A 123,390-nucleotide genomic window follows, 5' to 3' on the forward strand; every position below is an offset into this window, starting at 1 on the left:
TGGAGGAGGAGGAGGAGAAGGAACAGAGTTGGAGGGAGGAGAAGGAACAGAGATGGAGGTAGAGGAGGAGGAGAAGGAACAGAGATGGAGGTAGAGGAGGAGGAGGAGAAGGAACAGAGGTGGAGGTAGAGGAGGAGGAGGAGAAGGAACAGAGGTGGAGGTAGAGGAGGAGGAGGAGAAGGAACAGAGTTGGAGGTAGAGGAGGAGGAGAACGAACAGAGATGGAGGTAGAGGAGGAGGAGAAGGAACAGAGATGGAGGTAGAGGAGGAGGAGAACGAACAGAGATGGAGGTAGAGGAGGAGAAGGAACAGAGATGGAGGTGGAGGAGGAGAAGGAACAGAGGTGGAGGTAGAGGAGGAGGAGGAGAAGGAACAGAGTTGGAGGTAGAGGAGGAGGAGAACGAACAGAGATGGAGGTAGAGGAGGAGGAGAAGGAACAGAGATGGAGGTAGAGGAGGAGGAGAACGAACAGAGATGGAGGTAGAGGAGGAGAAGGAACAGAGATGGAGGTGGAGGAGGAGGACAAGACTTACAGTACATACATCTCTCCAGGGGGGCAGGCATATAGCACTCCCCCGCTACCTGATAAGTTGAAGGACATGTTAGGATACTACTCTATAATAATCCTGTCCCCTGTTGGCCAGAGGTTCTCCCTTTCTCTATTTTCACCCTCTTGTTCTCTGTCCTTCTCACCCTATCTGGCTTGTTCATTCAGTAGTAAACTCTTGTCTTGACAAATAAACCACTTTAGCTTCTCCATAAGTGTGTCTCCTCAGCTCCCATTGGAGATTTGATAGGTTTGTACTGTCTCCCCCCCATCAGTCAGTGTGTAACCAGTTGGATGTGGTGTGTGTTTCAGGTACAGGGCAGAAAGGGGGAACCACCGGCCGATGCCTGGAATCTGAGGGCCTGGATCTCCAAAACAGCCTGGGAGCAGGGGTGAGTGAGTGGGTGGGTGGGTGAGTGGGTGAGTGGGTGAGTGGGTGGGTGGTGAGTGAGGAGTGAGTGGGTGGGTGGGTGAGGTGGGTGAGTGAGTGAGTGAGTGGTGAGTGAGTGAGTGAGTGAGTGAGTGAGTGAGTGAGTGAGTGAGTGGGTGAGTGAGTGAGTGAGTGAGTGAGTGGTGAGTGGTGAGTGAGTGAGTGAGTGAGTGAGTGAGTGAGTGAGTGGGTGAGTGAGTGAGTGAGTGAGTGAGTGAGTGAGTGAGTGAGTGAGTGAGTGAGTGAGTGAGTGAGTGAGTGAGTGAGTAGATGGAAAACAGGTTTGATTATGACAGCTGTATGATCTGACTGACTGTCAATGCCTCACACTTTTTTTATATGAAGAGAGATCATGTTGCAACTTACACGTCAACTTTAATTAGCAGCACAGACACAGTTGTGGGTGTTGAGTATATGTTTGCAGAGAACAGTGACCATTTTTTCTGCCACAATGAAGAATGCAGACAACAACACCCAGGCATGTGACTCCGTCAGACACTGTCTGTCTCATGACTGTGTCTTCTCTTCACCATGTTCCGAACACATAAACTGACAGACACGCAGGCGAGCTTGCGCCAAAGTGGCTGCCACGACGCAAGGAATGTATTTTCATTCTTCATACCTCATTCATTTCTGGCTAAGTACACCCAGAGACTGAGAGGAGAGGAGATTTGTTCAGGCTCTGGTGTTTGGTATAGGCAGTAAATCCTTGGTGATAAGAACACCCTGTGAGCCAGGCCTGTCATTCTACACACTACTGGTTACCCAGGCTGTCACTCTCCAAACTCTCACATCACACTGAAGGGAAATGATTATGTTTTGATTATGTGTGGCAACCAGAACTTAGGCGTGTCTGTGCGTGCCTATCTGTCCATCTGTCTGTCGGAGATTGGAAGGGAAGAGTGACGGTAGTCTCTCTCCCATTCTATATTCCTCCTTCTCACCTCTCTTGTTTCCTCTTTCCCCCTTTCAGATTTGAGGCTTTGCATGTCAAAGCCCTTTTAACATTTGGTTAGGAGAGGCCCCCTTGTGGTCAGTGAAGTGAACTACTGTATTCGTAACCCTAATCGCTTCAGTTAATTTCAATATGACAGTTTCCTGTGAAAGCATTGCAGATTGACTGATGAGTTTATGTGCTGATAATGCTGAAAGACGTAATAGTAACAACGTAATAATTTTTCAGAACTGCTTGCCTGGGTCTAGATGCTATCTTATCACTGTTGCACGATCAGTTTGTCTGTACTCCCTGCTCTGTTTTCTAAAGACAGGATCTCTGTTGTGTAAAGTTAATTCCTATTGTATGCCGTGATTCCTGTAAGAATTGGGTTGGTGATGCGGGTTAGGCTGCATGCTCAGCCGGGAATCTGTACCAACATGAAAAAACTATACAATACTACAGTACTTATTTAGAATCCTATAGTAAACTGTAGTATACTCTAGAATACTATACTACAAATTGTAATATCCCTCGATCATGTGTAGTACTTACTATAGAATGTTAATACTACAGTATTATCTGCAAAAAAGCATTGTTGTAAATACTATAGTAATGTCCAGAAAAACACAACAGTCCGTAAAAACTCAACACGTTTAGTAGTGCTGAGCGATTAGTGCTTCTTTTAGGCTAGTTCGATTTCAGTTTGATTATTAAAATGACTTTCATAAAACATTTCAGTTGTTTTGTATCAGACCTCAGGATAAGACCCAGATGCAGACAGTTTGAAAGTAGCAAAAGTGTATTACTAGAACGGGGCAGGTAGAGGTCAGTAATTCAGAGCAGAGTCTGAAAGGTACAGAATGACAGGCAGGCTCAGGGTCAGGGCAGGTAGAGGTCAGTAATTCAGAGCAGAGTCTGAAAGGTACAGAATGACAGGCAGGCTCAGGGTCAGGGCAGGCAGAGGTCAGTAATTCAGAGCAGAGTCTGAAAGGTACAGAATAACAGGCAGGCTCAGGGTCAGGGCAGGCAGAGGTCAGTAATTCAGAGCAGAGTCTGAAAGGTACAGAATGGCAGGCGGGCTCAGGGTCAGGGCAGGCAGAGGTCAGTAATTCAGAGCAGAGTCTGAAAGGTACAGAACGGCAGGCAAAGGTCAGTAATCCAGGGCAGTGTCACAAGGTACGGAACGGCAGGCAAGGTCAGGGCAGGCAGAATGGTCAAAACCAGGAAAACTAGAAAACAGGGACTAGAGAGAAAAACAGGAGTATTGGGGAAAACGCTGTTAGGCTTGATGAGACAAGATGAACTGGCAACAGACAAACAGAAAACACAGAAATAAATGCATAGGGGATAATGGGGAAAATGGGTGACACCTCGAGGCGGGTGGAGACCAGCACAAGACAGGTGAAACAGATCAGGGTGTGACAGTTTTGTATATTACATTTATTTTATTTGATGACTTTGTTATATAATTCCAAGTCATCATCTCATCTTTGCCTACGCTGTATGACAAAATCACTATTTTGTAGTTCTTCAAAGTAAATAAGGCATACTTCTATGACTGCTGAATACCAACTATCAATCAAAGATCATGTATTTCCAGGTAGAGATACCACACAAAGCAACTGTTTTTCTGTCCCTCTCGATTGCTCTTTCTCACTTCTCTCCGTGTCTTCTCCACACAGACCGGACAAGTAAGCGGGCGCACAATGGATTATGGCCATTGTAGGTAATTACCATGGTGTCTGCGCTAAACTATTTAGAATATTGGACCGTTGGACTCTACAACTCCCTACTACATTGCACAGCCTGGGCTTGAGCTGATTTATCTCTAGAGAAACTGCGCATCGAGCCCCCCAAAAAAAACAAAAAAACAAAATGGAATTCAAATTATTGAACCGACGTTGGTCAGTTCCTTGTGGAAAAAATAACAGACATTTTGGTTAATCGCTCAGCACTAAACTATAGTAAACACTACAGTATTGAATTTGCATATACCCTGCCTATTCCCCTCCCCATACTCCAATTTGTGCCACCCATAAATTAGAAACCAACATGCCAAGTATAGACCATATTGTGTTCCTTGCAGGTTATAGAAAAGAACAGAAGCTCTGAACTCTGTTCAGACCCCAGTCCTACCTTCCTAGAGGTTATAGAAAATGTACTATTTTAGTATTTCTCTGGTAGGTTTCCTGGTAAGCCTCCACTTCTATGTCAAAGATAATAAAACAAAAATACTACAGTGATGTCTGAAATAACAATAGAGTAAACACTACAGTATACTACATTTTGCTAAAACAATACATTACTATAGTATTTAGGGGCTCCCGAGTGCCACAGCGGTCCAAGTCACTGCATCTCAGTGCTAAAGGTGTCACTACAGACACCCTGGTTTGAATCCAGGCAGTATCACAAGCGACCGTGATTGGGAGTCCCATAAGGCGGCGCACAATTGGCCCAGCGTCTTCCGGGTTTGGTTAGTGTAGGCCGTCATTATAAATAAGTTGTTAAAATAGGTTCTTAACTTTTTTTTATATGCTAGTTCTCCTTTACTACAGTATTTAAACTATAGTTCATTGTAAATACTACAGTGTACTACAGTATACTACAGTAAAGTCTGCAAAAACACTACAGTGAATACTATAGTATTTATACCATATTTTATTTATTCCATAGTATACTATAGTACGAAAAAAAGTATGGAAATGTATGAACTCAGTAATGTAAGTTGCTCTGGATAAGAGCGTCTGCTAAATGACTAAAATCTTAATGTAAAATGTAAAGTACTTGTGGCTATACAGTAACTACGATGTAGCAATGCTTAACGCTCTAGTAGTCTTGTGTTGCTTCCGAACAAAAGGCTTTAAGATTAGTTAGTCACCTTTTGTTCCTTCGTAAACTGTATTTCCTTTAGGTCTGGTTTTGTTTGTCATATATTTTGGCAACATACTGGATTTAGTATTGTGTGAAACTATGCAATTGTAAGATGTTGGAGGTCACAATTCAGACCACACATCTAGCAAATAAGAATTATTGGTTAGAACAATCTAGAAAGGTTGTATGATATAGTCTGTATGTGTCTGTTCTTGTTCTTGGCTGTCTAGTTGTCAATGTTGGAGTGGGTCCCATATGCATTGGATATCTGAGCCAGTGTCTGTGTTTCTTTGAGTCTGTATGTTTGGAGTCTGGCGTTCTAGTCAGGAAGAAGAAATAGCTTTTTTCAGGTCAAGTGGCACAATGCCTGCATCCTCTCAGGTGGAGGGTCTGACATGGCCCTCGTGCTGTCGGAAAGGGGCTACAGGTGGGGTGGATGGGGTGAGGTGATGGGGGCAGACAGACACATCCAGCCCACCAGCTTGTGCTCCAGCAGTCTGTCTTGAGTCAGTCTGCTCTGTCTGTAATGGGGCTGTAGCCAACAACAACAGCAGCAACTGGCAGCAGGGCTCCTTCCATACATCACAGGAGCGGATCTCTTTGATCTGCGATCAATTGTCCCCAGGCAGATGGAGGCCCCAGATAATGGTCTATAGTTCACATAGATATACAGTACCAGTCAAAAGTTTGGACACACCTACTCATTCCGGGGTTTTTCTTTATTTCTACCATTTACTACATGGTAGAATAATAGCAAAGACATCAACACTATGAAGTAACACATGGAATCATGTAGTAACCAAAAAAAGTGTTAAACAAATCAAAATATATTTTAGATTTGATATTCTTCAAAGTAGCCACCCTTTGCCTTGTTGACAGCTTTGCACATGTTGGCATTCTCTCAACCAGCTTCATGAGGTAGTCACCTGGAATGCATTTCCATTAACAGGTGTTCCTTGTTAAAAGTTAATTTGTGGAATTTATTTCCTTCTTAATGCGTTTCAGCCAATCAGTTGTGTTGTGACAAGGTAGGTGTGGTATACAGAAGATAGCCTTATTTGGTAAAAGACCAAGTCCATATTATGGCAAGAACATCTCAAATAAGCAAAGAGAAATGACAGTCCAACATTACTTTAAGACATGAATCTGGCTCACATGAGGACCGCCACAGGAAAGGAAGACTCAGAGATACCTCTGCTGCAGAGGATAAGTTCATTAGAGTTATCAGCCTCAGAAATTGCAGGCCAAATAAATGCTTGACAGAGTTCAAGTAACAGACACATCTCAACATCAACTGTTCAGAGGAGACTGCGTGAATCTGGCCTTCATGGTCGAATTGCTGCAAAGAAATCACTACTAAAGGACAGCAATAAGAAGAAGAGACTTGCTTGGGTGAAGAAACACAAGCAATGGACATTAGACAGGTGGAAATCTGTCCTTTGGTCTGATGAGTCCAAGTTCGAGATTTTTGGTTCCAACAGCCGTGTCTTTGTGAGACGCAGAGTAAGTGAACGGATGATCTCTGCATGTATGGTTCCCACCGTGAAGCATGGAGGAGGAGGTGTGATGGTGTGGGGGTGCTTTGCTGGTGACACTGTCAGTGATTTATTTAGAATTCAAGGCATACTTAATCAGCATGGCTACCCCAGCATTCTGCAGAAATACACCATCCCATCTGGTTTGCGCTTAGTGGGAGTGTCATTTGTTTTTCAACAGCACAATGACCCAACACACCTCCAGGGTGTTTAAGGGCTATTTTACCAAGAAGGAGAGTGATGGAGTGCTGCATCCGATGACCTGGCCTCCACAATCACCCAACCTCATCCCAATTGAGATGGTTTGCAGAACTCCTTCAAGACTGTTGGAAAAGCATTCCAGGTGAAGCTGGTTGAGAGAATGCCAAGAGTGTGTAAAGCTGTTATCAAGGCAAAGGGTGGCTACTTTGAAGAATCTAAAATTCAAAATATATTTTGATTTATTTAACACTTTTTTGGTTACGACATGATTCCACTTGTTATTTCATAGTTTTGATTTCTTCATTATTATTCTACAGTGTAGCAAGTATTAAAAATGAAGAAAAACCCTTGAATGAGTAGGTGTGTCAACTTTTGACTGGTACTGTGTTTGTGTGTGTGTGCTGTGTGTGTACAGTGTGTGTGTGTGTACAGTGTGTGTGTGTGTGTATATATGTATACAGTACACACACACACACACAGAGCGAGAGAGAAAAGGTCTATGGCAGCAAACTAAAGACACACGGAGTGTAGTGATCAGCTGCTGACACATAGTGTATGTCAAACAGTGTATCTCCTTCAAATCTCACATTCAAATGAGAAATATGTATATACATGTTCAAGAATGGAGGGAGTTTTTATTTTATTTTGACTGTTGATGTAAGCTTAGTTTTTTGCCAGACACCAGTAGGCCTGCTAGTGGTTATTGATGACTATGTTTATAATGAATGTGCTTGAATTGACAGAGGATAGCTGAGGTAACAGTTTCCATATGGTAAGGAAAGAGAAGTTTGCACACCTAGCAGCTCAAAAATGTAATTACATGTATGGGTGAAGGAATGTTGGCAAGAATTTTTTTTTTTTTGTGGTATTCAACGGTGCAGCTGTTTTATGCTAAAATGTATCTTTTGTCTGAAGTAACATGCCAATTAAGGCAGACTCAGTAATCACAAAAACAATGGAGTTTACCTTGGTCAAAAGAGTGTGTCAAAAGTTAACTTGTCAACCAGGCAACCTGCTAACCTGTAAAGCCTGTCGGATGTTTCCCAGTCAAAACTGCATATTTTGTGATGTTTTTGTTAATTTTGGTGTTCGGCAGACTGCGACCACCTCTGCAAAAAAACGTAAAAACTAAATACAGATTTATTGATTTATCTTATCTTAATTCTGACTATTTTGAAGAAGTGTTATTGGCTATGTTGTTGCTACAGTGGCTCAAGGGGGACCAACAACAGTAATAGTGCCATTTTTCAATTGAAGGTCTTTAGGGAGTATGCCTAGAGTTCTGCTAGGTGCAAACCCAACCTATGTATGCAGACATCTTAAGGATTGCGATATCGAGAGGAAGGAGAGGGGGAGGGAGACTTAGAGGGAGCCCTGTAGAGACAGAAGGGGAGGGAAGGGAAGTAGAGGGAGTGGCCTGTTGGTGGGTGTGTGTGGTATGTAGGAGTGTGTGTGGTGACTGAGGGAGTGGAGAGGTAGAGTAGAGGATGTCATGACTACTAGAGCGAGAGCAGAGCGAGAGAGAAGACAGACAGACAGACAGACAGACAGGTAGCGGAGCCAGTGAAAGAAGGTAAATGACACATTCTAGTTCTTCCACTCTCACAGACCTAGTTCTCCTCTCTGAATGCCTGTCCTTTTTTCAGACTTTGTTCCTCCTTATCAAATTCCATCTACTTCTCTTTACACAATTTGTGCCTGTTTCTTTATGTTTCTCATTGCGCTGAGTCCCGAGGAGCTGCCTCTAAGGTTTAATGTTGGGATAATTGGGCAGTCATTTAGACAGTTTCTATCAGTTGGTTTCATAAATCCATAGTTAATAGTATACAGGTGTGTATTTTTGGTACATTGTTGCAACTTTACAAAATGGTAATTTATCAGATCTGCCTCCATGGCCAGGTGTGTGTTGAATGGAGCAGGTGAGGTAGACCAGACTGGGGGCAGAGACGCTGTTTGTTTACTAATCTGATATGATAATAAACCTGTAATAAACTGAGACTAGCAGTTTATGATGACAAGCATAATGGTAAGTAAGATCTGCTGTAGTGAGAGGATGGATGATGGAGAAAGGGGAAAGAAACCGACACGCAAAGGGAGATAGATGGCAAAAATAATTGGATGGAGGAAAACGGCTTTAACTGGACTTTGAATGATGTGTGGGTAAGTGAAAAACAGGTTTCACGATCGTCGTAATGAGTAGACCAAGGCGCAGCGTGAATAGCGTTCCACATATTTTTAATAAACTGAAACGCACCAAACAATAAAGCATAAATGAAACGTGAAGCTACTGGTGTGCACTCAGGCAACTCAATGTAGACAAGATCCCACAAACACAAATGGCTACCTAAATATGATCCCCAATCAGAGACAACGATAAACAGCTGTCTCTGATTGGGAACCATATCAGGCCAACATAGACATACAAAAAACCTAGATGACCCACCCTTGTCACTTTCACTCCCCAACCAACATACAGAATAAACAGCTTACTATGGTCAGGGCGTGACAACGAGGCTTATGGGTGTGTGATGCAGAAAGGATTGCTACTTCATTCCTGCTGATGTATTTCACTTACTGGAGGTTGGCCTTGTGTGTGGTTCCTCAGGCTTTGCCATGAAGTCATGGAAAAGGACCCTGTCAGACTTCCCTCAGAGAGCCATGGAGAGGAGAGCCTGACCTCATCGCATTCTGATCTCATTTGCACAATAATGGATTCTGCTTCCTTGGAAAATGTGTCCATTCTAACCCAGGTAGCTGAAGTAATCCCTTGTTTAGTTGAGCTGCCTCTGCTCTACTCTGCTCTACTCTGGGTGGTGCAGTAATCCGTAGTAGTCTACCTCTGCTCCGTGCCTGTTTGTTCCGACTGATTGTTGTTTCTGTGGCTCTGAGTGTTCAGATGAGTCCAGATGGCCCACGCCTTGGCTGTGGTCAGGCCAAAGGACAGTTGTCATTTTTGTGCATTTACGAGCCAGAGCTTTCACAATTAAAATCCTGACCGACCCAAACACTCGTGAACCCGTATGGTGAGGCCACGAGCACTACAGGAGAGAAGCTCAGCTCCGATTCTGAGGCCTAAGAGCTGATGAGGCCAGGGTGCTGCAGTGGGACTGCTTCAGTTCCACTCTGTCAGGTCTGCACTGTCAGCCTGGGCCAGAGGCCAGTGATGACAGTGTGGGATTGGCAACAGGTCCTGGGATGGGATTATCTTGGGTGTATTCATTAGTCGCAGACCATTGCAAAATGTTTGGTCTGTTTCATGTTTTGCAACGAAGACCGTTGACCTCTTGCTAACAGAAGCAAACGGAATAAAACGGAACGAAACACGGAGGGACCTACCTGAATTTGTCCAATAGAAACGCAAAGCATTTTCCGGTTGGAGTAAACGGTTTCCGTTACAAAACGTTTTGCAACATACCAAACATTTTGCAAAGATCTGCAACTAATGAATACACCCCTGCTCTCTCTCTTTCTCTCTCAAACATCACTATCAATGCTTTCCTTCTTTCTGTCTCTGAGAAGTATGTTCCCTGTGGTATAAGGGAGCTGTGAAATGATCACTGTCTGGGTGTTTGTCTCCTGTTCGTGGCAGCTGAGGGGAGGAAAATGAAGAAGAGGGATAGATGGGGGAAGGGGGGTATTTCCAGCTGAAAAGTCATTGTTTCCCCTCAGCTTCTTTGAATGAAGAACCTTCCTCAGGGAGACAGTATTTTAAATCAACTTCTCTCATTCTTCTACATTTCTTCTCTTTGACATTTTCTATGGATTAGCTATTCAGGTTTGGGGTGCTTTTTTGTGTGTTTTTTGTTGCTATAGTCACTGTCTGGTCCTGGCTCATCAGATACAGGCTAACAAGTGATTAAGCTCTCTCCTTTTACATCTCCCTCCCTCTCTCGCTCAGGTGTGTTTGTGTGGTACCAGGCTTGTTCACTCCCTCACCTTACACTCTCTCACTTCTCTCTGATCACAGCCTGATTTGATTGACTCTACTCACAAGGCTGTGATTTTTAACCTCCTCACTTCTGACACCTTTATCAGCCCCAGGATAATGTAGATTAAGCAAATGTGCCGTGTTTGTTTAAAGATGGTGGATTTGAATCAAGTATGCTCCAGGCCTGTGTCTTGTAATTCACGTGTGTGTGTGTGTGTGTGTGTGTGTGTGTGTGTGTGTGTGTGTGTGTGTGTGTGTGTGTGTGTGTGTGTGTGTGTGTGTGTGTGTGTGTGTGTGTGTGTGTGTGTGTGTGTGTGTGTGTGTGTGTGTGTGTGTGTATATATATAGTACACACACACACACAGAGCGAGAGAGAAAAGGTCTATGGCAGCAAACTAAAGACTCACGGAGTGTAGTGATCAGCTGCTGACACATAGTGTATGTCAAACAGTGTATCTCCTTCAAATCTCACATTCAAATGAGAAATATGTATATACATGTTCAAGAATGGAGGGAGTTTTTATTTTATTTTGACTGTTGATGTAAGCTTAGTTTTTTGCCAGACACCAGTAGGCCTGCTAGTGTGTGTTTCGTTACACTGGCAATTCTGGCACTATGTTGTTTCAGGGCAGAGTATTTCTCATGATACCCGTTTATAGACCAGTGAACCAGACACAGATCTGGTTGGACTATTCTTGGATGCAATATGCCAAATACCTTGTGGTTGTAAAGAAAAACTGGGAAGTTATTTATATATTTCTAAATAAGTGTGTGTAGAAAGCCCATAAAACCACCCAATCCTTTTCCACACAGATGCACTTCAGTGGAGAGGTTTGGGGTGCACTGGAGGGAGAGTGTGGTTGTGTGTGTGTGTGTGTGTGTGTCCGTGCGTGTGTTGGCCTTGGTGTTTGTACAGCTGCTCCTCCTGTAGAGTCTCTCAAGGTCAGGCAGCAGGGGCCTACAGCAGTGGCAGCCTCTACATCGCTCCCTTTCTCTCTCCTTCTGTCTCCACCTCCCATTTCCTCTCCATATGCCGAAACGTTGTGCTCTCGATTCTACCGTCTCCCTCCTACTGTGTCTTTCCTCTCTCATGGCAGATTTTGAGTCCCTGTGTGTTTCTCATGTCTGGGCTGGCTGTGCAGTGTGTACTGCTTTGTCTGTACAGAGGACCAGATGATACTGACACGGCAGCCCAAGGTGGAGGAGTGAGGGGTCAGAGAGGGCAGGCAGATGCTAACCCAACCCAGCAGAGTTCAATCATTACCCCCAACAGAAGGCCGTGTCCATACAGCAGGCTCACTAACTCCCTTGGTGTAGAATCCAGCTTCAAAGTATTATGGGATGGTTGATTTACCTGCCTGGCTCTCAGGGTGTGTTGTGCTACGCTGTCTCTCTCCCGGGGTGAACAGGGACAGGGTAGAGGCAGCCAACAGCTGTCTTATCATCTCATCTGTAGGCAGGGCCTCATCATGGCCTCTCTCTTTTGAGGAGCGTTTGACCCTGACACACAACACTGTTCTGATTGGCCTATACAGACAGAGAACTTTGTGCACCTGATGGTTCTACATATCTTCTGATCAGACCACTGAGAGGGATGGGTTCAGCTCACTGTTGTGGCTGACTGACTGTGTTCTGTCTATGTCATACTGCCAGTGAAAAGAACTAAATGCCCTCGTCTCGACTCCGTTGTCTCTGCATTGATGCGATGATGTATTGAAAAGCACCAAGTGTCTCTGATTTACTGTTGTTTCTGCAGGACACAGAAAGGGAGAGCTTTGGTGAGCGAGAGAGAATCAAGTCACAGATCCGGGAGCTGCGCAGCCACCAGACGCAGCAGGGCAGAGAGCTACATCGGACAGGTGAGCAATGTCAAAGACCATCTGAATGAGTGGTTGACTGTTCCTTTCCTCTCAGCCTGTCCATAGGTCCACCACACAACACACACACACACACACACACACACACACACACACACACACACACACACACACACACACACACACACACACACACACACACACACACACACACACACACACACACACACACACACACACACACACACACACACACACACAAGTGCACTCAGACACATACCGTTTATATGCTTCCTGACATTTAAATCTCTGTTCTATATATGACATGCTTTTTTGATAACGTTTGGATAGGCAATTTTACTTAAACACAACATTGATTGAAATCATTTCTGGGATTTCCACACTTATGCACTTAGATGCAATTTCCTCTGGTCTGCAAGTGAAAATAGCCAGCCAATAGAGCCATACTGCTGTAGGGGAGTGGAGCTGAGGTGGTCGGTCGGTCACATTGGTTTAGCTCCTCCTTTTTATTTTGAGGTTAGAGGCACCACAGTCATGGGACTAACACTCTGGTTTTGGGTGTGTAGTCATTTCGTTAACCAATGTTAGCAAACACAGTGAATGCTTTACTGTAGGTTTGCTAGCTTCATCCATGACCTTTTGACTTGTACACCCACTCCATACACAAAGTGATCGAAATGTAAATGTAAATGTTGAAATGAGAAAGGACTTTACCTCTCCATGTTTGTACAGACTCTTATTTTTGTTAACACCAAGCCAATAAAGGGATACATGACAGTCACAGACCATTTGTACCGTAGTTGCTAGAGTGAAAGAGCAGGATATAGGAGAGAGGAATAGTTGAGTGAAGCATGCAGTAGAATAGATCATTTGTTTACGCCCATACTGATTTGAATGCCTGAATGTAAAGTGAGTATTTGTTGAACAAATATACCCGCCTCTAATACTTAAATCATTGTAGGTGTCCCAAATAGCACCCTATTCCCTATATAGTGCACTACGTTTGACCCGAGCCCTACAAGCCTATGAGAATAGGGTGCTATTTGGGACGCACAACAAGTGGTCTGGCCTGCCCTTGGACCTCAGCATCCCACTCATCAGCCAGTGCCTGGTAGTAGTAGGGTTATGAGACGGAGCAGGAATATCATCTGTTCAAGGGGGAACCCACAGCCAGTAGTGATACCTCTGCTATTTAAACCACATACCAGAACTAGAACAGAATCCTTTCTTGACATGGACCAGAAACACCCAGCTCTCCTTGCTCTGCCCTCGCCCTACAATTTGTACCGGGTTGAAGTCAGGGCCAGCAGCTGGCAGGAGCAGACCTCCACAGAGCAGAAGGATTGAGGGTAGGAGCTGTTTGAAATGGACGCCGATACACAAAGACACAGGAAGTTAGAGGCTGGGAACAAACAGGATAGGGTGGGGTGGGTTCTGCCAGTGGCAAGGGGGGTGTGATGTCCTTTTTAACAGAGAGAAGGAGAGAAGTGGCTAGAAAGAGAGAACTTAACTTTGAAGATTAGGGGGGTACAATGGCACACACATACCTCTCTCTCCTTTTTCTCTAACACACACACACACACACACACACACACACACACACACACACACACACACACACGCTTAAATATACAGCAGCATGTCTTGCACACGTATACATGCTCACAGTCCACAGTGTTGGTGACAAGGCTGTGATTTAGGAAATTACCCGTTTGAGAGACATGGCACGTTCCACTGAGCCACTCTGAGTGACAGGGAGCCAGACTCCTCAAATTTGAACTTGTCACTGAAAAGACTGCTTTTGTTGTTGTTGCTATCTAAAGAAGGGTTAGAGGAGGGGGGCTCTCTGCTTTATGCATGAGTGTGGTTATTTAAAACCATTCTCCAAGTAGGGGTTTTCCCAGAAACCCTCACAACAGGGCACAATGGACTGGACAAACATCATCCCTTTAACTTTAGTTCTCTTTTCATTGGAGTTGACTGGGGCCTTCATTAGATCACGTGGTCTATTTTATAGGGCCTCATGTGAGAAAGGCAGCCATGTTGTGATTTTCGAAGTGAATGCCTATAATAAGCACGTTTCTTATTCAGACCCCAGTCAATAACTATTTAATCAACCAATCAAGTGAACCTCATCCTGCTCCTGGCTCTGGGAGGCCTTTCGAGGGTCTTGAAAAGGCTGCGGAGGCTGTGGACGTCTTAGGCCAGAATGGGGCTTTCCCTCACTGATTTGGTTTGTAAATGACAGACCTGCACGCTTTGTGAACTCTGGATCGAACACATGGCTAAGGTATGCAGAGATGTGTTATCATACAATGATGTGTCTCTTGTAAGGACACTGTGATTTTCCACTTTGTCGGTGTCTTTTACGCAGCTTGTCTGTGGTCTCTGTACAGCCACCCAGAGTTAAAGGCACTGAGCAGTGAGCATCACAGGGTAAGAGGTAGGTTGAGAGAGCGAGAGACTGAGTGAGATACTCTGGATCTATGAGTGGGAGGATGTAGGCACTGCAGTGTTGTTTGGAGTGTGGTTTCCTGATGAGTGGAGGAGGAATGGAGGATGTTGGATAGGGACCGGGGGAGGGGAAGTACTTATCCTAGTCTCTATTTCACCCCCCCCCCACTTCCCCCTACACTTCCTACTGCTCGGTTACCACCTACTGTTGTGGCGCTTTCTTTCTCACATACGCACACGCACACGCACACGTAGACATCTGGTCCAGGAATTGAGTCAGACCTGGAGGAAATGCCTACATCCCATTATGTCTCCATGTGTCTCCTCTCGTATACCCAGTGACGCTCACATGTCTCTCCCACGCTCTTGGGGATTTGGCATATGCAGAAACCTTTCATATCCATCAGCAATCCACAAGTTCTCCAGCAACCAACCTCTCACGTGACCCCACATTCCATCTTTTTTTGTTTGGTCAGAGAAACAAAAATATGCAAGCACAGAATTGTACAGAGCAGAGTTGTATTTCCATAGTGTTCCTCTGCACTATAATCAAATCAAATTTTATTGGTCACATACATATGGTTAGCAGATGTTAATGCGACTGTAGGGAAATGCTTGTGCTTCTAGTTCCGACAGTGCAGTACAGGAGAGGGCTGAGAATGCGTCCTTGTGGGGCCCCAGTGTTGAGGATCAGCGGGGTACCTTCACCATCTGGGGGCGGCCGTCAGAAAGTCCAGGACCCAGTTGCACAGGGCAGTGTTGAGACCCAGGGTCTCGAGTTTAATGACGAGTTTGGAGGGTACTATGGTGTTGAATGCTAAGTTGTAGTCAAAGAACAGCATTCTTACATAAGTATTCCTCTTGTCCAGATGGGAAAGGGCAGTGTGATTTGCGATTGCGTTGTCTGTGGACCTATTGGGGCGGTAAGCAAATTGGAGTGAGTCTAGGATGTCAGGTAGGGTGGAGGTGATATGATCCTTGACTAGTCTCTCAAAGCACGTCATGATGACAGAAGTGAGTGCTACGGGGGGCGATAGTCATTTAGTTCAGTTACTTTAGCTTTCTTGGGAACAGGAACAATAGTAGCCATCTTGAAGCATGTGGGGACAACAGACTGGGATAGGGATCGATTGAATATGTTTAATTTGTCTTAGAGCAAGATGTCTGATTTTATTTTTGAAATCCGTGATTGACTGTAGACCCTACCCCATACATATCGTGTTTGAGACGTTGAATTGCAACTCTACTTTGTCTCTATACTGATGCTTTGCTTGTTTGATTGCCTTGCGGAGGGAAAAACTACACTGTTTGTATTCGGTCATGTTTCCATGAGCTTTGTGTGAATGCTGCCATTAATCCACGGTTTCTGGTTAGGGAAGGTTTTAATAGTCACAGTGGGTACAACATCTCTGATGCACTTGCTAATAAACTCACTCACCGAGTCAGCGTATGCGTCAATGTTATTGTCTGAGGCTACCCGGAGCATATCCCAGTCCATGTGATCAAAGCAATCTTGAAGCGTGGAATCCGATTGGTCAGACCAGCGTTGGATAGACCTGAGCACCGGCGTTTCCTGTTTTAGTTTCTGCCTATAGGATGGGAGCAACAAAATGGAGTCATGGTCAGATTTGCCGAAGGGAGGGCGGGGGAGGGCTTTATATGCATAGCATTCGATATGCTGATAGAATTTAGGAAGCCTTGTTCTCTTATTAGCTTTGTAAAATCCTCAGCTACAATAAATGCAGCCTCAAGATAGATGGTTTGCAGTTTACATGGAGTGCAGTTCTCTCAGGGCCGTCAAGGTATCTACTTGTGGGGGAGTGTATGCACGGCTGTGACTATAATCGAAGAGAATTCTCTTGGGAGATAATGTGGACGGTATTTGATTGTAAGGAATTCTAAGGTCAGGTAAACAAAAGGACTTAAGTTCCTGTATGCTGTTATGATTACACCCTGAGTCGTTAATCATAAGACCCCCGCCCTTCTTACCAGAAAGATGTTTGTTTCTGTCGGCGCGATACATGAAGACACCTGGTGGCCGTACCGACTCTGACAATATGTCCCGAGTGAGCCATGTTTCCGTGAAACAGAGAATGTTACAATCTCTGATGTCTCTCTGGAAGGCAACTCGCGCCATATTTTCACCCACCTTGTTTTCTAGAGATTGGACATTGGGGAATAATATACTCGAAAGCGGTGGATGGTGTGCTCGCCTTCTAAGTCTGACCAGTAGGTCGCTCCGTGCGCCTCTCCTGCGGCGACCGCGTTGTTTTGGGTCAGTCTCTGAGATTATATCCCATGTCCAGAGTAGAGGTCCGAACAAAGCACCCGCTTCAGGAAAGTCGTATTCCTGGTTGTAATGTTGGTAAATTGACGTCGTTTTATATCCAATAGTTCTTCCTGGCTGTATGTAATAACACTTGAGATTTTCTGGGCTAACAATGTAAGAAATAATACATTAAAAAAACTAATTACTGCATAGATTCCTAAGGACCTGAAGCAAGGTGACCATCTCTGTCGGCGCCATCTTGCTCTCCAACTAGATCATGGGTATGTTCCACTGTGTGCACTCACTGTATTGTGGTGGTTGTGTTCCGTAGGGTCCAACTCAGGCATGGTTCTAGTTCTGGACGCCCTTGTGAGGAAAGAGGTCTCCGGCCCTCTGCTGAACCACCCAAAGATCTGGGACCCTGTGACATCATCAGAGGTGGATGTGGTCCTGTCCCACCGCCAGTGCTCTGACTCGACATCCTCGGACCACACCCTGGCCTCCAGGCCACGTCTCGACTCAGGAGCCTCAGAGAAGAGCCTGGGTCTGGGCTCAGCCTTCAGAACCAGGGTGGACTCAGGAGCGTCAGAAAAGAGCCTGGGTCTGGGCTCAGCCTTCAGGACCAGGGTGGACTCAGGAGCGTCAGAAAAGAGCCTGGGTCTGGGCTCAGCCTTCAGGACCAGGGTGGACTCAGGATCGTCAGAAAAGAGCCTGGGTCTGGGCTCAGCCTTCAGGACCAGGGTGGACTCAGGATCGTCAGACAGAAGCCAGTGTTCAGTCCACAGAGGCAGACTGGACTCTGGGGCCTCCGAGTCCCGCTTCAGACCGAGACTAGACTCTGGCACGTCAGACTCCAGCACAGGACCGCCAGCCCCTCGAGGCTCTGAGACCTCTGACAGTGCAGGGCTGCTGTCACGGAAACGACTGGACTCTGGGACTTCTGACCTGAGCGTGGGTGTGTCTTCTGTTGAGCGGGGCCATGTGGAAGAGCCAGAGGTGACCATGAGTAGCTCCTCCTCCAGCACAGATTCAGAGGCTGAGAGCACCAACCACCATTCAGCCCAAACCCGCCAAGACCGCTCCACTACCAACTGTGATCAGCCTGATGGGGCCGTCCTATCCAGGAATGCCTCAGACTCCCACAGTACCCTGCTCAATGGCAGTTCCAAGGGAAAAGGAGACATCCAGGAACAGAAGGTACACTCTTGTTTAATCTTCCAGGGTAATCTTGCTGGTATGATCTGATGTGTCTCTAGGTAGAACAGGAGAATATGTAGGTATATGTACACCACTAGAGGGGGATGTTGAGCAATGATGATGAGGCAACAATGTTCGCTCACTCTCCTAGTGTCCCTCTCCTACACCTCTCTGATTCAGAGGGCTTGGGTTAAATGTAGACAACACATTTCAGTTGAATGCATTCAGTTGTGCGACTGACTAGGTATCCCGTTTCCCTTCCCTTTCCTTCCATCCCTCCCTCTATTTTGAAACACCAGTTCTCAGTACCTTCATCACGTCGGCAACTATAAACACCTCATCTTTCTCTGTATGTCTTTAATAGCTTTGTTAAGCTATGGTTAATTTGCTACACAAATAAACTCAGCACCTCAGAGCCGGGCCCAAGTCCTTTATTGTGCTCAACTGGTTCTGGTTCCCCTCAGATCTGTCTCCCTCACCTGTTGTCAGAGGGAGAGCCGCTGGGGCTGGCTAGAAACAGCCAAACACACAGGCAGGAGAATGCTGCAGCATTCTGAGTCTCTTTATTGTTTGCTCAAAGCTCTCATCAGGGACTTGGGTCACCATGACACCACTTCATCGCCCTTATCGGGAGTGTTTACCCAACATAGGCTACATACTCTTTTTATAGGGCCCTGCAATAATATGCTTGTGTTCTGTATGTTGACATTACGCTGTGGACGTTCAGGCACATCGTGGCCCCATGGCCCCTTGATCAGCCCAAAAAAGAACAGAGACACAAACTTGTATCCCTCGCTCTAAACACTGTTACATAATGCAAACACTACCCTGGTCACCTGTATGCGTGTGCATGTGGTTGCCACCATGACCAGTTTGATCCTCTATGCCCTCAGTGCCTTCTGCCATCCCATGGATCTGCACTATTGCCCTGTGATGCTTTACTGTGTTTTATTTTCACCTAAACTCTCTCGCTCTCTCTCTCATTTTCAGGTCAGAGATACTTTATTCCCTACTCTCAGCAAAGCAAGCGATGCAGGTGAGCATGTTTACAGATAAAAAAACGAATCTATGTTTGTACAGTGCCTTTAGAAAGTATTCTTACCCCTTGACTTAATTGACACTTTGTTGTTGCAACCTGAATTCAAAATGGATCAAATATATTGTTGTCACCCATTTACACACAATACCCCATCATGCCAAAGTGAAAACATGTTTTTAGAAATATTTGCTTGTTGAAAATGAAATACATATAAATTTCTCATTTAAATACTGTTCCTATTCACACGCCTTTGCTATGACAGTCCAAATTGAGCTGCATCCAATTTCCTTTGATCACCCTTGAGATGTCACTACAACTTGAGTCCACTTGTGGCCAATTCACTTGTTTGGACATGATTTAGAAAGAAACACACCTGTCTATATAACGTCCCAATGTTGACAGTGCATGTCAGAGCAGAAACTATACCATGAAGTCCAAATAACTGTCCGTAGAGCTCCAAGATGTTATTGTGATGAGGCGTATATCTGGGGAAGGGTATAAAACAATTTCTAGAGTGTTGACAGTTTCCAAGAGCACAGTGGTCTCCATCATTGGGAAATAAAAAAACAAGGAGCTACTAGTCTATGCCTAGAGCTGAGAAAAGGAGGGGAGGTGACCAAGAACCCAATGACCTCTGGTGTAGTCAGTTTCTATATTTCTTTGGTTTTGCAAATATTTGTTTATTATACAACGGGTGGGTCTAATCCTCTACGGAATGGTTTAACCTCTCTGGTACAAGTGGGACGATAGCGTCCCACCTCGACAACAGCCGGTGAAATTGCAGGGCGCCAAATTCAAAACAACAGAAATCCCAGAATTAAAATTCCTCAAACATACAAGTATTATACAGCATTATAAAGATAAACCTCTTGTAAATCCAACCACAGTGTCCGATTTCAAAAAGGCTTTACGGAGAACGCACACCATGAGATTATGTTAGGTCAGCACCTTGTCACAGGAAACGCTACAGCCATTTTCCAACCAAGGAGAGGGCTCACAAAAGTCAGAAATAGCGATTAAATTAATCACTAACCTTTGATGATCTTCATCAGATGGCACTCACAGGACTTCATGTTACACAATAAATGTGTGTTTTGTTCGATAAAGTTAATCTTTATGTCCAAAAACCTCAGTTGAAATTGGTGCATTATGTACAGTAATCATTGTCTCAAACAAACATCCGGTGAAAATGCGGAGAGCCACATCAAATTACAGAAATAGTCATCATAAACATTGATCAAAGATAGTGTTTAACATACATTTAAAGATATACTTCTCCTTAATGCAACCGCTGTATCAGATTTCAAAAAGGCTTTACGGCGAAAGCACAGTACGCGATTATGTTAGGTCAGCGCCTAGCCACAAAAACTATACAGCCATTTTCCAGCCAAGGAGAGGGCTCACAAAAGTCCAAAATAACATTCAAATGAATCACTTACCTTTGATGATCTTCATCTGGTGGCACTCCCAGGTCTCCATGTTTGACAATAAATGTTTGTTTTGTTCGATAATGTCCCTCTATAGGTCAAAAACCTAAGTTTTGTTGGTGCGTTTAGTTCAGAAATCCAAAGGCACAATGCGCGCTCTCAACATCAAGACGAAAAGTCAAAAAAGTAGAATAGAAGTTAGTAGAAACATGTCAAACGATGTTTAAAATCAATCCTCAGGTTATTTTTGTCATAAATAATCAATAATATTTAAACCGGACAAAAGCTTTGTCAATAGAAAAGGAGAAACAAGAGGGGCAGGACCGAGGGGCAGGACCGAGTTTGGGAAACCCTGCTTTACAGAACTTCACCAATCTGGGCTTTATGGGAGATTGGACAGATGGAAGCCACTCTTGAGAAAAAGGCACCAGCTTGCAAAAAGGCACGTGAAAGACTTTGAGAGAACAAGGCAAAAGATTAACCAGGTACAGCTTATCACCCGTCTAACACCATCCCTACCGTGAAGCATGGTGGTGGCAGCATCATGCTATGGGGAAGCTTTTCAGCAGTAGGGACTGGGAGACTGGTAAGAAAAGAGGGAACAATGAATTGATGAGAACCAGCTTCAGCGTGCAAACAACCATAGACTGTGGCAAAGATTTATGTTCCAACAGGACAATGACCCCAAGCATACAGCCATAGCAACGCTGGAATGGCTTCAGAACAATAATATGAAAGACCTTGAGTGGCCCAGCCGAAGCCCAGACTTGAATCCCATTGAAAATCTGTGGAGAGACTTGAAGATTGCTGTTCACTGGCGCTCCCCATCTAATTTAACAGAGCTTGAGGAAATCTGCAAGGAAGAACGGGAGAAAATCCCCAAATCCAGACATGCAAAGCTGATACAAACATACTCAAGACGACTCAAAGCTGTAATCGATGCCAAAGATTATTCTACAAAGTATTGACTCAGGGGTGTGAGTCCTTATGTAAATGAGATATTTCTGTATTTAATTTTAAATATATTTGCAACAATTTCTAAAAACATGTTTTCACTTTGTCAGGGTATTGTGTGTAGATGTGTGATTTATTTTTATTTTTATTTTATTTTGATGGATTTTTTTTTTGTCCTGTAAACTTTGTAAATTAATAGTTAGGGTGAAATGGTGGACAATGTGCACAATTATCGATATATTTTATACTAGTTATCGTCAAATAATTATTTAAAGTCCCACCCATGGCTGCACCCCTGCCCAGTCGTGTGGAATCCATAGATTAGGGCCTCATTAATTTATTTTAATTGACTGATTTCCTTATATGAACTGTAACTCTGTAAAAATCTGTTTATTTTTTGTCAGTACCTGACCAAATTCACATAGAAATGTGTGTTATATATATGTCATTCTCATCTAAGAAGCGGTAGATTTGTTTTATGTGCGCTCGTTCTATACTTACCATTATTACATTTTGTTTTTGCCTTTCAATTTTGGTTTTGGACACCAGCTTCAATCAAAATACTATATTTTTGGTTATAGAAAATATATTTCAGTGGTTTAGATGGTACAATGATTCTCTACACTGTACTTGCTTGTTTTGCCACAGAAACTGTAACTAAGTGAACTATTAGAATTTTAGCCACCGGGAAATGGCAGAGCGATTTCTGCATAGTGCGTCTTTAAAATATTTCTGAGATATGTGATTTTGTTGTTTTATTTTCTCAAGCCTAAATGTTCAACAATGTTTTTGTGTGTATCATTTATTTCGCTGAGCCTCGTTTGGCCATTGGAATGCTCAGTCTGATCATGTGGGAGTTAGGAAACCAATTTGAAGATATTTACATACTCAGCCCTGATTTTGTCATTATGGGGTATTGTTTGTAGATGGGTGAGAAACAAAATCTATTTAATCCATTTTGAATTCAGTTTGTAACAAAACAAAATATGGATTAAGTCATGGGGTATACTTTCTGAAGGCACTCTAGATGTAATAACCTGACATTTAAAGTGGGAGCCAGCCGGGATGTGTGACTCATTACTTGTGCTTTACTGTTAAACTCCACCGGCAGTGTTGATAACATCACACCAGAGGACCTGTGAGCTGGAAGCCCTTGGTGCTGCTGAGTTATAGCTGTTTCTCTAATATCAAGACGCCCTGCTCCCTAAGTCCTATCAGTTGAATGGCTTCCATTCGAAGGAGCCTTCCGGGGCCAGCATGGCCGTATAGGGCCTTTCATACAGGGGAGGATGAGGGTGCACCGATAGAGGACAGGATAGAGATAGAATATGGAAGATACGAGTGCACAGGATCGTGTGTGTGTGTGTGTGTGTGTGTGTGTGCGTGCGTGCGTGCGTGCGCGCATATGTCTTTTAACTCTCTATCCCATGTAAACACTGGTCTGTGTCCGCAAATGTTTTGCCTCCATAAGGGAGACGTTGTCTTTCGGCCCCTAGTGCTTCTTTAGAATCTCCTGTCTGTGGCCCCAGGCTCCTAAAAGCTTGTGATTCTCAAGCACACTAAATCGAGATTATTAAGCGGGAGGAAACTGCTTCCCTAAAAAAAAGAGTGTGTAGCTTGTCCGTTGATGAAAGCAGACCATAATTTTACTGTACATAAAGGAACAGGAATCCAGAAACACTCAGGCAACCTAGACATCTGTCAGCTTATGGCCAAAGCTGACGCACTGAAAAAGAGGGAGAATGAGGGAGGGCGAGTGAAGAAAAGGAGGGGGGCTGGAAAAAGGAAGAGAGAGAGAGAGAGGGAGTGTGAGAGAAGGGAAATAAAATCAAGGGATTTGTAGAGAGCTTTAGGATGAGGAGACAAAGGCAGTGAGTGTGCTGCTTTGAGTTTTGGGGATTTTAGTCATATTGCCCTGCTGAAGACTTTGAAATGTTTCCAGTCTTTGTGTGTCAGCTGTACCGGGGAGCTGGGTAATTAACTACTGAGTTTGTATTACTTAACTGTGTCTGTGGTCCTCTGTTCTTTGCTACTGTGTGTAAGTAATTTCCACTAATGTGCTGTCTGTGTTTTGCAGTGCCTGAAAAGAAGCCGGTTGTCTTGGCCCCGTTTGGCCGGGCTAACTCTGTGCGGGACCGTATGCGCAAGTTTACAGAGCCCAGCCCAAGCCCCAGTGTCCCGTTCCTGAAGAGGAGCTCTCAGTCTCTAAGGAATGGGACAGCCCCCAGTGCCCGTGTCCTAGGCAGAGCCACCGAGCTGAGTGAGGGACGAGCAGCAGGGCCAGTCAACCAAACAGCAATGACCACAGCAGTATCCATCAGATCCCTTACAGACAGGCACGGGAGACCCCATGTAGCTTCTACATCGTACTCTTCATCTTCCTCCTCCTCAGAGAACCTTGTCCAATGCCAGGGCACAATTCAGCCAGGGGGCGTGGCTACCAAAGATCTGCAAACCGCTGCTCAATCCATGAGCACTGTAGGCGGGGCGAAGCAGCCGGCTAAAAAGCTGCAGCACTCCTCGGGCATCTCAAAGGAAGACAAGACCCCAGGGAACCAGGGAGAGGCAGACCCCGACATGAAGACCTTCCTAACTATCGAGATCAAAGATGGACGCACCATCACCTCCTCCTCCTCCTGCTCCTCCTCCTCTTCCTCTAGAGGCAACCTGGCCTCCATGACCCCCATGGCCCAACGCATCACCACCAACTCCCTGGGACAGAGAGCAGGTAGGAGCACTGCCTAATGGATGCTAGATAGACTTCTGGTTCCAGATTCTTTATATGTACAGACCATAGCTTTTGATAGATTTGTGTTAAATCCAAAAACAGAAGTTGATATTTGAAATGATGTGGTACCAGGCGGACTGAGTGCCTTGAGCCTACATCAGTCATAGACTTGCCTTTAAATATTTTTCTCCCTTTTAAATCTTAGATCAGAAAACATTAACAGTGGAGCCATTTTCCATCCCTTCAGCCCAGTGTACTGCAGCAGATCATAGGCACTGTGTCTGTTTGTGGAGACAGATTGTGTAGATACTGGATGTTTCCTGTTCTGTCCCAGCTCCACCTCTGCATGTTAATATCAGCCTTGAGATCAGGGACAGGGGTCAGTCCATAGAAATGGAATGCATTTGTATGGGTAAGTCAGCAGGGCTGAACCCCAGGCTGGGGACAGACCAGGGCCAGGGTTAGGGCCAGGGAGTGTGTGTGTGTGTGGGAGCAGGGTTCTGCTGTGGACGAGCAGCATTGTCTCTATGATGGGCAGGCACGCTGTGTGGAGGTGGAGGGGGTTGGAGGGTGGTATGGGATCAAGGACACACAACAATGGGCAATTATTGAGTAAACTGTATGGTCTAACAGCACAATACACTGTTGTCTTTCTGTTGCATTCCTGCAGAGTTGGCGACATCCACAACAGACTATGGTCTGTATACCACTCTGTAAATGCCAAACAAACACTCACACTGTACTCTAGTACTTGGGCATACATTGTCAACACAAATGTTGAAAACAGGTGTTATCGCTAAACGTAACTTTATCCTACTCCTGAGGGGTATCCTAAGAAGCAGGTTTTGAGGAGTTGGCAAGGTGACGTTAGTCAACTCTCAGTTCAACTTGGGATAACCAGTCATATGAAAGTGGCTCACCTTTTAGCCAGGTGAAGTTCTATGGCAAGAAATCCTTCAGAACTAACCTGCTTCGGGGCAGGCTAACTCAAATCAAATCAAATTTAATTTGTCACATACACATGGTTAGCAGATGTTAATGCGAGTGTAGCGAAATGCTTGTGCTTCTAGTTCCGACAATGCAGTAATAACCAACAAGTAATCTAGCTAACAATTCCAAAACTACTACCTTATAGACACAAGTGTAAGGGGATAAGAATATGTATATAAAGATATATGAGTGAGTGATGGTACAGAGCAGCATAGCCAAGATACAGTAGATGGTATTGAGTGCAGTATATACATATGAGATGAGTATGTAAACAAAGTGGCATAGTTCAAGTGGCTAGTGATACATGTATTACATAAAGATGCAGTAGATGATATAGAATACAGTATATACATATACATATGAGATGAATAATGTAGGGTATGTAAACATTATATTAGGTAGCATTGTTTAAAGTGGCTTGTGATATATTTTACATAATTTCCCATTAATTCCCATTATTAAAGTGGCTGGAGTTGAGTCAGTGTGTTGGCAGCAGCCACTCAATGTTAGTGGTGGCTGTTTAACAGTCTGATGGCCTTGAGATAGAAGCTGTTTTTCAGTCTCTCGGTCCCAGCTTTGATGCACCTGTACTGACCTCGCCTTCTGGATGATAGCAGGGTGAACAGGCAGTGGCTCGGGTGGTTGTTGTCCTTGATGATCTTTATGGCCTTCCTGTGACATCGGGTGGTGTAGGTGTCCTGGAGGGCAGGTAGTTTGCCCCCGGTGATGCGTTGTGCAGACCTCACTACCCTCTGGAGAGCCTTACGGTTGTGGGCGGAGCAGTTGCCGTACCAGGCGGTGATACAGCCCGACAGGATGCTCTCGATTGTGCATCTGTAGAAGTTTGTGAGTGCTTTTGGTGACAAGCTGAATTTCTTCAGCCTCCTGAGGTTGAAGAGGCGCTGCTGCGCCTTCTTCACGATGCTGTCTGTGTGGGTGGACCAATTCAGTTAGTCTGTGATGTGTACGCCGAGGAACTGGCGTACCACTGAACAAGCCTACCACTGTTGTGTCGTCCGCAAACTTGATGATTGAGTTGGAGGCGTGCGTGGCCACGCAGTCGTGGGTGAACAGGGAGTACAGGAGAGGGCCCAGAACGCACCCTTGTGGGGCCCCAGTGTTGAGGATCAGCAGGGTGGAAATGTTGTTGCCTACCCTCACCACCTGGGGGCGGCTCGTCAGGAAGTCCAGTACCCAGTTGCACAGGGCGGGGTCGAGACCCTGGGTCTCGAGCTTGATGGCGAGCTTGGAGGGCACTATGGTGTTAAATGCCGAGCTGTAGTCGATGAACAGCATTCTCACATAGGTATTCCTCTTGTCCAGATGGGTTAGGGCAGTGTGCAGTGTGGTTGAGATTGCATCGTCTGTGGACCTATTTGGGCGGTAAGCAAATTGGAGTGGGTCTAGGGTGTCAGGTAGGGTGGAGGTGATATGGTCCTTGACTAGTCTCTAAAAGCACTTCATGATGACGGAAGTGAGTGCTACAGGGCGGTAGTCGTTTAGCTCAGTTACCTTAGCTTTCTTGGGAACAGGAACAATGGTGGCCCTCTTGAAGCATGTGGGAACAACAGACTGGGATAGGGATTGATTGAATATGTCCGTAAACACACCAGCCAGCTGGTCTGCGCATGCTCTTGAGGGCGCGGCTGGGGATGCCGTCTGGGCCTGCAGCCTTGCGAGGGTTGACACGTTTAAATGTTTTCCTCACGTCGGCTGCAGTGAAGAAGCGTCCGCATGTTTTAGTTGCGGGCCGTGTCAGTGGCACTGTATTGTCCTCAAAGCGGGTAAAACAGTTATTTAGTCTGCCTGAGAGCAAGACATCCTGGTCCGTGACTGGGCTGGTTTTCTTTTTGTAATCCGTGATTGACTGTAGACCCTGCCACATACCTCTTGTGTCTGAGCCGTTGAATTGAGATTCTACTTTGTCTCTATACTCGCGGCGAACTTCACTTACCCTGAATGAAATGACTGAGCCGAGAGTTGAGGACCAATGAAATCAGATTCTGACCATTGATTAAATATTTTATTAACAATTTTCTTTTTGTTTTTTTACATGTTAAAATATATCACTTTACACATTTAGTAAACTTCACACAATGTAACACAAAAATATATATTGATATGAGTGGGGGAAAAGGTGCTTGTGCATTGATAAGCACACCAAAGACTGTATTAATGATAATAATAAGTAATAGAATAAAGACTGTATTAATGATAATAATAAGTACAAAATAAAAAATAAAGACTGTATTAGGGATAATAATAAGTAATACAATAAAGACTGTATTAACAATAATAATAAGTAACAAATAAAAAATAAAGACTGTATTAACAATAATAATAAGTAAAAAATAAAGACTGTATTAACGATAATAATAAGTAATACAATAGAGACTGTATTAACAATAATAATAAGTAATAAAAAATAAAGACTGTATTAACAATAATAATAAGTAACACAAAATAGACTGTATTAACGATAATAGTAAGTAAAAAAATAAAGACTTAACGATATTAATAAGCAATAAAATAAAGACTGTATTAACGATAATAATAATAAGCAATAAAATAAAGACTGCACTTCTAAAAGCCTATTTCACACCATGAATTTGCAAGGTAACATTTCCATCATTTTGTTTTCAGCGCAAATTAAAATATGTTTCAGCATTATCTCAGTTAAGATTTTCAACCGTTCAACGAGCCATCTGCAACATGCACGCACAATTACAAGCCTGCTATTGTTAGCGGCAAGCAGACAAGCAATATCCACCTTCCTAATACGTACAGTATGAAGCCTGAGCTGGACACCTACTTGTCTGTGTATGTTTCTGTTCATCTTTTTGTGTATGTGTATGTTAGTGTTTTGATGTGTCTCAGAAGCGGCCTGTTCACAGCTGCTGTGGACATCTGTCCAAACAACCAGTCATGTGCTCCAGCACTTTCCAACCACTAGGACCTCCAACCCAAACAGTTTACTTAAGACCCTGCCTGGAGCCGGACTATTACAGCACCCAGTCAGACTCTGATTAGCCCCCTCGCCTCATCTCCCTCCTCCCAGACCCTCTGACAGCTCCACTGGGCTTCTTCAAGAGGCTGGCGTTAAGCCCAATTTTGCTCTAATGCCTTTGGGTTCCTTTTTTGGAAGCTCCCTGCCACTGACTGAAGACCGGTTTGGAGAATGTCTTGTGTTCACCCAGCAGCTCCTAACAACAGTCCTGAGTGTACAGTACAGAACACTGGAATGGATCAAACAGGCACTTCTGTTTTACAGATGTGGTTAAATTGACATAGCTGCTGTCTTATGTGTAAAACAGTGTAAAAATATATACAGTGCATTCAGGAAGTATTCAGACCCCTTGACTTTTCCACATTTTGTTATGTTACAGCCTTATTCTAAAATTGATTAAATTAATTGTTTTCCTCATCAATCTACAGACAAAACCCCATAATGACAAAGAGAAAAAACTAGGTTTTAGACATTTTTGCAAATGTATTCAAATGAAAAATTACGGAAATACCTTATTTACATAAGTATTCAGACCCTTTGCTAAGAGACTCAAAATTGAGCTCCATTGATCATCCTTTATGTTTCTACAACTTGATTGCAGTCTACCTGTGGTAAATTAAATTGATTGGACATGATTTGCAAAGGCACTCACCTGTCTATATAAGGTCCCAGTTGACAGTGTATGTCAGAGCAAAAATCAAGACAGAAGCCACTCCTCAGTAAAAGCAGGTAGCCTAGTGGTTAGAGCATTGGGGAGTAAACAAAAAGTTGCTGGATCGAATCCCCGAGCTGACCAGGTACAAATCTGTCGTTCTGCCCCTGAGCAAGGCAGTTAACCCACTGTTTCCTTCTCTGGTCTGATGAAACCAAGATTGAAGTCTTTGGCCTGAATCCCAAGCGTCACGTCTGGAGGAAACCTGGAACCATGCCTACGGTGAAGCATGGTGGTGGCAGCATCATGCTGTGGGGATGTCTTTCAGTGGCAGGGACTGGAAGACTAGTCAGGATTGAGAGAAAGATAAACGGAGCAAAGTACAGAGAGATCCTTGATGAAAACCTGCTCCAGAGCACTTAGGACCTCAGACTGGGACGAAGGTCCACCTTCCAACAGGATAATAACCCTAAGCACACAGGTTCACCTTCTAACATGAAAACAACCCTAAGCACACAGCCAAGACAATCCAGGAGTGGCTTCAAGACAAGTCTCTGAGTGGGCCAGCCAGGGCCCAGACTTGAACCCTATCTAACATATCTGGAGAGACCTGAAAATAGCTGTGCGTCGACGCTCCCCATCCAACCTGACAGAGCTTGAGAGGATCTGCAGAGAAGAATGGGAGAAACTCCCAAAATAGAGGTGTGCCAAGCCTGTAGCATCATTCCCAAGAAGACGCAAGGCTGTAATCGCTGCCAAAGGTGCTTTTAACAAAGTACTGAGTAAAGGGTCTGAATACCTATGTAAATGTTTTACTTCATTTGTTTTTATAACTTTGCAAAAATGTCTAAAAACCTGTTTTTTCTTTGTTGTTATGGGGAAAAAACAATTGAATCAATTATAGAATAAGGCTGTAATGTAACAAAATGTTGTTACGTTCTGAATATTTTACGAATGCACTGTAATTTAAAAAAATTCATTTTCGGAATGGAAAAACGCTTAATAAATGTATCTATATATTGTTTATATATATAAATATAATATTAGAATACTATCAATCATCTAAGTAAAAGCTAGACAGTCAGGGAAAATTTAAAATTGCCAAAACATTGAATTTAGCAGTATTGATTTGATTATGTTTGAACAAAGGAACACAGCATTAGCCATGTCAAAATGCATAGAATTGCAGGAAATTAGCTATAAAACGGCAACATTTTCTCTCTCTGCTCTATGAGAAAATGTGTAGGATTGCAGAATATGTGCTTTAAAACTGAAACTATTTATCTTCATCTTCATGGAGAAATTTTGAGAATGACAGGTAATTGGCTTAAATATTAAAGCATTTCCCTACACTGCCAAGGTGGAGGCCTCTAAGATGTTTTCTACCGGGCTGACCGTGCACATTACCACGCCCCCCTGCCACACCCAACCACCTAAGCCCCTTTTTGATCCAGAAAAAAAACGTATTATGTTGGTCCCCAGTTTACTGTGTGTTGGTGTTGGTGCACAGGTCACATGACATTGTATGTGTGCAGAGAAAGATGGAACATGGGTGTTTGTATTAGCGGTGACGGGGTCCATAGTGTGACTCACTACCATCCTTTGTGACACCATTTAAAGTTTTATTAGTCATATGCACAGGATACACATGGTATACTCCGTCCAAAGAAATGCTTACTCGCAGGTTCCTTCTCAACAATGCAACAACAATAAGAAATAATACAAGATAAGAATATTATATGAAGTAAATGGCTCAGGAGAATATTTTTTGTTGCATAAGTATAATACAGGAAGGCACCATGACGGCTTATGTAAGTGAGGGATGGTCCCCTCATGGACACTCAGAGCCATATTCACATCATCATGTACAATATACAAAAACATATGCTTTAGGGACTTGAGTCCATTTAACATGTAACTATTTATGGTTAAACACTGGTGGTGTGCTGTGACATTGTTTTATAGAGCTTTTGACACTTCAGCTCCATGTAAGTCTCTCACTGTAAGTCTCTCACTGTATGTCTCTCTCTCTCTCTCTCTCTCTCTCTCTCTCTCTCTCTCTCTCTCTCTCTCTCTCTCCCTGGCAGAGTTGACCATGGGTCTGAGAGCGACCCCCTTCAAGACCCCCTCCAGCCTCACTTCTGGATCCTCATTCAAGGTACTGTAACACTCCACTCCTCCTGTCCTGGCAGAAACGCAGGGTTAAAGACACACTACAGCAATTTTTTTGACTTATCCAATTGAAACACAGTATCCCAAGTATAAATACAGTAATGTGTACAGTACACACTGAAGGGTAAAACATATATATTTTCAGCAAAGCATTTTTTTTTTACACAACTGCAAACTTCAAGGAATAGGGCATTTAAGGAGATGGTTTGATGTGATGTCATCGGCCTCCCCACTTGCTTGACGAACAACAGAGGAGCAATAGAGAACAAAAAAGGAAAGCCCCCCCCACTTGTGCCATGACATGTCATACCTGGACCACCTATTGAGGTGTGCCTTTTGTTAAGTAAATCAGATGTTAAATGAGGTGAAAAGGAGACTGGAGTTGGACTTTAAATGACTGTAACGTGTTAAACCTGAGTTTTGCATGTGATGCCTTTAAAAGCTATCAATAAATGTAAGTTGAACAGTCATGGTTTTCCTCTTGCCTTAAAATGTCATACTTAATTATATTCTTTTTTTTTTTTTTTAAATGTATCATTGTTGTCACAAAGCACTTGCTTTGCCCCTAAAAGCAAGTGCCTCATGTGCCTAATAAGAGCGTGAGAGGGAGGGAGGGAGGGAGGGAGAGAGAGCGAGCGAGCAGGGCGGACGTGGTGTTTATCAAACAAAGAGTGTCCTTGTAGGGTATGAGAAACAGACCGAGAGGGAGGGAGATGCACTGGGCACTTCATTCTCTCTATGCCCCATCCCATCCCTCCTGAGATTTATCTCTGCACCTCCCTGCAGTCCATTCTACCTCCCTACAGTCCATCCCATCTCCCTACAGTCCATCCCATCTCCCTACAGTCCATCCCATCTCCCTACAGTCCATCCCATCTCCCTACAGTCCATCCCATCTCCCTACAGTCCATCCCATCTCCCTACAGTCCATCCCATCTCCCTACAGTCCATGCCACCTCCCTACAGTCCATGCCACCTCCCTACAGTCCATACCACCTCCCACCTCCCTACAGTCCATGCCACCTCCCTACAGTCCATGCCATCTCCCTACAGTCCATGCCACCTCCCTACAGTTCATGCCACCTCCCTACAGTCCATGCCACCTCCCTACAGTCCATGCCACCTCCCACCTCCCTACAGTCCATGCCTTCTCCCTACAGTCCATGCCACCTCCCTACAGTCCATGCCACCTCCCTACAGTCCATGCCACCTCCCACCTCCCTACAGTCCATGCCACCTCCCTACAGTCCATGCCATCTCCCTACAGTCCATGCCATCTCCCTACAGTCCATGCCACCTCCCTACAGTCCATGCCACCTCCCTACAGTCCATGCCACCTCCCACCTCCCTACAGTCCATGCCACCTCCCTACAGTCCATGCCACCTCCCTACAGTCCATCCCATCTCCCTACAGTCCATCCCATCTCCCTACAGTCCATCCCATCTCCCTACAGTCCATGCCACCTCCCTACAGTCCATACCACCTCCCACCTCCCTACAGTCCATGCCACCTCCATACAGTCCATGCCACCTCCCTACAGTCCATGCCACCTCCCTACAGTCCATGACACCTCCCTACAGTCCATGACACCTCCCCACAGTCCATGCCACCTCCCTACAGTCTATGCCACCTCCCTACAGTCTATGCCACCTCCCTACAGTCTATGCCACCTCCCTACAGTCCATGCCACCTCCCTACAGTCTATGCCACCTCTCTACAGTCACATGCTACCTCCCTACAGTCACATGCTACCTCCCTACAGTCCCAAGCCACCTCCCTACAGTCCCATGACACCTCCCTACAGTCACATGCTACCTCCCTACAGTCCCATGCCACCTCCCTACAGTCCCATGCCACCTCCCTACAGTCCCATGCCACCTCCCTACAGTCCCATGCCACCTCCCTACAGTCCCATGCTACCTCCCTACAGTCCCATGCTACCTCCCTACAGTCTCATGCCACCTCCCTACAGTCCCATGCCAACTCCCTACAGTCCCATGCCACCACCCTACAGTCTATGCCACCTCTCTACAGTCTATGCCACCTCTCTACATTCTATTCCAACTCCCTACAGTCTGTGCCACCTCCCTACAGGTCATGCCTACTCCCTGCAGTCCATGCCATCTCCCTGCAGTCTACGCTACCTCCCTACAGTCCCATGCCACCTCCCTACAGTCTATGCCATCTCCCTACAGTCTATGCCACCTCTCTACAGTCTATGCCACCTCTCTACATTCTATGCCAACTCCCTACAGTCTGTGCCACCTCCCTACAGTCCCATGCCACCTCCCTACAGTCCACGCTACCTCCCTACAGTCCATGCTACCTCCCTACAGTCCATGCTACCTCCCTACAGTCCATGCTACCTCCCTACAGTCCATGCCACCTCCCTACAGTCCCATGCCACCTCCCTACAGTCCACGCTACCTCCCTACAGTCCATGCTACCTCCCTACAGTCCATGCTACCTCCCTACAGTCCACGCTACCTCCCTACAGTCCACGCTACCTCCCTACAGTCCATGCTACCTCCCTACAGTCCACGCTACCTCCCTACAGTCCACGCTACCTCCCTACAGTCCATGCTACCTCCCTACAGTCCATGCTACCTCTCTACAGTCCACGCTACCTCCCTACAGTCTATGCTACCTCCCTACAGTCTATGCTACCTCCCTACAGTCCACGCTACCTCCCTACAGTCCACGCTACCTCCCTACAGTCCATGCTACCTCCCTACAGTCCACGCTACCTCCCTACAGTCCACGCTACCTCCCTACAGTCCACGCTCCTCCCTACAGTCCACAGTCCACAGTCCACGCTCCTCCCTACAGTCCACGCTACCTCCCTACAGTCCACGCTCCTCCCTACAGTCCACGCTACCTCCCTACAGTCCACGCTACCTCCCTACAGTCCACGCTACCTCCCTACAGTCCACGCTACCTCCCTACAGTCCATGCTACCTCCCTACAGTCCACGCTACCTCCCTACAGTCCACGCTACCTCCCTACAGTCCACGCTACCTCCCTACAGTCCACGCTACCTCCCTACAGTCCACGCTACCTCCCTACAGTCCACGCTACCTCCCTACAGTCCACGCTACCTCCCTACAGTCCATGCTACCTCCCTACAGTCCATGCTACCTCCCTACAGTCCACGCTACCTCCCTACAGTCCCATGCCACCTCTCTACAGTCCGAGCCACTCAACTAGATGATGACACAGGGGTCCTTCCACAAAATGGGTGCCTTTTGCGTACCTATGATATTTTTCAGTAGAAATTGTGCACCAATATGGCATTTTAAAAGCCTGTTCTATAAATTATGTGACCTTTTATATACCACATTCAATACATTTGCAAAATTCAGCAAATTCACAAGTCCCTCAATCAACCCTGTGTCATTTCTAGGAATATTTGAACCCACTTAATTCCAACATTTCACCATCATTGTAAAGCCCTAGATGCTCTGACAGTCATTTCTGAAGATTATTATTTGTTTTATGTGATTATTGATTGATCTACGTCTGTCCCACATTTTAAGATAATTCAGTCATGTGAACTAAACTCTTGTTTTAATGTGCTGAATCTATTCCTTACAAAATATATATTTTAAAAAGAAACTTTGAACCTAACATTGAATCCAATAGTCAAATCATATAGTAAAAGCATGTGAGCTGGTTCTACTCTTTTTGGTAATTTCCTGGTGTTTTGTGGTGGGAAACTGAGTGGGTATGATCATAACATGTCAATCATGTTACCCATACATTTTCATTTTCTCAATTGCCTCTCCCTGTTGCACACAACAATCTTCTATTGCCCCTGTCACAAGGGGATTTATGTCTGGCTTAAGAAATAACCCTGTTACTTTGCAGCACCTACTGTAATAGGCACTTACTATAGTCTTTTTAAAATGTTTTATATGAAAACGTGTTATTTGCTATACATTTGAACATGCACTGTTAATGACAGAATGTTACAATTCAGATGAAAGTTACACTTCTTAAAATGAAAAAGCTCTATCATGAGTGAATGAAGGGAAGTGAATGTAGGGTAAGGGAAAAGTGTAGTCTAGTTTCCTACCTCCTTAATGGTTTTCTATTCCACCCCCCCATGTAGAGCGGAGCAGTAATCTGGTTAGGGGATCAGGGCTGGGCTGGGAGGACGCTGCCTGGGATTGGGGCTGGGAGGGGGGGATGAAAGATGTTGCAGAGAGACTGTCTCTATCAGTTAACCCTGCAGTTACACACAGACAGACTGAGCCAGACGAAGGGGCAAGAAGACATGTATTCATTCTACTGAAGATGAGGTGTATGCTTGACCCGTGCTAGGCATAATCAGGACTAATAGGTAACTCTGGTCGAGAGGCTTGCATGTCTGTGTATGTGATGTGTTACAATTTAATTGAAAACATTTCCCATTTTCAGTGGTAAACTTTGGTGGCTCGTTGTGAAAGTCATGGATACGACCATTGGATTATTTTGATGTCCTTTTTGTAAGGACTTACACCAAGACAGTTGCGCTACATATGTGCACTTGTCCTTGTTTCCAGGTACTGAGACCATGTGTTGAGGTTTAGAATGTGTTTGTGAATAAGAGCACAAGACGTGTTCCTTTTTGTGTAGGCAAACAGGGGACACTTTTTCAGCCAAAGCAACCAGCATGGTATATCAGCCGGGCTTATTCAGGTTATTAGAGACACGTGGAAATAACTCTGCTAATGAGATTTGTGAAGGGAAGCTGGCAGATGCTATTCTCGCTCTAGGTTAGCATCAAGCAGGGCTGCTGCACTGTACCTCTGTCCTGGGTCTAGGCCCCACCACCTGTCCCACATAGTCTCTTTGGCCCATGGAAGTTCAAGGGTGTGTGACAATGATGGACGATGGATTTGTCTGGATTGGCTGTCGTGTCTTTGGCATCATTAAACTGAAGATGAATCTTTATCAGATGACTCTCTGTAATTATTATTACGCGATTAAACTGATTAATCATGTAACTGTAATTAACTAGGAAGTCGCGGCACCAAGGAAAATATTCAGATAACAAAGTTATAATTTTCCTCATATAACTTTTCAGATATTTTCATATCTGATCAATAGTCTTCTGATGAATGAATTCTTCTTTACCTCACGTTAGTCTCATTCCAAACGTCGTAAATTGTTGGTTATCTGCAACAGTATCATCTTCACTCATTCATCTTATACAACAATTAGATGTAAACCTCATATCTGAGATGATTAAATAAACAGCCTTATGGTAATGTGGCCGCACTGTCTCCCATGAGCTCCACAAAATTGCACCAAACGGACCAGTTCGTAGCTGGATTCTTCACCGATCTTTTATACCTTCTCCGGAACACACATGTTGTTCGGACCTCAAGTTCTGTGAGGTGGAAGAAATTCCTTTGTTCTCTTCTATGAAAACTCTACTCTCTCGCTATACTGTGGCCATGAGGAGATAATCTCCTCCAGGAATTTACGACCTCTCTCTGACCACAGCAGCCTGGTTGTAGGAGACAGGGAGAGGGGGATGGGGCGTGCTGTACCCAAAGAGGGAAATGTCATGACAAGGCATTGACATTGATCCTCATTCACATTCCTCTGTCCTCTATAGGATCGTAGGGTTGTATACACACTGATGGAACAGTCCTATTATGGAGGTCTTGCAATCAAAGCTGTGTGATAAGAGGGTTGTTTTGGATGAGTTAGTCTTTATTGGTGTTTGGTAAAGGAGCAGTCATGGGGTACACATACTGTTTGTGATCTGTGTGGGTGGTCCTCTGCTCCTCTCTGGTGGTATGTACTCAAACCTTATCATTGTTATCACCCCTATACACAACCAGTTACTTAATGACGGCTCAGGTTCAGATAGGCTTTTCGACTGGGATAATGCAGCTAAGTTAGCATTGAATCTTACAATGGGCAGAATAATAAAAATGCATCAACTCTGAAGAAAGCGAGCAAGAAGCGGGTTGGGGAGAGATGATAAATAATGGTAATTGGCCTTCGTTCTATCTCTGCGGCGACGACGGACAAGCAGTGGCACTCCAGTGGGCATGGCGATTACAGCAGAGCCCTGGGTCACGCTGGTAACGCTAGACAGGGGTTTATGGCCACGGTCCCACAGTGAATGATCAACTGTCAGTCCTGGCTACTCACTGTCATACAGCACACTAATCTCCCTATTGTCAGCACAGCCTGAACAAACACTGAGCACGGGTTACCCAACCAGCACACATGTTCCCTAGTATATGGCCCCTGTACAGGGCTTTTATGGAGGACAGGAGAAAGGGAGAGAGAGATGAGGTCTCTGACTATTTTGGAGATGATCCTGGTCTGTGGATTTTGTTAGTGGAGCCGTAAGTCAGATGCAGTGTGTTACTGCTTTATCCCTGGTGTTTTATGGCTATATGACTTAAAGCTGTGGCCTGAGATCATTTATCTCATTGTGCTGTTCTTCTCTGGAGGGGGGGCCAGGGTGAAGTCCCAGCTGAGGTTTATTGGTGTGTTCTGGATTAAGCTGCTGACTATTTTTAGACACTCTCTTGTAAATAACTGCAGTGGGGTCACAACTAGAGGTCGACCGAATATGATTTTTCAACACCGATACCGATTATTGGAGGACCAAAACAAGCCGATATCGATTAATCTGATTATTTTTATATATATTTTTGTAATAAATGACAATTACAACCATACTGAATGAACAGTGAAAGCTTATTTTAACTTAATATAATACATTTATAAAATCAATTTAGTCTCAAATAAATAATGAAACATGTTCAATTTGGTTTAAATAATGCAAAAACACAGTTTTGGAGAAGAAAGTAAAAGTGCAATATGTGCCATGTAAAAAAAAGCTAACGTTTAAGTTCCTTGCTCAGAACATGAGAACATATGAAAGCTGATGGTTCCTTTTAACATGAGTCTTCAATATTCCCATGTAAGATGTTTGAGTTTGTAATTATTATAGGAATTATAGGACTATTTCTCTCTGTACAATTTGTATTTCATATACCTTTGACTATTGGATGTTCTTATAGGCACTTTAGTATTGCCAGCCTAATCTCAGGAGTTGATAGGCTTTAAGTCATAAACAGAGCTGTGCATCCAATCATTGCTAAGAGCTGCTGTTTGAATGAATGCTTACGAGCCTGCTGCTGCCTACCACCGCTCAGTCAGACTGCTCTATCAAATATCAAATCATATACTTTTTTTTAAATTTTTTTATTTCACCTTTATTTAACCAGGTAGGCTAGTTGAGAACAAGTTCTCATTTGCAACTGCGACCTGGCCAAGATAAAGCTTAGCAGTGTGAACAGACAACACAGAGTTACACATGGAGTAAACAATTAACAAGTCAATAACACAGTAGAAAAAAAGGGGAGTCTATATACAATGTGTGCAAAAGGCATGAGGAGGTAGGCGAATAATTACAATATTGCAGAATAACACTGGAGTGATAAATGATCAGATGATCATGTACAGGTAGAGATATTGGTGTGCAAAAGAGCAGAAAAGTAAATAAATAAAAACTGTGGGGATGAGGTAGGTGAAAATGGGTGGGCTATTTACCAATAGATTATGTACAGCTGCAGCGATCGGTTAGCTGCTCAGATAGCTGATGTTTGAAGTTGGTGAGGGAGATAAAAGTCTCCAACTTTAGCGATTTTTGCAATTCATTCCAGTCACAGGCAGCAGAGTACTGGAATGAAAGGCGGCCGAATGAGGTGTTGGCTTTAGGGATGATCAGTGAGATACACCTGCTGGAGCGCGTGCTACGGATGGGTGTTGCCATCGTGACCAGTGAACTGAGATAAGGCGGAGCTTTACCTAGCATGGCCTTGTAGATGACCTGGAGCCAGTGGGTCTGGCGACGAATATGTAGCGAGGGCCAGCCGACTAGAGCATACAAGTCGCAGTGGTGGGTGGTATAAGGTGCTTTAGTGACAAAACGGATGGCACTGTGATAAACTGCATCCAGTTTGCTGAGTAGAGTGTTGGAAGCGATTTTGTAGATGACATCGCTAAAGTTGAGGATCGGTAGGATAGTCAGTTTTACTAGGGTAAGCTTGGCAGCGTGAGTGAAGGAGGCTTTGTTGCGGAATAGAAAGCCGACTCTTGATTTGATTTTCGATTGGAGATGTTTGATATGGGTCTGGAAGGAGAGTTTGCAGTCTAGCCAGACACCTAGGTACTTATAGGTGTCCACATATTCAAGGTCGGAACCATCCAGTGGGGTGATGCTAGTCGGGCATGCGGGTGCAGGCAGCGATCGGTTGAAAAGCATGCATTTGGTTTTACTAGCGTTTAAGAGCAGTTTGAGGACACGGAAGGAGTGTTGTATGGCATTGAAACTCGTTTGGAGGTTAGATAGCACAGTGTCCAATGACGGGCCGAAAGTATATAGAATGGTGTCGTCTGCGTAGAGGTGGATCAAGGAATCGCCCGCAGCAAGACCAACATCATTGATATATACAGAGAAAAGAGTCGGCCCGAGAATTGAACCCTGTGGCACCCCCATAGAGACTGCCAGAGGCCTGGACAGCATGCCCTCCGATTTGACACACTGAACTCTGTCTGAAAAGTAATTGGTGAACCAGTCAAGGCAGTCATCCAAAAAACCGAGGCTACTGAGTCTGCCGATAAGAATCTGGTGATTGACAGAGTCGAAAGCCTTGGCAAGGTCGATGAAGATGGCTGCACAGTACTGTCTTTTATCGATGGCGGTTATGATATCGTTTAGTACCTTGAGTGTGGCTGAGATGCACCCGTGACCGGCTCGGAAACCAGATTGCATAGCGGAGAAGGTACGGTGGGATTCGAGATGGTCAGTGACCTGTTTGTTGACTTGGCTTTCAAAGACCTTAGATAGGCAGGGCAGAATGGATATAGGTCTGTAACAGTTTGGGTCCAGGGTGTCTCCCCCTTTGAAGAGGGGGATGACTGCAGCAGCTTTCCAATCCTTGGGGATCTCAGACGATATGAAAGAGAGGTTGAACAGGCTGGTAATAGGGGTTGCGACAATGGCGGCGGATAGTTTCAGAAATAGAGGGTCCAGATTGTCAAGCCCAGCTGATTTATACGGGTCCAGGTTTTGCAGCTCTTTCAGAACATCTGTTATCTGGATTTGGGTAAAGGAGAACCTGGAGAGGCTTGGGCGAGGAGCTGCGGGGGGGCCGGAGCTGTTGGCCGAGGTAGGAGTAGCCAGGCGGAAGGCATGGCTAGCCATTGAGAAATGCTTGTTGAAATTTTCGATAATCATGGATTTGTCGGTGGTGACCGTGTTCCCTACCCTCAGTGCAGTGGGCAGCTGGGAGGAGGTGCTCTTGTTCTCCATGGACTTCACAGTGTCCCAGAACTTTTTGGAGTTGGAGCTACAGGATGCAAACTTTTGCCTGAAGAAGCTGGCCTTAGCTTTCCTGACTGACTGCGTGTATTGGTTCCTGACTTCCCTGAACAGTTGCATATCGCGGGGACTGTTCGATGCTATTGCAGTCCGCCACAGGATGTTTTTGTGCTGGTCGAGGGCAGTCAGGTCTGGAGTGAACCAAGGGCTGTATCTGTTCTTAGATCTGCATTTTTTGAACGGAGCATGCTTATCTAAAATGGTGAGGAAGTTACTCTTAAAGAATGACCAGGCATCCTCAACTGACGGGATGAGGTCAATGTCCTTCCAGGATACCCGGGCCAGGTCGATTAGAAAGGCCTGCTCACAGAAGTGTTTTAGGGAGCGTTTGACAGTGATGAGGGGTGGTCGTTTGACTGCGGCACTGTAGCGGATACAGGCAATGAGGCAGTGGTCGCTGAGATCCTGGTTGAAGACAGCGGAGGTGTATTTGGAGGGCCAGTTGGTCAGGATGACGTCTATGAGGGTGCCCTTGCTTACAGAGTTAGGGTTGTACCTGGTGGGTTCCTTGATGATTTGTGTGAGATTGAGGGCATCTAGCTTAGATTGTAGGACTGCCGGGGTGTTAAGCATATCCCAGTTTAGGTCACCTAACAGAACAAACTCTGAAGCTAGATGGGGGGGCGATCAATTCACAAATGGTGTCCAGGGCACAGCTGGGAGCTGAGGGGGGGTCGGTAGCAGGCAGCAACAGTGAGAGACTTATTTCTGGAGAGAGTAATTTTCAGAATTAGTAGTTCGAACTGTTTGGGTATGGACCTGGAAAGTATGACATTACTTTGCAGGCTATCTCTGCAGTAGACTGCAACTCCTCCCCCTTTGGCAGTTCTATCTTGACGGAAGATGTTTTAGTTGGGTATGGAAATCTCTGAATTTTGGTGGCCTTCCTGAGCCAGGATTCAGACACGGCAAGGACATCAGGGTTAGCAGAGTGTGCTAAAGCAGTGAGTAAAACAAACTTAGGGAGGAGGCTTCTGATGTTGACATGCATGAAACCAAGGCTTTTTCGATCACAGAAGTCAACAAATGAGGGTGCCTGGGGACATGCAGGGCCTGGGGACATGCAGGGCCTCCACATCACCCGCGGAACAGAGAAGGAGTAGTATGAGGGTGCGGCTAAAGGCTATCAAAACTGGTCGCCTAGAGCGTTGGGGACAGAGAATAAGAGGAGCAGGTTTCTGGGCATGGTAGAATATATTCAGGGCATAATGCGCAGACAGGGGTATGGTGGGGTGCGGGTACGGCGGAGGTAAGCCCAGGCACTGGGTGATGATGAGAGAAGTTTTATCTCTGGACATGCTGGTTGTGATGGGTGAGGTCACCGCATATGTGGGCGGTGGGACAAAGGAGGTATCAGGGGTATGAGGAGTGGGACTAGGGGCTCCATTGTGAACTAAAACAATGATAACTAACCTGAGCAACAGTATACAAGGCATATTGACATTTGAGAGAGACATACAGCGAGGCATACAGTAATCACAGGTGTTGAATTGGGAAAGCTAGCTAAAACAGTGGGTGAGACAACAGCTAATCAGCTAGCATAACAACAGCAGGTAAAATTGCATTGACTAGGCAACGGGGCCGACAGATAAAACAAACAAGCAGAATGGAGTACCGTGATTAATGGACAGTCCAGCATGCATCAGCTATGTAGCCAAGTGATCAGAGTCCAGGGGCAGCGGTGGATGGGGCAGGGGGGCTGGACTGGCGAGTGTTATCCAGATTTTTAAAAAACGAACAATGACTAAATAGCTTGTAGCTAGTTAGCTGGTTAGCTTCTGGAGGTTCTTGAGTGTGTTCTAAAAATTAAAAATAATAGCGATTCCGTATCACATTGGGTGAGGCAGGTTTCCGGAAGGTATAAACAAATTTTAAAAATCGGGAAGAGATAGAAAGTACATATGGGCCACTGCGATGCAGACGGTTAGCAGGCCTGTGCTAACAAGCTAACAGATTAGCAGGCCGGGGTAAACAAGGTAGTAGTTAGCGGACCTGGGTTAAACAAGCTAGCAGTTAGCATGCCGAATTAGCAAGCAAGGAGATAGCGAGGGCTAGAGAGTTAGCCTTTGGAGGAGCATGTGTTGTGCATGTGAATATACTTAATTATAATAAACAAACAGAAATACGAGCCTTTAATATGGTCAAATCCATAAACTCTCATTTCGAAAACAAAACATTTATTCTTTCAGTGAAATACGGAAGCATTACATATGTTTTTATATATATATTTATAGTTTTTACCCCTTTTTCTCCCCAATTTCGTGGTATCCAATTGTTTTAGTAGCTACTATCTTGTCTCATCGCTACAACTCCCGTACGGGCTCGGGAGAGACGAAGGTTGAAAGTCATGCGTCCTCCGATACACAACCCAACCAAGCCGCACTGCTTCTTAACACAGCGCGCATCCAACCCGGAAGCCAGCCGCACCAATGTGTCGGAGGAAACACCGTGCACCTGGCAACCTTGGGTAGCGCACACTGCGCCCGGCCCGCCACAGGAGTCGCTGGTGCGCGATGAGACAAGGACATCCCTATCGGCCAAGCCCTCCCTAACCCGGGCGACGCTAGGCCAATTGTGCATCGCCCCACGGACCTCCCGGTTACGACAGAGCCTGGGCGCGAACCCAGAGTCTCTGATGGCACAGCTGGCGCTGCAGTACAGCGCCCTTAACCACTGCGTCACCCGGGAGGCCCAGCGTTACATATTTTATCAAACGGGTGGCAGCCCAAAGTCTAAATATTACTGTTACATTGCACAACCTTATGTCATAATTATGTAAAATTCTGTCAAATTAATTACGGTCTTTGTTAGGAATAAATGGCCTTTCAACAGTTCACAATGAGCTAGGTAGCCCAAACTGCAAGAGAAGTGATACAATTTCCCTAGTTAATATTGCCTGCTAACATGAATTTATTTTTTTAACTACATAACAGGTTTAAAAAATATACTTGTGTACTGATTTTAAGAAAGGTATTGATGTTTATGGTTAGGTACATTATTGCAACGATTGTGCTTTTTTCGCGAATGCGCTTTTGTTAAATCATCAAGTTGAAGTAGGCTGTGATTCAATGATAAATTAACAGGCACCGCATTGATTATATGCAACGCAGGACAAGCTAGTTAACCTAGTAATATCATCAACCATGTGTAGTTAACTAGTGATTATGTGAAGATTGATTGTTTTTATAAAATAAGTTTAATGCTAGCTAGCAACTTACCTTGGCTCCTTGCAGCCACAAGGTCCTTTTGATGCTGCACTCGCGTAACAGGTGGTCAGCCTGCCACACAGTCTCCTCGTGGATTGCAATTTAGTCGGCGTCCAAAAAGGCTGATTACCGATTGTTATGAAAACTTGAAATAAGCCATTTTGATTAATAGGTCGACCTCCAGTCACAACGATCGAAGACATTGTCACTTCTCTGATTTACACAGGTGTGCCTTAGGGCATGAATACAGTCCCTTGCTTATTATACAGATACATAACATTCAGAGATATAGAGAACATTCACATGCACAACACATGCTCTCTCTGTCTCTATTTATCCCTCTGCCTCTTTCTCGCTCTCCCTCTCCAACACACATGCTCACATATGCACAAACAAAACAGACTGTGTTTTGACAGACACACACACGCACACACACACACACACACAAACACAAACCTTGTTGCGGTGTTCAGATGTGCGTGTGCGTGCGTCTGCGTGTGTGTGTGCGCCTGACTAAAGTGATGTCCTTGATAGGGTCTGACCCACTTCTCCTGGCCTGCCTGGCCACAGTCTCCCTGGCCTGCCTGGCCACAGTCTCCCTGGCCTGCCTGGCCACAGTCTCCCTGGCCTGCCTGGCCACAGTCTCCCTGGCCTGCCTGGCCACAGTCTCCCTGGCCTGCCTGGCCACAGTCTCCCTGGCCTGCTCCCCGTTCCTGGAAGCTGTTCTGCTGTCCTCTAAATCCCAGGATCAGCAGTTCAGTTACACACTCAATAACAATATTAAGGAATGCCTAGGGGTTTGATTAAATCACCAGGGTTGGGGAAGTTCCATTTAAATTACAGTCAATTCAGGAAGTACAATGATATTCCATTTCCAATTCTCATCAATGCTTTTCAATTAGGAACATTTTGAATTAGAATAAGAATTGTGTTTACTTTCTGAATTGAAACGTAACTGAACCCAACCCTGGAAACCACCATGCCAAATAACTACAAAAATGCTGGTTTTCAGTGAACACAGTTTTAGCTATATTGCTTAAGCACCATTTAGGTGTGTGTATCAGAGATTAAGAACAACATTACGTGCTAAGAGGGCTTGCTTGTGTTGCGCTAGCCTTGTTCACCTGATATCACTGTAGATCACTGTAGTTTGAGTTCAGATTATTTGATTCATGCATACCTATCGTGCTGTAATTTTCTAAAATTGGAATGGTTATAACCATTCCATACATACACACAAATGCATGCTGGAGGCACACATTCATATGTTGAACACAGACTGTTCAACACTCTCTCAAAGCATTCAACTTGACACACAAAGCACTTGAAGAATGCACACGTTACAGCAGCTGGTCAGACCACTGTGATATTATTTTCTATCAGCAAGTTCCAAAGCAAGCACACGGCCGTGAGCAGCTGGCATTTAACAAGAGCCTTCCCTACGGCCAGGGTCAACCAGAACCAGGTTCAGGTTGTCTATAGCCCACCACATTGACCACCCTCTGTCTCTCTCTCACAGCTCGGTGTGCTTCTTAGGTTCTCCTAACCCTTGGTGACCTGTCCTCTGACCTGACACATGCAGCTCAACTGACTCATAATGTCAAGCCTGAGAGGCTGCTGTCAAACACTTTGAGTAAAATTCTGTCGGCCCTCTCAGTCGGCCAGACACAGACACAGCCCCATCCAAACCCCAGTCGCCTGCCAATCGAGGTGTGAAGGACAAGGGTTCTAAATAAATGGGGAGTTGAGGGGGGTTATGAATTGTTGTCACACGTATTTCCCCTCCGGCCCCCCACCAGACACCCAGGCCCTGACTGACTCAGTGGAATAATAGATGGGGCTAGTGATAAATAAATACACATGTCTATGGCACCTGAGGGAAACAAAGGGGTGGGGGCCTCTGCTGCCATGGAAACGGGATTCTGTGAATGCTCATTGGCTGTCTGGGATTTGTAGGGGGTATAAAGAACTAGAGTTGTTTTGGAGGGTCTCTATAAACAGGCAGACAGAGAGATACTGTCCTCTTCTCCCAGGGGATACGTACTGAAAACTCAACCAACATTGCTCTTGGATTGTTTAACTCTTAGAGCTCGATTTGGTTCCTAGCGCTTAGTTGAAAGAGAGGGACTTTGCATCTCATTGTAATGAGATACGACCTTCGGTGTGACTTTTGATATTGAGAGCAGTTACCCACCATGCCTGGAGTGAACCTGGACTTCCTGTCGGCCTCAGAGGCTCCACAGCCCCTGGCGGGCAATCCAGACAGCCTGTGTGCGGAGTCTGGTTTGGAGGAGGTGATTGGTGACCTGCTAGCCCAAGATCAGGCTGAGGAGGAGGAGAGTGATGGTGGTGAGTGTGGGCTGGAGCTGACACTGCGCTGTGCCGTGGGGGAGATCCACAGTGACCTGCAGGCCTTTGGGAAGCGGGTGGATGCACGGCTCGAGGAGGCTGCAGCACGTGTGGCTCCTCTGTCTACAGCTTTGGCAGTTCTGCAGGAGGAGAACTTGAGGCTGCGTATCCAGCAGGAGAGGCTGGCCCGCCAGGTGGAGGCTCTGTGTCAGACCCTGGGCCTGCCTGAACCACCACCTTACACAGCCTTCGTCCCGGAGCCAACACCCAGGACTCCCAATGACCTCCAACTTCCATCCAGCACACCCCTCAGCCCTAAAACACCCGATGGACAAGATTGTGAACCTGATGCCACACCAGTCCCACACTGTCCCACCTTTGCCACACGTCGTTCTTCTTCCACTTCCTCACTGATAGGACTAGGAGGCATCTCTCACAGCAACAGCATGGTATGCCTCTCTCTCTCTATGCCTGTATGGATCCCCTCCTGACAAAATATTTAGAATCAGTTCCAGCCTCTTATTCTTTACTGACACTCTCTTCCCTATCCCTCTTTGATGCTTAGATTTTCCTCTAATCTTGGATGACAAGTTTTCGCATCTATAATAAGCATCTGATCAGTCTAGGTTAGTTTATGGTTTTAGTGTTCAGCTTGACAGCAGATTAGAGCACATTGTCAGTACAGATGTCTGGTTACATCTCCGGGTTAGGGGTATCATTGTGAAGAAGGGGATTTAACCGTAACCAATCATCTCGCCAGCTTTGTCTGCTTGCCTTTAGCCCCTCCTTCCTTTAGCCCCTCCTTCATGCCTGTAGCCCCTCCTTCTCTCCTGCTGTCTTTTTCCACCCTCTACTTATGAGGACAGTTCCAACATGATCTCTATCATCCCACATCATACCCTCCCATCCACATCATCCCCTCCCATCCACAAAGCATGACCTTCTCTCTCTTCTCTCACTGTTTCGTGCCAGCCCCTCTCTCATTGTCTGTGAGTGTGTGACACTTGTGAGTGTGTGACACCTGCGTTTTTAATATGCATTAATCCTATTGGGTGGATGTTGGGGTTTGTGGAGGTACCCTCACTGCCCTGAGTGTTTGTGCAGGTGTTCTTCTTTGTTTCCGTGTTCTGTCAGGGGACACACATCCTGTGGTGGGAAGAAGTATCCTGTTTGCTGTCATTTAATCTTCTGAGTAACCGCCTGGTCATGATGAAAGCCTCTGGTCTACTGCCCAAGCACTGGGCTCCTAAGATCTCTGCGGAACTCTCCTCCTAAAATAGGTCCCTAACATTGTGTTGGATTTGGTCTACCCTTCAGCCTTTTAGGAACTCCTCACCTCTCTTTGACATTACGATTTGATTTGGGATATCCTGGTCAGATACTGAACCATACCCTTCTCTGTGGCCAACTGATGGTTCACAGCCTGGGTGCTCTCTCTGATTACATCTCAGGTATGTGACACACCAATGGCACTCCATCAGACCCCCCCCTTGGACCTGATGTGCTCCTCAGCCTTCTAGAGGCAGTCAGACTGCTCTTGAACCCTGCAGCCTGCTGTAGTCCAGGTCAAGAAGGTCAGCTCTGCTCCTGTTTTGACTGGGGTAAAGGGAACCCAGCCAAGAGCTGACAATGTAGAGGCTCTCTCTCTCTGTCCTATGTTATTTACCTTCAAATTACTCTGATGGTATTAGTCTGGTATTATGTACATATTCTTATTCATTCCTTTACATTTCTGTGTATAAGTAGTTGGGAAATTGTTAGATTACTTGTTAGATATTACTGCATGGTCGGAACTAGAAGCACAAGCATTTCGCTACACTCACATTAACATCTGCTAACCATGTGTATGTGACAAATAAAATGTCATTTGATTTTGATTTGAACACCGGTACCACTAACACTGACACAGAGGCTATGAAACCTGTTGACCTCTCTGCTCTGTTGGTTGGGAAATCATACTGTATGTTGCTGTAGATTGGTGTGTGTGAAAGTTTGCCAAGTTATGGTCCTTCTGTGGCTCAGTTGGTAGAGCATGGCGCTTGTAACGCCAGGGTAGTGGGTTCGATTCCCGGGACCACCCATACGTAGAATGTATGCACACATGACTGTAAGTCGCTTTGGATAAAAGCGTCAGCTAAATGGCATATATTATATTATATTATATAAGTCTGTTATTCCTAATAATGTAATGTATTCTGAGCTGCTCTGGGTGACAGAGCATCCTGGCTCTATAGTGTATGTTTATTGTTGTATGTTGATGACATTTTGAGGGATATTGAAGGGAATTGATGTGGTATTATTCAGCTGGACAGGGTCCTTAGCCCAGTAATGCTCCCAGACCAGCTGTTCCTGTCCGTCAGGCCTCTCCCACCCAGAGGGAAGCTGTTCTCCTTTAGTTCAGTCATGTCACAGACTGACAGATGACTGGCATGCATGGAAGCTGATCTTACCCGACCCCTACGCTTCACAATGCCGTACTATATAGATCCACCTCTGCCTCAACACCTCTTACATAACGAGTCCCGTAGGTCTAGAGTGTACGGACACTCTCAATGGTGTAGTGTTAGACTCAACCGGACACCCTTAGCACAATGTCCACTCTCATGCCCATGAAAGAAGACAAAAAAGCCTGTCTCTTTCCAATCATCAATGAATTAGAGATGCGGTTCTCTTTTCCCAGCTCTTATATAACCCAGTACTAAAAGTGTACGGACACGTCACACAATGACATAGTGTTAGGCACACCAGCCACTCTTAACCTATGTCCACTCTCACAGAAGAAAATAACCCCATCTCTTGCCCTAGGGTACTATAACTGGAACCCTATTCACTAATTAATTATATAACAAGACATTTAAAGTGGATCTGTCCTCTCCCTCACCCCTCTCCCTCACTCCCTCACCCCTAACCCCACAATGTCCAAGCATCTGTTCCAGTGAGGCCCTGTTTGTTTTGGTGTTTTTATGCAGGGCTGTGTCCAATAACATTCCACTGCGGTCAAGTGGCTCTCACTCTGACCTGTCCCATGGGTCAGACCCCTGAATCTCAGTCCAGACCTCCAGAACCAGAGGCCACCCTGGATCACACAGCTCTGTCTGCACTGGGGCTGGGGGGCACCCTCTCCCTGGCTGGTCTCTCTGGGAGGAGAGGGGATGGGGGGGCTGATGGGGTCAGTGCCAGCAGTCTGGGGCTAAATCTGGACCTGGACATCTACAACAAAGGCATTAAAGTCTAGCAGACCAGCCCAGCCCAGCCTCTATAGTCTGCAAAAGGCATGTGGCACCATATGAAAATCTATTTAAGAGGTGTTATCTATAGGCTTCATGGCCTCTTAAAAGAAATGGTTACAAAGCCAGTGGTGTCTCAATGGAAGACTGTGCTGCGTTTATGTCCATGTCTCATCTCCTTTATTCGTCTATCAGCAGTGGGAGCACACAAAAAGCCTACATCTCTCCTGTCTGTAACAGCACTGACTGAGGTGCACCATCTGCTCCTGGACCATGTACTTGTGCTTTTACAGTACTGTAGTGTGTATACTACTATAGGAGTTAAGCTGGATTCAATCCTACACAGTTTACATTATTGCACCTCTACAGGCCCATAGCCAAAGTAGTGCTTTACTCCTGTCACATGACATGAGCCCTCTGTTCCTCATCATACTGCTTAGACAGACTGAGAGGGCCAATGATGAGTGAGCTAACTGTTGCTTGGCAGGGACGTCGAACCGCTGTATCTCTCTGTTTGTAAAACCTTGGGATTAATAATAATTAGGCAAAGACTCAGTTTATGCAAAAGGCTCGTACAATTTATTCACGAGAACGTTCTAAAGTCAAGAATGCAAACACAGTCTTTATAACACACACACAAACAAGTTCAAATCTTAAGCCACGCCTTGCTCAGACAGTCTGTGTTTTTCCACTACACAGATACATTGTTTGTTTAATCTGCAACATGCTTCATAATCTTCTGCAAACCTAACAGTTTCTCCCATCCACGGGTGGAGACAGAATGTCCTGTAAGGAACACAGTAGTACAACTTGTCTGTCGATAGCTCCTCTTTTGTTTCACACTTGCACCCTGCTTACATACTAAAAAGGAGCAAAAGGTCCTTGTTCTAATTCTGACGAAAACTACATACATTATCAGATTATAGTTTCTAAAGATTTCATACAATTATATGGTTTCAGGGTGGAATATTTGAATCATTACCTTTAATAAAAACAGCATGGGGATGAGGTAGGTAGATTGGGTGGGCTATTTACAGATGGACTATGTACAGCTGCAGCGATCAGTTAGCTGCTCAGATAGTTGATGTTTAAAGTTGGTGAGGGAAATAAAAGTCTCCAGCTTCAGCGATTTTTGCAATTCGTTCCAGTCACTGGCAGCAGAGAACTGGAAGGAAAGGCAGCCAAATGAGGTGTTGGCTTTGGGGATGATCAGTGAGATATACCTGCTGGAACGTGTGCTACGGGTGGGTGTTGTTATCGTGACCAGTGAACTGAGATAAGGTGGAGCTTTACCTAGCATAGACTTATAGATGAGCTGGAGCCAGTGGGTCTGGCGATGAATATGTAGCGAGGGCCAGTCGACTAAAGCATACAGGTCGCAGTGGTGGGTGGTATAAGGTGATTTGGTAACAAAACGGATGGCACTATGATAGACTGCATCCAGTTTGCTGAGTAGAGTATTGGCAGCTATTTTGTAGATGACATCGCCGAAGTCGAGGATCGGCAGGATAGTCAGTTTTACTAGGGTAAGTATGGCGGCGTGAGTGAAGGAGGCTTTGTTTTGAAATAGAAAGCCGATTAGAAAGCCGATAGACGATAGGGGACCTTCAATGCTGCGGAAATGTTTTGGTACCCTTCCGCAGATCTGTGCCTCGCCTCAATCCCGTTTCTGAGCTCTACTGACAATTCCTGTGACCTCATGGCTTGGTTTTTGCTCTGACATGCACTGTCAAATGTGGGACCTTATATAGACAGGTGTGTGCCTTACCAAATCATGTCCAATGAATTACATTTTCCACAGGTGGACTCCAATGAAGTTGTAGGAGCATCTCAAGGATGATCAATGGAAACAGGATGCATCTGAGCTCAATTTCAAGTCTCATAGCAACGGGTCTAAAAACTTATGTAAATAAGGTTTTTCTGTTTTTTTTTGGTTTTAATACATTTACAAAAAATCTAATGGCTTTGTCATTATGGGGTATTGCGTGTAGATTGCTGAGGTTTTAAAAAATATATAATAATTTTACATTAAGTCTGTAATGTAACAAAATGTAGCTAAAGTTAAGGTGTCTGAATACTTTCCAAAGGCACTAGTGTGCGTGTGTGCGTGTGCGTGTGTGTGTGTGTGTGTGTGTGTGTGTGTGTGTGTGTGTGTGTGTGTGTGTGTGTGTGTGTGTGTGTGTGTGTGTGTGTGTGTGTGTGTGTGTGTGTGTGTGTGTGTGTGTGTGTGTGTGTGTGTGTGTGTGTGTGTGTGTGTGTGTGTGTGTGTGTGTGTACGCTATCGTTCAAAAGTTTGGGGTCACTTAGAAATGTCCTTGTTTTTGAAAGAAGAGCACATTTTTTGTAAATTAAAATAACATAAAATTGATCAGAAATACAGGGTAGACATTGTTAATGTTGAAAATGACTATTGTTGCTGGAAATGGCTGGTTTTTAATGGAATATCTACATAGTCATACAGAGGTCCATTATCAGCAACCATCACTCCTGTGTTCCAATGGCATGTTGTGTTAGCTAATCCAAGTTTATCATTTTATAAGGCTAATTGATCATTAGAAAACCCCTTTGCAATTATGTTAGCACAGCTGGAAACTGTTGTTCTGATTTAAAGAGGCAATAAAACTGGCCTTTAGACTAATTGAGTATCTGGAGCATCAGCATTTGTGCGTTCGATTACAGGCTCAAAATGGCGGGAAACAAATAACTATCTTCTGAAACTCGTCCGTCTATTATTTTTCTGAGAAATGAAGGCTATTCCATGCAAGAAATTGCCAAGAAACTTAAGATCTCGTACAACGCTGTGTACCTTCACAGAACAGCACAAACTGTAACCAGAATAGAAAGAGGAGTGGGAGGCACAACTGAGCAAGAGGACAAGTACATTAGAGTGTCTAGTTTGAGAAACGGATGACTCACAAGTCCTCAAATGTCCTTCTTTTTTTTGTTGCAAGTAAAAAACACCAGCAAATCAGCTTCAAGTGATTTTAATTTTGTAAATCTGTTCCCAAGTATTACCCACGCATAGAGACACGTGATCAAATACAAATGTAAACAAGGTTTGAAATGGTTTTGTTTTAGTCAAATATTATCTGTTTGGCCTTCTTGCGGTCAATTTGCAGCCTACAACTTATTTATAATTATGTTCCGGCCCCACGACCATCCACTCCAGTACAAATCATCCCGCAGCTGAGTCTAGTTGATTCTTGGAGTACATGCTCCCCCTCCCACCTCCAAACGTTCCAGGAAGTTTTCCTGAAATCCTCCAGTGCTCATTCCACCCTAAATGTCAGCAAACTGCTGTAAACACAGCTGTAGGGGTTGACGGATCAGAAGCCTCCCTTTTCTGTCCCTCCCCTGGCCTTGTGTGTTCTGGTCCCATGGTTTCTCACCAGCTGGAAAATGGTATTTGAGTATGATCGACCACCTTTTGTATCTGTTTATGTCTGTGCTGAAATTAACATTGACCCTCAGCTGAGGATAAAAAATTGTTCGCACTCACAGTCTAAAATGGATACCAATCCTGATTTAAAAAGCTGTATAACATGAAAATCATGCCCTCTCTCTCTCTCTCTCTCTCTGTCTGTGTAGATGGAGACAGAGCCTGTGATGGCCTCAGAGCCAGTGTTTGCAGTGGAGCCCTCGGTGCAGGTGGCATGCTGTCAGGCCCCGGCTACTGTACCCAACGGCTCTTCTGCCGCTCGGGCCAAAGTCGAAGAACGCTCCGGAAAACTGACTGCAGAACAGCTGGCCGCCATCAACGATGAGGAGCTCCTGGATAAAATGGTACTTCCCACTCCCATATCACACATGCTTACAGTCCTCAAATCCCCAAACGTAAATGTGTTGCAATGTGGTGTTGTTGTTTTTGTGTATTAGTGAAGAGTTTAATCTGATCTGCTGAGAGAACTTATATTTGGAAAGGTCATATCTTTACATTTCAGTGTGTGTCTGTGTGTCTGTGTGTCTGTGTGTGTACACTACACTCTGTGTGAGTGTGCTGTGTGTATTTGTAGCTATATGACTGAGTTTGTCTGAAGACCTACCACTCTCATTCCTTCTGTCTGTCCTGTTCTTTCCGACAGCTGGATGAGTCCAAGGACTTTGAGGAGAGGAAGATGATCCGACAAGCCATGAGAGATCTGCGTAAGAGGAAGAGAGGTGAGAGAGACCACAGCCAGACTAACCAACCTCGTGTCCTTTCCCTCTCTCCAACCTCTAACACCTTTCAATGTTTCACTCTCTGTACTTACTTGACCACTCTATACCTCAACCTCATTTCTTTATTTACCTCCTTTTTTTCTCTTCCTTATCCATCTCTTTGTTATTTTCCCCCTCTGGTTTCATATTTGTAGCTGTTGTCTTTTCTCCATCACTGTCTTGTTTTAATTATGATATTAACTGCTGGGTCTTTCTGCTGGTAGTTTGACCTTCATCAAATCTAGTCTGCATTATGTACCTGCCTCATCTCTCGCCATTTTCCATCCTTATTTTCTGATCTTATTTTCACGTTCTGCCATCCTGCTCTCAGAAGCCGTACTGGGATGTACACAGGAGGAAATAGGTAGGAACATCCTGTGTGTTTGCGGACTATGTTAATACAGTATATGCATCCATGTTAGTCATTTATCAATGTCCCACTTGGCTGTATCCCCTCATTGTCAACCATACTGTCCCACCAGTGCTGTTTGGAGCTTGTCATTTGAGTTTTCTCAATGACACACATTGATCATGAACTGACCAGCAGCAACCATGAACATGCTAAACCTGTATGGTGGACATTGAGGGAACGCATGAGTCTTTATGTTTTCTGGAGATGTTGGAGTGACTACCCAGCACTCACCACAGTGCCATATGTGATCTATCAGGGGGATAAGGGACTTTATGATTCACTCACTGTCTCAGGGCAAACACACCTCATGTTGTTCCACATATGGATGGCTGGGTTCAAAGTGCTAACTGTTTGTTGAGACTCCAGACAGGACTCGGAACTCTGTATCAGAGAAGTTTCCATGGGCTTAGTAACTAGCCACCCAGTTCATCCCTGTATTACCCTTAACCCTAGCCAATCTGTTGAAACAGTAAGTGAGAGGCCGGAGGTATTTAGTTCCATTATAATGAGCGCTTAACTGTGTCTCTGGGGATTAGGAAGGTATATGGACAGGTAAGACTGCTAGAGCTCCCAGGCATCGGGTAACAGTAGTGTTGGACAGCGTTCAGTAGCCTTTCTATGCCAGTGTCTCACTGGTCACTGGACGTTCAGGGTCTCTGTTTGCACTCTTTGATGTTTGTTCAGCACATGCCCCACCACAGCACGGCCTGGGGTTGGTTGTGTTTGTCTTTCACCTGTGGGTGGCTGTTTGTGTTCCAAGGCATTTGATGGTGCTTTGGAAAGAGTCTTGAAATGTACCTCCGCAAACATTCAACCCATGTTTAGTTTGGCTTTGTAGCAGATGAGATGCTGTCAACTTGTTGAGTGCCTCTTCTCCCTCTTTTTCCACTGACCTTTTCCTCTTGCCATCCCTCCTCTCCTCTATCTCAGACCAGAGAGAGAAGGAGAGAGAGGTTCGTCTTGTGGAGCTTCGGCAGCAGAGAGAAGAGCGCGCTCAGAAGGGTCGTACGGGAGGAGGAGGAGCTGAAGAGGTCGTGATGAGGAAGGTGGAGAAGTCAGCTGATGGCTCCACCCTCAGCCAAGTCACCAAGACAAACCACTTCGCCCAGTCTGGTAGGCCAATCACACACCATGTCTTAGGCTGACAACATGGCTGTTACATTTGGGCAGAACACTAGCTCCTGCATGATCTTCCCAGGTCAGTTGAAATGGTTCTAATGTACGTGTTTGTGTGTCTAGGTGATGGCAGCAGGACAGCTCACAGCACCACCATGGAGGCCAGTTATGTGAAGAAAACAGACAGTGAGTCATCAATGCATCTTCCTCCTCATTTAAATCATCATTTGATTGCTATCTGTTCTCATCCATATATGGTGTTGTGTGATCTCATCACCACCACCACCTCTTCTGTTCTGTAGTGGGGACAGTCCAGTCGAAGTCCTACAGCTACTCATCTACCTCTTCCAGCTCCGCCAGGAAAGTGGGCAGGTGAGAACTGAACCCATATAATACTGTGCTGTATTGAATTCTGTGCCTAAACCCTCCTCCTCTGCATCCCCTATAGGATTAACGGAAATTGTGTTGAACTGTAATTTATTCCTTCTCTATCTTCCTCCATCAGTGTGTTTGACCGTGAGGATGACACAGCGTCCCGTGCTGCGGAGCGCCGGCAGGCTGAGAAGCGTAAGGAGCTGATGAGAGCCCAGAGTCTGCCCAAGACGTCCGCCGCACAGTCCCGCAAAGCCATGATCGAGAAGTTGGAGAAGGAGAGCGGAGGGTAAGGATAGAAAGAACTGAGAATAGCAAAGAATGAGAATAGTTTAAACAAGTCTATGCTAACATAAACCAACCCCCCTTCAGTCCAGGGAATAAAGCGGTTGCCAAGGTGAACATGGTCCAGCGCTCCACTAGCTGTGTGGTGCCCAATGCCAACTCCATCAAACAGATGCTGCTGGACTGGTGCCGCGCCAAGACCCGCTCATACGAGGTGAGCCAACCCACCATGGCACTATGCTGAGTGTCCAGTCTCCTTAAAGATCTGAGGCATTCACACTTCACACTAGCTCATCCTGCTATGAGGCTTAGGCCTTTATATAACCCCTCTACTGCAATCAAAACCTGCCATCATGTCTTCTCTGTCAGCAATGCTGTGTTCTCTCACATACTCTTGAGTCTCGTCTATGAGGTGACTAATGACATTTGGAAGTATTGGTTAATGCTTTGTGATTGAATATAGTATTCCTCTCCTCCTCTTCTTCTTCTTTCCTCCTGCAGAATGTGGACATCCAGAACTTCTCGTCCAGTTGGAGTGATGGCATGGCGTTCTGTGCCCTGGTCCATAACTTCTTCCCAGAGGCCTTTGACTACTCCTCTCTCACTGCTGCCAACCGCAGACACAACTTTGAGGTGGCCTTCAGCACTGCAGAGTGAGTACACACATACACTTGTAAACTGTACATCATGCATGCGCTCATAGACGTACTGAATGTGATGTCTTGAAGTATGACATGCAGTCAGAACTTCAGCCCTGGGCTAAATGGAATCTTTACTCTTTGAGTTGCTCCATGGCCATTTACAGCAGACTGGGCCAGGGTCTGAGTGAACCATCCTCCGTCCCAAAGACCATCAATCGTCTGACCATCCCAAGGCTCTGTTCGTGGGAAATTAGATCCACTGTAGCTGTCTAGCCCCCCCCAATTGAACTCAAAATCCGTCAAACAACTTGAGAATCAGAACTTCCCTCGCCTTTCTCTGCCCCAGACCCCCCACTCCTCCTTCTCTGCCCCAGACCCCCACACTCCTCTTTCTCTGCCCCAGACCCCCACACTCCTCTTTCTCTGCCCCAGACCCCCACTCCTCCTTCTCTGCCCCAGACCCCCACACTCCTCTTTCTCTGCCCCAGACCCCCACACTCCTAATTCTCTGCCCCAGACCCCCACACTCCTCCTCCTCTGCCCCAGACCCCCACACTCCTCTTTCTTTGCCCCAGACCCCCACACTCCTCTTTCTCTGCCCCAGACCCCCACACTCCTCTTTCTCTGCCCCAGATCCCCACACTCCTCTTTCTCTGCCCCAGACCCCCACACTCCTCTTTCTCTGCCCCAGACCCCCACACACCTATTTCTCTGAACAGATATGATCCCTCTATTGGGTATGTTTGTTTGACCTCTGTAAAAATCAACACTGAGCTGCCAGTCTATGGATTCCTCAGGCTCAGCAAGACAGGACCTCTGGGTTCTCACCATCATCTCTTAGCCTAAATACCACCTAACTACCCATTCATGTTCAGTAAGAATGCCTGCCTGAGGAAGGAAAAGAATGTGAATCCACAGGATTGGATTCATCAGATTCAGCGATTGGACTCAACTCACTGTTTCCAGGGGCCCTACAGTAAGAGGGTTGGGGTGGGCCGCTGGGCCACTGCTCTTTTTTTTATCCCTCCTCTCTCTCATGTCTGTACAGTCAGCTCCTGGATCTGTTACTACCACTACTACTATCTCCTGTACCTTTAAACCTCCACTCTCCATCCACTCTCTCCTCTCAGAGACGTTCTCCTCAGTAACCGCTGTGTGATGTGACCCTCCATCCACCAACCCTGATCTAAACCAGGAAACTCCTGAGACTGACCCCTCCCCAAACAACAACCACCAGGTTACTACAGTACAGGAAGAGCACTCGAGTGACTTCCTCCCAGACCCCTCTCCTTCCCTCTCTCCTTTAATCTGTCCCTCTCCTCCTCCTCTTCCTCACTCCACCTCTGTCATCTCCTCTTTTGATGAGGTCATGTACTGTCGACCTCTGTCCTGTCACCCACCAGTGTCTGCTGTGTTCACCTGTCCTTAGAGCCACTGTGGTGATGCTGCTCATGACAAGGACCATGATGACGTAAACACCGGATTGTCAAACACGTGTTCCTCCTAGATAGACCCCCAACCCCATCTTTGCCACTGTGCTGCACTGTCACTCCCTTACCAACCTCACCCCCTGCCACTGTGCCTCATCTGGAACCCTCTCTCACACCCCTCCAACACAAACACACCACCCTGTGCACCACCAGTGTGTTTCTCTTCTAGGTTCACCCTGTGGTCCATGTCTTTATGTCAGTGTAGGATTCTTCTTGTTTTTTTCTTGTCTCTTGTTTTTGTACTGGACAAAACAAAGCCAATGTTCTACCATTGATGTCTCTATAACCCCATGCCCAAGTCTTTTGTCTCAGTGCACAGAAAAAAACTACAAAAAAAAAAAACAAAAAGGCTAAATGGACGTCACCTGACGCTTCATTTGCCATTTTGTTGTGTCTGCGTGTGTGCACATATGTGTCATGTTGTTCATGAAGCATGTCAACTCATGGATATGTTTGTTAACACAGGGAATGTAATGTTATGGTGTGTTTTTGTGTCTTCTCTCTCCCTCTCTCCACACCCTGGCTATTCCTCTCACTTGGCTGCTCACTGCTCACTCTCTCATCCTCCTTCCTTCTGTCTCCCTCACTTCTACCTGTTCACTTTTCATATATCTGTATTTTCGGCTTTCCTCCCTCTTCTCTTTCTCTCCCCCTCCCTCGCCCCCCTCTCTCCCCCTGCTCCCTCTCCGGGGTGCGGGTGCAGGAAGCTGGCTGACTGTCCCGAGCTGTTGGACGTAGAGGACATGGTGCGGATGCGTGAGCCAGATTGGAAGTGTGTGTACACGTACCTGCAGGAGTTCTACAGGGGCCTGGTGACCAAGGGCCTGGTTAAAACCAAAAACTCCTCCTAAGAGTCACACCCCTAGGACCCCAAATGCACTCATGGTGAGAGAGGGAACAGGCCCACGGAGGAACCTCACGCTGGTGCTGGGGGTTTATGGGGTGGGATTGGTGTGAGTGGGAGATTCTCAATTGAGCGAAAGTCTATACTCTACTTGTGTCCTCCGTCCTCTTCTCCGGCCATGACCCAGAAACCAATAAGTGGTCGCCATATGTAGGATAATTCATTAATTGGTTAACCGAGGAGTTTCCTCATCTCCTAGATTGTCTCATCCAGCGGAGGATACCAGAGTTTTTCTCTCAAACCCTTGAATCAGCTGTTGTTTACTCGAAGAAGAAAAACATACACACATTTAAAACGATACGCTATTTATACATTTATCCATAAAATATCTAGCACAACTAGCTAAATCTATTTTTACCACTTTACACATGACATTTGCCTGATGACGAGCTAGTTGCGAAGGAGAGTCTTATTTCATATATGAGCATTTGTTTCCATGTTTCCTCTCCTCGATGACTCCTATCCTCGATTACCACTGACCTTTTTCAAAAGGAGGCGAGGAGAGGACAGAGAAGAGGACGTGAGGAATTGAGCAAATCCAATTGAGATTCTCCCAGTGTGTGACTGTGGGTGTAGGAGTGCATGTTGTCGGGGGGTCAGGATCAACAACAGTGCCACCAGTTCCATCATATTATGATGGTGAAGTCAGACAGGAGAAGAATGAGCCATTCATTAATACATTCAAGATCATTATCCTGCAGGAAGTCATATGAAGTTGTAGGAAGCGTACTCTTAGTGTAAGTCAGAGCTCAGTTTTCTCCGCCCTGTGAGCCAGTGCTGGGGTCCAGAGGCCCAAACATGGACTGTGAGTGTGTGACTGCAGTCAGAGCCAGGTTCCAGGCTCCAGCCAGGCAGAGGGCCAGCCATCAGCACACCCCATCTGCAGCTCCACACTTTAAAAGGAGCTGCCGCAACACAACACTGGAGTGGAAACAGAGATTGGAAACAAAGTGGAGAGGAAAAAGAAATGTCAGACCTGTGCTGTGTGAAGCATGTGTATCATCTCCCCTCATTTAGTGACTTCAGAATTACTGATGTTTTACTACTTGAAGTGTATAAAGCCTGGTCAGTTATATAAGCCGTTGCTGAATGACATAAATAGACTTATCTCCTTAGTATCTAACACAACAAAGAAAAACTTCATACAGAGTTTTACAGGGTTGACATTTGTGTTTGTCTTTGAGGGGCTAGGTTACTATCTGCTGGTATAGGAGTTGACTCCCTCCCACCTTGCAACTGTTTCCCAGAGCTCTCCCTCTCCTCCTGCTCTGCGCTCCTGGTTGGGCAGCTCACACTGCCATACTGTTGACTTTGTCAGTCAACTACAGTACTTTTAGGGTTTAGTAGTCAAGTGTGCCTCCATGTGGTTATATTCCTGCATTGCACATAGATTATTTTGTTTACCAAATAATATGGCAGAATATGTTTGGAACAGATACTTTGTAGTGTCTCCCTCTTGCCTGGTTAGTTTGGGTGGATAAAAAAGCTTTTGTGAGAGCGGTGTTTGTGGAGAGAATGTCATATTTTATCCTTACCATCACTCTGTTCATCTCTCTCTTTCGCCATTACCCACCTCTCCCTTTCTCCATCTCACCATCTCTCCATCTCCGTTCCTTAGGGAATGTGCCAACTGCATGCCCCTTCTGGAGGTGGAGGACATGATGATCATGGGGAGGAAGCCTGATTCCAAGTGTGTGTTCACCTACGTGCAGTCACTGGTCAACCACCTGCGCAGGCACGAGATGAATCTCGCCAAGGCCTTTGCCAAACTCCAGGGCACTGACTTCTGATCTGCCCCTGAGCTCACAGTGTGTCCTCTCCCATCGCACCACTATACTGTACCCCTCCTGTCCTCCTGAGCCCTGTCCCTCAACACCACCCCTGTCCCAACAGGCTGACAGCAGCCCAGACTCTGAGTGAGGGGTGTTACTGATTTGCACATCTCTGATGGCCAACGACGGAAGAGTGTTTGTGTAGGAGTGTCTATCTCTCATGATTATCTTTGTTGACAGTGGTGGCAGGTCAGACAGAAATTCCCCTCCTCTGGACACACATTTGTTCAGGCTGTGCGAACCTTCCCAAAGGAAAACTCCAACGTTTTCATTATAGAGAATATTTTTAAGCTTTAATTGATACGTTATACTGAAATGTAGTTGTAGTCTATCAGTAGGCAATTCTATTCATGCTTTGGAAGTCCTAGGGTTATGGCACCAACAAAACCCTGCATGAAATGAACACGAGAAAAATATGCATTTTGTTGTACTCACTCACTCACTCACCTTAATGCCTACATGTTTTTTCTGTGACAATTGTAAGATGTTACTCAAGCTGTTGGTGATGATGAAGAAAAATAATATGCATCTATTTTATATTCCTTCAGTCCCCACTCTGGTTCTGTTTAAGGTGTTAACAAATCTACTTGCTTTTTAAAACACATCTACTTGAATTGTTTTAAATAGCCCTTATTATTTCTATTTTGTTGTTAATAATTATCATTATTACTATTTAAGTTTATTCATAAGCACTGGTATGGAGGGATGTTATTCAGTCATTGTGATATATAGTAGTTAGCATTATGACATTGGTGGATCTGTTTGTACAGCCCTATGCTGAGTAAGAACCATATCTGAATCTACAAACCCAGATGATGTTAAAGCCAGACTAGGTTGTAATAGCCATTTTCTAATACTGAAATGTTAAAGCCAGACTAGGTTGTAATAGCCATTTTCTAATACTGAAATGTTAAAGCCAGACAAGGTTGTAATAGCCATTTTCTAATACTGAAATGTTATGAAAGTAGTTTGTGTAACTATAATTAATTGTGTATTTACACCACTCATATTTACATAATTTTGGTCAAAGTGGATAAACACCAGTGTTGAAAAGTAGGTTCCAAGTGCTTCTCAAACAGGTAAAATCACACATTGGTGTTGTTTCTAGATTATCATGTCTTTATTTCAGCTCTTCTCCCTGTCCTTGCCTCAGTTTGTTTCATTGGGGTATCAAAATAATCACCATAGGGTTGTCACATTCATGTTTGAGATGCCAGCAAGAATAAGGCTGTGACCTCAACGATTTCCCTTCAAAATAAAAGTCCAGCAATGAAGATGGTAGAAAAATAATACAAATGGTCGAAACACATAACATTTTATTAGGACATTTTCTTTCCTAATAACATTTTGTTTAACAATATAAAAAAAGGAAAATTGTTTCCCAACGCCCATACGATCAGACTGAGCATTCAAATAGCCAAAATAGGTGCAGGAAAATAAATGATAAAAAGTATTTTTCTTTAAATAAACACAGTGTGATTTATTAGACAGAGTGATGATTTAAAAATACAATTAAAAAGACTGCATGGGGGCTTTAAGGGCCACAAAATTAGCAGCGATGACTGGGGTGTAAACTCTGTGGATTTGGAAACTAGAAGTGCTGTTGAGTAGAATGGACACCCCTTTTACTGCGACACAATGTACAGAACATTTTGTACAGTCCAAAAAATGATAGAACAGAAAAAACAACATTGTTGACCATTTACGCATGAAAAAAGAGACGTATATCATAGAAATACTTTAAATAATTATTTGTTTGATAATGTATAAAATATATTGATAATTGTGCACATTTTCCATAATTTTCTCCCTAGTTATTAATATACAAAGTATACAGGACAGGACTCAAAATCCATGACCTGGAAGTGCTTAGTTATTTTTGCCAGATTCACAATGGTGTCACATTCACACTGCCAGCACCATACGCTTTGAAGTTTTGTTTCATGAGTGTTTCTTTTCTATGAATCAAATCTATAGCCAGAACAACATTTATGGTAATGTGATTATTTGATTGAATATGAAAGGTTTGTTGGCGAGGCCAACTTCTCTTCTCTACATCCTTTGGCCCAATGAAGGCTGGCTTTTAGCTCAGTCGATTCTATGACTGATGGACAGGAGAGTATTACTGATAAAGGCTAAATGTACTTTATTTCCAATGTATATTTTCTGAACTTAAGTGAAGAAAAAAAATAGATATATATTCCATTATATATTATGATTTATATATCAAGAATTGTAATACTTTTCAGTTAGATTTAGAACTGGTTTTGATGTAATGAACTGCTTTGTTCTCTGTACATCTGTAATTGAGACTTGAGAAAGTTACACTTTTTCAATATTCCGCTCCTGCCAATTTGGTAATCAGAGAGAGCTTTCTCAAACTAGTGAATCCTGTACTGTACATACAGTGCATTCAGAAAGTATTCAGACCCCTTGACTTTTCACACATTTTGTTATGTTGCAGCCTTATTCTAAAATTGATTAAATAAATACAAATCCTCAGCAATCTACACACAATACCCCATAATGACAAAGCAATAACAGGTTGGTAGAAATTTTTGTAAATGTATAAAAAGAAGAAACATAAGTATTCAGATCCTTTGCTATGAGACTCGAAATTGAGCTCAGGTGCATCCTGTTTCCATTGATCATCCTTGAAATGTCAGACTCGAGGGAAAGATGAACAGAGCAAAGTACAAAGATATCCTTGATGAAAACCTGCTCCAGAGCACTCAGGACCTCAGACTAGGGCGAAGGTTCACCTTCCAACAGGACAACAACCCTAAGCACACAGCCAAGACAACGCAGGAGTGGCGTCAGGACAAGTCTCTGAATGTCCTTGAGTGGCCCAGCCAGAGCCCGGAGTTGAACCCAGTCGAACATCTCTGGAGAGACCTGAAAAAAGCTGTGAAGAGACGCTCCCCATCCAACCTGACAGAGCTTGAAAGGATCTGCAGAGAAGAATGGGAGAAACTCCCCAAATACAGGTGTGCCAAGCTTGTAGCGTCATACCCAAGAAGACTCGAGGCTGTAATCGCTGCCAAAGGTGCTTCAACAAAGTACTGAGTCAAGTGTCTGAATAAATTTGCAAAAATGTCTAAAAATCTGTTTTTCCTTTGTCATTGTGAGGTATTGTGTGTAGATCTCATACATTTTAGAATAAGGGTGTAACATAACAAAATGTGAATGCACTGTACATGCTTGGACACATTATAATTCCTTGTTTTTGTAGAAGAGTACTGCCCCCCTCAGAGCCTGGTTCCTCTCTAGGTTTCTTCCGAGGTTCCTGCCTTTCAAGGGAGTTTTTCCTAGCCACTGTGCTTCTACATCTGCATTGCTTGCTGTTTGGGGTTTTAGGCTGGGATTCTGTATAAGATCTTTGTGACATCTTTTTACATCTGCTGATGTAAAAAGGGCTTTATAAATACATTTGTACTCCACAATTAAATGTAAATTAACAATTAAAACCAATTTAAGTTCTAAATATTTGTTGTTGATTGTTTGTCTTTAATTTGTCTGTTACTGTAAAAAAAAATGTGTGTATGTGTTTGCAATGGGAATTTGTTTTTAGAATGGATAGTCTAGAAATGGCAAATGGATGGTATACACATTTTCAAAAATATTGAGTGACACATTTTTCTTTTACAACTATTTGTCATCCCCTTCACTTGAATCCCCTTGTGCCTAAGCCCCACACACCAGGCGTCATTCAGTTCCACAGTGTACAGGAAGTCATTTTACACACGAGATCAGCAGAGAGACCCCATACTTGACACTTTGTGGTAAATCTTACGCATCACCAGAAATAAATGGACAAACGGCAGAAGAAATGTACATGCTATTTTAGTGTGACCTTCAAAACCTTTTCTGATGCTACAGAGACTGTTCCCTCAAGTGCTAATCCAGGACCTGCTTGTCATTCTGATCCAAAACATTTCTGTTATGAGATGCAGAAACAAACTGGTCTTGGACCAGACCTGGGGGAGAGTAGCCCTGTCTATCCAGGTCCACACTCCTATTTACTGCTGTGAGGGTTATAGGTCAGAGTGTTTGGCCTCTCCGCCTCTCCGTGGACTCTGAGGAAGCGTTGTCTGTGGAGGCTGAGGAGGGGGAGGACTGGGATTTGGGGGTGCCTTTGAAGGGGCTGTCCTTGGCGGGGGAGAAGCAGAACTCCACTGGGACCTCATCCTCAGGCTGAGCCTTCTTGTAGAAGCCCAACTTCTCCAGCAGCTCGCTGATCTCAGAGCAGGCCATGTCAGACGGCGATGCACTGAACAGGGCAGTCATACAGGTGAGACGCATATCCTCACAAGAACTCTCTATACCCTATTCTTTCACAAGATATATCATTGCACAAATAGGTTTTTCATACAATTTCTGTGCAATGGTAGGCCCACCCTTTACATGCTTGCATCTCTATGACAAATATTTTATTAACCATTATAGCTCACTAGTGAGAACCTACAAACAGCACAGAAAATTATTAACACCAGAGATGTGATAAAGATACATTAAAACTTCAGTGTGTTTTAGCAGCTCACTTACGTCCAGCTCTTCATAGTAGTGGTTAAGGAGGACAAGCTCAGGTTTGGCCCCAGGGATGTGCTACATTACCAGGTTATGGCTGGGGTGGCATGGGTCAGGGGTCACAAACATAAAAAGAAGGCTAACAGGGAAATGCAATGCCCGTGGACAGGCTTCTGACACCCCAGTCCAGGACAACTTCCTTCACGCCCTAGTGCCCTGTCTACTGTCTTGTCAGACTAGCTATACTGAGCAAAAATATTAATGTAGCATGTAAAGTGTTGGTCCCATGTTTCATGAGCTGAATATATATAAGATCCCAGAATGTTCCATGCACACACAAGCTTATTTCACTCAAAAGTTGTGCACAAATTGGTTTCCCTCCATGCGAGTAAGCATTTCTCATTTGCCAAGATATTCCATCCATGTGACAGGTGTGGCATATCAAGAAGATGATTAAACTGCATGTTCATTACACAGGTGCACGTTGTGTTAGGGACAATAAAAGGCCACTGTAAAATGTGCAGTTGCCACAGATGTCTCAAGTTTTGAGGTAGCATGCAATTGGAATGCTGACTGCAGGAATGTCCACCAGAGCTGCTGTCAGGACCCGGTTACGAACCCGGGTCTCCGGAGTGAGAAACAGTCACTTAACCAACTTGAGCCACGAATAGTCCGCAGAACCCAGAAGATGAGGCAGACACAGCAGTACTTGAGACGGTGTATTTAATGAAGTAAAAAATGAAGTTCTTCAGGAAAACATGTAACTCCACAACCTCAAAAGGAATCCTACAAGAACAAAGGTAATCCTCCAAGACAAAAAAGGTAAATACACAAGGTGGAAGGTAAAGCACAAAAAGCCTCAAAAGATACTCAAAAAAACAAACAAGAACAAAAAACAGAATTCCACAAGAGAGTCCACCGGGATCAACAAGAGTTCTCAGAGTACTAGGGCTGGGTGCTAACATACAAACACAGAGCAAAGAACAGAGGAAAACAAAGGGTTTAAATACAATCAGGGGAAATGAGGCACAGGTGCAAATAATAATGGGGATCAAGGGAAAACAAAAGGTCAAAAGGCACAATGGGGGCATCTAGTGACCAAAAACCGGAACAACCCTGGCCAAATCCTGACAGCTGCTGCCAGAGAATTTCATGTTTATTTCTCTACCATAAGCTGCCTCCAATGTCGTTATAGAGAATTTGGCAGTAGGTCCAACCGGCTTCACAACCGCATAACACATGTAACCACGCCAGCCCAGGAACTCCACATCCAGCTTCTTCACCTGCGGGATCATCTGAGACCACCCATCCGGATAGCTGATGAAACTGTGGGTTTGCACAAGTGAAGAATTTCTGCACTAACTGTCAGAAACCGTCTCAGGGAAGCTCATCTGCGTGCTCGTTGTCCACACCAGTGTCTTGACCTGAACCTGACTGCAGTTCGGTATCGTGACTGACTTCAGTGGGCAAATTCTCCCCTTCAATGGCCACCGGCACGCTGGAGAAGTGTGTTTTTCACGGATGAATCCCGGTTTCAACTGTACAGAGCAGATCTCAGACAGTGTGTATGGCATCGTGTAGGCGAGTGGTTTGCTGATGTCAACTTTGTGAACAGAGTGCCCATAGTGGCAGTGGGGTTAGGGGCAGGCATAGTGGGCAGGCATAAGCTATGGACAACGAACACAATTGCATTTTATCAATGGCAATTTGAATGCAAAGAGATACCGTGATGAGATCCCGAAGCCCATTGTTTTGTCATTCATCCGCCGCCATCACCTCATGTTTCAGCATGATAATTCACGGCTCCGTGTCGTTCACAATTCCTGGAAGCTGAAAATGTCCCAGTTCTTCCATGGCCTGCATACTTACCAGACATGTCACCCATTGGGCATGTTTGGGATGCTCTATATTAACTTGTACGACAACGTGTTCCAGTTCCCACCAATATCCAGCAACTATCCACAGCCATTGAAGAGGTGTGGGACAACATTCCACAGGCCACAATCAACAGTCTGATCAACTCTATGCGAAGGAGATGTGGCACACTGCATGAGGCAAATGATGGTCACACCAGATACTGACTGGTTTTCAGATCCATGCTCCTACCTTTTGCTCTGTGACCAACAGATGCATTTTTGCATTCCCAGTCATGTGAAATCCATAAATTAGGGCCTAATGAATGTATTTTATTTGGCTGATTTCCTTATATGAACTGTAACTCAGTAAAATCTTAGAAATTGTTGCATGTTGCGTTTATATTTTTGTTCAGGTAGTAGGAAGTTGTTTCATGTGAGGTTTGGACATTGCGCTCCATACAGGACAGGGATCCTGAAGTGTCAGCACAAGATCTGTTCTTCGGGAACTTCATGAAATGGGTTTTCATGGTCGAACTGCCACACACAAGCCTAACATCACCATGCGCATTGACAAGTGTTGGTTGGAGTGGTGTAACGCTTGCCGCCATTGGACTCTGGAGCAGTGGAAAATGCGTTCTCTGGAGTGACGAATCACGCTTCATCATCTGGCAGTCGGACAGACAAATCTGGGTTTGGCGTATGCCAAGAGAATGCTACCTGCCCCAAGGCATAGAGCCAACTGTAAAGTTTGTTGGAGGAGGAATAATGGTTGGGCTATTTTTCATGGTTCAGGCCCCTTAGTTCAATTGAAGGGAAATCTTAATGCTAAAGCAAACAATGACATGCTAGACGATTCTGTGCTTCCAACTTTGTGGCAACAGTTTGGGGAAGGCCCTTTCCTGTTTCAGCATGACAATGCCCCAGTTTACAAAGCGAGGTCAATACAGAAATGGTTCATCGGTGTGGAAGAACTTGACTGGCCTGCACAGAGCCCTGACCTCAACCCCATCAAACACCTTTGGGATGAATTAAAACGCTGACTGCGAGCCAGGCCTAATCGCCCCAACATCAGTGCCCGACCTCATTAATACTCTTGTAGCTGAATGGAGGCAACTCCACGCAGCAATGTTACAACATCTAGTGGAAAGCCTTCCCAGAAGAGTGGAAGCCGTTATAGCAGCAAAAGAGGGACCAACTCCACATTAAATCCCATGATTTTGGAATGAGATGTTCGACGACATACGACATTTTGGTCATGTAGTGTAGTTTATAAATCAGTGAAAAGTCTGTTATTGATTTATTCTAAGGTGGCTAAATCAGATATAAACATGGTCAACAAGTTAATCCAGACCTTATCCAGTGCATGGCTTCCATATCACGGCAGAGCCCCTACCTACCACATCTCTGCACGTCTGCCATCACAAGCACCAAAATGAAAAAGATTCTAAAGAGGAATATCCTGGATCACAAAGGCTTTGACCTGAGGGAAGAAGAGTGTATGATTAGTGTATCTCTGCTTTTTTGGGCAAACCGCTATACATTTTACAAATCCATCAGCACTTGCAATACATCAATCAACAAACCTATACAAGGTTGGCTGGAGTGGTGTAAAGCTCGCCGCCATTGGACTCTTGTGCAGTGGAAACGTGTTTCTAGAGTGATTAATCACCATCTGGCAGTCGGACAGACAAATCTGGGTTTGGCGGATGCCAGGAGAATGATACCCTCCCCTATGCATAGTACCAACTGTAAAGTTTGGTGGAGGAGGAATCATTTATTTACAATAAACATAGAATAGATTAGAATATATGAACACAACTGCATACGATATCCTACCTCCAGCTTTGCTTCTGCGAGACCATCCAGTTTCTTCAGATCTACATCATAAACCGACACACAGTGAAGTAAGCTGGCAAAAATGAATAAAAACATAATTTCCTTTGATTCCTGCGCGGCGAGTAGATTCGTGCAGAGCAGACGGTCTTGCTCTTTCGGATTCGTGCCGAGCAGACGGTCTTGCTTATTCGGATTCGTGCCGAGCAGACTGTCTTGCTCATTTGGTTTTACAGCAGGTACTCTTGAAAAACACAATGTACTACTACTCTAAGGTAATGTTCAACTACTGTCTCGTCTGGACCCTTTGCCACGTCAATCGCATTCCTGGGCCACATTCAGTTGCAAAACGTTTTTGAATGTTGCAGATAGAAATCTCATGAATAGAGTTGCCGTGATTCCTTATTCTACATATTGGAGTGGCATGTTTGTTCTACATAGCAGATTTACAGTGTATTTGGAAAGTATTCAGACCACTTGACTTTTTCCACATTTTGTTACGTTACAGCCTTATTCTAAAAAGGATTAAATCATTTTTTCCCCCCTCATCAATCTACAGTGCCTTGCGAAAGTATTCGGCCCCCTTGAACTTTGCGACCTTTTGCCACATTTCAGGCTTCAAACATAAAGATATAAGACTGTATGTTTTTGTGAAGAATCAACAACAAGTGGGACACAATCATGAAGTGGAACGACATTTATTGGATATTTCAAACTTTTTTAACAATTCAAAAACTGAAAAATTGGGCACTGTGCCCCATGGCCACATTGGGGATAGAACTGAGCCAGACTCATCCACCACAATAAATGGGGGAAGGTCATGAATTTTACAGAGGTTTTACACTGTCATTCAGGAAGTCGTACAGTAGGCCTTATGTGGTGGACAGGAACCCTGGGATGTTGCCTTGGTAACTTAATGTTGCTGGTAATCACAGCTTCAGAACAAGGTCATATGTGGTGTCATGATGTTGGCCTAGGGGTAGGTTTATGTCATAAATACCTCTTCCCCCCCTTTTCCTCTCTCTAACCTACTGACATGACATTTGAAAAAACCCTTGGTTGACATAGATTCTGGGAACATCAGAAGGTGGGGGGAAATTAACTATATTCTGGTAATCCGACCAATTGAACATATGCGGTGGTACTTAATGAATATGATGTCAGTTCGGTTGTCATCTGAGACATTCTCCTCAATGATAGGATGACATAAACTCTACAGTGGAAAGTCTACGCATCAGTTATCAGATTCACATGGAATTGTTGTTCAATTTAAATGTTTGAATATAAAATTATTGGTGAAGAGATTAAATGTAATTTTAGCTTCCAAATGAGAGATTTGGCTTTTCATAAGGTTAGGGCTCTTCTCAATCAGTGGCCCGCCCCTGTGAAGCCATGGGTTATAAAACTTTCCACACACCCTTCTTGCTCCACTATATAAAGCCTTGAAGGAAATGTAACATGCTGTTCCATGTATGTGAGGTCTGCAGCCTCTGCTTTAAATGACTAACATGTCAACTACAGAACTAAGCCAGCATGAGCTTTGGTTGCGAATGGTATGAACTTTGAACTCTTATTCACTAGAGACATGATACCTCCTCGCTGTTGAGTTAGCAACAGCAGCTGCAAACGTGGGCTTGGAAAGAACAGAGTATCCCGTCTACCACACAACGACGTTACTACAATGTATCCAATTGACAACCAGAGACATTCTTCAAAGAACAAAGGACTCGGTTTGGCAACACGGCCATCAATCTACCACCAACATACCGAAGCGCAGCTCAGAGTAAATATTTATTGCATTTTCCTTTTCCAAATGGGCAGTAATTTAGAATGCATAAGATACTGTATTTACGATAGCACAGCTTTTCTCTTTGTCCCTCAATCTTCCCGCTCTTTCTCTCAAACCCAGCCCCTTTTCTTTTGTGTAACCAGCTGTCATATCTGTTCCGCCCGCTAGGGTCATTTTCCTTTATGACGTAATTTGTAATCAAGGTATAATTCATTCCTTGTATATGTAATTCTGTGTGATTAGTTAGGTATTTAGTAAATAAATAATTAAACCCAATTTTGTATTGCTGATTCAACTTGTTAGCCAGGGTTCGTGAAGACAACCAAGAATTTACAACTTTCAGATGAGACTGAATCAAGGTGACGATTAATATTGACTTCTATTGATGTAAAATATTACTAGGTCTTTAAGAGTTTATTCGGAAGATAACAGCTCTATAAATATTATTTTGTGGTGCCCCGACTCTCTAGTTAATTACATTTACATGATTAGGTCAATCAGGTAATATTAATTGCGGAGAAAGGATTTTATAGAATAGCATGTCATACCACTTAATCCGGCATAGCCAAAGACACGACAGTGGGTTATAGCTCATTAAAAGTGATAATTTAATTAGTGTTGATGCTTGACGTTAGGATTCTGTTTTTTAATGGTTTATTAAACCTGGAGTCTATTTAGTGTCATTTCAGCTCAGAGATTCATAGCTATTTGTCATAGGATATACACAGTGCTTATGCATACAGACATTGGGTAAACCTATTCATGAATATGAATAATTAATCATTTCCATTATGAATGCCTGTCTCCTAGTTGCATTGCAAATTATCTCTGTACTGTCACTAGAAAAGCAGAGCTTGTATTCTGTGACCAATATGGCATAGGCCTTCTCCACTATAATTTTACAATATTGTCATTTGAATAGATGGTGGACATATGTTTAATGATAATATATTTTGCAATATTATAATCCTGTCGCTTTAAATTAGACATTCTATTCCCTCATTATCAAGTGCTTGATGGTGGAGCTCGGGCCCGAAGTAATTATTTATTGTGTGTGTAGTTCGTGGGAACTGAAGTGGAGCCTACTGCCTCTCCTAACTGAGAAACACAAGAAGTCCACACTCGGCCCATGTTTACATAATAGGCCACATGAGACATAACAAAACCTGCTCTAGTATCAATATGACATTTAAATATGGATACGTCGCGCGCGCGTATGGAGTCTTTGAATGGATGCACGTGTAGAATAGTGGGCGGCCTGTAGCCTAGGTATACAGAGAGGGGGTATAGACTAACCCTTGGACACGGAATGGACTGAATGTAATACATTGTAAATAAGAGGTATCAAGGCACATTTATTATATTGTTCATGAAAATAAAATACAAATATTGTAAAGTTGCGCAAAGACGCACGTTCCACCTCGCCAAATTGCACGACATTGAGCAACCTTCACGGTTCCATTTCTGTAAAGAGCCAGTTCACAAATCTAACCGCTGTGTGGCGGTAAAGCTCCACAATCGCTACGTAGGCTGTCTGAGTAGCTACTCATCATCAACAGAGCAACGCGTAGTCGTAGTGGACGTTCGCGTACGGAACCGACCGAAAGAGTGTTCACATTCACAATTTAAAGGGCAAAGGCTACCAAACAGTCCAAGAAATAACAGTTTAATCGACGCAGTACTTGCATTCGTCGTGTAACCGTTGTTTTATCATTCAGACTAGAAACTGATAAGCGCAACGGGTGAATATGGACGTACGCCCGGTTTGTTTATGAAATGTATCTTTTTCTCGTGAGCGTGGATTTGGAACCTTGCAAAAGTTCACTTGGTAGCTCATCTGCTCGCCAGTGTGGAACGCGCTGTGATGCCGATGGTTTCATTTGAAGAACGTCAGGCAGGTCTGATATTATAACAGTATTGTAACGTGGAAGGCTATTTAAACCTCATCCTCTGACAAGGCGTAAATACAGTAATAGCTCAGACCTATTCATCCCCAGGAGAGGTTGCGCCGAACAAGCATCAGGCGATACTCTAAATTAACTAACCAATCCTTCATTCGGAGGGTTTATCTCGTCGCCTGTCATCCTTTCATCTGTGATATTGACTGAACAGGTAATTTAGTTCTGTAACTGTGTTATAGTAAAGACACGTCATTGCATGCTGCCGCCAATCCTAGACATTTACATTCTAGTCATTTAGAAGACGCTGTTATCCAGAGTGACTTACAGTAGTGTGTGCATATGTTTTCATATTTGTTCGTATTATATTATTTCTGAGGTTTCATGTATTTAATCTGGTGTCCTCTGACTCACTGTAACATCCAGAGTTATTACCTAACATAACCATGACCACTACAAGCTGTACAGTAAAAAAAAAAATCTAGCCCACTTGATGGTAGGGTACTAGGGGGTAACTAGCCCCTGGGGTAACTGACCCCCCCCCACCCACACACACACACACACATTTAATTCACATGAAGACCACAAGATGTCACCAAATTATTTTCCCAACACTTTCCCTGGTTGCCACTATTCTTGCTCAACAAAACATTTCCTCCATATCATCACAACGTTTTTGTGGTAAATTGATCAAATTTTTTGAAATTGTGTTTTTTAAATTTTTTATGTACAAGTAGGAAAGCCTTAAGATATATAGTCCACTTGTTTAAACAGAAAAATAAAGATACTTTTTGAGTAAAGTAGTAATATGTTGGATGAGTGTGTTGGGGGCAACTCACCCACATCCCCCCCGGGGGCTAGTTACCCCTTTATGGTTATGAATGTGCTTCTACCTGTCATTGAGACAATGACTATCCCAGTTTGCACTAGTTTATGCTAACTTGCTAGCTAGCAACTTCACAAGCAGTAAACGCTAGCCAGCTAGCTCGTTAGTGTAACGGATGTGAAACGGCTAGCTTAGTTAGCGGTGTGCGCTAAATAGCGTTTCAATCGGTTACGTCACTTGCTCTGAGACCTTGAAGTAGTAGTTCCCCTTGCTCTGCAAGGGTCGTGGATTTTGTGGAGCGATGGGTAACGATGCTTCGAGGGTGACTGTTGTCGTTGTGTGCAGAAGGTCCCTGGTTCGCGCCCGGGTATGGGTGAGGGGATGGTTTAAAAGTATACTGTTTCATTAGCATAAAGTGCTAGGAGCGCTAGCTCGCAACCTTACAACCAGATTGTTTATGTAAAACACATAAAAAGATAACGGTAACTTAATTGCAGTTGTAAATGTTTCCACTAGTGACTGATAGCTTTACAGTTAATGTTACTTTGTAGCCTTTAGCTATTTTACACAGCATTTATGTTATATAGTTTATATATCTAGCTACATTTTTAAGGGAGAGCTTTTCAATTGGCATCTCTCTCCATTTTCAGTCACAGGTGGGGCCTGGATTAGGTGTGAGCAGTGCAGGAGGTGGGCTCGTGAGTTGTTCTCCAATTTTACTGGGTATAGTTTTATTTGTGACGTATCTACAAATAAAAAATGTGCAATAGCAGAGCATAAGAGAGTTGCCACATCAATGGTACACTGAATGAATTACTTAAGTTATTGTTATTAAATGTTATATTCCAATGTTATTTAGTGTTATCAATTATATTCCATTCCAATATTATATTCCAATTAATAACTTTTTTAATTAAAAACTGTAGAAAATCTTTTGCTCTTGAATGTCATTTTCAAGACTGCTGGGATTCAATCTTGATTTATTCAAATAATATTTAGTGCAATTGTACATAAAGGATTGTATAGAAAAGAAACAACAAAGAAAGAAAATGTATGTGCAGGTGAGTTAAAAAGATGATCTTTACGTCAAATCTCCTCATAGTGCAGATTTTAATGGTGACATATGCAACCCCATTTCCCCCCATATTATATTTAAATAATTCAAATAAGACAACTAGACTTAGCTTTTAAGTATAACCTACTAAATAATTTCTAATTAAAACAGATTAAATGATATTAACACACTTGTGTGAAACTCTTAATCTTCTACCCATGGGGGGGTGTCACAACCTGGCTTTTAGATGGTGACAAGCAAGGCAGTCTACATGTTGGCAGTTAAGGAGTAACAATTTTTTTTATTTAAATAACTAACAAAGTGTAAAACTACAAAGGAAAACTAACCTGTGAAGTGTGCAAGTAGGCATGTGCTTCTACACCTGCATTGATTGCTGTTTGGAGTTTTAGGCTGGGTTTCTGTACAGCACTTTGAGATATCAGCTGATGTACGAAGGGCTATATAAATAAATTTGATTTGATTTTGATTTGATGTGAGGGTTTTTTAAATGTATTTTCTTATTTCACCTTTATTTAACCAGGTAGGCTAGTTGAGAACAAGTTCTCATTTGCAACTGCGACCTGGCCAAGATAAAGCATAGCAATTCGACACGTACAACAACAGAGTTACACATGGAATAAACAAAACATACAGTCAATAATACAGTAGAACAAAAGAAAACAAAAAGTCTATATACAGTGAGTGCAAATGAGGTAAGTTAAGGAAATAAATAGGCCATGGTGGCGAAGTAATGACAATATAGCAATTAAACACTAGAATGGTAGATCGGCAGAAGATGAATGTGCAGGTAGAGATACTGGGGTGCAAAGGAGCTAAATAAATAAATACCAGTATAGGGATGAGGTAGGTAGATAGATGGCCTGTTTACAGATGGGCTATGTACAGGTGCAGTGATCTGTAAACTACTCTGACAGCTGGTGCTTAAAGCTAGTGAGGGAGATGTGAGTCTCCAGCTTCAGAGATTTCTGCAATTCGTTCCAGTCATAGGCAGCAGAGAACTGGAAGGAAAGACGACCAAAGGAGGAATTGGCTTTGGGGGTGACCAGTGAGATATACCTACTGGAGCGCGTGCTATGAGTGGGTGCTGCTACGGTGACCAGTGAGCTGAGATAAGGCGGGGCTTTACCTAGCAGAGACTTGTAGATAACTTGTAGCCAGTGGGTTTGGCGACGAGTATGAAGCGAGGGCCAACCAACGAGAGCGTACAGTGTATGGCGCTTTGGTGACGAAACGGATGGCACTGTGATAGACTGCATCCAGTTTGTTGAGTAGAGTGTTGGAGGCTAATTTTATAGATTTACATTTACATTTAAGTCATTTTAGATGACATCATCGAAATTCGAGGATCGGTAGGATAATCAGTTTTACGAGGGTATGTTTGTCAGCATGAGTGAAGGATGTTTTGTTGCGATATAGGAAGCCGATTCTAGATTTAATTATGGATTGGAGATGCTTAATGTGAGTCTGGAAGGAGAGTTTACAGTCTAACCAGACACCCAGGTATTTGTAGTTGTCCACGTATTCTAAGTCAGAGCCGTCCAGAGTAGTGACGCTGGACGGGTGAGCAGGTGCGGGCAGTGATCGATTGAATAGCATGCATTTAGTTTTACTTGCGTTTAAGAGCAGTTGGAGGCCACGGAAGGAGAGTTGTATGGCATTGAAGCTCGTCTGGAGGTTCGTTAACACAGTGTCCAAGGAGGGGCCAGAAGTATACAGAATGGTGTCGTCTGCGTAGAGGTGGATCAGAGACTCACTAGCAGCAAGAGCGACATCATTGATGTATACAGAAACCATAGAGAGGTCCGTCGACACACTGAACTCTATCAGAGAAGTAGTTCCAGGCCCGACTCAGACCTGCCTGATGGTTATGTTGTTTTTAGAACCTTGAGCGTGGCTGAGGTGCACCCATGACCAGCTCTGAAACCAGATTGCATAGACCTTAGAAAGACAGGGTAGGATAGATATAGGTCTGGAGCAGTTTGGGTCTACAGTGTCACCCCCTTTGAAGAGGGGGATGACTGCGGCAGCTTTCCAATCTTTGGGAATCTCAGACGATACGAAAGAGAGGTTGAACAGGCTAGTAATAGGGGTTGCAACAATTTCGGCAGATCATTTTAGAAAGAGAGGGTCCAGATTGTCTAGCCCGGCTGATTTGTAGGGGTCCAGATGTTTCAGCTCTTTCAGAACATCAGCTATCTGGATTTGGGTAAAGGAGAAATGGTGGGGGCTTTGGCGGGTTGCTGTGGAGGGTGCCGGGCAGTTGACTGGGGTAGGGGTAGCCATGTGGAAAGCATGGCCAGCCGTAGAGAAATGCTTATTGAAATTCTCAATTATAGTGGATTTATTGGTGGTGACAGTGTTTCCTAGCCTCAGAGCAGTGGGCAGCTGGGAGGAGGTGCTCTTATTCTCCATGGACTTTACAGTGTCCCAGAACTTTTGTGAGTTAGTACTACAGGTTGCACATTTCTGTTTGAAAAGGCTTGCCTTAGCTTTTCTAACTGCCTGTGTATATTTGTTCCTAACTTCCCTGAAAAGTTGCATATCACGGGGGCTATTCGATGCTAATGCAGAACGCCACAGGATGTTTTTGTGCTGGTCAAGGGCAGACAGGTCTGTAGTGAACCAAGGACTATATCTATTCCCAGTTCTACATTTTTTGAGAGGGGCATGCTTATTTAAGATGGCGAGGAAGGCACTTTTAAAGAATAGCCAGGCATCCTCTACTGACGGTATGAGGTCAATGTCATTCCAAGATACCCCGGCCAGGTCGATTAGAAAGGCCTGCTCGCAGAAGTGTTTCAGGGAGCGTTTGACAGTGATGAGGGGTGGTCGTTTGACCCACACCCATTACAGAGGCAGGCAATGAGGCAGTGATCGCTGAGATGTTGATTCAAAACAGCAGAGGTGTATTTGGAGGGCGAATTAGTTAGGATGACATCTATGAGGGTGCCCGTGTTTACTGATTTGGGGTTGTACCTGGTAGGTTCATTGATAATCTGTGTGAGATTGAGGGCATCAAGCTTAGTTTGTAGGATGGCCGAGGTGTTAAGCATGTCCCAGGTCATCTAGTGACCTTTAGGTCACCTAGTAGCACGAGCTCAGAAGATAGATGGAGGGCAATCAGTTCACATATGGTACCGAGGGCACAGCTGGGGGCAGAGGGAGGTCTATAGCAAGCGTTAACGGTGAGAGACTTGTTTCTGGAAAGGTGAATTTTTAGAATTTGAAGCTCAAATTGTTTGGGTACAGACTTAGTGAGTACATTGGAGGTAAACCAAGGCATTGAGTAATGAGAGAGATATAGTCTCTAGAGATGTTTAAACCAGGTGATGTCATCGCATATGTAGGAGGTGGAACAACATGGTTGGTTAAGGCATATTGAGCAGGGTATAGTGAAATATGACAGTAATCACTAACCAAGACAGTAATGGACAAGGCATATTGATATTAGAGAGAGGCATGCCAAGTATTAGAGAGAGGCCTAGCCAAGTGAACATATGGGTCCAGTGAGTGGTTGGGCTGGCTGGGGACACGGCGATTCAGACAGTTAGCAGGCCGATGCTAACAAGCTAACAGTTAGTAGGCCGGGGCTAAACAAGCTAGCAGTTAGCAGGCCGGGTTAGCAAGCAAGTAGTTAGCATGGGCTCGCAGTTACAGACCGGGCAGGTAAGCTCGCAGTTAGCAGGCCAGGGCCGGCAGCTAGCAGTTAGTAGACCGGGGCAAGCTAGCAGTTAGCAGGCCGGGTTAACAAGCAGTTAGCAGGGGCTAGCAGTTAGCAGACCGGGTTAGCAAGCAAGCAGTTAGCAAGGGCTAGCAGTTAGCAGACCGGGCAGGCAAGCTAGCAGTTAGCAGACAGGGTTAGCAAGCAAGCAGATAGCAGGGGCTAGAAAGCCTTTGGGGGACGTCGCGATGGGGGTAGTTCTGTTTTTGCCTCTTCGTGCGGTGACGTCGATAGACCAGTCGTGGAATTAGTAGGGTTCCAAGTAACTCTAGGTAGCTAGCAGGCCTAGCTGGTTAGCATAATGGGCCTTCAGTGGGCGTCGCGCCTGAGGGGCCTGTTGGAGTCCTCGGGCAGATTATGACGGTATTCCAATCGTAGGGGATCTGCGGGGTTCCATGCCCCGTAACGGCTGTAGAAGGGGTCCGGATATTGTAGCCCAGGAGTATACTTCGGTGGTAGCACAGGAGCCCTGGCTGGGCTAGCTTCAAGCTAATTGGTGCTTGTTCTGGGATGGAAACGCTAGCCAGGAGTAGTCATCCGGGGTTGCGGTTAGCTAGTTGTGAAGATCCAGATGAAAATTCAGTTTGCGGTAGGAATCCGGGGATAAAAATAACAGGTCCGTTATGCTCTGGTTAGAGTCACGTTGTTCGAACTGACGAGAGCTTTCCGAGCTGAAGGTTAGCTGATGACTGCTGGCAATGGTTTGCTGACTGATAGCTGGTAGTTAGCTGGCTAGCTTCAGTTGAGGGATTCCAGATCCAAAGTAAATATAAATACTATAGGAAGAGAAAGCAGATCCACACCACATTGGGTGAGGCGGGTTGCAGGAGAGTATTTAGATGTTGAGGTTTAGCAAAATATTTTAAAGGATATGCGACAAAAAAATATGTAAAACGATATATACAAGGGACAGGACAAAGACGTCTGACTGCTACGCCATCTTGGATTCACATTCTCCTGGGTGTAATGGAGATGCATGGATGAAGGTAAAATGTGTTGAAGGGTGCACCTAATCTAAAAACATAATCAACTAGATCACAAAACAAAATGGTGCTTGTGGAGAAAGAGAACCAAGACTGGGCACCAGGAACTTTTATCTTCTAGGTCCCAAACCCAGGTGCAACTTGTCACCTTAACGACCTAATCACCTCCACCAGTCCCCAATCTACAAATAAAAGCACAAAAACACAGTGAAGGAGGCAGGGAGAGCGTAACAGGGTGTACTTACAAGTACAGTTACCCTGGTACTTAAAACAAACTCCCCTTTTATAAAAACAACATTTCATGAAATAACAAAAAAAAGTGTAAAATGTAGCCATTTATTTCCCTTTATAGTTTATTTGCCTAAGCACCAATTTTTTTTCTCTAAACTTAGCTTTTTTTGTGTCAGCAATTAGACATTGTTTTAGTTACCCCCTATTACCCTAACATACAAGGAATAATATAAACAAACATTGACAGTGTTCTTCTTTTCATTATCAGAATTGTTATCATATTAGCATAATCATTATCATATTATGCTAATATAAATGTTATGTCCAATTAATTTATCCTATGTATTATCAGTTTGCAATAGGCACTCTACTATGTGCTATCATTATATAACCCATATGCCACTGTCGGAAATCATCTATCCCTACTCTGCTTCTCTTTCATGTTACTTTTTGTCTCTGATTGAGTTACACAGCTTCAGGAAGTGGAGCAAGAGGTTGGGGTTAAGATACAGGAATTGGACCACCGAGCCCATTGGGAAGATAAAAATTCAGCAAGTAGTCTGGATAGTGATTGTATAATAAAAACCTCCTAGGGCATTGTTATGTCTAGTGGTGGAAAAATCCTTTGTGCAACTAGACTGATGTTCCCTCATGCATCCGTTTGTACACATTTGCACTAATGAATTAACCTGGTCTAACTCTTGATTGAAATAGCCACAACACCCATATACTGGTCATGATTTATAATCATGTTGTTAAAACACACAGATGCCCTCTCTCTCTGTTGTTATCTACCTGACACATACACAGACATGCTCTGAGATAAGATCTGAGACTGAAACACCAAATTAAACCGACCTTCAATTTTTATCTCACAATGCCCTTGAAATGGGAGCAGAAATAGGCCACACAAGCGACTGGCCTCATTCAGTCATTGGTTGATTGGATTCCTGAAGAAATCCATTTATACATCTCTTCAGTCAGTCACTTAATTTAGAACATACGGACCAATGGTTGTTGCACACAATTCAACTTGCCAAGAGATCGTTAAAGTACATGAAACTGAAGTCAAGATATCACCTCAGAATGGCTTATTTCATTTAGTTTGCCTTCTTTTTCTACTTTTCCTCAGGGACATTTAAACCATATAACTTACTGTAGCTTTTTTTCTCCCTTTTTTTCTCTCTGACTGGTAGAAAGCATTACAACCCCGGTTACTGTTATTTTATTAGCGTGGCCTATGCCCCCTGGCCTGATGAACTGGTGAACTCACAGTGCTGACCTTTCCCTCTTTTTCACAATTTCTGGATTTTTTCAAAGGATTTACAGATTGATATTGTTTCCTGCTGACATTCAATTATTTTTAATGTACATACAAAATACATTCACTATAGTTTGAAGAAGTAAATTAACCCATTTATATGTACATATGTACATGACATATTGCTACACGTGTTATAAGAACAGGATGTTTTTTTATATCCTAACTTCCAAACACAACTTCCAAAGGCATCTGCAATTCAAATAATGTCTAGATAGTTTTGTGTTTCCAGTTCATCAATATGCTTATTGTACTGTATCTAATGGCGCCCAGACAATCACACCCCTAGTGTCTCATCATCAGCCTGTTAGACTCCTCGACTGGGTCACTGCAGCTCCTGCCAATAGCTCTGTCCTACAGGCTTCTCATGGTCTCATTCTGCTGCTCACAGACTGAACAACCCTTAGCAGATAGGGCTTCACTTTTTTGTTGTTAATGTGCAGCTATTTTTATTTATTTATTTAACCTTTATTTAACCAGGTGGGCAAGTTGAGAACAAGTTCTCATTTACAATTACGACCTGGCCAAGATAAAGCAAAGCAGTTCGACACATACAACGACACAGAGTTACACATGGAGTAAAACAAACATACAGTCAATAATACAGTATAAACAAGTCTATATACGATGTGAGCAAATGAGGTGAGATAAGGGAGGTAAAGGCAAAAAAGGCCATGGTGGCAAAGTAAATACAATATGGCAAGTAAAACACTGGAATGGTAGATTTGCAATGGAAGAATGTGCAAAGTAGAAATAAAAATAATGGGGTGCAAAGGAGCAAAATTAATGAATTAATTAAATACAGTAGGGAAAGAGGTAGTTGTTTGGGCTAAATTATAGGTGGGTTATGTACAGGTCCAGTAATCTGTGAGCTGCTCTGACAGTTGGTGCTTAAAGCTAGTGAGGGAGATAAGTGTTTCCAGTTTCAGAGATTTTTGTAGTTCGTTCCAGTCATTGGCAGCAGAGAACTGGAAGGAGAGGCGGCCAAAGAAAGAATTGGTTTTGGGGGTGACTAGAGAGACATACCTATATGTCTCCATTTGCCTAAAGAGAGAGAGATAAAGTATTTGAGTATGTGTCCTAATTTCTGTTCAAGACGAGACCCAAAATATTTTGTGCCTATCCAATCCTGCTCCTGTAACCACAGGCCCACCAGTTAAATTGTAGTGTCCAGTTTATGAAGTCACCCCCTTCACTCTCATACACTATCACAAACCCAAAACCCCAAATCATGTTGTGTTGTTATATCCTCTGGCAGGGCCTTTTGAAGGGAATTCATATTTCTAATTTTAAAAGATTGCAGCGGGGCAAGAAGGAACTCTTGGGTATTTAATTGACTTCCCTTTAAGATTGCAGAAGCCTTTGATTTCACCCACATGCAGGCATTTAGTCGTCCAGATCCATGGAGCCTGTCTAATGTTCCAGTCATCCAAGCACAACTTCCTTGTGTTCTGCCTCTACTGATTCTCCTTAATGACTGGAGCCCTTTATCTTATATTTTGACACTATCCGGTACAATTTGTTGGATTCCATCAGGTGACTGGCATCGGACATGGTGCCTCTGCATAAAGACCAAATCCTATTACCCAGACATGACTTGTCCTTCACAGTTAACATCATGAGCAGTCTTCTACTACTCTGTCCAGCCAAAGTATACCAGCTTCTCAAAGCCTACTGAGGATCGTTTCTTCCATTTCTCGGTTATAGAATACCTACTCACTTTAATTTTCAGATAGTCATGTTGATAGTTGTCAGGACTGCATGCAGTGGTTCTAGTTAGACTAGTTAAGTGAGATGATGTACAGCCTGGGGTCTTGTAACGAAGGAGGATACATTTACAACATTATAGAATATCTCTGGTTCAGCCTCCCGAGTGGCGCAGTGGTCTACGGCACTGCATCGCAGTGCTATCTGTGCCACTAGAGATCCGGGTCAGAGTCCAGGCTCTGTCGCAGTCGGCCGTGACCAGGAGACCCTTGGGGCGGCACACAATTAATTTTGTTAGAACAGTAAAAAGTTTTTTTGTTTGTTAAATACATGGTATACTGTCTGATATACCACAGCTTTCAGCCAATCAGCATTCAGAGCTTAAATCAACCAGTTTATAATTAAGCTATAAAGCCGAAGGGGGTGTGTTATATGGCTAATATACCATGGCTAAGGGCTGTATCCAGACACTCTGTGTTGTGTCGTGCATAAGAACAGCCCTTAGCCATGGTATATTGGTCATTTATACAACGGGTGGGTCTAATCCTGAATGCTAATTGGTTAAAACCGCATTCCGGGGCCTCCCGTGTGGTGCAGCGGTCTAAGGCACTGCATGCATCACAGTGCTTGAGATGTCACTACAGTTGCAGGTTCGATCCCAGGCTGTGTTGCAGCCGGCTGTGACCGGGAGACACATGAGGTGTGGCAAAAATGGCCCACGTCTTCGGTCGCCAGCCCTCGGGCCTAACAACACCCGTGCCAATATATCCTCCAAACACCGGCTTCTCGGGTATTATCATTTAAATACCACAAACCCCCAAGGTGTCTTATTGCTTATTATAAACTGGTTACCAATGAAATTAGAACAGTAGAAATAAATAACCATGTCAGCCAATCAGCATTCAGAGCTGAAACCATCCAGTTTAAAATTCTGTTTATACTTATTTGTGCTGTATTCTTGTGTGTTGTTTGCTGTACGCACTCCCTCTCTTTTGCTCACGCTGTCACTCTTGCTCCTGCTCTCTCAATGGAGGTGCATGTAAACATCATAACAGATTGGCTATTATTAAATCATTCTCTCTCCCTGTAGAACGTGTGTGGAATGAGAAGTACCTGCTGTCATTTAGAGCCTGTCTATTCAGGCCCATGTGTAGTCCTCAGGAGAAAAGACATTAGTAAACATTTTCTTAACTCTTATTTTCTTAAAACTGCTTTGTTGGTTAAGGGCTTGTAAGTAAGCATTTCACGGTTGTATTCGGCATTTCCTAGGACATTTACACCTTTCCTAAGCACGCCTTTCCTACGCACTTCCAAGATGGCGCCGACAGAGATGGACGCCACGCTTCAGGTCCTTAGGAATCTATGCAGTAATTTGTTTTTCCATGTATTATTTCTGACATTGTTAGCACAGAAAATCTCAAGTGTTATTACATACAGCCAGGAAGAACTATTGGATATAAATGCTACATCAACTTACCAACATTACGACCAGGAATACGACTTTCCCGAAGCGGATCCTGTGTTTGGACCTCCACCCTGGACATGGGATTTAAATCCCAGAGGCCGACCCAAAACTACGTTGTCGCCGCAGGAGAGGCAGACGGAGCGGCCTCCTGGTCAGACTTAGAAGGCAAGCACACCATCCACCGCTTCCGAGCATATTACTCGCCAATGTCCAATCTCTATTCAACAAGGTGGATGAAATTAGGGCACGAGTTGCCTTCCAGAGAGACATCAGAGATTGTAACATTCTCTGTTTCACGGCAACATGGTTCACTCGAGACATATTGTCAGAGTCGGTACAGCCACCTGGGTTCTTCACACATCGCTCCGACAGAAACCAACATCTCTCTGGTAAGAAGAAGGGCGGGGGTGTATGCCTTATTATTAACGACTCATGGTGCAATCATAACAACATACAGGAACGGCCCTCAAAGAACTTCACTGGACTGTATGTAAACTGGAAGCCATATATCTTGAGGCTGCATTTATTGTAGCTGGGGCTTTTAATCTGAGAATAAGGTTACCTAAATTTTACCAGCATATCGAATGCGCGACAAGATCTGGTAGCATTCTTGACCATTGCTACTCTAACTTCCATGATGGATACAAGGCCCTCCCTTCGTAAAATCTGACCATGACTCCATTCTGTTGCTCCCCGCCTATAGACAGATACTAAAACAAGAAACGCCTGTGCTCAGGTTTATCCAACGCTGGTTTGACCAATCAGATTCCACACTTCAAGATTGCTTCGATCACATGGACTGGGATATGTTCCGCATAGCCTCAGACAATAACATTGACGCATACGCTGACTCAGTGAGTGAGTTTATTAGCAAGTGCATCGGAGATGTTGTATCCACTGTGACTATTAAAACATTCCCTAACCAGAAACTGTGGATTGATGGCAGCATTGGCGCAAAACTGAAAGCGCGAACCACCGCTTTTAACCTGTCTAGGACTGGGGCCCCTCACCAACAGCCAATGAAATTGCAGGGCGCCAAATATAAATCAACAGAAATCGCATAAATCAAATTTCTCAAACATACAAGTATTAGGCTGTCATGGCCTTCAAAAGAACTAGACCAAAGCGCAGCGTGGTGAGCGTACATATTCCTTTTATTTAGGATGACGCCGACAAAAACAATAGCCCTTAAGCTTCATGGTTGTTTTGTATTGTCTATGTGCCACAAACAAAGTTAACTTCCCACAAAGACAGGTGGGAAAGGGCTACCTAAGTATGGTTCTCAATCAGAGACAACGATAGACAGCTGTCCCTGATTTGAGAACCCTACCCGGCCAAAACATAGAAATACAAATAATATAACATAGAATACCCACCCCAAATCACACCCTGACCAAACCAAAATAGAGACATAAACAGGATCTCTAAGGTCAGGGCGTGACATAGGCACCATTTTAAAGATCAATTCTCGTTAATCCAGCTACAGTGTCTGATTTAAAAAAATGTCACCCCCATGTCACAGAAAAACCCAGCCATTTTTCCAGCCAAAGAGAGGAGTCACAAAAAGCACAAATAGAGATAAAATGAATCACTAACCTTTGATGATCTTCATCAGATGACACTCATAGGACTTCATGTTACACAATACATGTATGTTTTGTTCGATAATGTGCATATTTATATCCAAAAATCTCATTTTACATTGGTGCGTTACGTTCAGTAGTTCTAAAACATGCAGTGATTTTGCAGAGAGCCACATCAATTCACAGAAGTACTCATTATAAATGTTGATGAAAATTCAAGTGTTATGCATGGAACTTTAGATACACTTTTCATTAATGCAACCGCTGTGTCAGATTTCAAAAAAACTTTACGGAAAAAGCAAACCAATAATCTGAGTACAGCGTTCAGACAACAAAGCAGCCAAAAAGATATCCGCCATATTGTGTAGTCAACATAAATCAGAAATATCATTATAAATATTCAATCTTTAGGATGTTTTTATCATAAATGTTCAATAATGTTCCAACCGGAGAATTCCATTGTCTGTAGAAAAGCAATGGAACGAGAGCTCCCTCTCATGTGAACGCGCGTGACTGAGATCGAGGCTGCTGCCAGACCTCTGACTCAAACAGCTCTCATTCAGCCCCCCTTCACAGTAGAAGCCTGAAACAACGTTCTAAAGACGGTTGACATCTAGAAGAAGCCTTAGGAATTACAAAATGACCCATATCCCACTGTGTATTCGATAGGGGCTGAGTTCAAAAACTACAAACCTCAGATTTCCCACATCCTGTTTGAAGGAAGGCGTTTATAATTAAGCTATAAAGCCGAAGGGGTGTGGTATATGACTAATATACCATGGCTAAGGGCTGTATCCAGACACTCTGTGTTGTGTCGTGCATAAGAACAGCCCTTAGCCATGGTATATTGGTCATTTATACAACGGCTGCGTCTAATCCTGAATGCTAATTGGTTAAAACCGCATTCCAGGGCCTCCACAACAGCGCCTTCTTCAACCTCAGGAGGCTGAAGAAATTTGTCTTGTCACCGAAAACACTCACAAACTTTTACAGATGCACAATCGAGAGCACCCTGTCAGGTTGTATCACCGCCTGGTACGGAAACTGCAATCGCCCTAAACCGCAAGGCTCTCCAGAGGGTAGGGCAGTCTGCACAACGCATCATCGGTGGCAAGCTACCTGCCTTTCCATTACACCTACAGCACCCGATGTCACAGGAAGGCCAAAAAGATCATCAAGGACAACAACCATCCAAGCCACTGCCTGTTCACCCCGTTATCATCCAGAAGGAGAGGTCAGTACAGGTGCATCAAAGCTGGGACTGAGAGACTTAAATACAGCTTCTATCTCAAGGCCATCAGACTGTTAAACAACCATCACTAACATAGAGAGACTGCTGCCAACATACAGACTCAAATCTCTGGCCACTTTAATAAATGGATTAATGAAGGTATCACTAGTCACTTTAAATAATGCCACTTTAATAGTGTTTACATATCCTACATTACTCATCTCTTATGCATGTACTGTATTCTATACCATGGACTGCATATTGCCTATGCCACACAGTCATCACTCATCCATATATTTATATGTGCATGTTCTTATTCATCCCTTTACATTTGTGTGTATAAGGTAGTCGTTGTGATTTTGTTAGATTACTTGTTAGATATTACTGCACTGTCGGAACTAGAAGTACAAGCATTTCGCGACACTCGGATTAACATCTGCTAACCATGTGTATGTGACCAATAGAATTTGATTTGATATTTGGTATTCAGACTTACCTTATTCAGTCGTGTAACACTCTCTGCAGGTGTGGCTACCTTGCACGCTCTGAATAAATGTATTTCAACTGCTGAAGACCTTTCCAACAGATGACCAACAGATTTTTCTTCATTGAGTTTTCCGATCAATAGGGTTTTCAATACATTTATCTTTAAATTAAATAAGGTGTATTTTTTAGTTGTACATTTTGTCGATAGACTCAAATAAAATCTAATTGTATTTGTCACATGCGCCGAATACATGCTTACTTACAAGCCCATAACCAACAATGCAGTTTTATGAATATAGAGTTAATTACTAAATAAACTAAAGTTTTTAAAAAAGTTTAACAATAATGAGGCTAAATACAGGGGTACCGAGTCAAGGTGTCGGGTTACAGGTTCGTAGAATATACTATAATATTTAGTAGATTATTTCGAGAGGTGTTCAGAATATTATAGATCAATGAAAGGGAGCTAGCTAAATATATGCATATTCCTCTCTGTTTCAGCACCAATTGGTAGATTTAAAAAATACTCTGATCTTGTAGATTATTTAAGGTTAGGAAAGTATTTCTGAATAATAAAAAACAGGTTTGTAGAACCTTTACTAAATATATGAATTAATCAAAAATACAGTGGTTTGATTAATCCTGAAAGTTGCCACATTCAGTTTTTCAACCCTTGGCATTGTTGGAAGATTAGTGTACAAACTTGTAGAATTATAATGGGAAGAAAAGTGCACAATTGTAGCCTATACCCTCTTCTGTTGCCTGCTCAACTATGGAACTGTGTGATGACACCGCCAAGTATTGCGCCATGTGTTGGGTTCAAACTGTTACGACTTGATCATCGCTCTGCTCCATATCGATTTAATTAGCCTACATTTCAACTGTTACTAATGATATTCAGCAACAACCTCACCGCGGTGACAGCGTTTACAGAGGAAGCAAATGATGGTAAACGAAACAATGTAATTAAATGTAATTATAATGTAGGCTATACCAACTGAAGCGAACTAACAGTAAATTAGCTGTTGAATGTGTATGTTTATTAGGCCTACTGACTGTCGATTTCTGTTATTGGCTAATATTGAACATGATAGAAATAGGAAACCGAGAGAGTCGGGGTAGCCTATAATTAAGTCATTCGAGAGTGCCCATCCCTGCGAGTTTAAAGGCCGTACAATTTAAATTCTGGAAAGTGGCACAGCATTTCATAAACTTTACTGTGGGAAAGTTGATATGTTGATATGCTTCAGTTTTCACATTTCACATTTGCTGCCATTTCACGATTATAAGGTAAAATAGATATAAAACAAGTGCCATTTATATTTACAATTCCCTTATCCAAACTGATGACTCATTTACCTGGCTCTTATCAATAGCTATTATCAAATTGTAAATTACAGTGCGTAGAGAAGAATGGTGTTATTTCCAGCGAAAAAAATAGATGCTTTTTCCACTTGGAACCGGTAGGTTCGCAAGACCTTATTCATAGTTTCCTTGCGCTTAAAGGTGGTGGAATTTTTAGGGAATTACGTCAAGGTCATAATATGTCGTATCTGTAGACACAACTCAGCCACACCTTCATTGATTCGATCACCCAAAACGAATAGCTGGTGAATAGCATGCTATTCTCATGCTTAAATTCAAGGTCAGAATACACGAAGAGAGAAAAGTGCATCAATGTGAATAAATGAAACGGCAAAACAGACATGTATGGGAATACCATCAAATAACTGGCAACCTTCTGGACTGTTGCCTCATATGAAACATTAGCTCTTTAATCCAAAATACTGGAATATAGAACCAACGTTTTAGCTTCACTGTCCAAATAAATACGCAGGGGGGTGTAGGTATAAAATACCACTCCTTTACTTGTTAGTTACTATGAATGCATTTTTCCCAAATAATGTTCACAATTTCATATTTTCTTACTTTCTGTATTGCTCACTAGCAGTCATACTACCACTACCTCCCATATACTCCCTTTTCAGTCATCCAGCATTTATTTCCAGACCTCATCCCCCCATTCCTCCGTTGGCTGCTGATAGTTATCTCTAGCTGTATGTGAAAGCGGCCATCGGGACTGTGACAGCCAGCCGAGTGCACAGCACATGTGTCATCTTGGCGTGGAGAGAGACTGAGAGGAAGAGCGTAGGGTAATTTTAGGTATAGAATTAGACATACAGGGAAGAGGCAAAATAGAGGATAATAAATAAGAGAGATACAGTGTGTGTGAGATATAGACCAACTATGACGGCAGAGGAGACGTTGGAAGTAAAATGGAAGATAAGGAGTCGGAAGAGGGGGGAGGGGTTAAGGCATGGTAAAGGAGATAGGACCAGAGGATATGTGTACAAATGGGAAAGGAACAAACATGAGATAGGCTACTGTATATGCACGGTTGACTAATCACCAGACACCCCCCTCCGCATTCCTCCACAAAAACACCATACATGGACTATAGGCATGTGCCCAGGGAACCAAGCTATTGGCCCACATACAAAACAAAATGTTACCATGCATGTACAGCTCAGGGGGACTTGTCACGTGAGTTGAACTGACCTCCAGGAGCTGTTGCTCCACTATCAACTCTACATCAAGGTCACAACCCTGCATCCAGAAGGTCTTGTAACATATTTTAAGAGCAGATAACAGAAAGTATTCAAACCACTTGAATTTTCCCACATTTTGTTGTGTTATGAAGTGGGATTAAAATTGATTTAATTGTACATTTTTTGTCAACGATCTGCACAAAATTCTCTGCAATGTCAAAGTGGAAGAATTACATATACACTACTAGTCAAAAGCTTTTTAGAACACCTACATGGGTTTTTCTTTATTTTGACTATTTTCTACATTGTAGAATAATAGTGAAGACATCAAAATGATGAAATTACACAAATGGAATCATGTAGTAACCAAAAAAGTGTTAAACAATTCAAAATATATTTGAGGTTTGAGGTTCTTCAAATAGACACCTTTTGCCTTGATGACAGCTTTGCAGACTCTTGGCATTCTCTCAACCAGCTTCACCTGGAATGCTTTTCCAACAGTCTTGAAGGAATTCCTGGCACATTCTGACCTTAGTTCCTTTGTTTTGTCTTTTGTTTTAGTATGGTCAGGGTGTGAGTTGGGTGGGTTTTTCTATAATTTGGGATTTCTGTGTTCGGCCTAGTATGGCTCTCAATCAGAAGCAGCTGTCAATTGTTGTCCCTGATTGAGAATTATACTTAGGTAGCCTGGTTTCACTTTTGAGTTGTGGGTGTTTGTTTTCCATGTGAGTGTTTGGTCCACACGGTACTGTTTTCGGTTTTGTATATTCACGTCATCGTTTGTTGTTTTGTTCGAGTGTTCTATTGTCTTTATTAAAAAACATTATGGACACTTACCACGCTGCGCATTGGTCCTCCGATCCTTCTCGCTACTCCTCCTCAGAAGAGGAGGACGGGAACCCTTACAATTCCCATGCTTGTACTTCACTCTGTGGTCTGACTCATCCCAAACCCTCTCAATTTGGTTGAGGTCGGGGGATTGTGGATGCCAGGTCATCTGATGCAGCACTCCATCACTCTCATTCTTGGTAAAATAGCTCTTACACAGCCTGGAGGTCTGTCGGGTCATTGTCCTGTTGAAAAACAAATTAAAGTCCCACTAAGCCCAAACCAGACGGAATGGCGTATCACTGCAGAATGCTGTGGTAGCCATGCTGGTTAAGTGTGCCTTGAAGTCTAAATAAATGACTGACAGTGTCACCAGCAAAGCATCCCTACACGATAACACCTCCTCCTCCATGCTTTATGGTGGGAAATACACAATGCAGAGATCATCTGTTCACCCACACCACTTCTCACACAGACACGGCTGTTGGAACCAAAAATCTCAAATTTGGACTCCAGACCAAAGGGCAGATTTCCACCGGTCTAATGTCCATTGCTCGTGTTTCTTGGTGTCCTTTAGTAGTTGTTTCTTTGCAGCAAATCGCCCACGAAGGCCTCATTCACGTAGTCTCCTCTGAACAGTTGATTTTGAGATGTGTCTGTTACTTGAACTCTGTGAAGCATTTATTTTGGGCTGCAATTTCTGAGGCTGGTAACTCTAATTAATTTATCCTCTGCAGCAGAGGTAACTCTGGATCTTCCTTTCCTGTGGTGGTCCTCATGATAGCCAGTTTCATCATAGCGCTTGATGGTTTTTGCGACTGCACTTGAAGAAATTAAGTTCTTGAAATGTTCCCTATTGACTGATCTTCATGTCTTAAAGTAATGATGGACTGTCATTTCTCTTTGCTTATTTGAGCTGTTCTTGCCATAATATGGACATGGTCTTTCACCAAACACGGCTATCTTCTGTATACCACCCCTACCTTGTCACAACACAACTGATTGGCTGAAATGCATTAAGAAGGAAAGAAATTCCACAAATTCACTTTTAACAAGGCACACATGTTAATTAAAATGCATTCCATGTGACTACTTTATGAAGCTGGTTGAGAGAATTCCAAGAGTGCAAACTGTCATCAAGGCAAAGGGTGGCTATTTGAAGAATCTCAAATATAAAATATATTTTGATTTGTTTAACACTTTTTATTTACTACATGATTCCATATGTGTTATTTCATAGTTTTGATGTCTTCACTATATTCTACATTGTAGAAAATAGTTAAAATAAAGAAAAACCCTTGAATGAGTAGGTGTTCTAAAACTTTTGACTGGTAGTGTATATATATTTTTAATGAATGGAAAATAAAACACATAATATATCTTAATTAGATATGTATTCAACCCCCTGAGTCAATACATTTTAATATCACCTTTCTGGGTAAGAACTTTGCACACCTGGATTGTACAATATTTACCCATAATTCATTTTAAAATTCTTCAAGCTCTGTCAAGTTTGTTCTTGATCATTGCTAGACAGCCACATTCAAGACTTGCCATAGATTTTCTAAAAGTCAACTAGGCCACTCAGGAACATTAAATGTAATCTTGGTAAGCAACTCCAGTGTATATTTGGCCTTGTGTTTTAGGTTATTGTACTGTTGAAAGGTTCATTTGGTTCCTCGTGTCTGAACCAAGTTTCTTCTAGGATTTTGCCTGTGCTTAGCTCTATTTAGTTTATTTTTTATTAAATAAAACTCCCTAGACCTTACCGATGACAAGCATACCCATAACATGATGCAGCCACCACCATGCTTGAAAATATGAAGGTTGTACTCAGTGATGTGTTGTGTTGGATTTGGCCCAAACATAATGCTTTGTATTCAGGAAAAAAAATAATTTTCTTTGCCACATTTCTTTGCAGTATTACTTTAGTGCCTTATTGCAAACATGGTGCATGTTTTGGAATATTTGTATTCTGTACAGGCTTCCTTCTTTTCACTCTGTCATTTATGTTAGTATTGTGGAGTAACTACATTGTTGTTGATCCATCCTCAGTTATCTCCTTTCACAGCCATTAATCTGCAACTGTTTTAAAGTCCCCATTGGCGTCATTGTGAAATCCTTAAGCGGTTTCCTTCCTCTCCAGCATCTGAGTTAGAAAGGGTGCCTGTATCTTTGTAGAGACTGTTGTATATTGATTGATACACCATCCAAAGTGTGATTAATAACTGCACCATGCTCAAAGGGATATTCAATGTCTGCTTTTTTGTTGTTGTTGACCCATCTACCAATAGCCCTTCTTTGCAAACCATTGAAAAACCTCGCTGGTCTTTGTGGTTGAATCTGTGCTTGAAATTCACTGCTCGACTTCACTGCTCGACACTGCACTGGCATTTGCTTTGTAATATAGATACAGTATAGTGTCAGTACTTTCAGATATACCTTATAGAGGATGAGGTGATGTTGTGTTGGCTGGATGCCCAGCAGTCTTGGCATTCAAGAGGAGCCCTCCTTATATCTCCTGGTCCAGTCTGAGAGATGGCGTCTCTCCTCACGTCTCTGTCTCCCAACCACAGTGGTTGAGTTATGTGCATGGCCAGTGTCCCAGACTTGTCATGAGTCACCTTTCTCTGGCCCAGGGGCACTCACAGGCCAGAGGCTGGCTCATACTCCACGTGTCCCCCCCCCCCTCTCAGTTGTTATTACCATGCTATAAGGTTGTGTTTGCAGCAGACCCTACAGCGGTTTCTGTGACTTGTGTCTATCAGGTGTTCTGAGCTTATATGAACTGTCTCTGTGGTTACCGGGGGAATGACAGACGAGGTGGCTCAGGTACAAAGAGAGCTGCTGAGATAAGCCCGGCTTGTTCTCCTCATTCTATTTCTGAGTTGGTCCAAGACCTGTGTGAGGTGTGAAGTGTAGGAGGGTATTAATTTATAGTGTGAATTGGGTGACCCTTCCTTTGCGCTCTATCTCTCTTTTCTCTCCTGTTTCTACCTCCTCTGCTCATCACCTGCTGCGTCTCTCCCTCTCCTCCCCACCCACTTCCTCTTATTCCCCTTTATGCTCCGCTCTCATTAAACACCTTCACCCTTCTCTCTCTCACTGTCTCTCTTCCCTCTCTCTCTCTTAATTACCTGTTTCAGACGCTCTCAGTCGCCCACGAGAGGACAGACAGCCAAACACTCAGGGCTGGCATTATGCTGCCAGAGCAGCCTAGGAATGGGGGGAATGTGAACTGTTCAATCACATGAACAGCTGAGTCAGTGTGAGCACATGATAACCCTCCCCACCCTCACCAGACATTTGGAACTTTTGTCTCCGATTGCTTCTTTAACATCTAGTCTGTCTATACTGCGTGGCACACTGATGGAATATGGTGAACATGGCTTTCCCCTGCTATTGTTTTTCAGTGAGCTTCTGGGAGATGGATCAAGACAACCAGAACCAAAGCCAGCCCCACCCTGAGAACCCATCTGGACTATCAGAGGTTTTAACCCCCACTCCAGCAGCACCTCCAGGCACAGAAACGCCAACCTCTGAACCCTGCGCCAATGCTCCTGCTCCTCAACCGTCAGTCCCAGCCCGGCCTCGACGGCCTCAGAGGACCCCCAGAGTAGAGGGCTCTGTAGACGTCTGTGAGCCCACACCTGACCCCACAGAGGCTAACCAGGACAGATCCACTCCTGATGCTCCAGCTGGGGCCAGCCGTCATAAGCCCCTGCGGCCTGGAGCAGCCAAGCCCCCTGGGGGGCCTGGAGAGCCAGTGGGGTACACTGAAACCACTCTGAAGGCTGGCCCTAAAGTCCCAGGCCACCCCCCTGGGGCCCGGAACCCCATCTCAATGAGGGCAGCCTCAGTGCCCCAGCCACCGCCTTCTAGGCCTATACCTCCCCACCTCAACCCTCATGCCCAGAGGGCCTTCTCCGTGTCGGGCACCGCGGACACACAGGCCCAGGTGGTAGAAGACTTCAGGTGAGCTCCAGGTGTTTCTCAATATGCAGTGCCCTCCGTGGTCCGTTTCGCATACTTTGATTTGGACTCATTCTCCGGCCCTACCATACTCCAATTTGTGTGCTGGGAGCACAGTAGTATGCATGTTGAGAAACACCCGTCTTCTTTCTAGCCAGGACAATGGAAATAGAGACGAAAAAATATATACCCAAAGCAAACATTTTACTTCATAACTATCAGTTAGCTATATGTGAATCATTATAATGAAGCTAACCAGATAGTGTAACAGGCAAAAATGACCTAAAACCAATGTTATCCAAGGTAGATGTTAATTCTTTGTGGGTAGCTAGCTAACAATTCTTTGTGGCTATCTGGCTAGCTAACAGTAGTAACTATTGACTTCCTATGGGCTTGCAACCTACGCACACTACAATGGGTATTGTAGGCATGTAACCATGACAAAATTAACACAGCATGTCATTATTAATGTATCAAGATAAAATAGTGTAGTCGGGTAACATACAGTGCATTCGGAAAGTATTCAGACCCCTTCCCCTTTTCCACATTTTGTTACATTACAGCCTTATTCTAAAATGGATTAAACTCATTTATTTGCTCATCAATCTCCACACAATACCCCATCAGGACAAAGCGAGAACAGGTATTTAGAAATGTTTTGGAATAATAAAAAAATAAAACAGAAATACCTTATTTACATAAGTATTCAGACCCTTTGATATGATACTTGAAATTGAGCTCAGGTGCATTTTGTTTCCATTGATCATCCTTGAGATGTTTCAACAACTTGTTTGGAGTCCACCTGTGGTAAATTCAATTGATTGGACATGATTTGGAAAGGCACACAACTGTCTTTATAAGGTCCCACAGTTGACAGTGCATGTCAGAGGTCGAAGTTTGGAACCACCAAGACTCTTCCTAGAGCTGGCCGCCCGGCTAAACTGAGAAATCGGGGGAGAAGGGCCTTAGTCGGGGAGGTGACCAAGAACACGATGGTCACTCTGACAGAGCTCCAGATTTCTTCTGTGGAGATGGGAGAATCTTCCAGAAGGAAAACCATCTCTGCAGCACTCCAGCAATCAGGCCTTTATGTTAGAGTGGTCAGACGGAAGCCACTCCTCAGTACAAGGCACATGAAAGCCCGCTTGGAGTTTGCCAAAAGGCATCTAAAGGACTCTCAGACTATGAGAAACAAGATTCTCTGGTCTGATGAAACCTAGATTGAAGTCTTTGGCCTGAATGCCAAGCATCACATCTGGAGGAAACCTTGCACCATCCCTACTGTGAAGTATGATGGTGGCAGCCTCCTGCTGTGGGGAAGTTTTTCAGCTGCAGAGACTGGGAGACTAGTCAGGATCGGGGGAAAGATGAACGGAGCAAAGTACAGAGAGATCATTGATGAAAACTTGCTCCAGAGCGCTCAGAACCTCAGAATGGGGTAAAGGTTCACCTTCCAACAGGACAATGACCCTCAGTACACAGCCAAGACAACGCAGAAGTGGCTCTGGGACAAGTCTCTGAATGTCCCTGAGTGGCCCAGCCAGTGCCGGGACTTGAACCCGATCAAACATCTCTGGAGAGACCTGAAAATATTTATGCAGCAATGCTCCCCATCAAATCCGACAAAGCTTGAGAGGATCTGCAGAGAAGAATGGGAGAAACTCCTCAAATACAGCTATGCCAAGCTTGTAGCGTTATACCCAAGAAGACTTGAGGCTGTAATCGCTGCCAAAGGTGCTTCAACAAAGTACTGAGTAAAGGGTCTGAATGCTTATGTAAATGTCATATTTAATTTTAGTTTAAAAAGAAAAAACAATTCTAAAAACAATTTTTTGCTTCATTATGGGGTATTGTGTGTAGATTGATGAGGGGGAAAAAAACGATTTAATTAATTTTAGAATAAGGCTGTGATGTAACAAAATGTGGAAAAAGTCAAGGGGTTGAATAATTTCCGAATGCACTGTGTGAGATGTGGATAGGCAATCGCAGTTTCTCTCGCTTTAGCTAAGATAATGATCTGTTGTTTCAAGAAAATATGCATACTTTTAACGTGGTTGCATCATATTTGTTTGCATATTTTCCATTGAAGCTTGCACCGATGCATGCTTCAAAATATGTACAGACGGTATACTTATTCGAGAAGTGCCCTCCGTGGTCCGTTTCGCATACTTTGATTTGGACTCATTCTCCGGCCCTACCATGCCCCAATTTGTGTGCTGGGAGCACAGTAGTATGCATGTTGAGAAACACCCGTCTTCGCCACTGAAACTATGAAATCGAGCAGTCCCACTCTGTGTTGCTTTTGTGTTATTTGCTGCTCACAGCACAGACCCAGTGTCCCGAGGCTTTGTCAGAGCTCTCTGCTAACCTCTCTCATTTATGATGCTAATTAAGCTAATGGAGAGAGTGGATAATCAGAAAATCAATAGAATTATATCAGAGAAAGAATTTGTATGTGTACTGTATGTTAAATGCATAAGGATGTGTCCACCCAAGTCCTGAAATATGAATGAAATATTCTGCAGTTCATTAAGAATCTGTTGCCTAATTATTTGGTTACGGGTTGAACCAAGCTTCTATTGATTGTGAGTTTCTGTGTTCCTGTTCTATGATAGAGTGCACATAATAACATGGAATGTGGGCGGTGCCATGCCGCCGGATGACATCACTGCTCTGCTGGGATTGCATGTTGGGGATGGAAACACAGACATGTATATCATTGGGTGAGCTTTTCCCAGGTGGCAGTCAGCCAACCATCTCCCCATCACCAACTATTCCAGAAGACCTCTCTTGTCCCTTATATCCTTCAATATACAGTCCCCCTAGGTTATGAGTTGTTGGGTTAACTGTCAAACGACATTGATCCATCTATCTAGCTCCCTTTAGTTGTGTTTCTGTTTACCCCTACATATTTACTCTTGTTGCAGTCCTTTCTCCCTCTCTCTCTCCCTCTCTCTCCCTCTCTCCCTCTCTCCCTCCCTCCTGACCTATCTTTATCGCTCTCCCTATGGCCTCCGTATAATGACTGTGTGTGTAACTGCTGCTCTCTCAGGCTACAGGAAGTCAACTCCATGATCAACAAAAGGCTGAAAGACGTTCTCTTCACAGACCAATGGAGTGATGCCTGCATGGAGAGACTCAGCCCCTTCGGATACATACTGGTCAGTAAAGGGTTGACACAGAGACACTTATGCACAAGCACGCTAACACATACACCACATGGTTGTGGTAAACACACAAAACATAATTAACTACAGAGCAAACAAATGGAGCTCATGTTATATACATTTGTGGAAACTGTTTTGCAATGTAAGTGGAGTGTGAGCAAATTTTGTCACTCTCTGTGCTCATATCCCTCCCAATGCATGTGAGATAATATGCTAGGGCATAGTGGAGCGTGGGGGCTGACTACAATCAAGCATGCAGTGTTGGTTTATCTGTTATCTTCCTCTGTCTGCCAGGCTCTCATACAACACTCTCTCTCTCTCTCACTCACTCACAGCTCTGTGGCTTATCTTGAGCCCCTCACCCCTCACATGTTGCAGCACTCTTGGTTAGGGAACATTTCTCATCCGTTTCAAATGTGCTTATTTATGCTCCATCCATTAAAATGTGTGTGTGTATTTAAGAGACAGAGATAGAGACAAAGTAATAGAGAGGAGGGGTCCTGGCCACAGCTGGTGCAGTGTGGTTGGTTGTTGTTTGTTGACCTGTCAGTGTCTAACACATTGTTTGGGCCTGTTGGAGCTGTAGGGAGAGCGGATGAACCTGCTGCAGAGAAACAGCAGAGAGCTAGACAAGAGAACGTCTCCCAGGGTGCTGGTTTATTTCTGGACTTTAATGCTCCCTCCATGTTGATGGCTCTGTGACAGTGAGACTGATGCTGTCCCCTGGCCATCTCATACCCTGCTTGACTCCAAAATGCTCATGAGAACATTTTATGTGCATTTGTGTTCACATGCATGCATGGGCAGGCTTATTTGGTAGAATTGAATGTCTGAGGGGTTGTTAGTGTCTGTAGTCTACCTCAGAACTTGAACCATGACAGTACTACGGTAATAGTCTGTCTAGTCATGGCATGTTGCACAGACATGAGGTTTCCAAAAATGGCCTGTAACCCAACACCCCCCCTTTCCTCACAGTCAGTAATATCCTACCGCCCTCTCCTCTTTCCTCTCTCCTGTGCTCTCACAGCCCACTGTCAGACCTGGCAGTCAATTAGACCAATCAGAAGAGAGCTTGCCAAACCATCCACCCTAGAGACACATCAGTCAATCAAGTATTTTTCTCTGTCCAGCACCATCTGTTAAAGCTTATTCAATCAGTTTTAAAACACTATCTCAACACTAGGAATCACTTACAGGGCAACATATCAAATCAAATTGTATTTGTCACATTAGCTGAATACAAAAGGTGTAGTACCGTGAAATGCTTACTTACAAGCCCTTAACCCTTTTAGAAAAATAAGAGTTAAGAAAAATATTGACTAAATAAACTAATGTCCAAAATAAAAGAGCAACAATAAAATAACAATAACAAGGCTATATACAGGGGGTACCAGTACCGATTCAAGTTAGGTTAGTCGAGGTAATTGAGGTAATATGTATATGTAGGTAGGGGTAAAGTGACTATGCATAGATAATGGATAATAAACAGCGAGTAGCAGCAGCGTACAAAAAGGGGGGTATCAATGCAAATAATCCGGGTAGCCATTTGATTAGCTGTTCTGCAATCTTATGGCTTGGTGGTAGAAGCTGTTAAGAAGCCTTTTATACCTAGACTTGGCGCTCCAGTACCGCTTGCCATGCGGTAGCAGAGAGAACAGTCTATGACTAGGGTGGCTGGAGTCTTTGGCAATTTTTAGGGCCTTCTCTGACACCGTCTGGTATAGAGGTCGTAAATGGCTGGTAGCTTGGCCCCAGTGATGTACTGGGCTGTACACACTACCCTATCTAGCGCCTTGCGGTCGGAGGCCGAGCAGTTGCCATACCAGGCGGTGATGCAACCAATCAGGATGCTCTCGATGGTGCAGCTGTAGAACTTTTGGATAATCTGAAGACCCATGCCAAATCTTTTCAGTTTCCTGAGGGGGAATAAGCGTTGTTGTGCCCTCTTCATGATGGTCTTGGTGTGTTTGGACCATGTTAGTTTGTTGGTGATGTGGACAGCAAGAAACTTGAAACTCTCACCCTGCTCCACTGCAGCCCCATCGATGAGAATGGGGGTGTGCTCGGCCCTCCTTTTCCTGTAGTTCACGATCATCTCCTTTGTCTTGATCACATTGAGGGAGAGGTTGTTGTCCTGGCACCACACTTCCATATCTCTGACCTCCTTCCTATAGGCTGTCTCATTGTTGTTGGTGATCAGGCTTACCACCGCTGTGTCGTCAGAAAACTTAATGATGGTGCTGGAGTAATACTTGACCACGCAGTCATGGGTGAACAGGGAGTACAGGTGGGGACTAAGCACGCACCCCTGAGGGGTCCCCGTGTTGAGGATCAGCGTATCAGAGGTGTTGTTGCCTACCCTTACCACCTGGGGGCGGCCCTTCAGGAAGTCCAGGATCCAGTTGCAGAAGGAGGTGTTTAGTCCCAGGGTTCTTAGCTTAGTGATGAGCTTTGAGGGCACTATGGTCTTTGAGGGGACTATGGTGTTTGAGGGCATTATGGAGTTTTTGTCCTCTATTGTAGCTTGGTCCCATATCTATTTGTGCTCTTGCCAACTCCATTGCTATCATTTTGTTTGGCATGACAATTCCATAATGAGTTGGCAAGAGAGCAGAAACAGACTATTACCTAGGCTACCTTTATTGATATTTTGGTGGACGTATCAAACAATCAAACATTTTGTTTTTCCGAGACAAATCACAGGCAAAAATGTAATATAGAAGGAGAGATTATTTTCCACCAAGGCACTCAGCTCCTCCTTGTAGGCTGTATCGTCGATGTTGGTAATCAGGCCCACCACTGTTGTGTCGTCAGCAAACTTGATGATTGAGTTGGAGCTTAGTGTTGAGCTTAGTGATGAGCTTGGAGGGCACCATGTTGTTGAAGGCTGAGCTGTATTCGAAAGGCATTTTTACATAGGTATTCCTCTCGTCCAGGTGGGATAGGAAGGTGTGCACTGAGATGGCGATTGCATCGTCCATGGATCTGTTAATAGATAGTGAATAAATCACTTTATTACCTAGAGTCTAGACTAATTAAATATAAATGCAGGCTGGGAGGCTCAATGTGATCTTTGGGAGTACATACCTACTGTGTACTGCTGTAACATGTATTCCACAGTGCAGTATTGTAAAATCAGGCACCATGTTTTTCCCTCACGTGGGTTTACTGTTTAGACAGAGAGGTTAGACCGCTGGCTATGGCCTCCTTTATGTTCACTGCTTCATGCAAAACAGAGGAAGTGCTGGGCCACTGGATCCTGCAGGGCACAATGCAAATGTGAGGAGAGAGCGAGGAGGAAAGAGAGAGACATCACTGGTACACAGAGACGGAAAGGCATACAGTTAGCAGGCTTCAGACAGACAGCACAGACAGGTTGCTCATATACACTCAGCGGCCAGTTTATTAGGTACACCCATCTAATTCACAGGTTGGACCCCCCTTTGGCTCTAGAACAGCCTGAATTTTTCGGGCATGGATTCTACAAGGTGTGGCGTTCAAACGTTGCTCAATTGGTATCAAGGGACCTAACGTGTACTCGGAAAACATTCCCCATGCCATTACACCACCGCCACCAGCCTGTACTGTTGACACCAGGCAGGATGGAGTCATGGACTGATGCTGCTTACATCAAATTCTGGCTCTGACATCAGCAACAGGAACCGTGATTCGTCGGACTAGGCAATGTTTTTCCACTCCTCAATTTTCCAGAGTTGGTGATCGTGTGCCCACTGGAGCCGCTTCTTCTTGTTTTTAGCTGATAGGAGTGAAACCCAGCTGCAATAGCCCATCCATGACAATAGCCCATCCAAGACAATAGCCCATCCAAGACAATAGCCCATCCAAGACAATAGCCCATCCATGACAATAGCCCATCCAAGACAATAGCCCATCCAGGACAATAGCCCATCCAAGACAATAGCCCATCCAGGACAATAGCCCATCCAAGACAATAGCCCATCCAAGACAATAGCCCATCCAAGACAATAGCCCATCCGTGACAATAGTCCATCCGTGACAATAGCCCATCCGTGACAATAGCCCATCCGTGACAATAGCCCATCCGTGACAATAGCCCATCCGTGACAATAGCCCATCCAAGACAATAGCCCATCCAAGACAATAGCCCATCCATGACAATAGCACATCCATGACAATAGCCCATCCATGACAATAGCTCATCCATGACAATAGCCCATCCAGGACAATAGCCCATCCAGGACAATAACCCATCCAGGGCAATAGCCCATCCAGGGCAATAGCCCATCCAGGGCAATAGCCCATCCATGACAATAGCCCATCCATGACAATAGCCCATCCATGACAATAGCCCATCCAAGACAATAGCCCATCCATGACAATAGCCCATCCAGGACAATAGCCCATCCATGACAATAGCCCATCCATGACAATAGCCCATCCATGACAATAGCCCATCCATGACAATAGCCCATCCATGACAATAGCCCATCCATGACAATAGCCCATCCATGACAATAGCCCATCCAGGACAATAGCCCATCCAGGACAATAGCCCATCCATGACAATAGCCCATCCAAGACAATAGCCCATCCATGACAATAGCCCATCCAGGACACTAGCCCATCCATGACAATAGCCCATCCATGACAATAGCCCATCCAGGACAATAGCCCATCCATGACAATAGCCCATCCATGACAATAGCCCATCCATGACAAGGAACGACGAGTTCCTTGTCATGTGACGTTGAGCATGCGACCTTGCTCAACGTCGCTTAGGTCACTCGTTTAGCCCATTTTAACATTCAATCGAACAGTAACTTCCTGGATGCCTGCCTGCTCTATATAGCAAGCCCCGGCCACGTGACTCACTGTCTATAGGAGCGAACCATTTTCGTGAACGGGGTTGTGTACTTAATAAACTGGCAACTGAGTGTAGAATTAGCTATATGAAACAGAAGTGTTCCTTTGCTTACAGATTACAGTAATAATTATCCCCTAAATGGTAGCAGGACACAAATTACCACCACCACCATCACTAATATTTTCTCTCTCCCCCTCTGTTGGTCCCTCTCTCAGGTGACGTCTCAGCGGATGCAGGGGGTGTTGTTGCTGGTGTTTGCTAAGTACTACCACCTCCCCTTCCTCCGAGGGGTGCAGACAGAGACCACCCGCACTGGCTTGGGGGGCTACTGGGTGAGACAACTGCCCGTTGAGACCTCATCCAACTGACCAACTGACGGAGAACCATAACCAACTAACAGAACGGACCCATCCTACTGACCAAGTGACATAGAAGCACACCTAAATGACAGAACTGACCCAGCTGATAGAGAACCACAGTCAAACAGCCACACCAATGAAGACTCAACACTCTAGGCCAGAGAGTAAAATGGCATGCCAGCATTACTGAACTGAAGTTCACATTCAGAACTGACCCACCCTTAAAACCTCCACACAGCCAGTTAGTGTAAGGACAGCCAGACAGTGCTAATGATGAAAAATGACCTGCCTCGAGGTTTGCTTCTGTTGGCCTCTTTGTTTCCCTTACTGTTCATCCATTAGTAGGAAGGGTTTAGCAGGAAGGGTTTTGAGGGGCAGGCTGTACCCAAAGCTTGTATGGATATCTGTGCTCCCTCCATACCTCTGATGTCCACAAGGTGGTGCTTTAGTATTTCCAAAGATAATGTTTTTATTGTTCAAAGCCTTAAACACTCCCCAGATAATTTATTTAGATATTTAAACATTAGAAAACATGCTTTATTGAATCTACTCTTTAAGAAGTTAAAATAATCTGTGTACCCTTTAAGGCTAATGAAATCCCATGCAGTTGATCAAAGTGTGCAGGCAGGGGGGGATCTGTCTGCCTGTCTTACTGAGAGATACATAGAGTTCCATGTAGTAATGCACTGTGAAGTCTCTATTGTCTTCCCTGTATGAACTCAGATAAGCATCAGCACATTCTGCAGGTCTCCCTTTGCTGTGTCATCTCTTGTTTTTTAGTAGGTCAGAGCTGTAGAGGGAGAGCAGCAGGAGGAACCACACAGCTCCATCCTGCCTTCATTCACACAGATCGCTGCACGTGAAATATTGATCATGCCATTCACTAGTCATAAATGTATCCGCAAACTTCCTGCCCTCATATGTTTACGCACCGGTGGTCATATTTCATAGGCTCGGCTACTATTCATACTATTTATTCTCTCGGTTTGCAAATTGAATGTTTTATCCCATCATACTAATCCTGCCATTCTTCTGCTCCTGTCCCCAATCTTCAACCTTATTCTGTTTCTCTCCTTTTCTCTCACTCTACCCCTTCCTTTATTCTCTCTCTCCCTCTCCTTTCTCCATTCTTGTTGTAGGGTAATAAAGGGGGTGTGAGTGCACGCATGTCTGTGTTCGGTCACACCATCTGTTTCCTGAACTGCCACCTGCCGGCCCACATGGAGAACTCTGAGCAGCGTATGGAGGACTTTGAGAGCATCCTGCAGCAGCAGCAGTTTGAAGGCCAGGCTGCCACAGGGGTGCTGGACCACGAGTTAGTCACTCTACATATGGATGCGCACACCCACCCACTTAAGTTTCCATCCAGGCACTTGCACAATTAAACAAACACATAAGAAAGCATGCTCAGAGCGGTCCACCTCCCTTTTATCCAGAAAAGATATAGAGGCTATAGTTACGGTTACACTAAAATAAGTACCTCATTTTGCCATCGATATACCTAAAAAAATATATTTTGTTTGATCTAGAGGACATACCTTATCATTAAAAAGGCGTCTTTGTAGTTCCGCTCTGTCCTCAATCCATTCCATACTTTTCTCCTCCTCTACAGTGTGGTGTTCTGGTTTGGAGATCTGAATTTCCGCATTGATGAACTGGAGATTCCGGCAGTGAAAACAGCCATTGATAACAATAAACTCACCATGCTGTGGGAGAAAGACCAGGTGAGATGCCTGTTCAAGATAAAGGCCCATGACACGGTCTTTAACGGAGCTTGTAATGCATAGACGATGCCACTAGAGGGCATACAGAGACCAAAATAACAGAGACACTTCATTTTAACATTATTAATTGTTATCCCCAATTCTACAGCTGAACATGGCCAAAGACAGCGAGACGGTGCTGGTGGGCTTTCTGGAAGGACCTCTCAAATTCCCCCCTACTTACAAGTTTGACGTGGGGACAGATACATATGATACAAGGTTTGTGATGACATGGGGGGGTCCACCTTGCAGCTCTTTGACTTAAAAATGTAATGAGATGAGTGTTCTGATCATCACAGTTCTTACCCTCCCTACTCTCTCTCTCTTTCTCTCTCTCTCTCTCAGTGGGAAGAAGCGTAAGCCTGCGTGGACAGACAGGATCCTGTGGCGTCTGAGGTCCACAGCTCCCTTTGGGCAGGCCCCTAATGCTGGGAAGAGAGGCTCTGTGTCAGGACTGAGCAGTGGGACCAAGGTCACCCAGCACTTCTACCGCAGTCACATGGAGTACATGGTCAGCGACCACAAGCCTGTCTCTTCCATCTTCACCCTCCAGGTGAGACACAGCCCCTCTCCCTCTCTTTCCCCCCATGTCCCAGTTGTCACCTGAGCTGTGACATGCACATAACTTTACCCGAAACCTGTAATAAACTGGGATAACCATGGTAGTGACAGATACAGATACAGACAGTATGTTGATGCTGTGTTATCGCAGAGAGATGTTGATGTTGTGTTCTATTGATTGTATACCATGATGATATTGATGTTCAGAATGCTGTGTGTAGTTCCCCTATAAGGTGGACATGCCACTGGTGACAATCATGGTGGAGGATGAGTGGAACAGCATTGCAGACGCCACGTGCACATTCAAAGCTGCACCTAATTTCGCACGCAGCTCCTGGGACTGGATTGGGTTGTACAAGGTACTCACTCTTCCTCTTAACCTTCTAGTGCTGATTTCAATGTTTAACGAAGTTTGAAGTATTCCAGATAATGTTTAGCTAAGGCATTAAGTTTTTTCAAATCAGCAATTGGTGTTGCCTTTGCCTTCCCAGGTGGGATTTAAACACCATAAGGACTATGTAGGCTATGTGTGGGCCAAGCAGGAGGAGGCAGATTACCATAGAGTAGAACACGAGGTAAGGGCGACTTTTAATATAAAATATGTGTATTATATATATACAGTTGAAGTCTGAAGTTTACATACACTTAGGTTGGAGTCATTAAAACGTGTTTTTCAACCACTCCACAAATTTCTTGTTAACAAACTATAGTTTTGGCAAGTCGGTTTGTGCATGACACAAGTAATTATCCAACAGTTGTTTACAGACAGATTATTTCACTTAGAATTCACTGTATCACAATTCCAGTGGTTCAGAAGTTTACATACACTAAGTTGACTGTGCCTTTAAACAGCTTAGAAAAGTCTGGTTCATCCTTGGGAGCAATTTCCAATCGCCTGAAGCCTGAAGGTACCACCTTCATATGTACAAACAATGGTACGCAAGTACAAACACCATGGGACCATGCAGCAGTCATACAGCTCAGGAAGGAGACGTGTTCTGTTTCCTAGAGATGGACGTACTTTGGTGCGAAAAGTGAAAATCAATTCCAGAACAACAGCAAAGGACCTTGTGAAGATGCTGGAGGAAACCGATACAAAAGTATCTAGATCCACAGTTAAACAAGTCTTATATCGACATAACCTGAAAGGCCGCTCAGCAAGGAAGAAGCCACTGCTCCAAAACAGCCATAAAAAAGCCAGACTACAGTTTGCAACTGCACATGGGGACAAAGATTGTACTTTTTGGAGAAATGTCCTCTGGTCTGTTGAAAAAAAAAAAATAGAACTGTTTGTCCATAATGACCATCGTTATGTTTGGATAAAAATGGGGGAGACTTGCAAGCAAAAGAACACCATCTCAACCTTTTTTAATTTTACCTTTATTTTACTAGGCAAGTCAGTTAAGAACAAGTTCTTATTTTCAATGACGGCCTAGGAACAGTGGGTTAACTGCCTGTTCAGGGGCAGAACGACAGATTTGTACCTTGTCAGCTCGGGGATTTGAACTTGCTTGGTCGCAAATGGGTCTTCCAAATGGACAATGACCCCAAGCATACTTCCAAAGTTGTGGCAAAATGACTTAAGGACAACAAAGTCAAGGTATTGGAGTGGCCATCACAAAGCCCTGACCTCAATTCCATAGATAATGTGTAGGCAGAACTGAAAAGCGTGTGCGAGCAAGGAGGCCTACAAACCTGACTCAGTTACACCAGCTCTGTCAGGAGGAATGGGCCAAAATTCACCCCACTTATTGTGGGAAGCTTGTGGAAGGCTACCCGAAACGTTTGACACAAGTTAAATAATTTAAAGGCAATGCTACCAAATACTAATTGAGTGTATGTAAACTTCTGACCCACTGGGAATGTGATGAAAGAAATAAAAGCTGAAAGAAATAATTCTCTCTACTATTATTCTGACATTTCACATTCTTAAAATAAAGTGGTGATCCTAACTGACTTATGACAGGGAATTTTTACAAGGATTAATTGTCAGTAATTGTGAAACTGAGTTTAAATGTATTTGGCTAAGGTGTATGTTAACTTCCGACTTCAAATATATATTATGAAACACATAAATGAACTGGAGAACCTTGTCTAAGTATCTTTGTTTGTTTTGACTCTTCTCTTCTCTCTCCCTGTCTTCCTGTCTTTACCTCTACAGGTGACCTTTACTGAGGAAGAATTGCCCAAGGGCTCAGGAGACTTTATTTTGTGTTACTATAGCAACAACACGAGCACCCTCGTGGGTGTGACAGAGCCTTTTCAGGTACCTACAATGCTCTGGTTTTAGGGTAAATATATCAAATGTTGAGGTATAATGGGAGTACTGGACTATGATGGGATTGGTAATTTAACTCTCCTTTGGTTCTTCCACACCCTTTCCTCCCCCTTGTCCTCCTCTTCTTAATTTGGATCTACACTCTTTTCCTATGCTACTCCACTATGCTCAAATTTTCTTGATCGTCTCTTCTTTCTCTCTCTTCCTCCTCCACCTCCTTTCCATCTTCTCTCCTCTGCAGATCCAGCTGCCCACCTCCAGCCCCGCTGGTAGCCCCTCTGATGACAGTTCTGACTTCACCTCTGAGGACGACAGCACAGTGGACGGTATGAAGACCAAGTCCCGCAGTCCCAGCCCCCGGAAAAAGAAGCACAGAACACGGCACAGCCAAAGCCGCAGTCCCAGCCACAGCCGTAGCCGCAGTGGCAGCCCTGCTCTGCCCGAAATGAAGGGCCTCAAGCTGCAGCCTGGCTTGGCCCACAACACCACTGATGGCTCTGCCTCTGGCAATGCCCCAGAGGGTACGGATCGGGAGAAGGTCTCAGCTGAGGCTGGAAATACAAGGTTGTGATGGAGCCCCTGTTATCCTGCTCTCCCATTACCAACTATGTGTGGTTTCTTTATACATGATGCACTGTACTGTATTGTATGTTTCCTTTATTGAAAATGTACATTTGCGGATGCCATTTGTTTCAGAACTGGGTTTAGGCTTCTGGTGCAGGAAGACTACTTTGTCTTGTGTGATTTTTCTCTCACTCTTCCCTCTCAGGCATAGAACATACAGGGAGCTTTTGGCTGATTTCAATAGGTCCTTACATGGCAAATCATTCCCAAATCCCAGGCAGAGGGAAATTGCTACCAAATGCATTTGGGGTCCATATCGGCAGTTGTTTCACAGATATTTTGAAGCAGCATAATATTTCCCCCTCTATATCAGCCCTGGTGGCTTAGTCAGCTGATCAGCATGTGTGTGAGCATGAGGAAGTGCTGTCTCCCGATGAGGCAAACGATTAGTTTGACTCCCAAAGGGAACATTCCTCGCAAATAGGAATAATCCCTATTTGCTTTAGCAGGTCCTGTCCTACATTTCAATACAGCATTGTGTCTACTGCTACATACATTCTCTAAGGGACCAGGTTACCATGGACAAAACCATTTGTCACAGTATGTGCAACCCCTTGTGAGTTGTGAGCGCATCTCTGAGCGGCAGGTCTTTGTAAAACTATCCTGAGGCCTGGCTGCATGGGTCACTTAAATGCCATGGTGAAAAAACAAGGTAAAAAATGGTAATGTTCACCTTCAGGTTACTGATGTTCCCAGTTGTCCTCTTTCCTTCCCTCCCCTCTCTATATCTCTCTTCTTATGTCCCCTCTCTCTCTTTTTCTCTTTGGGTGAAGGTGATTAGCAGACACTGTTATGTCACTAGTAGTAATGTGTTGAATTGTTAGCGTGTGACCTCCAATGAGCCATCCTAAACACTTTGTACCTATGAGCTGTTAGCTTAGGACAGTGTGTGCTGTTGTACTGTAACCTCATTGTGTGTGTGTTCATGTAAGTATGCCACTGTATGAGTGTGTCTTATGAAAGTTTGGGTTTGCAGAAGTGAGTGTGTATTTCTGTGTGATTGATAGTGATGTGTGTATGTGCTTGCATGGTTTTCTGAACTGTACATTCCGGTACTGTGATTTTGTGCTGTTAAAAGTGCTGTTTTTGACTCCTCTTTGTAAGATACTTAGCTGTTGAGAAGTGTTAGGAAAAACATGTGATGATGACAGTGTAAACACAACATTATATGGTAGATATAGCTACAGTTTGCTTGCAGAACAACAAGAAATACTTGTATTTATTTTATTCAATTCAATTATTTTCATCCTATTTAAAATATACAAAATACAATGTAGAGAGTTTGAAGCTCATCCAAGGTAAAGGATCAGTGCTGCATATGTGCAAGTGAACTTGGCTTTTGTCGTCGTTGTTGTTGTTATGTATTGATTATGTGTATCAATCAATATAACTGAATTGATCCAAAGTACGGTTATAGAAAAGGTGATAAGGAAAGACTAGATCTGAAAATCAAGTTGAATTGTCCTTTGTTGTTTTAGTCTTTGGCAACGTCTCGCTCCCATACTATACGTGCAATGAAAAATATGGGAATAGTAACTAAGAAATGTTATTGAAAGCTTCTAATATGTTTTTAAAAAATGAGAGTAGGTTATGTATGTCAATGACAAATATCAAATAGAGAACAGATGACAATCAATGCCCAAAAAGATTATTATACTTAAACATTATGCATTTATTTTCTTATTTTGTGTCAAAAGAGCCTGAATTCTGCTGGCCAGTGTGGGTGAAAAAGGGTTTAAAGTTAAAGTTCTATTCAATTTAATAGGCTATATTGTGTATACATATTGGTTTTATATTTATTTTACTTTTATATTTATTCATGCACACAACAGTTTTATGTGGAGGCAAAAATAAACAACCTCTTTTCACGTGGTTTATCTGTGATTTCAGATCAAACGTAGGTTTTGTGCATTGTATTGGCTCTGCAAGCTTGTATGTGATTGGGATCCGAGGAGACTGTCTTAAAACATCTGGGCAACATTACAGCAACATTGTCAGAGGCATGAATTGGCTAGTTGTTGAATGTTGATGTTGGAGGGTGGTGTGTGGACTCGTCCGCTGGGGTCAGGGCACAGAGGGAACCCCTCTGCTTTCCAGCTCAACACCTCTGTCACACACACACACGCTGTTCAGAGATCAAATAAAACTCCTCGTCAAGCTGTACAGCTGGTCTGCTCTCTGAGTCTTTCTTGTTTTCAGTCAGCCAGATCAATAACATTGACCACTCTGATAAGGAACTCATTATATTCCACTACTTTGATGTTGTTTTAGTGTATTGTATGTGCTCTCTTATAAAACATAAAATGCTCTGACACCTTATTGTATTGGGGGTGTTTGGTTGCAGGGGAGAAGACCCCTAGAAATCTTACAAAGGAAGAATACGTTATGAGGCACGTTCAGTGTTGGTTGCTATTGAAAAACAACCGGGTCAGGTCTACGACAGTCATTGTAAAAAGCATTAGTATCCAACATAGTATCCTAAACCTAAAGACCCACAACTCTGCTCGCATTGTAGTCTGTATAAAGTAGGTCGTTAATTATTGCCACCCTTAATACAGATGAGCATAAAAGACTGTATAAAATAAATAATACAAACACGGAGCTATATTGTACGCCAAAAGAGAAAATCAGACAGAGATTTGTTTTAATAAGTAATTTAAAAAATCTAAAAAGATATGGGTCAAAATGATTGCCAGCCCGGTTTGCAATACTCTATAGCACCCTCCCTCCCCTTGCAAGGATAATGACACTGAGCTTTTTTCTAGAATGTTTTATGAGATTGGAGAAGACGTTGGTAGGGGTGTTAGACCATTCCTCCATATATAACCTTCCAGGTCCTTAATATCCTTACTCTGCTCTTATGGATTGGCCCTCTTCAATGGGTTTCAAATTAAATCCAAATAAAATCACTTTTTATTACAAAAATACCCCGAATACAACAGGTGTAGATTTTTACTGTGAAATGCTTACTTATGAGCCCTTTCACAACAACGCAGAGTTAAGAAGTAAGAAAAATTGCCAAAAGGAAATAGTAACACAATACAATAACGAGATTATATACGAGAAGTACCAGTACAGAGTCAATGTGCAGAGGTACGAGGTAGTTATGGTAATTGATGTAATATGTACATGTAGGTAAGGGTAAAAGTGACTAGGGAATCAGGATAGATAATAAACAATAGCAGCAACGTATGTGAAGTCTGAAAAGTGTGTGTGTGGTGTAAAATGCATGCGTGTGTGTTTTATGTGTTTGAACGTATGTAGTAGTATGTAAACTATGTGTGTGTGTGTTGGAGTGTCAGTGTAGTATGTGTGAGTTTGTGGGGAGAGTCCAATGAGTCTGCATTGAAGCGGTGCAAGAGAGTCAGTGCAAATATAAAGGGGTCACTGCAAATAGTCAGGCTAGTCATTTGATTAACTGTTTAGAAGTCTTACTGCTTAGGTGGTAGAAGCAGTTCAGGAGCCTTTTGGTCCCAGACTTGGCACTCCAGTACCACTTGCCATAAGGTAGCAGAGAGAACAGTCTATGACTTGGATGGCTGAAGTCTTTAACAATTTCTAGGGCCTTCCTCTGACACGCCTGGTAAAGAGGTCCTGGATGGCAGGGAGCTTTGCCCCAGTGATGTACTGGGCCGTATGCACTACCCTCTGTAGTGCCTTGCGGTCGGAGGCCGAGCAGTTGCTATACCAAACGGTGATGCAGCCAGTCAAGATGCTCTCAATGGTGCAGCTGTAGAACATTTGGATGATCTGAGGGCCCATGCCAAATCTTTTTAGCCTCCTGAGGGGGAAGAAGCATAGTCACTCCCTCTTCATGACTGTGTTGGTGTGTTTGTCCACATTACTTTTGATGTGTCTAGTGATGTGGACACTGCGAGGAACTTGAAGCTCTCAACCCACTCCACTACAGCCCTGTCGATGTGAATGGGAGAGTGCTCGGCCCTCCGTTTCTTATAGTCCACGATCAGCTCCTTTGTCTTGCTGATGTCAAGGGAGAGGTTGTTGACCTGGCACCACACTGCCAGGTCTCTGACCTCCTCCCTATAGGCTGTCTCATAATTGTCCGTGATCAGGCCTATCATCGTTGTGTCATCAGCAAACGTAATGGTGGTGTTGGAGTCGTGTGATGCCATGCAGTCATGGGTGAACAGGAGGGGACTAAGTACACACCCCTGAGGGGCCCCGTGTTGATGGTCAGTGTGGCGGATGTGTTGTTGCCTATCCTTACCAACTGTGGGCGGCCCGTCAGGAAGTCCAGCATCCAGTTGCAGAGGGAGGTGTTCAGTCCCCGGGTCTTTAGCTTAGTGATGACCTTGGAGTGCACTATGGTGTTGAACGCTGAGCTGTAGTCAATGAACAGCATTCTCACATAGGTGTTCCTTTTGTCCAGGTGGGAAAAGGCAGCATGTAAGGCAATAGAGATTGTCATCATCTGTGGATCTGTTGGGGCGGTATCCGAATTGGAGTGGGTCTGGGATGATGGTGTTGATGTGAGCCATGACCAGCGTTTCAAAGCATTTCATGGCTACAGATGTTAGTGCTATGGGGCGAAAGTCATGGTAAGAGATGATGTCATGTTTGTGGAAAGATCATAGCTTGTGGTTGGACTTTGAATGTGCCATTGAATGTGTTTTTGAGAAACCCCCACAATTAATGCTGTTGCTGGAATACATGCATAGATGCCATATCTATATTAGAAAATAATCCTGCAGCAACATAAAATGTGAATTGTTATGGGGACTATTTAATGGACATTTTTTGTAGAGGTTGATACATTTTCCGTTAGGGCAAATCAAGTCAGAAATTTGAACGTGGAAATTACAAACGTTAGAAGCCTTTTTATACCTTGAATACACTACTAGTTTTCATTTCTTGTGCAGGAACAATTCTGCAACAACAGGATGATCAAATTAAGATACAGCATCTGTAAGGGGCAAGTCCGGGCCACAAGTCAATAAGCACTCTGATAGTACTCTGATAGCGCTGGTGATGAAACAGACTACATGGCACTTTGTATGGCTTTTAAGTAAATGGTTTATGCAACAGTCATAGTTAAATGACCTAAGGGCAGATATGCTCACTGCAAAAACTTGCATTATTATCACTTCACTTACACAAGCTCATGAAACTTCCTTTAAACATTTGTGTAATAACATGGTATGGTTGGAATCTTGGCCCTCCCACCCCTAAGGGAGGGCAGCTCCTACTCAGCCCAGTCAAAGCTCTTCTCTGTCCTAGTACCCCAATAGTGGAACAAGCTTCCCCTTGAAGCTAGGACAGCAGAGTTCCTGCCCATCTTCCAAAAAAACAACTGAAACCCTACCTCTTCAAAGACTATCTTAAATTTCAATCACGCGGTAAAGCTATACTTACGCAATGTGGATTGAATAGAGACCTAAATGGGACACTGGTTGAGTAACCGTTGTTGGCTTTATTGATAAGAATGACTTCAGTTACTTTGTTATTTTTCTCAGACCTGTGTATAGGGGGATTGCCAGGATCATTCCACCTCAAAAGGAACAAGAAAGAGAATTTCGATACCCACTATCTCAGATTGTTCTGAAATCGTTTCTGTAGTTAGTAAGAGACACAATTAACATTCCTGAAACATCATTTTGTTGAAATATAATTTGATTTCAGAGAAATTCAACTAATTGATTGTAACAGAATTGGCCACTTTAATTTATAGGATTCAGGTAATATTCAATAAATATAGCATCCAAAGTTCTTCCAACCAATGAATAAGACATGAGGAAATCAAACACATGGCCAAAAGCCACCCACGGACACCCCCCACCCTACGCCAATCCCACCCCAACAACCAGTATACAGTATCAGTTCTCTATGTTTGACAATTAGTATGAAGCTGTGGCTTGGAGTATTGCTTCTCCGTGCTACGAAATGTGTTCCTTGTGAATCTGGTGATGATTTTCTTCTCCTGTTCAGAGAAATGTGTAATTGAAGTCACTGCCATTATTTGGCGTGGCAGGTAGCATAGTGGTTAGAGTGGTGGGCCAGTAACCGAAAGGTTGTTGGGTCAAATCCCAGAACTGACTAGGTACAAATCTGTTGTTCTGCCCCTGAACAAGCCAGTTAACACACTGTTCTCCGGGAGGCTGTCATTGTAAATAAGAATTTGTTCTTAACTGACTTGTCTAGTAAAATAAAAATGTTACCATCAAGTAGTGTGAAAGTACCATGTTTTGACCACTAGATGCCGCTGTTCCTGCTATATCGCCACACTATTTTATACATTTTCTGGTATCTCGTGTTTATTGAATATATCACATTTCCTTTTGCAACTTTGCGTAGCCAGTCCTCCATTAAATAAATTCAGTTTCTCCTTTTCTTAGCAACCTAACGCTTCAATCCAACTCTCCTTGAATAGTCCAACAAGTGTGCAATTCTCATATGAGGATGTTTTCTAGCCCAAAACTTTGATGGAGAAATGGGATAGCGACTAAAATGTTGTGACAACTCTAATAAAATAATACATTACATGGCAGTCTTATGTTTTTCAATAAAATTATTAGGAAACAGTTTTATATGTATTACAATTATTGACATTTACCATTAAACCCTATACCATTACCATTGCAAAACACTATGTAATGTGTGTTTGGGACTTTTGCCACTGAAGACCATTAGAGACCATGACATTGAAACCATTAGAACTGCTGTAGCCAAATGGTTTGCTTGTTCACCAGGAATAGTCTCATTCTTCTCACTCATCCCGTTGCACTGGCTGGTGCATAGGAAAGCAACAAAAGCACTCAATTTCTATCTGAATGGTCGAAGAGAACTAATCCAGACATTTTTAGAAGGGAATAAACCACACACAAAGGGGACATTTCCTGGACACTGATTAAGCGTAAAATAATGACATAGTATGGAGAAGCAATACTCCAATCCGCAGCTTCATATTTGTCAAACATAGAGAACTGATACTGTATACTGGTTGTTGTGGTTGGATTGGCATGGGGTGTTGGGTGTCCAGTGGTAGCTTTAGAATTTTGGGGGGGATTCCTCATGTCTTACTCATTGGTAGGAATTGGATTGTTGGGCATTATATTGATTGAATATGATCTGAATACTATACATTTAAATGGTCACATTTGGTGCAATCAATTAGATAAAATTAAATTTAAACAAAATAATGTTATAGGATGCCAATCGAACTTGTTTATAACAACATAAATGATTTTGGAACAATGTAAGAGGGTGGGTGTCATGACTTGTTGAAATTATATGGAACTACTCAGCTCTCTGTTCTCCCTGATGCAACATTGGGCTGGTTTAGAGACAGTGGTGAACGTGGCAGTGCCATCGTGTGTCAGTCACATACCCAGGCACAATCCCTCCCAAAATATGCTTTGTCATTCCTACTGGGGTGGCTGATGTGGAGCAAGATGTTTGGATTAACAAATGGCTTGATAATAATAGGATTGACGGTTGACTCATACTGTATGGCCCTCCTCTGCTCTTCTCAAATGACAATGAGTGAATGAGAGAAGTATCCAACTAAAGATGATGTTAATGGGGCAGCAGCGTAGCCTAGTGGTTAGAGCGTTGGGGTTGTGAGTTCAAACCCCCGAGCTGTCGTTCTGTCGTTCTGCCCCTGAACAGGCAGGCTGTCATTGAAAATAAGAATATGTTCTTAACTGACTTGCCTGGTTAAATAAAGGTTAAATTAAAAATGTTGCAGATTCCGTTCAGATGCAACATGCTTTTTTTTTGCAAATAAATTTTGTTGGCAGAAATTTTGTAGGGTTTTCACCCGCAGCCTTCACAGCCTTCACACCTTCACTCGCAGTGTACTTTTTGCTCCTAAATTGGGATGAGTAACTCATTTCTGGCAAGGTAGACGTTTATCTCTGTCATGCATGGCATTGAATGAGGGAGGGGTACCACATGTAACGGTCTGCTGTTGAACATTTTAACATCTTGGCCATGTTCTGTTATAATCTCCACCCGGCACATCCAGAAGAGGACTGGCCACCCCTCAGAGCCTGGTTCCTCTCTAGATTTCTTCCCAGGTTTTGGCCTTTCTAGGGAGTTTTTCCTATCCACCATGCTTCTACACCTGCATTGCTTACTGTTTGGGGGTTTAGGCTGGGTTTCTGTACAGCACTTTGAGATATCAACTGATGTAAGAAGGGCAAAATAAATACATTTGATTGTGCCAAGCGGACTGTCAGTGTTGTGCCAAGCGGACTCATTTTTATTTTCTGTCGTCCCATTTACATTTACATTTAAGTCATTTAGCAGACGCTCTTATCCAGAGCGACTTACAAATTGGTGCATACACCTTATGACATCCAGTGGAACAGCCACTTGCATCTAAATCTTTTTTTTTTTTTTTTTTTGGGGAGAAGGATTACTTACCCTTACTTACCCTATCCTAGGTATTCCTTGAAGAGGTGGGGTTTCAGGTGACTCCGGAAGGTGGTGATTGACTCCGCTGTCCTGGCGTCGTGAGGGAGTTTGTTCCACCATTGGGGGCCAGAGCAGCGAACAGTTTTGACTGGGCTGAGCGGGAACTGTACTTCCTCAGTGGTAGGGAGGCGAGCAGGCCAGAGGTGGATGAACGCAGTGCCCTTGTTTGGGTGTAGGGCCTGATCAGAGCCTGGAGGTACTGAGGTGCCGTTCCCCTCACAGCTCCGTAGGCAAGCACCATGGTCTTGTAGCGGATGCGAGCTTCAACTGGAAGCCAGTGGAGAGAGCGGAGGAGCGGGGTGACGTGAGAGAACTTGGGAAGGTTGAACACCAGACGGGCTGCGGCGTTCTGGATGAGTTGTAGGGGTTTAATGGCACAGGCAGGGAGCCCAGCCAACAGCGAGTTGCAGTAATCAAGACGGGAGATGACAAGTGCCTGGATTAGGACCTGCGCCGCTTCCTGTGTGAGGCAGGGTCGTACTCTGCGGATGTTGTAGAGCATGAACCTACAGGAACGGGACACCGCCTTGATGTTAGTTGAGAACGTCAGGGTGTTGTCCAGGATCACGCCAAGGTTCTTAGCGCTCTGGGAGGAGGACACAATGGAGTTGTCAACCGTGATGGCGAGATCATGGAACGGGCAGTCCTTCCCGGGAGGAAGAGGAGCTCCGTCTTGCTGAGGTTCAGCTTGAGGTGGTGATCCGTCATCCACACTGATATGTCTGCCAGACATGCAGAGATGCGATTCGCCACCTGGTCATCAGAAGGGGAAAGGAGAAGATTAATTGTGTGTCGTCTGCATAGCAATGATAGGAGAGACCATGTGAGGTTATGACAGAGCCAAGTGACTTGGTGTATAGCGAGAATAAGAGAGGGCCTAGAACAGAGCCCTGGGGGACACCAGTGGTGAGAGCGCGTGGTGAGGAGACAGATTCTCGCCACGCCACCTGGTAGGAGCGACCTGTCAGGTAGGACGCAATCCAAGCGTGGGCCGCGCCGGAGATGCCCAACTCGGAGAGGGTGGAGAGGAGGATCTGATGGTTCACAGTATCGAAGGCAGCCGATAGGTCTAGAAGGATGAGAGCAGAGGAGAGAGAGTTAGCTTTAGCAGTGCGGAGCGCCTCCGTGATACAGAGAAGAGCAGTCTCAGTTGAATGACTAGTCTTGAAACCTGACTGATTTGGATCAAGAAGGTCATTCTGAGAGAGATAGCGGTAGAGCTGGCCAAGGACGGCACGCTCAAGAGTTTTGGAGAGAAAAGAGAGAAGGGATACTGGTCTGTAGTTGTTGACATCGGAGGGATCGAGTGTAGGTTTTTCAGAAGGGGTGCAACTCTCGCTCTCTTGAAGACGGGAGGGACGTAGCCAGCGGTCAGGGATGAGTTGATGAGCGAGGTGAGGTAAGGGAGAAGGTCTCCGGAAATGGTCTGGAGAAGAGAGGAGGGGATAGGGTCAAGCGGGCAGGTTGTTGGGCGGCCGGCCGTCACAAGACGCGAGATTTCATCTGGAGAGAGAGGGGAGAAAGAGGTCAGAGCATAGGGTAGGGCAGTGTGAGCAGAACCAGCGGTGTCGTTTGACTTAGCAAACGAGGATCGGATGTCGTCGACCTTCTTTTCAAAATGGTTGACGAAGTCATCTGCAGAGAGGGAGGAGGGGAGGATTCAGGAGGGAGGAGAAGGTGGCAAAGAGCTTCCTAGGGTTAGAGGCAGATGCTTGGAATTTAGAATGGTAGAAAGTGGCTTTAGCAGCAGAGACAGATGAGGAAAATGTAGAGAGGAGGGAGTGAAAGGATGCCAGGTCCGCAGGGGAGGCGGTTTTCCTCCATTTCCGCTCGGCTGCCCGGAGCCCTGTTCTGTGAGCTCGCAAGGAGTCGTCGAGCCACGGAGCGGGAGGGGAGGACCGAGCCGGCCTGGAGGATAGGGGAAATAGGGAGTCAAAGGATGCAGTAAGGGAGGAGAGGAGGGTTGAGGAGGCAGAATCAGGAGATAGGTTGGAGAAAGTTTGAGCAGAGGGAAGAGATGATAGGATGGAAGAGGAGAGAGTAGCGGGGGAGAGAGAGCGAAGGTTGGGACGGCGCGATACCATCCGAGTAGGGGCAGTGTGGGAAGTGTTGGATGAGAGCGAGAGGGAAAAGGATACAAGGTAGTGGTCGGAGACTTGGAGGAGTTGCAATGAGGTTAGTGGAAGAACAGCATCTAGTAAAGATAAGGTCAAGCGTATTGCCTGCCTTGTGAGTAGGGGGGAAGGTGAGAGGGTGAGGTCAAAAGAGGAGAGGAGTGGAAAGAAGGAGGCAGAGAGGAATGAGTCAAAGGTAGAGACGTGGGAGGTTAAAGTCGCCCAGAACTGTGAGAGGTGAGCCGTCCTCAGGAAAGGAGCTTATCAAGGCATCAAGCTCATTGATGAACTCTCCGAGGGAACCTGGAGGGCGATAAATGATAAGGATGTTAAGCTTGAAAGGGCTGGTAACTGTGACAGCATGGAATTCAAAGGAGGCGATAGACAGATGGGTAAGGGAGAAAGAGAGAAAGACCACTTGGGAGAGATGAGGATCCCGGTGCCACCACCCCGCTGACCAGAAGCTCTCGGGGTGTGCGAGAACACGTGGGCGGACGAGGAGAGAGCAGTAGGAGTAGCAGTGTTATCTGTGGTGATCCATGTTTCCGTCAGTGCCAAGAAGTCAAGGGACTGGAGGGAGGCATAGGCTGAGATGAACTCTGCCTTGTTGGCCGCAGATCGGCAGTTCCAGAGGCTACCGGAGACCTGGAACTCCACGTGGGTCGTACGCGCTGGGACCACCAGATCAGGGTGGTCGCGGCCACGCGGTGTGGAGTGTTTGTATGGTCTGTGCAGAGAGGAGAGAACAGGGATAGACAGACACATAGTTGACAGGCTACAGAAAAGGCTACGCTAATGCAAGGAGATTGGAATGACAAGTGGACTACACGTCTCGAATGTTCAGAAAGTTAAGCTTACGTAGCAAGAGTCTTATTGACTAAAATGATTAAAATGATACAGTACTGCTAAAGTAGGCTAGCTGGCAGTGGCTGCGTTGTTGACACTACACTAATCAAGTCGTTCCGTTGAGTGTAATAGTTTCTACAGTGCTGCTAATCGGGGGCTAGCTGGCTAGCTAGCAGTGTTGTTTACGTTACGTTGCGTTAAAAGAACGACAATAGCTGGCTAGCTAACCTAGGAAATCGCTCTAGACTACACAATTATCTTTGAAACAAAGACGGCTATGTAGCTAGCTACGATCAAACAAATCAAACCGTTGTACTGTAATGAAATTAAATGAAAATGTGATACTAACTGTGGAGCCAAGCGGAATGCGACCGGGTTGTTGTTGGCTAGCTGTTAGCTGTTGGCTAGCTAGCAGAGTCTCCTACGTTAAGGACGACAAATAGCTGGCTAGCGAACCTCAGTGAATTAAGATAATCACTCCAAGGCTACACACACTAAACTACACAATTATCTTGGAAACAAAGACAGCTATGTAGCTAGCTAACACTAGACTAATCAAGTCGTACAGTTGAGTGAATAGCACTACAGTGATGCTAATCTGTGTGCGTTAGCTAGCGCTTGCTAGCTCCTGGGCGAATAGCAGTGAAGGCTACGTTAGGGCGACGAAATACGATAATTATGCAATTATCTCTGATACAAGGACGGCTATGTAGCTAGCTAAGAAGAATTGCTAAGATTAGACAAATCAACCGTTGTACTAAATGAAATGTAATGAAAAAGTTATACAACCTGCAGAGCGAAGTGCGAATGCGACCGCTCGCTCCAACCCGGAACCGGACTTTCTGTTAACGTCCTCAAAATGACACTCAACACCCCTGCTGCACAACCTCTGCCCTGTAAAGAGTCCTGTGACTTGCAAAATTCTGGGAACTTTCAATAAATTCCCTGGTTGGAGAATTCCGGATTTGCTGCTTATTCCCTCCTGAGTCCGGGAATCCTCAAACCGGGATTTTGGGAAAACCAGGGAATGTACTGAATTTTGCAACCCTAGTCATGACCCTTCATTATCAGTAACCACTAGGAAATATAATCCCAGTCTTAATCCCATATTTTGAGAAACAATGGAAAATGTTGCAGGCTGGATGAAGGCCTTTCTTGATGCAAGACTAGAGGCAAGCCCAGGACTATATTGGACCCTTCTATTATAGAAATAACTTTGTTGGTGTCTGTGTTGCTGTTGGTGTCATATTATGTAGGTCATACAGTGATGCCAATCATACACTCACCCATACTTGACATAGACCAAGGTTTCCCAAACTCAGTCCTGCCTCCACCCAAAGCACTACACAGCTGATTAAAATAACCAACTCATCACCAAGCATTGATTATTTGAATCAGCTGTGTAGTGCTAGGGCAAAAACCGAAACCTGCACCTGGGAGGGTATTGGCCTTTGCCAGATTGGCTTTTACTTAAGTACTGAGTGGTGCAGCGGTCTAAGGCACTGCATCTCAGTTCTAGAGGCGTCACTACAGATCCTGGTTTGATCCCGGGCTGTATCACAACAGGCTGTGATTGGGAGTCCCATAAGGCAGCGCACAATTGGCTCAGCATCGTCAGGATTAGGGGAGGGTTTGGCCGGGGTAAGCCGTCATTGTAAAAAATAATTTGTTCTTATCTGACTTGCCTAGTTAAATAATGGTTAAATCATGTTTTATATTTTGTATTGCTAAAGTGTTGTACTGGATGTTTGTCATTTGATGCTGCTGATCGACAGTGCCCCTTGCTGTGGCCACACCATCTGTGGTCCGAATGCTTGCCTGGTAATGGAGCACTCTTTAACCCTTCCATGCCTTCATGTCCTCAGGTATTTTAAGGAGTAGAAAGTACAGCTGGAAAGCTACACTGTACATGCAGACATATTTCACATGGCCCAGCAATCAATACTAGTGGTAATGAATCCATCAGTGAATGAAAGCTGTAATGGGTCGGTTGATTGTAATGTCCTAAAATTATGTACTTTTCATCTCTCTCAGAGGTCTTGTGTTGTCACTGATATGCAATGAACATAAGTTGGGAGGTCCATTTAGAGAGCACCAAGTGCCTCCACTTTCTGACTAGGACAAGGCTCGTACAGTATCTACCACACAAAGTGAACTGAAATAGGTGCCTGTGCTGATTTTTGGCTGTCGATGCACATTTTGTGATGCTGGTACTCTTATTTTAGAGCCAATATTCTGAGGTTCTGGAACAGACAGGTACTCAAGCAGGTGCAAATTTTAGGTGTGCACCAGTTCAAGCAATACATATAGAAGACTGAAAACAACCATCCAAAATGTGATTTACAGTTCTACCAACCATTGCAGTGATTAGGGACATACATGACCGGAAGCAATAACCTGATAAACCTGAAAATAAGTTTATGACAAAGGCCGTGTGTTCTCTTGCATAACTGAATTCCAGGTTTCACAAAAAGCTCCCATTTCACCAATTCCCTCTAGGCTAGATTGACCAGCTCAGCCTCTTCATTTTGTAACTTAATCAAAAGCTCTGGCTTTGAACATTGAGTACCTTTTTGAGGGCACAGATAACAATAATGTCTGTGCATGGAATGATTTGCAGTCGCTTTAACTGAAGAGAGTTGAAGTTGAAGAGCAAAGTATTGAGAGTAGCTGGATCTTGACCACCTGTTAAAAATATAAATTCTAAACATTTGATGGAAAATAGAATGTGACTAGGCAAAAATAAATACATCTTCAAATGATTTGTTTTTTTATGTTTCTTAATGCAAATAAATGTAGGGAGCACAAATCATGCGTTATTTTACTAATCGAAGTTTCTTATTTGTTGTACTGATTGTGGTGTTATACCTCCTGCCCCTGAACATTTCTCTTGGTTACTGGTTACTCAGCTTGAAATGAGTAGAGCAGTATGTAAACATTTAAAGTGACAAGTGTCCCATTATTAAAGTGACCATGTTAGCTAACCCTTCCCCTAACCATTTTAGCTAACCCTTCAACCTAATTCCTAATCTTAACCCTAGCCTTAACCCCTAGCCTATTTAACGTTAGCCAGTTAGACACCTAGCTCGAATTCGTAACATATAATACGGATTACAATTCGTAACATATCATACGAATTACAATTCGTAACATATCATACGAAATGGGTGATGGACAACCACATTAATACATACCATACGAAAGGTAACATACGAAATGGTGTGTCTCGGATTGCACATTCACTGGTACTTTGCGATTTAGAACGCGCCTCAACGAATCACAATGCCTGTGTTGGCCAACCCGTTGTAGAATATACATTTCGTAATGCTTAGGTTGTTATGAATGTACTGATAAGTATCCTGGCAATTTTGAAGAAAAAAAAAACACTTTATATCGAAGTTGTGCCTGTTCTTCAGACGCATATCTGCATGGTCCCATATCTGTCTTGCCTCCTCCCGACTGCCTTCCATTTTTAAATACATTTAGTTTCATTGCTAGAGCGGCCATTTGAGTATCTGGTCAATATAGTGGGTGATATATAATATATCCCATGCCTGCAAATATTGAGGCGGCTTATTCTAATCCTTACCCAATCAATAAAAATGGTCTAAATCACCGATTTGACACATCATTGCGCACATGCTAGGCTACACATCATGAAATATATTGAGACAAATTACAGACAGTAGCCTGCAAGTATCAAAACAGAATTACGTTGAACATGGAATGTATTTCAGTATGAGTTAAATAGGCCTATAGTCTACCGTTTATATTTTAATGCAGTCATCTGTTTTCATTTTAAGCATATTTTTAAATCGTCGTTTGGTTGATTCAATTGCAAATACATTGTATGGCAACTTCGTATTCGTAGCTAATTTGTTCTGAAGTTGTCAGCGGTCACAGAGAC

At 44.1% G+C, this 123,390-nt stretch overlaps 2 protein-coding genes and 1 pseudogene across 7 annotated transcripts; 2 read left to right on the forward strand and 1 right to left on the reverse strand.

Annotated features, from left to right (window-relative positions):
• Positions 1-7,988: 7,988 nt before the first annotated feature.
• LOC118393245 (smoothelin-like) lies at positions 7,989-64,092 on the forward strand. 5 transcript variants are annotated; one of them, XM_035785735.2, is made up of 17 exons: positions 9,127-9,271; positions 12,206-12,308; positions 17,342-18,207; positions 19,198-19,243; positions 23,705-24,355; positions 31,092-31,162; positions 52,948-53,142; positions 53,442-53,517; positions 53,888-53,920; positions 54,899-55,081; positions 55,208-55,270; positions 55,387-55,456; positions 55,590-55,745; positions 55,829-55,955; positions 56,243-56,394; positions 58,576-58,757; positions 60,395-60,544. In XM_035785735.2, the coding sequence occupies exons 1-16, from the start codon at positions 9,143-9,145 to the stop codon at positions 58,721-58,723; spliced, it is 3,069 nt and encodes a 1,022-aa protein (XP_035641628.1). In that variant the 5' UTR covers positions 9,127-9,142; the 3' UTR covers positions 58,724-58,757; positions 60,395-60,544. The 5 variants fall into 5 exon arrangements, with proteins under 5 accessions (XP_035641632.1, XP_035641628.1, XP_035641627.1 ...); XM_035785739.2 differs by lacking the exons at positions 9,127-9,271; positions 58,576-58,757 and adding an exon at positions 7,989-8,094 and having other exon boundaries at positions 60,395-64,092; XM_035785734.2 differs by lacking the exon at positions 58,576-58,757 and having other exon boundaries at positions 60,395-64,092.
• A 182-nt stretch (positions 64,093-64,274) lies between these two features.
• LOC118394233 (selenoprotein M-like) lies at positions 64,275-68,923 on the reverse strand (annotated as a pseudogene).
• A 3,237-nt stretch (positions 68,924-72,160) lies between these two features.
• On the forward strand, positions 72,161-110,250 carry LOC118393247 (phosphatidylinositol 4,5-bisphosphate 5-phosphatase A). Of its 2 annotated transcripts, none has more exons than XM_035785741.2 (13): positions 72,161-72,725; positions 93,931-94,492; positions 97,105-97,212; positions 97,542-97,650; positions 102,718-102,834; positions 104,001-104,176; positions 104,474-104,585; positions 104,734-104,843; positions 104,970-105,177; positions 105,407-105,544; positions 105,677-105,760; positions 107,347-107,451; positions 107,705-110,250. In XM_035785741.2, the coding sequence occupies exons 2-13, from the start codon at positions 93,945-93,947 to the stop codon at positions 108,032-108,034; spliced, it is 2,145 nt and encodes a 714-aa protein (XP_035641634.1). In that variant the 5' UTR covers positions 72,161-72,725; positions 93,931-93,944; the 3' UTR covers positions 108,035-110,250. The 2 variants fall into 2 exon arrangements, with proteins under 2 accessions (XP_035641634.1, XP_035641635.1); XM_035785742.2 differs by lacking the exon at positions 72,161-72,725 and adding an exon at positions 86,295-86,657.
• Positions 110,251-123,390: the final 13,140 nt, after the last annotated feature.

The sequence above is a fragment of the Oncorhynchus keta genome, chromosome 14 (assembly GCF_023373465.1).
Source record: "Oncorhynchus keta strain PuntledgeMale-10-30-2019 chromosome 14, Oket_V2, whole genome shotgun sequence".
Lineage (NCBI taxonomy): Eukaryota > Metazoa > Chordata > Actinopteri > Salmoniformes > Salmonidae > Oncorhynchus > Oncorhynchus keta.

Bases quoted from the DNA above. Each gene is read 5' to 3' on its own strand.
- LOC118393245 (XM_035785734.2), top strand. From the start codon at position 9,143: ATGGAAAAGGACCCTGTCAGACTTCCCTCAGAGAGCCATGGAGAGGAG. The intron at 9,272-12,205 runs GTAGCTGAAGTA...TTGTTTCTGCAG, and splicing joins ATGTGTCCATTCTAACCCAG to GACACAGAAAGGGAGAGCTT. The intron at 55,746-55,828 runs GTAAGGATAGAA...ACCCCCCTTCAG, and splicing joins TTGGAGAAGGAGAGCGGAGG to TCCAGGGAATAAAGCGGTTG.
- LOC118393247 (XM_035785741.2), top strand. From the start codon at position 93,945: ATGGATCAAGACAACCAGAACCAAAGCCAGCCCCACCCTGAGAACCCA. The intron at 102,835-104,000 runs GTGAGACAACTG...TTCTTGTTGTAG, and splicing joins CTGGCTTGGGGGGCTACTGG to GGTAATAAAGGGGGTGTGAG. The intron at 105,761-107,346 runs GTAAGGGCGACT...TTACCTCTACAG, and splicing joins ACCATAGAGTAGAACACGAG to GTGACCTTTACTGAGGAAGA.